Source organism: Sabethes cyaneus, chromosome 2, assembly GCF_943734655.1.
Source record: "Sabethes cyaneus chromosome 2, idSabCyanKW18_F2, whole genome shotgun sequence".
In the NCBI taxonomy this organism is placed as follows: Eukaryota; Metazoa; Arthropoda; class Insecta; order Diptera; family Culicidae; genus Sabethes; species Sabethes cyaneus.
This window is the reverse complement of record NC_071354.1, coordinates 110,238,172-110,382,350: the sequence shown is the minus strand read 5'-3', so window position 1 is coordinate 110,382,350 and position 144,179 is coordinate 110,238,172. Positions and strand designations below refer to the sequence as shown.

At 38.7% G+C, this 144,179-nt stretch overlaps 2 protein-coding genes across 3 annotated transcripts; both read left to right on the top strand.

The window, feature by feature from the left end:
• Positions 1–42,547: 42,547 nt before the first annotated feature.
• On the top strand, positions 42,548–45,112 carry LOC128737233 (uncharacterized). The gene is made up of 6 exons (XM_053831831.1): positions 42,548–42,713; positions 42,776–42,856; positions 42,910–43,395; positions 43,454–43,641; positions 43,702–43,873; positions 43,939–45,112. The coding sequence occupies exons 1-6, from the start codon at positions 42,650–42,652 to the stop codon at positions 44,421–44,423; spliced, it is 1,476 nt and encodes a 491-aa protein (XP_053687806.1). The 5' UTR covers positions 42,548–42,649; the 3' UTR covers positions 44,424–45,112.
• Positions 45,113–47,805: 2,693 nt separating this feature from the next.
• On the top strand, positions 47,806–107,723 carry LOC128733817 (uncharacterized). 2 transcript variants are annotated; one of them, XM_053827627.1, is made up of 8 exons: positions 47,806–48,095; positions 71,513–71,613; positions 71,673–71,792; positions 79,267–80,524; positions 80,585–80,913; positions 96,062–96,093; positions 106,571–106,780; positions 106,839–107,723. In XM_053827627.1, exons 1-8 carry the CDS (start codon positions 48,023–48,025, stop codon positions 107,716–107,718), a joined length of 3,003 nt encoding a protein of 1,000 aa, XP_053683602.1. In that variant the 5' UTR covers positions 47,806–48,022; the 3' UTR covers positions 107,719–107,723. The 2 variants fall into 2 exon arrangements, with proteins under 2 accessions (XP_053683602.1, XP_053683601.1); XM_053827626.1 differs by having other exon boundaries at positions 79,267–80,913.
• Positions 107,724–144,179: the final 36,456 nt, after the last annotated feature.

Genomic DNA, 144,179 nt, shown 5'->3' with positions numbered 1-144,179 from the left:
ATGCCGATTACGCATCAGATGCCGATTAGTAGGTCGCGGATAGGAACGCGAACTTACTGAATAGGGGGAAAAGTTCGAGGGATTTTTTAACGGGACGTAAAAAAATTCAGATTTCAGGATTGCTTAAAATAGCACCTTGCGGGTGAAAATGGGTTCGGTGTGTTCAAAATTAGTTCCACCGCTCCAACTTTTAAAGCGAAAAATCAAAAGTTTAGCTCAACAATAGTGTCTTCCAATGGTAACATCTTGAAGAACTAAAGATAGCAAGAAGATTGGTATGCTGATATCCCCCACTTAGTCAACCCATCGCTTGTAATAAGGTAAAACAATCAGTGACCCGCTTAGACTGCTTAAAACTAGTTCTTTACCCTAAATACTTTCCCTGTTTTATTAAATCAAGCTAACCCGGTTTGGAGTGACGCTTCCTGCCCGATTGGCGCTGACAGTTCGGTGGACAAAAACAATCCCAGCTGGTTCTTCTCTTTCAGGTAAAAATAAGAAAGAACTATATGTACAAAGCATACTGATATTTGCTTAGGTGGTTTCGCATAAATGTAAACGGTATGAGGAGACTTCGAATAAGTCTTTTGACTTATGTTCAAACACAAAAATAAGCAGGTGTTACTGTACATAAATTTTTACAGTAAAACAAAGTTGTTAGCGGGACCGACGGAATTGTTGCGATGTACGGAAAAATCAAATGTAAATAAATAATAAACACAGTATTCCATCTATTTTGTTTTATAGAAATTTAAAGCAACCAAAAATGAAGTGTATGAAAATGCTTAGGCATCGAAGATTAGAAATTCAATGAAAATGTTCGAATAATATCGAACAGGCAAAATTTGAAGTCTGAAGTTCATAATATATTCCAGTACCAAAGTTGAAAGTGGTCATCTACAGTATAGAATCTTACCTTTACGACTGTAACTTCCACTTAGGGTTTCTTTGCCAATGCACAGTAAAACGTTGGTAACTTGCTATCACACGAACTGTATATTACACAACCGATCGTATACACGTTTCAAATTCAACTCTCTCGCTAGCGTATTCCCTAATACTCATTATTCAGTAAATCTTCTCTCGCTTTCAACTTATTGATTACATGTCTCTACATCCTTCTGCTACTCTAAGATTCAAAACTAATTTTCAGTTACAAGATTTACAAATCGACGTGGCAACTTGCGAATTCTCGCTGGCCGCCTGGAGATACCCTCATCTGGCATCTGCGGGAAACTACCTGCTGGTTCCCCTGTCACTGGTTCCTCTGTTACTTGTTCCTCTTCTACTCCGTAGATGTTTGGCTCTGAAAGTAAAGATTCTGGTGGTGAAGAAAAAACCTGATTTAATCCACCTAGTGGTGAAAGGAACCTTTGTTATACGGTTTTACTTGCTATTTGAGATAGAAATCGACACGTTTGGTTTACATGAAATTTTTGGAAATTGAATAAGTTTACAAAATTTGTACCAAATAGAAGCACTTATAAATTTTGATAGTTGCTTTTCTCATGAAATTGCTGAGTAAGTTGTTACTAATGAGGGTAAGTGCAAGTAAAAGTAAGTTGTAAGATGAAATATTATTCTTTAACATACACATTGCGTAGTAAAGGTCTAGTTTATAGATGTTTGAACTCTGCAAAATCTCCTGCCATTCTATTTGATTCACAGCAATAAAGTTTTCTTGAATAAATTACATCAATTTCTATTGACCATCGGTTACCCACGCTGTTGTATTTTACGCAACATGTGTAGGTTTTTGAATGCCATACTGTTATAAAGTTACAAATCGTATATTACGTATACACTAACGTATATTCTTCAATAAACTTGTTATGAGCAAAATGTTAGCATTATTCAATGCATTAATACTTTAAATTGTTAGGAAGATAGATTAGCATAAACCGACATCACAGAAACGAAGCAAGTAGCATGTGAGGTGTACCGCAATTGGCCCCAAGTAGAATTTCTCTCGTTTCTTCATATGGAAAAAAGGGGTCTGTATGCAGCAAAACTACCAGCAAATGTAAAATGTTTAAAATGTATGTCTGTTGGTAGTCGAGTAATTCGGTCAAAATCAGGATATTTTTTTATAATCAAAGTTCTACAGTTCCTAAACAAGCAAACATAAAGGTATACTATGTCCGGCAAAGTTGTGTATTTTTATCATTTATAGAACTTTGTAATGCATGAAAAAGTCATACAACAATTACAAAAAGAGCTAAAATAGAAAAACTGATTTTACAAATCAATACAATACAACTCAATAAATAAGATTTTTCTATCTTCGCTGAAGAGATAGAAGGTCACTGTCTTCAGCAAAATTTCTTGTAATAATATGCTCTAAAAGTTTGCGGAACACATCAATGTGTTATATTCAATCTGAAGGAAAATAATTTTTTATTTTACCTTTAGGGGGATTAATCAAAATTCAGATTCTACCAGACGATAGAGTTTTCAATTTTAAGAAACTCTTCCAAAAGTTTGATAAACTTAAAACCAAGTTTTCCTAGTCAAAATTCTAGTGCGTACGTTTTCTTTGGGCTTGGGCTATTGTGCGCACGAGTAACTGTTATAAAAGTTGGCGCGAGTGTTCGAGGGTTAATATCTTTTGATCGGTAAAACGAATTCTTATGAAATTTTGTATATATATTCGTACTGTGAAAACCTCTCGTTTGATATTCAAAATAATTGAAATTAGGTAAATTATCTTGGTTAAAATCATTAAAAATTATTGTTAATTTTGGTGTGGTGTATTCGATTGCTCATAACTTTCAAATTAAACATCCAATCAAAAAACCATTCAATAGTGATCTATTCGGCTATATTACCTGCCAAATGAAACTAATAGCGCCTTAATCGGTTTGGCCATCTCTGAGAAACAGGCGATCATTTGAACCTTGTCAAAACTGGTTTTTTAGGCTAACTTTTAAACCACTTGTTTGTTTTCAATAAAAATTGGCGTGAAGTTTAGCAATAGTAAGAGCTTTCATTTGGTACTAAGATCGATGAAATCGGTTATGTGGTTCCGGAGAAAATCGTGTGACGTAATTTTCACATTTTTGCTTATAACTTTTAAACTAAAAGTCGGACCACGAAACAATTTAACAGTGATATAGTAGGTAATAATACCTTTCAAATAAAAGTAATAGCGAACGAATCGGCTCAGCCATCTCCGAGAAATAGGCGATTGAAAATTGAAGCGCACACACATACACACATACACACACACACACACACACACACACACACACACACACACACACACACACACACACACACACACACACACACACACACACACACACACACACACACACACACACACACACACACACACACACACACACACACACACACACACACACACACACACACACACACACACACACACACACACACACACACACACACACACACACACACACACACACACACACACACACACACACACACACACACACACACACACACACACACACACACACACACACACACACACACACACACACACACACACACACACACACACACACACACACACACACACACACACACACACACACACACACACACACACACACACACACACACACACACACACACACACACACACACACACACACACACACACACACACACACACACACACACACACACACACACACACAGACATTGCTCATTCGTTGAACCTGATCGATTGGTATATGTGACACGGTCCTCCGGGCCTTGGAACAACTTCGTGTTTTTCGACCAATTCCTAAACCTTTGTTATATAGTATAACAAAGGTAAAAAAAGAAGGTAATGGAAGCATCTGCTCACTGGAGGTATATTCGGCCACTTTTTAAGAAGCGTGATACATCGACGGAAATTGATGCCATCTTCATTAGTGACAATTGTTTCATTTCCGTTCTTTTTTAGCACCTTAAATTTCTCTAATCGGAATTTAGGTTCTAATTTCCCACATTCATAATTTTTACCATCACGTAATCTCCTTTAATCTCTGATAATTTTGCCCGATGCCGTAGGTCAGCATAAATTTTACCTTTAGTCTTCTTGATGGCATCTTTCTCGCGCACGTCTTCATCACGATTCCAGCTAGGAACTGTCCTCAACGATGGTAGTAAATCCTTGACAGGACGTCCAGTAACAAGCTCCATTGGTGCCTTCCCAGTGACTGATTGTGACGTAGTGTTGTATGTATACACATATTCAGCAATAGCTACCCGCCAATCTAAGTTCGTTGCTTTGGCAATTCGAAGCGTTCGCAGAATACCCTGATTTTGCCGCTCTACAAGGCCATTCATCTGCGGCCAATATGGAATGGTGCGTATAAGTCTTATATTTTTATTTGAGCAGTATTTGGCGAATTCCTCACTCGAAAATGGTGGACCATTATCGCTGCGAATCGTCTCAGAGTACGTGTGCTCCATGAATATACTTTCCAGTGCATTAATTGTCTTTCCTGCAGTTGTGGCTTTCATCTCGACAATTCGCAGGTATCGGCTGTAATAATCAACAGCTACCATAAACGTTGCGCACTCCTTTGCAGAGAAAAAATCTATAGCAATCTCCTGCAAAGCTTTATCTGGCATTTCTTTTCGTTGCATTGGTTCTGGAGGTGTAAGACTACTCACAGCAGCGCAACCTGCACATTCCTGTATTTTATTTACGACATCTCGGTCTATGATCGGCCATACCTTCTCTCGAGGGTTCATACGCATGGCCACTATTCCAGGGTGGACCCTCTGAGCAGTGTCCAATGCTCTGGATCTTAGCTTCTGTGGGAGAACAATTCGATCGTCCCGCACAACGATTCCATTCGTGACTCATAATTCAGTACAAAATGCCTGATACCGAAATAGTTCCGAAGGCCAATTTCCCGTTTCTAACGATTTAATTACACCTATCAGAATTTCATCGCGACTAGTTTCCAATTTTATTTCATCGAGAGTTATTGCTCTAGGTCCTTCTCCAATTTCACACAAAAAATGTTCAGCATTATCGTCGAAGGGTAAGTCCGATTGCGAGCAGAGCCGCGAAAGTGTATCCGATATATTAGCGGTTCCCGCTATATATTTGATCTCAAAGTCAAACGGCTGAAGTCGTAAAGCCCATCCCTCAGCCCTTGACATGGCTCGTTTACTTTCACGGTGCTTACCTCCGAATATGTACTCCAGCGTCTTGTGGTCACCAGTGAAAATAGTGAAGTGTAAGCCGAACAGGTATAAATAGAGTTTTTCAACAGCCCACACTACAGCCAACGCCTCACGCTGGGTTTGGGGATAAACTCGTTCAGCAGTAGTAAGACCCTTTGATGCAAAAGTTATAATCCGCGGTATTCCTTTCTCATCCCTTTGCACAAGAATAGCGCCCAGGCTAACAGGAGATGCATCAACGTATACCTCTGTCGTATGTGTTGGATCAAAATACCCTAGTTTCCGCACACTATTTGCCAGTTCATTTCGCAAGTCGTTAAAAGCTTTATTTTGATCCTCTCCGAAATCAAAAACATCTCCTCGCAAGAACTGACGTAAAGGCTCCGTTTTAGTTGACAGATGCGGAATGAAGTGACGCAGAAAATTTATCAAACCCAGGAAGCTCCGGACCTCTTTCTTCGTCTCTGGCTTTCTAAAGTTTTTAATCGCCGATTTTACTTCAGAAGGGCTTATTCCAGTCGAGCTCACCCTAAATCCCAAAATGTCTAATTCCTGTACCCGAAATACGCATTTGCCGTGATTCAGTTGTGCATTATTTCTTTTGAGTACTTCTAGTACTTGCTTTAATCTCTTGTCATGCTCTTCTGTAGTCTTACCCGTCACGACTATGTCGTCAATATAGACGATGACCCCACCAATTCCAGTCAATATCTCAGACATTATGCGCTGAAATATTTTGGGGGTATAGTTGATGCCAAACTTGAAGGGGAGTGGTGTTTGCGTACGAGGTAGAAGTACGGTCACATTTAAACTTTTTCTTGAACAGATTTGCTTTCTTTTCAATCAACTCATCGAAGACGTGTCTTGTAACTGTGTTAATTGCAGCGCTAGAATCAATTAAAAATTCGACAGGCAAATTATCAATTAAGCATTGTATCATTTCATTATTTCTAGCGGGATATTGTAAAGTTGCTTCCACCTACCAACATTTGAAGAAAACATACAAAAAAAACAAATTGAAAATCATACTGAGTTATATATCCTGACTTTTATTTTGGAGTTTTTTGTTTAATGCCATGTAATGTAATTCTTGGTAATTTAAAAGAACAGTAATTAAAAAAATAAACAAAGTTACAAGAAAAAGGTTACACTACCTTTGCGATCTGGTCCACATTTGATCGGCTGGGTAGTTCCTCTTCCCATTTGACATTCTCACGCAAAGCATTCATCTTATCGATTTCTTGGCGTTGGTATCGAGCGTCATGTAGCAAATTACGAGCATTTCGGCATTTCGCCTTCATGCTTCCAAGAGCCACACCGTACGCAAGCACGATTCTCCAACTTAGTTTCTTCACGCCGCCGGTACGAAGGGTTCTTAAAACCACTTCAATTGCAGTCCAAGTCATTATACTTTGGTTTCTTGTTCCAATTCTGCTTTACCGCCGCAACTTCAAATGATGAAGACTCTTCCTGACTTGAGGTTATCTCACTGCTTCAACAAAATTTCTCGGTTCATAGCATAAATCGACAGATCATCGAGTCCCATTACATTTTCTAACCCCTTGTCTCTAACTTTTTCGTCACGGGCACCCATTGTGATCTGTTGCAAAATCTCCTTTTCTTTGCGATCGTAGAAATCACATCGTACAGCGTGTGCCCGAAGTTTTAAAATAAACTGACTAAAAGTTTCATCGCTCATCTGACTCAGTGACCGAAAAACTTTTAATTCAATCCGTTCGTTTCGATTCCCGATAATAAACTTATTCAATCTTTTAATCGCATTATCGTACTCTGGAGTTTCGGCCGGCATTAACGGTACCTTCACAGGCTCAGGGCATATTTCATCTGAAGTCGGTGTCAAATTATGATAGATTCTTTGTAGCCCTCGGCCCCCACTAGCAAGCAGCAGAACCCATGTTGTTGGGTTGAGGAACGGTTGAAGATCACCCGGTTTCCTGGGGTTGATCCGGCTGGCGTTATCGGTGGGTTATCCGGATTCCCTTTATCCGGATTTATCCGTATGGCCACGGATAGGTAAATGAAAGGAATCAAATTTAGCACACGCGACTCGACCGAGTTAATTATTGTAAACTTTATTTAACGAACTAATGGTACTTTATTAACTATTTAAACTAAGTGTATTTGATTCAATAGTAATTAATTTCTACAAATTTCCGCGCCAAAGTGCAACGGTATAATTGGTCCACTACCGTGTGTTCTCGTGGTGTAATTGGAGACGACTGCCGATCGCTTATCGAGTGGACGATGATCTATCCGATCATTTGATATCTGTCTCTCTCCTCAATCGATCAAAAGTGGTGAATATAGCTATCACGGCGCGCAGGGTGTGTTTGGTTGGTAGCGATTATACGAGGGTGTGACATCACTATCCAACATCCCGACCCACTCTGAAATTACTTAATTTCAGTCGAATGCTTCTGAAGATCACTAATTCCTTGTGTGTCTTCGGTTGGTAGAGGAAGCATACAGATTTTGGTTACTGGTCGCTTCAGGTAACCTGTTGCTGTGCGTAGAGTCACTACACGTACTACACCGTCGCTCGATGGATGTACTTGGTCAATCCGGGCCAATTTCCATTTCATGGATGGTTGATTTTCGTCTACGATGATGACAAGTCGACCTGGTTCGACTTTGATAGATGGTTGCCAGTTTTTTACACGTGCCTGTAGTTGCGACAGGTACTCGGTGTGCCAACGTCGCCAGAAATGCTGGAGTTGCTGCTGGATACGCTGCCAGTGTAAAAGCCGATTGGTTGGGATCGCACTATAGTTCTTGTCGGGAAGTGCTTGGAGCGATGAACCGACGAGGAAGTGAGCTGGCGTGAGCGGTTGGAGGTCTGTGGGGTCGTCCGAAAGCTGTGTGAGGGGCCTAGAATTGAGGCAACCTTCTATTTGTACGAAGAGAGTGGTAAAATCTTCGTATGAGACGGGGGAGTTGCCTAAGACTCGAAGTAAATGTTTCTTAGTGGATCGAACTGCGGCCTCCCACAATCCACCAAAGTGGGGGGCGGCAGGGGGGTTAAAGTGCCAATTTATACCTTCGTCACTGCACACCTTCTGAATTTCTTCGTTGCGAGCATGGGTTTTTAGGGATCGTAGAAGTTCAGCTAATGTGTTCCTGGCTCCGACAAAATTAGTCCCGTTGTCGGAGTAAATATCGTGACAAGGTCCTCTGCGAGCGATGAAGCGACGAAGAGCTTGTATAAATTTAGCTGTCGACAGGTCGGACACCAACTCTAGGTGTACCGCCTTGGTACAAAAACAGATGAACACTGCTACATAGGCCTTAGCAGTTCCCTTTCGGTATCCCTGGCGTATGTACACTGGACCAAAATAGTCCACACCAGTTGTTGAAAACGGACGAGCTGCCTTAATTCTCGGAGCGGGCAGTTGAGCCATAAACTGCTGCTGAAGTGTGGGTTTCATTCGGTAGCAAGTAAGACAGCATTGGGTGGTTAGTCTACACAATCTTCGCCCTCCTAATAGCCAGAATCGAAGTCGTATAGAGCTCAAAAGAAGCTGAGGAGCAGCGTGTAACAATTTCTTGTGGTAGTATTCTGCTAGCAGCTTGGAAAACTGATGACTACCATCAATGACCATTGGATGTTTTGCATCGTCTGGTAGGTCCGATTTACCTAATCGCCCCCCGATGCGAATGATGCCTTCCGATGTTAAGATAGGGTTGAACCAACGAAGTCGAGAGCCACGATGAACCGACTCGTTATTAGAAAGAAGTTTCATTTCCTTGGGGAAAACCTCTTGCTGTACTAATCGAACAAGACTGATTTCAGCATTACGTAGTTCTAAAGTTGTTAGTGGAACTGATTTGAGTCTAGTCGAATCCGCTGCTTGTAAATTATGCAGATACCTCCTGCAATATGCTGTAACCCGTATTAGTTTGGAATAACTTGAAAATAAGGAAAAAATCCAGTCTTTGAACGGTTCTATCGGAGTTGCCACGGTAACAAGTGTCCTCCTACGTTCGGCTTCTGCGTCTTCTACATGAAGTGTGGTATCTGGCAGTTTCGGCCAGTCACTTTGTTTTTTCATTAACCACGCTGGCCCATTCCACCAGCTAGATTCGGTTGCTATTTGTTCTGGATCCAGGCCTCTGGATAATTGATCGGATGGATTTAGTATTCCGGGTACATGATTCCAATGGCAATTTTGAGTATTATGCTGGATAAACGAAACCCTATGCGCAACAAATGTTGACCAAGTGTTCGGTGGCTGCGCAAGCCATTGCAGCACCGTTTTAGAATCCGTCCAAAAAATGATTCACATTTAATTGCCAATGAAATGGTGACCTTTTGATGCAATTCTGTTGCCAACCGTGCTCCGCATAATTCCAAGCGGGGAATCGTTTGCCGCTTTAGTGGCGCGACTCGGGACCTAGAAGAAAGCAGAACGACTGTGACCTTATCGTCACCTTGTTGAGACCGTAAGTATATGCTAGCCCCATAAGCCTTTTCCGAGGCATCGCAAAATGTATGCAACTGGAATGATGTTGCATCAGGACAAGATACGTATCGAGGTATACGGATTTCATCTAATTTTGGCAATTGATGGTAAAACTCCTTCCAAATCGTTACAAATGTTGGTGGTAACAAGTCGTCCCAACCTAACGGCTTGTTTTCCTTATCCTTAAACTGCCAAATTTGCTGCATAAACATTTTTGCCTTTGTCACGACCGGACCAATCAACCCTAAAGGATCAAACACCTTCGCAATGCATGACAGAACCTTTCGTTTGGTGAGTTCTGCATCCGGTAACAATACGAAATTGATTTTGAATCTGAATGTAGCCGATTCTGGTTCCCATACCAAACCGAGAGTTTTAACGGTACGTTCACGATCGAAGTCGATACCTGTTCCTCGAGGAAGTGCCAGATTGTCCTCGGCGATGCCATTAAGTGCCTCGTCATTATTCGACACCCACTTACGTAAACGGAAGCCTCCCTTCTGTAGCATTTCATCCAACTCGGACCGGATAATTCTCGCCTCCTTGACGGTTCTTGCTCCGATAATCACGTCATCCATGTAAACGTCTTTAACCATCCGATCAGACGCTATTGGAAAATTAGCGACTTCGTCTGACGACAACTGCTTCAAGGTCCGGGTGGCCAAAAACGGTGCTGGTTTCGTACCGTAAGTAACGGTGAGGAGCTCGTACGTGTCCACGGGCTGTTCGGGGGAAAACCGCCAAAGGATCCTTTGCAAGGGCAGATCCTTGGTATCCATCCTGATCTGACGAAACATTTTTTCGATGTCCGCCACCAGGATAATGGGATAAATTCGACTTCGTAAAATAATAGAGCGTAGATCATCCTGTATGACGGGTCCGTTCAACAAAATATCATTTAAAGCCGTTCCAGTAGATGTTTTGCTAGATGCGTCAAACACCACTCTGACGCGGGTTGTAGTGCTTGTCTCCTTAACAACAGGATGATGAGGAAGATAATAACTCCCAACAGCCTCAGTTGGGTTCACGGAAATTTTTCTCATGTGGCCACGATCCACGTACTCCTTCATAAAAGAATGGTACTCGTCTTTTAATGCCTCATCTCGGGATAGCCTTCTTTCAAGCAGCAACAGACGCCTAAAAGCGATTGATTTGGACTCGCCAAGTCGAGCCAGGTAATTTTGAGATTTTGGTAATCCAACCGTGTAACGCCCATCGTTTCCTCGCTTAACTGTCTCCACAAATTGCTGCTCGCACATGGTTTCCTCTACCGAATAACTCGAGGCTGAATGCCCTTCCTCACATTCCCAAAACTTGCTCATCAGCTGCTCCATGGACTCCGAAATAACCGAATGTTGACAAACGGTTAATGCCGCACCTTGGCCCAAACCGCAACGTCCTGTAACCAACCAACCAAAAACGGATTCAACGAGCATGGGCATTTCTTTTCCTAGTGGTACTCGTTGCTTCATCGGGAAAAAGTCGAAGAAAAACTCTCCACCTAGTAGCACATCGATAGCATTAGTTTTGAAAAACTCCGGATCCGCTAACTGTATTCCAGCTGGCAAGTTCCATTCTCCTCGTCTTATAACTGAAGTTGGAAGATCTTCTGTTATCTTTGACAAAACATAAAACTCCATATCTTGGTAATAATCACTTAGCCTGGATTTGATTGTTGCCTTAAGTTTTAGCCGTGTGTTTGTGGGACTTTGTCCAACACCAGATATTTGGATATTGGTGATATTGGTTTTATGTGTCTTCACGTGTAACCTTTGCGAAATCTTAGTAGATATAATATTGCACTCCGAACCAGAATCTAGGAGCGCTCTTGCTAGCACTTCGTTACCATAATCATCTGTGATTCGAATCACCGCAGTAGCTAAAAGAATTCGAGTGCCTGACCTGTCAACGTTACGGTTGGAGCATCCGTTATCGACGCTGTGGCCGCCCTTTCAACCGCGTTAGAATGGACGGTATTCGTGGGTTTATTATTGGAATTACCGTCTTGCTTGTCCTGTCGCCTTTCCTGTTTGTAGCAAACTAATGTGTGATGACGTTCCTTGCATCGCCTGCACGAGAATTTGGAAGTGCAGTCCTTTGCCATGTGCCCTTTCCTAAAGCAATTCCTACAAACAGAATGTTGACGCAATATGCCTTCCCGATCACGGATGGATAACCGTTCGAAGATAGGGCAAATGTGAAGCGGATGGGAACCAGAACAGGAAATACACTTATATTCATTCGAATCAGTCAACCCGTTGCTAGAAACCCTGGGTGGATTAAACCTCCTGATGGTTGGCAGTTGATTCTCTGTTGCCAGTTTACTCGGTAAAGACTCTAAAACTTGTATGTGGCGAAGCAAAAACTCGATCATATCCTTGAAACCTTCCTCCTTCAATGTCGACGAGTGTTCTTCCCAGCTACGACGGGTTTTATCATCCAATCGCGAGGCTAAAAGATGAATCAACAACAAGTCCTTGTAATCTTCCGGGGGTACTACTTGGTCCAGTACCTTGGTCGCCCTTTCGAAGCCTTCCACTAATTTGTGTAATTCCGCAACCGACTCCCTTTTTAAAGCTGGAAGTTCGAAAAGTATCTGCACTTGTTTCCTTTTCAGACACTTGCTGTTCGAATAACGTTTCACCAACAACTCCCAAGCTATGTTATAATTAGCCTGAGTTAATGCCAACGACGAAATCACCGCTAATGCCTCACCTTCCAACTGACCCCGTAGATAGTGGAATTTTTCGATATCTGGTAACTCCGTCGACAAATGTATTAGAGATAAGAACAAGTCACGAAAAGCCAACCACTCTTCAACCTTTCCAGAAAACTTCGGTAGACTAATCAATGGTAGCTTAACATGATGATGCGGGGGTATAATAGTGGACTCCAACACCTGAGACGTATGCAAGGCTCCATTTTGCTCGGGATTGTCCCGAAGTTTAGACACTAAGAAACCTTTCACAATGTAGAATTTATTTTGGAACTCTACCAGTTCCTTAACATACCTCTCGCCTACCGCCCCTTCCTCATTGTCGACCAACTCTACCTCCATAATAGCTTCGTTTATCTTCTCCCACAGAGGTTCCAACTTCTCCAATCGCGAAGCCAGTTCACTGGAGTGACTTGTAGCCTCATATTTTTCCATGAAAGTGTAGATCACGTTGAACGATGTCATCAAATTTCGCAGCCGTGTCTGTTTGGCCCGCAGCTTCGACATATTGCAGCAACAGATGACAGTGACCGAGAAAATAAACAAAAAACCAAAAAAGTACCCGTGGGGAACGTGTGTAGTATTGGAGAGGTACTAACCTTCTCCCAAAAAATTCGTGCCTTGAATTAATTGGGAATCTGCCACAGCGCGCGATCCTACGCGCTGAATAAATGTATGTCCAAATGAGACGAGATAAAGATGCCAATGAATAATTGTTTCCAAATGTGCTGAACAATCGCCAGGCTTCCTCGCTGGCACCTGTACAGTGTTAGAAGTTGTCGGATGATATGCCAATGATGGCCCTTTTTCCAAAATGGCCGTCTATGTAGAGTGACGCCAACTGAAAACCCGCGAACCAACTCGCGAAAAGCAAAAACGCCAAGGGTAACACCAACTAAAACGCCTTTATCGCGTTGGAGAGGTACTAACCTGCTACCAATTATAGTATGCCTTGTATTTATTTATCACAAACGTTGATTGTGAGCCGCCGAAATCCTACTTCCGTGCAGTAGGTGGGATGAGAGTAAACCGTGACGCAATAGTGATCTTTGCTGGAACCAAAACCGACGAAAACCAAAGAGAAACACCAGCGGATTTCGTAAGCAGCTTGGAATGCTACTCACGTGATTCTCCAAATTAATATGCCTTGAAATAAATTATTTTAGCCGGAACCAAACGTCGTCTCCTTCCAGAAATGTTGCTCTCCAAGCAACCCAAGCCAAGCGTCGAAAAACGCTCGAAGATACGATGGCGGTCGTTTGCAATGGCGGTCCTTTCAGCGCCAAATTTTCCAATGGCGGCGGTAACCATTCTAACCAACATTCTTAATATAGCTCGTGGTTCATGCGCCTGCGTGCGCTACACTCCATTTTGGATTTTGCCAAATTTTACCCTAAAACCTCAAGCATTCTTCGATCAGCTTCTTTTAGCGTCCATGATTCATGTCCGTAAAGGGCCACCGAGAGGATTAGTGTTCTCTAGAGCGTCAGTTTTATGTGAATTTGCAAGCTACGGGACTTTAACTACAAAATGTAATGCCTGCGTAAAGGCCAATTCGCAGCTGCAATTGGTCGTTTTATTTTGCGACTTACATCGTTGTCACATGTCAGCACACCAAAATATATTCAGCTCCTCTTCGACACCAACACCATTTGGATTTCCGCGCCACACGCTATGTTCGAAGACACTTCGCTTCACAGGATGTTAGTATTGGTCAAAACGGTTAATTTAAAAGAGGTCTTAAAATATTCTAAACTTTGAGAAATTTAATGCGGAGTCGAAATGAGCAATTATACCAAATTTGGTTGAAATCGGAGGTGGTCGATTACAACGGGTTAGATCACTTGAGAGGAAATGACCCTAACGTAAACTTAAAAATTGAATTTTTCAAAAAACTAGGGATGGCAATTATCGCCAAAAATGGTTATCGATAACAATCGATATTTCCCGTCATTTTATCGATATTATCGATAAGTATCGATAATTTTCAATCCAGCTTTCCACGAGCCATTATCGCTCGTGGAAGCACGTGGAAGGATATTGAGCACAAGTGGGCACAATCTTTTGACATGCAATGGAGGAGCGTCAAGTTCGCCCTGACGGAGTTACTATGGAAACATCCATGATTGTTTGTTGTTCGAGTGTAAAAATGTAAACATTGTTTAATTTTGCAGATCAGCTGAAGTGGAACATAACTACCTAAACGGATTCAAACTTTTATAGTGGTTTGCGGCCATAATTTGCTGAAGGCACTCCTCTTTAGCTGATCTGCAAAATTGAACAATGTTTACATTTTTACACTCGAACAACAAACAATCATGGATGTTTCCATAGTAACTCCGTCAGGGCGAACTTGACGCTCCTCCATTGCATGTCAAAAGATTGTGCCCACTTGTGCTCAATATCCGCCATTATCGCTCGTGGAAAGCTGGATACAAACCTAGAGTTAGAGTGACTATATACAGAGTGGCGACAAGTCATCCCAAATGTATGCAATGCGGGTTTTCCAAGGTTTTTCTTTCTCTTTCCTGCATACGCGTTGGATAGATCGTCTGCTCGATTGGAATGACACTGACAGATAATTATCATTCCAATTTTGACATTGTCGCCACTCTGTATATAATGATAATTATCTGTCAGTGTCATTCCAATCGAGCAGACGACCTATCCAACGCGTATGCAGGAAAGAGAAAGAAAAACCTTGGAAAAACCGCATTGCATACATTTATGATGACTTGTCGCCACTCTGTATATAGTCACTCTATACAAACCATATATTGACAGGCGAGGCCAACCAAGGCACTGGCAGCGTTCATTATACTCTATGTGTGTGACAGTAACCAACATGAATATGTTGAGCTTGATTGGTTAGGTTATTCTAGTTGAGCGCTGAACCCCGCTTATGCGAAATCCACCCACATGTCTAGCAGCGAAAACTTTTTTCTTCCGGACTTTCTGACAAATATCTTCCCGCTGTTACCCGTGAAATCAAGCAGCAAGGCAACAACCTAGCAGAAACTTTGCCTTACGCGGTTTTGCTCAGATTTTTCTGCCGAATTTTTGTTCGATTTCTGTCAGCCATGTTGAACATTTTGGCAAAGCCTAAACTCGTCGATATTCTAGACAAAATTTTCTAAGTTTGTACATGAATGGTGGCCTTAAGGTAAAGTGACCGGATTTTTTTTGATTAATGCGGGACATATTGATTGGCTTATTTGCTAAATCGGTTGGTAATGTTGAGTTATTTGTAAACAGTTCTGCTCGGTATATTTTTTCGCAGTTTAAAGGTACCGTGGTTTCGAGATATTCATCATGCAGGAGAAGAAATGAAAGTCATTGTGTGCGGTCATGTGCAGAATCCAGCGTCAGGTCGGGAGTTGGCGGGACAGACGGATTATCCTAAAAGAGCTGTAGTGTGAGTAATTGAGGGGTGCAGGTAAACTCTCAAGGCTGGCGGCAAGGCGCAGGCCAGACGTTGGAGTTGAACTGTTGATTATCAACTGCGGTTGAGGGACATTCGGAAAGTCAAGGCTGATCTCAGCATCACGGATTGTGCTTTGGCAAAAGAACTGAATTCGGACTGTATTGCAAATCCGTCTGGGAATGACTACAGGTGCTACCTAGCAAGAATAATAGAAACCTCAAACAATAAACAAAGGATAAAATCCGGTCTCGTGAGCTGTGTGGCCGAGTGTTGACGAAACGCGATGCATGTGTCTGACTCGATGATGAATAAGGCCGATTTCAGCCAAACCCACGGGTTAAATTCTTCATGCTCTGGCACGCGGTAGGATTTTTAGCAGATTCGAGATTGGTTTTGGGGATGGGTTCATGATAAAAGGTCATGACTTGGCAAGGGATCTGTACACGGATACACTGGGGTAGGTACCTTACCAGGCGGATTTTGCCCTTCATTAAGTCCCATGAAGCCTGTCGCAGTTTCAGCATGCATGCTACAATGGACACTGGACTTCAGTTCATCTCAAAAGAGCTGAGTGCACCAAATTGTCCCCGGGTTCGTCCAGTTCTGCAATACTGAAGATGACAGCAAAAGCTGAAGATGAAGAGAACAGTCACCAGCGACATTGGTCAGATGAGGAATTCGAGGTGCCATCCGAATCCGGGACAGTCCCGCATAATCCGGGACTTTCGGTCAGCCTACCTTAAGGGTGAATCGCAGGGTGAAGAAGTGAATGCGGGTGTTTAATAGGGTGTTTAATATGTCATATAACCAAGAGTTTAAAAATATCGATAATTATCGTTAATCCAAAAATTTTATCGATGATCGACGATGCCTCGGAAATATCGATATTATCGATAAGTATCGATATGTTTGCCATCCCTACAAAAAACCCAAGATAGAATAATTTAAGACCTTTTTTAAATTAATCGTTTTGACCAATACTAACATCCTGTGAAGAGAAATCTGAGGTGCATGAAAGTTAAATAATAAGTGCCTTCGGACATAGCGTGCGCCATGTACTTCGTTTTGGCGGTGTTAATGGTAAGTCCCAATTTCTCATTAAATAACCTAAAGGCTTCTTTCGCTGCTCTACTTTTGATTTCGGTGATATCGACGTCATCCGCAAAATCAAAAAGCACGTGAGGTCTCATCTGCAATTCTGACTCATAATTTTTACTCATCCAGCGTCACACGAATCAACGTAACTAGTTCTGTGGGAAAACCATGTCCTAGCGTTAACTATCACAGCTCATTTCATTTGACTGGATCGTATGTCTCGTCAGTTACTTGACGCAGGGTAAATATCTGATCCATCGTGAAGCGACCCTCATGAAAACCAGCTTGGATACTCGCCGACGAAGAACTCAGCTAACGGACTCAGTCTAAAACACAGGATAGGGAGAGCACCTTATAGGCAAAATTGAGCAACGTAATGCCTCGATAGTTTTTACTCTCATGTCGATGTCCGTTTTTAAAATTATGGGAAATGAGGCCAATCAACCACTCCTCCGATATTTATTTTCCTCCCATATTCTGCTCCTGACAATGAGGTGGCGAATTGTTTCATACAGCTGCTCGCTCCCCACTATTAGAAGTTCAGCCAGGATACCATCCTTTACAGCAATCTTACCGTTTTTCAGCTTACTGATAGCTCTTTTGACCTCCTCCTCTGTTGGTGGCTCCACAGTTTGACCGTCGCTCAAAATTCTTATCCTGTACCTGCTGATCTTCGTGCTTACTTCTCTATTCAACAGCGTCTAGAAATACTCTTCCACCTGGCTGCTACCGTCGTTTTGTCAGTAAGCAGGTTGCCAGCACTATCATTGCACATCACCGGCATGGCAAAATTCTTGTACCTGACCGTTTTGTAGAAACTTCGTGTGTCGTTGCTGACGAACCTCTGAACTAGCTAACACGTGCTCTTCGTACTGGCGTTTTTAGACGGTGGGTTCTTTTTTCCGCAGCTCTACCAGGACGAACCAAAAAGATTCGCGCAGAGCCTCGGGCATTCCTCACATTGGAAACGTGTGAAGAAATTCTATAGAGGATTCGCACAGAATACCTTGTTTATAGAAGCAGGTTTCTTAAAGGAGAATCCTAGAGTTTAATCCCAGGGATAGCTATACCTCGGCATCGCCTTTACTATGAACTGTTCTGTTCTGACGTGTAGACGCAGTAAGCCACTCATATATTGAACTATTGACATTCTATCATTTATCACGCAAATCAAATCAAATATTCACGCTGCGGCAGATCCTGCCATGGATACAGAATTCAACGCACAATTATTTCATTGATTTCAAAGTTGCGTATGATACCATCGACCGTAAAATCATGGCCATTCTAACCTCGCAGGGGACTTTATCAACGTGATGGTCCCTCATGTGGGCTGTTCAACATGCCGTTACACGATGTTTTGAAAGGAGCAACACACAGGCACAATCTTCAGTAACTCTAGTTAGTTCGTCTGCTTTCCCAATGAAATGGATATTGTCGATAGAACAGCATCTCTGGTGGTGGCTGAAAAAACTAAAACTCAAAGTAGCGAAGATTGGGTTGAAGAAAAATGCGTCCAAACTAAAGTACCGTGAACCGCTAATATGACGCACACGCTAAAAGCTGGTAACTCGGTCCTAATAACGACTGAGTTTGTTTTGTTTCGAGCATCGATCCGCTATGCTGCCCGTTCTCCCGATACTTCACACCCGACAGTGCCTGACTCGAATTGAGTTGCACGACATGACTTACAAAATAGAGCCCATATTCATTCGATTTACTGTCCTTGTAACGCTGATGTCTTTTGAGTAGATGTCGTTTTTTGTGTTAATTTACTATCATGAGAATATTGCAAACTGGGGCCCCTAATCTCAAAGGCCCGGTGGGCCCTTTGGCTCCCAGTCCGCCCCTGATGGCAACAGGCACGTAAGTTAACGTGTCGACGTAACGGCGTCGATTCACTGTCTTTTGCTCCGAGGTTTTACTTGTAATAAATATAACAATTTTGCTCAGTGCATAGTTTTCATTTGCTCTCTCTCACACATACACTAATACGTGCATTGTCGCTATCGCTACGCTAGGGCCATTTATGTACAGCTAAAACCAAACTGCGTCAGTCGAGAATAGTCCTTGATACACTCCAGTTGTATATATACAAACAGTAAATAAAAAGCTTTTTACGCATTGATTCAACTGTGTTTGATAATTATTACATTACTAGTTTACTTTCACAGCTTATCGCTTGTTACATAGCTGAAAATATGGCACATAGGCAAAAATTTCTGTTTTATTTGTCCTTATCCTCCTACCACAGGGGTGAGGGGTCTCAAACCATCATAAAATAAATTCATGCCTCTGTAAACTCCCACCTGCTAAACTTGGATCCATTTGCTTGATTAATTCTCGAATTATGAGGAAACTTGTATTTCATTTGTATGGGAGCCCCCCCTCATAGAAGTAGAAGGGGTCTCAGTTCACCATAGAAAAAAATCCTACCTTTTAAAACCCTCACATGCCAAATTTGGTTCCTTTTCCTTGATAAGTTCTCGAGTTTTGAGTAAATTTGTGTTTCATTTGTATAGGAGCCCCCCCCCCCCTCTTACGCCGTCCATAAAATTGCTCTCGTCCTTACATAAATTTGCTGATCATTTTATCTTTCCAACAACATATAAATTGTTCAGTTTCGTTCAGTAGTTTAGTAGTTATTAGCATTTGAAATCTTTCATTCCAACGTTCCACTTCTATTTTCGTTTTCACGAAGTGCTACCCAGTCCCAGATAGTAAACAAAGACGTAGTTCCTACGTCAAAATACGACCCCATTCTACCGAAAAACAATACTGCCTTCAATTGTGTACCGAAGCAAATCCGCACTTGCATTCGGCATTCGGCATATGGGTTGTAATGGCATATGATGCAGATTGGCATAAAAAATCAGAAAAACTACACTCAAAATAATCCACACGTCCTTTCCACGTGAAAAATCACGTAAATTTCTCTACAGGGATTTGCGTGACTTTCAGGTGATTTTTATTGGAAAAAATAATAACATCTATCTGATTTACACGTTAACGCATTAGTATGCGTGCGAACTACCTGAAAATCACGTAAATAGTACAGGAAAAGCTGGGTGGAAAATATTCACATAACTTTTCAGGTAACTTCGACGTGAAATATATTTTGAGTGTAAACCATTTGTTTTTTTTTATTGTATTGTCAATTGCAAGGAAAATTGTACCGTCCAAAGTGCGATATCGCTCATAAAAGTGCTATTTTGCATTAAATCGTTTCGGTATCTTCGGCGCACTTATTGCTTGGAAGATAACGAAAATGTGCGCCGAAGATACCGAAACGATTTAATGCAAAATAGCACTTTTATGAGCGATATCGCACTTTGGATGGTACAATTTTCCTTGCAATTGACAATATAAACGTCAAAAAAATTTTTTTTTAATGTTTAATATGTCAGGTCAATATTTAAGACTACATGCCATCGAAAAACCATTCGCGACATTCACTGCTTGATTGCCTGATAGTTTGTGACAACCTTACATTCAACATCAACTATAGTCCGCCGCATTTGTGAAAGCTTTTGACATTTCTTGATGTCACAGTGATGAATTCACGCTTAGACAGGGCTACTCAGTGTCTGAGTTGAAACTACTCATTATTAAACCGTTGTATGAAGCTGTCAAAAAATGAGGAGAATTGAATGTTGTCACTGTGCAAAAACTACTCAAAATTGATTTTTCCGCTATCAGTTTTTTTTCGCAAAAATTTGTAGCTGGTTCGCTGTGGTTTTTCGTGTGTTTATGTTTTTTGTGCAAAAATGGAAAAATTTAGGCAAGTCGAGTGCAATTGTGTATTTTTTACGACTGTGCCAGCGGTAGCCGATACGGAAAAAGGTACTGATCAAGTATTCCACGTAATAATAAGGAATAATTATTGAAGTGCAAATTGTTTCCATTGCCAACAGCGGATGCCACTCGACAGTCTCAGAATCCTGATTTTTTTTCCGACCTGTCGTACTTAGTTACGGAGCCTCATCACGCCCTTCCAGTTATGGATGAAAATCGTTAGGCCAATTAGCATCGAAGAGGCTTTCGTCATTGGCTGCTGTATCAGCTTCTCTTATGGAATCCGCTATTGCAGACAACCTACAGATCACGGTGGGAAACCTGTCGACGAAGCTGCTGGTGATAATGTTGTGCAGGACATATTCACGGCCTCGGATGACGGCAGATTAATGACGAAGAATTAAATACCGGTGAGATCGTTTTCAACTTCACCTGTTATCTATTTGCTTTTCCTATTCCTATCTATTTACATTTATACCAACATTTTATTATTCCTTATAATTATAATCATTGTTATTCATCTAAGCAAATAATCCATGTCCAGTCAACATATCTTTAGTAGTTAGGTAGATAGTGTTTCTTTCTATTTTCAGAGAGGGAAATAAGCTGCTTAAGCCTTGGCCTATTGTAGCCTAACTGTGGTTAAGTTCATCCCCAATGGTCCGGAGTATCACTTAACTTTTATAAGCAAAAATACTTCCAACCAAATTTGGCATGTGAGGGTTTTTGGAGGCAATTTTTTTTCTATGATGAATTAGGACCCCCCGGCCATTCCTTAGGAGGGGGAGCTCCCATACAAATGAAATAGAAATTTCCGCATATCTCGAGAACTAATCAAGCAAATTGAATCAATTTTGACATGTGGGGGTTTTTGCGGGCAAGAATTGTTGGTATGATGAATTGAGACCACTCCCCTCTTTAGGAGGGGGGAGGGGACCTAATACAAATTCCGTCATATCTTGAGCACTAATCAAGTAAATGGAACCAAGTTTGGAACGTGAGGGTTTAACGAGACATGATTATTTCATTGGTGAATTGAGACCCCTCTCCCTCTAAGAGGGGTACAAATAAAATACAAATTTCCTCTTAAATCGCGAACTAACCTAGTAAATGGAACCAAATTTTACATGTGAGTGTTTTTGGAGGCAAGAATTTTTTCTATGGTGAATTAAGACCCCTACCCTTTTAAGAGGCGGGCTCCCATACAAATGCAACACAAATTTCCACATAACTCAAGAACTAATCAAGCAAATAGAACCATATTTGGCATATGCGAACATTTGGAGGCAAGACTTTTCTATGGTGGTTTGAGACCACTCCCTTTCTGGAAGAGGGGGCTCTCTTACAAATAAAACAGGTTTTTTGCGTAACTCAGAAACTAATCCAATTCGAGAAATTTAAGACTCCATAAGACATTAGTCAATAACAATACCACCAAAAACTACCTTTAGTAACACTAGATGATTAAGAGTGAGACAACCGCAGGCCACTGCGAGGATGAGGATGCAGCCCTCAACAGAAATCTGTCTAGATTTATTTATTGTTCTAGGTCTACCTCTATCCAGCTTTCCACGAGCGATACTGGCGGGTATTGGGCACAAGTGGGCACAGTCTTTTGACATACATTCATAGCAGGTACGTCGGGTTTGCTCTGATGGAGTTACTATGGAAACATCCATGCTGTTCGAGTGTAAAAATCTAAACATTGTTTAGTTTTGCCGATCAGCTGAAGAGGAACATAATTGAACGAATTCAAACTTTTGTGGTCATAATTTTCTGAAATTACCCGCTCAAAATATTTTTTATAATCGTACGAATTTAACATTCCAGTGCACTTAGTGGCTAATATTGGTCGAGCCGTGGTCATATTTGCTCTCGAACAGCGTCTCGGTTCGATAAGAAACTTTTAGTTGCGTATTTGGACGTTCTCCCCGAAGTTTCTGCAGGATTTGTCGGGGAGTACAAATTTGATCCGTAGTAGCACGGGCCCCCATAAAGTCCGCCTGATACTGCCCTACGAATTCTCTTGCTACTGCTACAGTGGACCCCCGTTCGTTTGAACAATTGCTCATGCAAACTAACGGGGTTAGTTTTTAATTTGAACAACTGGCAACCCTAAATATGTTAAAACTTGTAGGAATTGGCCGCCCTGCTCTTTGTTATTGTTTTGGTGGTTTGATTTAGTTCGCACTTGCAAGCAGTGACTATTTCATTCTTCGATCGGATTTCGGTCATAATCGTTGGGAAAACGGAATGTGAAACAAAATAAACACGCTAGGTTAGTACAAACAACCCGTGCTTATGTGCATTGTCTGCATAAGCAAATGATGTCGTATTCATCCTGGTACCACTAAGGCGGCAAGAAATATCGTACAACAAACGGATATCACCACTGGCGGCGTCGGTTTCACCTTGTTCGGCTAGGGAGTTAGTCCAGGCTCTCTTGTTCCGCCTAGGCCATGGCGTCCCATTACACGTTCAAGATTTGCATTGTTTGAGCCAATCTTCGCATTGAAGTCGCCCATGTGGAATTTGATGTCCCCTTTTGGGATTTTCTCAACCACACTGTTCAGCTGGCTGTAGAAACTCTCTTTCTCCTGCAGGTCGGCATCATCTGTTGGCGCACAGCACTGGATTGCTGTAAAGTTCCTAACCCGTGTTCTAAATCTGGCAACGATTATTCTTTTGTTCAACGATTCTCACTGCATCAGGGCCGCATGTGCCCTTGGGCTCAGTAGGACTCCTCCTCTTTCTCGAGTAGCAATTTCACCTCGTATACCAGAATAAAGCAAGACTTTCCCGGATGATGTCTTGTGTTCACCAGTACCCGGCCAGCGGACCTCGCTCAGCCCCAGGATTTCTAGCTTCAGGCGGCCAGCTTCCCTGCAAGATGAGCCAGCTTGCCCTGCTGGGCAAGGGCCAGTATATTCCATGTTCCGATTCCTGTCCGTGTTTTCACGCTAAAGGTCGTTGTCAATAATTCAGATAAATTTCTTCTTCCATTTTCATTAACTTTTTGTTTGCTGGTACAGTAGGCTGTAAACCTAAGGTCCTTATCTCACTGACGGGGCTGCCATCTTAAGGTGGGTGGGAGCCACTGTGACCCCTTCCCTGTTAGCGTACGACAACCGAGGTTGCGAACCCCAGCCGGCACCACGTGGAGGTAGGGAGAGGAGTTGGTGAACAGAAGTTATGGAATGCACATGTTCACCTTTGCCAGGCCAGCACGTGTCATTAGCCCGGAATGGTTGTTCCAGCTCCTCACGATCTCTGTCCTCCTTCTGGCGCTTCATTCCTCCTCATGGTCGTGGTCAACTCATTCCGCGCTCGTCGGTACTTGACCAAATTCTCACTCGTGGATATGCTCAGATAGTTTTCCCAAGCTCTTTTTCTCCCTCTATCGCATGTTGGCATTCTCTGTCAAGCCAATCACTTCATGCACTCGAGGTTTCTCTTCCTAGCACCGCGCTTGCGGCCTCGTTGACGGCCGAGCGAATCATACTCCATGCGTTTTCGAGGGTCGAAGCATCTAGCTTCACAGAGGAAGACAGAGCTTCATTCAGTACACGCGCGTAGTTTTCGGCAACTGGTGGGTTGTTTAACTGCCGAATATATAACCGAGGAGGGCGGCTTTGTCGCAAGATATAAACCGTCGATAGTTTTGAACGCACATGTACTGCTACTAGGTAGTGGTCCGAGTCGATATACGCACCTCGTAAGTTGGTGATGTTAGAGCACACTATGAAAATATGGTTGATTTGGCTCGAAGTTCGTTGATCAGGTGATCTCCAACTGGCTTTGTGGCGGAAAGAAAGTGCTTCTGACTGTGGGGAAAGAAAGTGCTCCTGACCACCAAGCCTCGGGAAGCTGCAAAGCTGATGCGTCGCTGGCTGTTATCGTTCATGTTGGTGTGCAGGCTATGGAGCCCGGTCACCGGTCTATACATTGCTTCCCTGCCGACCTGGGCGTTCATATCCCCGAAGACGATCTTGATGTCCATCGTGAGCAGCTGTCATAGAACGCCTCCGTCTCGTTGTCGGGTCTACCTTCGTGTGGACAATGCAATGTACGCACGGAGAATAAAAATGTAGTTTCAACCATATTTATGGTTGTTTTACGCACAAACAGAAACTTCATGTGGTTTCAAACTGGAATGTTTGATTGAAATGATAATATTTATTGTTATATCAATTTTAAATTCAAATTTGAAAATACTTTACTTTTAATTCAAAATTGTTATTTTCTTGATTCAAATAGAATTTCGTTTTGAAACAATATTTTCAGGTTGTTATAAAAATATTTTATTGAAGCTTAAAGCAGCCATCATTTTGTGTGAAACAAACTGGAGTTTTTTCGCTCCTTGCGTTTATGATGGTGTAGTTGAAAAAACGACCTTTTATCCTTAATACGCACATCCTCCCGTTGATCGCTTTCCAGTCCATTACGCGATCCTGCATTTTGCCCAACACTACAAAGCCCGTTCCCAGCTCGTTGGCCGCTCCACCGCTCTGGAAAAAGAACCCGATCTATAAAAAGAGCGACAAGTTGGACTGTGAGAACTATCGAGCGATCACTGTTCTCAATGCCGCCTATAAAGTGCTGTCCTGAATCATTTTCCGCCGACTATCACCAATTGCGAACAGATTTGTGGGAACTGATAAGCCGGCTTCGTCGAAGGTCGGTCTGCAACGGATCAAATATTTACACTGCGGCAAATCCTCCAAAAGGGCCGTGAATACCGAGTTCCCACGCACCATCTGTTCGTTGACTTCAAAGCCGCATATGATACCATCGACCGGAAAGAGCTATGGAAAATCATGGACGAGAACAGCTTCCCCAGGAAGCTCATCAAACTGATTAAATCTACGATTGATGGTACACAGTGCTGTGTTCGGATTTCGGGTGGATTGTCAAGTTCATTCGAATCACACAGAGGGCTTCGTCAAGGTGATGGTCTTTCATGCCTGCTGTTCAACATAGCGCTACAAGGTGTTATGAACCGACTAAAGCTGGACGGATACGACGGGCAGGGCATGTTGCAAGAATGCCGGACAACTACCCTGCAAGGATGGTGCTCGCCTCAAATCCGGTAGGAACAAGACGACCAGGAGTGCAGCGAGGAAGATGGTTAGACCAGGTGGAGCGAGATTTGGCGGAGAGTACTCGGTGTCCGAGGAATGGGAGAGCGATAGCCCTCAACCGAGTTACATGGAGAAACTTTGTTCAATAGGGTTTGTCTTAGGACGACAAGCCACCTAAATAAGTAAGTAATCACGAAGCGAGAATTCTGGTTAAACATAGGTTCATTATTTTCAATTTTTCAATAGTTCAACATCAAGAATCCACACTTTTCCTCATTTGGGTCAATTCTTAGAAGATTTTCCGATCGATTGGTGTAAGAATATTGGAAATCGATCGGGAAACCGCTGAACTATTAGCGTTCAAAACCGTACCACTTTTCGAGAAAGATTTTTTGAAATGACACCCTATCCCAAACCTTGCCGTAAGACGCAGTCCTACGTCAAAAGTGCGCCGAAGATACCGAAACGATTTAATGTACAATATAACGTTTATGAGGGATTGTGCACTTCGGCAATTTTTCTTGCAATCAGCAATATAGTTCGAATTTTCGGAATGGAAAAGAATAATATTAGAGTAAATTTAACATGTTATATCATTTATTTGTTCATTTATTTTATGTTTTTATAGATACTCAACATCCGAGGAGCAACGGAAGCTCGCAAAAATGATCGTTCAAAAATGATCGTTTCCCAAGTTGAAAGATACCCTCTTCAAAAATTTTGCACTGGATGAAGTAAGCTGCAATAATTATAGTATTTATCATCGAGGCGAATTTGATCAAATTTATACAGCAGAATTGCATCAAATACAGTTTACCCTTGTGAAATCGTCACATTTTGTTGTAACAACACCAGTCATCGTCATCATCGTTGTCAGCAGCATAGAGCCGGGGTGGCTCGTGCTGTTTCAAGCAGTCGCCTCCATTCAACTCGATCCTGGGCCACTCGTCACCAATTTGCCAGACGTCTCAAAAATCGCAAATCACGTTCGACCTGGTCGAACCATCTCGCACCTCGAGCCTTCCTGTTTCCCGATGCCGGTGGGATTGTTGAAGAGAACTGTTTTTGTCGCACTGTCGTCCGGCATCTTTACGACGTGTCCTGCCCACCGCAGCCTACCGACTTTCGCGAGATGTACGATGGGAACCTCTTCAAGCAGTGTCTGTAGCACATCATGATTCATACGCCTCCCCCACTCGCTTTCAGTTTGTGCTTCGCCGAATATTGTCCGCAGTACATTTCGCTCGAGCACGGCAAGGGCGCTTAGGCCCTTCGTAAGCAGCGTCACAGTTTCAAGTCCATAAAAAATATCGGTCTGATAAGGGTTTCGTATCATTATACGTCGTTACAATTGTTTTTTTTTTATTAATTACAAATAAATATTCAGAAGAATACATCATAAAATTCACAATCATAAAATCATATTCGAAATGAGTAGTTTCTAACCATCCCTCTCAATAAAATGAGTAGTTTCCACTCATTAATCTAGTTAATTAAACTGAGTAGAAACTACTCTGTTTTGACAAAATGCCCGGTTACTCAAAAATGAGTAGTTGTAGTCCACCCATTTATCCAAGTAAATAAAACTGAGCAAAAACTACTCATTTTGGAGAAAATGTATGGCTACTCATTTTTGAGTGACAGCACCTTTACTCATTTTTGCGTACCCACGGTTTTTCCGAAACTGAGTAGTTCTTTACTCAATTTTGAGTAGCCGAGGTTGAGCGTGAAATATTGTCCCTGTTGAAATCACCTTACGTGTCTTATGCATGTTTTTCAACGTAACTCACGAACGTCATTATATAAACGCAAGTGCAAACGCAAAAATTTAAAATGTTTTTTATAATATCGAAGCTGTAGACAATTTAAATGCAAAAATAAATTTTGTTATATGTTCCTGGAAGTGTTCTTCGTGCATAAATGTATCTAAATGAGACATTTCTCATGCATTAAACAACCCAATTGCCTGCCTAACATTAGCTATGTGATGCTAAAACCTTGGCTGAAATTTTGTCTTCTTTTTTCTCTGACTGTGTTTTGTTTACGAAACTGAAAAGTTATAAAAGTTTTTGCCAAGCTACTACCAACAAAATAAAAAAAGTTTATTCCAATACGTTGAGTAGTTTCTGAGAAAAAGGTAGGGGAAGGGCGGTAAAGACGGACACTGCGGGAAAGACGGACACTTGTCATATTTCATAAACAATAATTTTTTGAAGTAAATCAATGATGGGAAATGTTTCTGTAGATTGAATTAACACTTTTGAAATAAACTGCCGATTTTTAGCAGCGTAACTGACAAATTTATAAGCAAAACAAAGAAAAAATGCGTATATACGCTAACCGATGTAATTTTGTGCGTGAAGAAAATAGCTGGTAAATCGTTAAAAAACAACATGTTCATGCTAAACCGACGACATTGCGTTAGTTTGATCTTTCACTGAATATCCATTGGAAACCTAGTGAATTTTTGAATATTCAGTAAAAAGTTATTGAAGTTTGAAAAAATGGTATCCAAGTCGGGAAAGACGGACACCCAACGGTAGGGAAAGACGGACACACAGATTTTGAACAAAATGGGTTCACAACAACGCCCAAAAACGATTTAACGTTGCAAATACTTCCATATTATATATGTAAAAGTAACCAGAAGTCATAGAACAGTTGGAATGAGCCAACTTTTAGAAACGATTAATTCGTCACCAATTAAAATATTGAAGGGAACCATTCTATTTTCTCGCTCAAAGGGGGGATCGGGAAGGGGGTTTCCCAAACCAATTCTTTCCTAAATACATTATGAAATATGTTAATCTTTCTTAATACTGATAATTCAACGACGCGTGACACCTTTTTGCGAATGTCCGTCTTTCCCATATCAAGTGACCGTCTTTCCCGCCCATGCGCAGAAACTCTGATTTATACATGATGTTTATAATATTAAAAAATGCATAAATTTTGGAAGAAATTTTCCAGCACACGTTGTAACTTTATTAGACAGAGACTTAAAGGTTCAGTTTATACGAAAATTGGGATCAATACAGTTATATTTGAGTAGATATTGAGTCTTTACCTTAAGGTGTCCGTCTTTACCGCCCTTCCCCTACATAAAGTTTAAAAATCATGGTTTTTCAGGAGCGGCGTTTTATTCCGCCGAGATCGTTCCACGCCGCACTGGAATGCTTATGTGTATGATTGTTATTCGGCCACATCCCGTGGTCGGATCATTACAAATTTAGTATCAAAATATACGGAAAAGACTGCAGAATCAAAATCTGAAATCAAATAAAAAAATAATTATTTTTTCAAAATTTTTAGACGTGCATGTCCCCTTAAGAAACGTTTTATTGGCAATGCCGATTACGTGTTGTGTATTATTAGGTAACAATAATAACGTCAGAAACAAGGAACGTTTTTTCAATTTCCCAAAACCGAAAAAAAAAATTCGACTGAACGGACTAGACAGCTACTGTGTTACCTGACTCACTGCGAATATGCGTTGTGTTCGCGGGATCGTGTTGGTTCGAAAGGTTTCGAAAAATATCGCCCTTGTATCGAAAATATCGTTAATTTTGATCACTACAAATAACGTGCTTAAACGTTATATTTCATGCGCCAGTAGTACGCAATAATTGTGTTGTACAACTGAATTGTTATTCGTGCAACTTTTTACAAATTAAATGCAATAACAAAAGCACAACTTATTAAAAATCGTTTGTTATCGATATTAACTGCACATGCGTTATAAACGAATAAAACGTATGGTTACATTTTATTTCAATAATACGCATATTCGCAGTGAGTCAGGTAAAACAGTAGCTTTGCGGATCTTCGCCGAGGGCAAACATGCGAGTATGCAGCAGACATTTTGTTAGAGGACAGTCGGCGAACCTAAAGAATCTGACGAAAGAATCTGACTAAAGAAAAGACACTGGAGCTCAGTCACTCGCGGCTTCCTGTCATCATTAAACCTGATGTGCTCAACGATGATTGTTGTGCGTGACTCTGTTCAAAGTTGCTAGGAAAAGTTCAAACAATATTTTTTCGAGTTCAACATTTAGGCGATTTTATGAACTGTACGATACAAATTTGATTGCCTGGTGTTTTCGTTAGGCAGCACGGATCGATTTCGTGATGATACGATGATATTTGTTGCCGTTTGCTTGCAGTCATTATTTTCAGTCGCGTTCATCGACTGATACTCCACAAGTTTTCGAGCAAAGATTCAGAAGGTTTCATCGAGATTCATGCGCACTTGGTTTCGACTAAAGAATCTGACTAAAGAATTGACAGGTAACTCATTTTCAGTTCGTAACTAACGTATATTCTTCAAAAAAATGTTCAGCAAAATGTCTGAATTATTCAATACAATAATACTTTAAATTGTTAGGAAAATAGATCAGCATAAACCGAGAGCACAGAAACGAAACAAGCAGCATGTGAGGTGTACCCAAGGTTGCCACCTGGTTTTCCCAAAAATCTGGCGAACACGAATAAAAGTGTCTGGCAAAAATCTGGTGGTAAATTAGTCCGATGGAGAGGCGTTTTCCTGAAAAAATCTTGCTCGTTTTGCTCACCGTAGATGCAAAATTTTGTCCAAAATTAGAAGTGATGACCTTTTTGCAAGACGGAGGATCGAAAATCTGGCACATTGCCAAATATCTGGAAGGTTTTAAGCTTTGTCTGTTGGTCTGGCGCGCAACCAAAAATCTGGCAAAATCCAGATTTATCTGGCATACTGGCAACCGTGGGTGTACCGCTATTGGCCCTAAACTGGAATTTTTTTCACGTTACTTCATATGGAAAAATGATGTCTGTATGTAGCAAAACTATCAGCAAATGTAAAATGTTTAAAATGTATCCGTCAGTTGGTAGTCGAGTAATTCGGAGTTAAAATCAGGGTATTTTTATAATCAAAGTTCTACAGTTCCTAAATAAGCAAACATAGAGGTATATTATTTTCAGCAAAGTTGTGTATTTTTACTATTTGTATAACTTTGTAACACATGAAAAAGTCATACAACAATTACAAAAAGAGCTAAAATAGAAAAACTGATTTTACAAATACAGAAACAATAAATAAGATTTCTCTGTCTTCGCTTCTATCTCAGGTTACAGTCTTCAGCAAAATTTCTTGTAATAATAGGCTCTAAAACTTTGCAGAACATATCAATGTGTTATATTGAAACTGAAAAAAAATTTTTTTTCACTTTTAGGGGGATTAATCCAAATTAAAATTGCACCAGATGATAGAGCATTCAATTTCAAGAAACTCTTCCGAAGGTTCGATAAACTTAAAAACAAGTTTTCCTAGTCAAAACTCTAGTGCGCACGTTTTCTTTGGTTTTGGGCTATTGTGCGCGCGAGTAACTGTGTTGCAAAAGTTGGCGCGAGCGTTCAAGGATTGATATCTTTTGACCGGTAAAACCAATTCTTATGAAATTTTGCATATATATTCGTAGTGTCAAAACCTCTCGTTTGATATTAAAATAATTGAAATTAGGTAAATTATCTTGGTTAAAATCATTATAAATTATTGTTAATTTTGGTGTGGTGTATACGATTGCTCATAACTTTCAAATTAAACGTCCAATCCAAAAACCATTCAATAGTGATCTATCCGGCTATATTACCTGCCAAATAAAACTTATAGCGCATAAATCGGTTTGGCCATCTCTGAGAAACAGGCGATCATTTGAACCTTATCAAAAACGGTTTTTTAAGGCTAACTTTTAAACTGCTTTTCCGTTTTCAATAAAACTTGGTTAAAAGTTTAGTAACAGCAAGAGCTTTCGTTTGGTACTAAGATCGTTAAAATTGGTTGCGTAGTTCAGGAGAAACGCGTGTCACGTAGTTTTCACATTTTTGCTTATAACTTTTAAACGAAACGTCTGACCGCAAAGCAATTCAATAGTGATATACTAAACAATAATACCTTTCAAACAAAAGTAAAAGCGATCAAATCGGTTCAGCCATCTTCGAGAAACAGGCGATAGAAAATGAGCTGCACACACACATACACACATACACACATACACACATTCACACACACACACACAGACATTGCTCAGTTCGTCGAGCTCTATCGATTGGTATATGTGATTCGGCCCTACGGGCCTCGGATCAATTTCGTGTTTTTCGACCAATTTCTAAACCTTTGTTATATAGTATTGTCAATTGCAAGGAAAATTGTACCATCCAAAGTGCGATATCGCTCATAAAAGTGCTATTATGCATTAAATCGTTTCGGTATCTTCGGCGCACTTTTTCGTTATCTTCCAAGCAATAAAAGCGCCGAAGATATCGAAACGATTTAATGCATAATAGCACTTTTATGAGCGATATCGCACTTTGGACGGTACAATTTTCCTTGCAATTGACAATATAACAAAGGTAAAAAGATACCGTCATCCGGTGATACATGCAACACTTTTGAACTTTGACTTGGTATAACTTTCAAAGTATACCCACAGATAACAGACATCCAAGCTAGAACAAAAAGCTTCGTAAACCGTGTGTAAAATGACTCTAGCGACATCTAACTGCTTATTGCCACTTGCATTCTCTTAAGTGATTGAAGCGCCCGCTTGCGATACCTGCAGCTGGTGTTGGGCAGAGCTGCCAGATATCCCGCTTTTTTCAGCTTACCACATATTGTACACATATATTATAAATACGGCATGGTTAAAAGATATGTTTATATTAGAAATCAATATAAATCCAAATAGATGAAACAGAATGCACAAAATCATTACTTCCGTGATTCGGCGTTAAAATTCGATAAAGAATAATTCTTTTAAAAAATATCTGGCAGCTCTGCAAAGTGTTGCTGATATTTTGAGGTTTGTTCATGACAAAAAAGGAAGGAAATATTTTTTCCTTTGGTTTATCTTCCCGTTTAAGATTTCGTGCAAGTGCGAGCAGGCTCTTCCGCGAAACTAAAAAAGGATGTTCAATTCTTTTCGCACTCACACGAAATCTCATTGTGGATTGGCAATGCGTGCGTGATGTCAAAAGTAAAATATTTCCTTCTGTTTTTTTTTCTCGCTAAAAAGCTAAACATCGATGATTCGCGGTTTTGCTGATATTGTTCAGGCGTGAGAAAAAAAGAGGGAAGTATATTTTTGATTTTTTCGTTACTCACACGTTGACAGTTCGTTACGAGGTTTCCTGTAAGTGCGAGCAGCCACGAAATCTCTTTTACTGCTTTCAACGCGAATTCGTGACTACAAAAGTGAATGAAATTTTCAAGCCTGTTCGCACTTACACGAAAACCCATGCCGAATTGTCAAAACTTGTGGGAAAACAATAGCAAAAATACTTCCTTCTCTTTTTTTCTTACAAAAACCACACAAATATCAGCAACTTCGTAGTCTCGAATATGTATACAAGAGATCGTGTAGGGTGTAGCATCGTAGTCGCGAATGTGTACCTTATGGGGTTTCCTGTATGAGCGAGCGGGTGTCGATTTCTTTTAATATACACTAGGGCCCCCAGCTATATAGGATTTTGTGTTAGTGTGAGCAGGCTTCAAATTGCTTTTGCGCTCATGTCTTCGAATGAACATTTTAGGTGATCGCAGTGCCACCATACTGCTTATTGCCACTTGCGAAAAACCGTTGCAAGTTTTTACACACGGTCCAAGCCTAGCTTGGATGTCTGTTATCTGTGGTATACCGTTCAGGTCCAAGTGTAAGTAGCCAAAACTAAATGAATCTGTAGAATGAACCGAAAATAGGGGTGTTGCAAGTTACCCAGTAAACGGGGTTACTTGCAACACTTTTCTGGTTTTGCGTTTCTTATGATTTTCTATCTGATTTCAAACTGCGAATGACTATTTTGAGATATTTTGAATGTATTTGTAGTAAAACAAGAGATACTGGAGGCGCTTTTTGTTTCCCAATTTCGTCTATCGCTTTTTTAAAGATGTTCGGTGAAAATGCAGCATGTCGGCGAACTCCAAATTGCCTTTTCGAAGCACGTGGAATTTTTTACAATTTTAGTTTGTCTGGAGATGGTGGTAGACAAAATAACACCGAACAGATGCAAACTTACTTTGTACATACTGTCTAATACGATAATTTTCATTTTTACAAGTGCTGCAAGCCGCGCCACATTGGAAGTAACAACACGAATTCATCGTTTCTTCTCCAAGTTCAAAATATAAACAAAACTCAAAGTTGCTATTTGTTAACTTATATGATGCACTTATTGTGTACAGGAACCAAACAATAAAAAATAATTCCATGTCAATGAACTGAGAACTGACGCAACTTTGGACATCCATTTTTCCTACTCTGAAAGTGAAATTACTTTCCAATCGTATAAAAACAAGCAAAACAATGATGTAATGGATTAAACTTAACTAAACAATAGGCAAACATCCCTTCTTTAAAATGGCATTGGGTACAAATGGTTCTGTTAACAAACAAATGCGTTAGAGCTGCCCAACCCGGTAACAATGTGACAGCTCCCATACTAATCAAACGTACCTAAAACTGCTGGTTCATGGTTCACGACAGATGTTTGAAAGCGGCGTAAATATCGAAGAAAGAGTTTATTATCATTTGTTTTTGCATAAAATCCCTTGTGCATATAAGATCTGAATTGGTTTATTATTTCAATAGAGTATTTTACGAACTGACAACATTATGTCAAGTATCAAAACGTTTCCGTGGTAATGACAATAGCAGCATACCTGGTTCTTCTGTCATAATAACATGCTCTATTTGGTTCTGTCATGTAACAGAGTGTTTTTTGTACAACTGCAACGATCTCTATTGCTTGGATTTACTCTTGAATTTTGCTTAACTTGTTCTGTTAATGACAAAATCGATCCAGCAATCATGAAAGAGCATTTCATTTTGAATTGCGCAGCGGATAATTTTCAATGAAACACGCAATATTTAAATACTTTAGAGCAGACAACTCGTACACAAGAGTGACAATCTTGTAATAAACACCGCTTTTTATCTTGTAAACAAATCAATCAAACAACCCACCAAGAATTCAAACAGTTTTACCGAAAACATGAAACAATGCTGAAATAATCAATACGCACTTTTCAAATCGTTGTCCAGACAGCTTTTTGCGTTCACATTTAACGTAACAAAAATTAACATTTCCTTTGGAAATCGAAGTGCGTCAATTTTGACCGGCACGTAAAAACGATCATCGCGACATTTTTGACACTGGCGGGTGTTATGGGAAACTGTTAATATCTGTCACTTTGTTACGGAGTAGGAGCTGCCAGAAGCGCGATGCGCCAAAGTGTTGCAAGTAACCCCGGTGTTGCAAGTATCCCCGGATGACGGTAGTGAATAATATGGTATGTGACAATTGAGTGCTTGACTTTTAGAGTGGTTGTAATCAGTGCTGAAAATGTGATGTATTCGTTAGTCGCGAGGTGGCGATTGCCTTCAGCAGCTGAAAAATGTACATTTGGACAACAATTTTTAATTCATCATATTTCTTGTCGGAACCCAGTAAATTGTGTTTGTGTGAATCAAATGTATGGTTAAGTGATTTGTGAAGATGATCCTATCAAAAGATTTTGAAAATATGAATAAAAAAGTGCATTTTCGGCTCATTTATTTTCAACTGATTAAAATAGGTGACACTGCTTAACTCGTTCCTTACCCTACATAAAGTTTAAAAATCATGGCTTTTCAGAAGCGGCGTTTTATTCCGCCGAGGTTGTTCCACGCCGCACAGGAATGCTTCCCAAGTAACAATTTGAGTTTTATTACACTCTTATGATGGGATTTAAGACCAAAATTGGTCATGAAGACCGCCATAAGAGTACAATCCACCTTTTCGCGTGCTTAATGGCGGCTAGTGGGCACAACTTTTGGAAAATATTTAAATGCTTTTGGCAACTTTGCTAACGTACGCTTGACAGTTTTACAAGGGGGAAAATGTCAACTTGACGTGAGCAGAGTTGCCAAAAGCATGTTATTTTTTCCGAAAGTTGTGCCCTGAGAGAGATTCGCGAAGAGGAAAAATTCTAACGTCAAATGCAGCCAGTACGATCTGTCAAATGCAGCCAGCCGTTATCGTTGGCCCAAAATGGAAAAGTATTGATAATTCTCATAAGTTTTCTGCCGGTGTTTTTTTGTAAAAAACACATTTGGGATTGAATTAGTCTTGTTTGTCTCAATTGTAAACTAACATTTTTGCAAAAACTAAAATACCCGTGGGCCAATTAACACCAAAATATGTTATTATAAAACGCACATTTCACACGTCCAATGAGATGTTCACGCACAGGTTTTATTTATTTGCCCGAAAATGAAAGCAAACGTAATAGGAAGAAGAAGAACAGCTAAAGCAGGAGAAAAAGAAGACCGTCTTCGCGACTCTCTCTCAGGTTGTGCCCACTACTGTTTTAAATGACTCACTGCGAATATGCGTATTATTGAAATAAAATGTAACCATACGTTTTATTCGTTTATAACGCATGTGCAGTTAATATCGATAACAAACGATTTTTAATAAGTTGTGCTTTTGTTATTGCATTTAATTTGTAAAAAGTTGCACGAATAACAATTCAGTTGTACAACACAATTATTGCGTACTACTGGCGCATGAAATGTAACGTTTAAGCACGTTATTTTTAGTGATCAAAATTAACGATATTTTCGATACAAGGGCGATATTTTTCGAAACCTTTCGAACCAACACAGTCCCGCGAACACAACGCATATTCGCAGTGAGTCAGGTAAGACCACCCCATTGGCAGACAACCATGTTTTCGCTGCCAACATATCGTGTGTGCGAAAATGAGATAGCATGTCAGCACTGCGTTTCACTCAACTGCCAGCAGTCTGATTTGGGCCCGCTGTCAAATTTTGAGCCCCGGACATGCTGTCGCTGACGTTTACTGCAGCTCGATATATATAGAGATGTCGATGGGGTGGGTAAGACAGTAGCCGTGAAGGCCTACAAATGTATATCTTTACAGGGCTTTAACTAGCCGCCATTGGGCACGCGAAAAGGTCGATAAAACTCACATTGTTGCTTGGGTTATGTGTATGATCGTTTTTCGGCCACTTCCCGTGGTCGGATCATTACAAATTTAGTACCAAAATAAGCGGAAAAGACTGCAGAATCAAAATCTGAAATAAAAAAAAATGATTTCTTCAAAATTTTTGGTCGTTTATGTCTCCTTAATGAAAAAATGCAAAACGTATCACATAACGAACACTTTACTTATTGCTGATTTTAGCTTGAAGGCTCGAACGCAAGATGGAAACAACACTGCCGCCTTATTTAGTTGTGTGTGTAAATGAACTGCGTGAAAGAGTGCTGACACTATGCTATAAATACCATCAGGATGCCACAGTAACATCGCTTTCTCCAATGATCGATTCGTTCTCCCCCAGCTTTCTGCAACGAAGAGGTCATCAGAGCATTGCTTCTGAATCCTCTGCATAGTTTTTATCATTTTGATCGATAGTTTTAGTGTTATGAAACCGTTGTTGTCTAACTGCATGAATGTTTCGATGTCTGTGATTTCTTCTTGATCTAAAAAATAGGTATTAAAAATGGTTTTAGAGAAGCAAGTGCTTAAGAATTGTTATTTACTTATAATGGCATCAATAATCTTGGTGATAATTTCTTCTTGAAATATATTTTTATTACTCCCAAGAGGAGTCCAAAATGCAAAGGTTGTATGTAGATGGATGTTCCTGGACTCAAACAGTTGCGCATCGCAATCTACTGTAACTGTATACGCTTGAAGAAAGTCATTATATGACGCAATGTTGCACAATTTAAGGAGAAAGTTTATCTTGTTTTCAAATACAATTATTTCAATAATTATTCCGTAGGACGGGTAATATTCATTGCGAAAGTTTTTAATGAAAACTACTCAGTTTGGGCGGAATTCTATTCCGTTTATAGTTTCCCCTTTTAGGGACAAAAGCATGAATCGTGTTATGCAAAAATGGTTTGCTTCGAGTGTTCTGCGATAGAACAATGATCCCTGGGCCAATTATTATTCTATCCGCGAACGGATTATCCAGAATATCCGTTTCCATTTTGAAGGTTTGTCGGTTTGCTAAACTTAGACAAATGTTTTTGAAATTTCTGCATGTTGCTGATTGGTTCTTCAGAGGTTTATTCTTTTGCTTGAATGCAAGACAATTAAATTGCATCATGTTGCCATTTTTTTAATACATTCCACATAGTGGTCAAGATGATGATTTATGTTTATTCTTCTCTTACTTAAACTTCGTATAGAATAATTCTTCATCAAATCTTACGTGCTCTTCGAGAGATGTTAGCATGTCTGAAACGATTGGGGACATCAGTATTCGGGTTATATTAACTAAATGCCCAATCATACGCATATATTCCCAATCAGCTGGCACCATGTGGCCGAATGGAATGGAATAGCTCTCAATAGCAGAAGATTTTGTGAGGCTGGATTTCATTGGTGAAATTGGAACACGGACAGTTTTTTTATCCACGTAGCCGTAAGCAAACAAATGTATTCGTTGGTTTATAATATCTATCGTCAGTTGAAGTTCTTTTTTTCTATAAATTTTCGAATCGTCGTGAAAATATGGTCTTGGAATGGTACAAAGTCTGCAGAAGTATTTTGCTATAGGTCCAAGGAGCCTAAAAACTTCATGAACTGTCAACGTATCGCCGTAACAATTGCCCTGAGTTCATGTTTTTCGGTTCCATAGAATACAATCACACCTTTTTCAAGTTTTGACGTTGGACTACGTCTTACGGTAAGTTTTGAGAGAAGGTGTCATTCCAAAAAATCGAAAAATGCGAGCGTCACGAAAAATGGTTTTGATCGCTAATAGCTCAGCTGTTTTCCGATAGATTTTCAATATTGTTACACCAATCGATCAGAAAATCTTCTAAGAATTGACCCAAATGAAGAAAAGTATGGATTCTTGATGGTGAACTATTGAAAAATTGGAAATAATGAACCCATGTTTTGCCAGAATTATCGCTTCGTGGTTGATTGTTGGAAATGACGTCATCAAAGTAGAAACGCGTTTTCACGCTTTGGCGTATAATTCAGTCAGCTTTCAATATTTTTCCAAGATATTTACACCAATTGATCGGCAAATCGATTGAAAATATTGAAAATACAGAAAACTATTGATTTTCAATGCGCGTCATTGATAAATTGAATTACTTTCATATTTTTGCCTTCCCTCGTCAGTGCTTCCCTATCACGGATGACAGAAATATATACGATATAAGCTATGGGTTAGCTGTTAGCTGTTGCTGCTTCCCACGGATAAGGCAACGAAGACATGCAAATTCACCAGGTGTTGGAGCTCAGGAAATTCAGGAGGTGTTGGAGCTGGAGCACTCGTTTCGCTGCCGTGATGGAATATCTGGCTGCTGAAGTTCTGGAATTGGCAGGAAATATGCTGCACGCGACAACAAAACGATCAGAAGCATCCCACGTCAGTTGCAGCTGGCCACTTGGAGTGGTATTTCATCGTGATTCAGGACCATACACGAACGGCTTCGTTAATCACATAGCTGCTGAAGCTTTCCGGCTGGTCCGTTCCAACAAGCCGTGCCTGGTTAGCGGTTATCGGTACTCCAATTTACCGAACAGAGAATTACGTTAAGTGCGTTAGTGCAAGTTTATTGCAAGCTGGAGTTATGATAATCAAACAATCGGTCCTTTCAAGGGCCACACAACGATTGAAGAGTTTATTATATTTTCGTGCCCAGTTAATACCATAATAACACAGGCAACGAGGAAAAAGTTGGATTTTTCGCCATTGCGAACGACCAACAAACGGAAATAAGTTTTCTGGTCACGGGCGAAATTTTCTGCGACTTCCAAACCGTCTGCAGGTTGTAAATGCATTATCAGTGTTCTTTTGTAAGCCGCAGAAGAGTTGCGAAAAATTTTCAACTTTTGGAAAACTCGCGCGTACCGTCTACCGGTTACCAGAGGAAAACCATTATTCAACGTAGAAACAGATCATAAAAATTCATTTACCGTTTGGTTTAGTTACTGATTTGGTTTCGATTTAATAAAATAGATTCCATCAATTCATGGATATAACTCCAAAATCGGTTGAGGAATGTATACAATGTTTCTACTTTAATGAACGTTACGTATGTAGCTTGTATACATGAAGAATCTTATTATTACATACATGGATACATCCAGGGGCTTGCGATGGATGCCATGCTTTTGTCGTTAACATCTCAGCAGTCAGCACATGCGAAAAAGAAACAGCAAGTCACTCCATACGCTTCACTCGACAATGTTGGCAGCAAATTTATCTGTCAGGCGGGTGCTTTTTCTGCAATCGTTAAGTCGACTGTCAAACACCGTTCGTTAAGACACGGATAGCACCCCGCTGGATACATCGTACTATCGCTACAAAGAAACTTACGTGGTCCTACGTCACCTATGCGGTCGTGTCTTGTGTACAACCCCCCTGATTTTTTGAAATCACTTGCTAATGACTGTAGATTTTTATTGTACCCGTACTTTTTTGCATAAACACTGGTACAGTAAAGGAGAGAGAAAACTGTTCGTGGTGAACTATTCAATTTTTCAGGGAACTGAATTTTGAAGTCAAATATCAGAACAAACCTGAACTGTCAGGTTAACGCAAACGCAACCGCAAAGTACCAATTCTGCACGGGTCTTTAGGCACAGACCTTCATACTTTTATGCTTATTGTTTTGCATATAGTTAAACCACTGACGAACTGACATGACACATAGAAGAAAATTCTTCAAAAACCATCGTCCTACACATTTTGCTTACACACTAGCGCCCTCTATTATAGAGCTTGCTAAGCCCAGTGCAAAAGGCTACAAAAACTTATCGTTTTTCACTCAAACGTATGTTTTTTTACCGGGGTATAACTGGGGGAAAACAAAAACAAACGTGTAAAATCAATGTAAAATTTAACAACAGCAACAACAAATCGCGCGTCGATGTGTGATGCGTATACGACAAACGTCAGTAAGCTCAATGATGCATGTTGCGGAGTAGCTTGCATTTGCAGGGTTTTACACTGTAGCTTTTTTACATTTGCAGGGTTTTATTCTGTAGGTTTTTTGCATTTCTCGCGTCACTTTTGATTTCGTCCAATGTAACAATTCCACCATATTGAGAAAAAAGAGATCGAAGTTCTTCGAATTGAACTTTAAATTGTTTCAAAATGAAATAATTTTCAGTCATTCACTCAACGTGGTTGATGAATAATAGCATTCAATATTTAACGGAGATTTTAAAAATCTAATTAAAACTAAGCAGTTTTGGTTTATTATGGAAAAAGTCACATTGGACTGTTTACCATCTCATGCTGTACATTGGACGGTTTTATTTTTCCAGGCTATTGCACATAAATTAAGCGAGATCACCGTAAAATACGTGCGTTGCCGTGCTACGCTATTTTCGAGGTTATTTTTCAATATTAGACCGCTTGTTTCACTTAAAATGCATAAATAATGCGAAAAAAAACTTTCACTTGCTAAACGTCCAATGTACAGATTGGGTTTGTTTTGATTTTTTTTTTTGCACTTTGGACATCAGATGAGAACGACCGAAGTAACAGTCAGTCATTCGTAATTCGAATGTGCACATTGGACATTTTGATAATGCTAATTTTTTCACCTCAAAATAATTCTATTTGGGCAGGTGTTTTTGTATAACATAGAGTTTAAAAAGAGCAATAATTTGTTGTGATAAACCGGATTTGTTTACATTTGTTACATTGGACGAAATGAAAAGTGACGCGAGATTTGTATATGGTTTTATCCTGAGAGAGAGTCGCGGAGACGGTCTTCTTTTTCTTATGCTTTGGCTGTTCTTCTTCTTCCTATTACGTTTGCTTTCATTTTCGGGCAAATAAATGAAACTTTTGCGTGAACATCTCATTGGACGTGTGAAGTGTGCATTTTATAATAACATATTTTGGTGTTAATTGTCACACGGGCATTTCAGTTTTTGCAAAAATGTTAATTTACAATTGAGACAAACAAGACTAATTCAATTCCGAATGTGTTTTTCACAAAAACACCGGCAGAAAACTTATGAGAATTAACAATACTTTTCCATTTTGGGACAACGATAACGACTGGCTGCATTTGACAGATCGTACTGGCTGCATTTGACGTTAGAATTTTTCCTCTTCGCGAATCTCTCTCAGGTTTTATCCACCTTTTCGCGCGCTTAATGGCGGCTAGTGGGCAGCTTTTGGAAAATATTTAAATGCTTTTGGCAACTTTGCTAACGTAAGCTTGACAGTTTTACAAGGGGGAAAATGTCAACTTGACGTGAGCAGAGTTGCCAAAAGCATGTTATTTTTTCCGAAAGTTGTGCCCACTAGCCGTGAAGCCCTATAAATGTATATCTTTATAGGGCTTTAACAAGCCGCCATTAGGCACGCGAAAAGGTCGATACCTGGAGACTCAAAGCAACACTCGAGCGCCGCGGTGTGGACATGTTGCGAAACATGCTTTTTTGAAAAATAAGTTGTTTTTGAATGGACGATGGAATTAACGCGAGTGTCTCGTCTGTTTGTCTGTGTTGAAACCATCAAATTTTTAACGTTACTAGGAATTTAACAGTTTGTTTATCGTGGCAGTACACTGAAACGAACATCATGGTAATGCAAACTATGTTACCAATGTAGAAAATACCATTCTCATTAAATAGTAGAATTAACCATGAGCTGTTCGGAATTACTATGACATACTTATATTTTTACTATGAAAATGGTATAAATAAAAAGATTTATCATTACTTTTTACAAGACTAAATTTTTAAACCCACTCTGAACATGGTATTTTCTTCAGTGATAGCAAATTTGCATTTGTTCGCCATTTTGATGAAAGCGTTGCAACAGATTCGGACAGAAAATTTTATTTTGCATACGAAATCCGGTATAAAATGAATGCAAATCAGGTTGAAATAAGTGTTGACGACTACATGGCTGACCCGCAATTCATTATCGGTAAGTAGTATGAAACCTTCGTTGAAATGTAAATATATTATATTTTAATTTCCCCACAATAGAAACTGAAAAAAATCCGGAACTACACAAACTTATAGTTGATGAGTGGGAATTGGATCCAGCCATTTATGCTATTTTAGTTGGTAAGATATATTTTGTCTACAAATTCAGTCATGCTTAAATATCGCCATTAAAGGACATGGAATTACGGTAGAATATTTAAAACTATCGGACGAAAGAGCACTCGAAGATGTTTTTTCGGTTGCCAAATGGACAGGGCATAAGCATGCTCTACGTAAAAAGCTAATTCAATGGGAAGAAAGCGCACTATGTCCACAATTTCCGTCCAATACAGAAATGCCTATGGATGTGGAAACCTGTGTGTTACCCGGAGTATCAGAACACAAGCTACTATCAACTAGTGTGACAATTCATTTGCTCGAAGATATTTTGAATCGTAATGAAAAGGGCAAAATAATAACCGAACATTACCAAATGCACAACAAATTGGATTCTGAACAACGAAGATCTTTGGCTCATACTATCGTCGATTATTACATTGCTCGTCGCCGCAATTTTCCGCTACCAGACATGGCACGATTCGCCCAGCTCATCTCTGAACGTTTTTTTGTAAACGTATTGCAAAATTTGCATTCCAAAGCATTGGAACTTTCGGCTGCAGGTAACCTTAAAATTACAATAATATCAAAGTACAATTAAACAGTATATTTTTTACACAGAGGTTGAAAGACTGACGGCTTTCAGAAACTGGATGCGTAATAATTCAGAACCCGGCGAAAAAGTTTTTCAACAGTGGAAAGAGTGCTTTTTGCTGCGTCTTAGGAATATTCTAAAAGACGAAGATGTAAATAAGCAAAATACCATTCAAGAATGGCCAAGATTATGTGATAAAAATGGATACTTATTGGTAATTATAAGTTAGTGCAAATATAGTAATACTAATACTAATTAAAAATCTTTATTTAAGGTTGATTGCGATTTTGACATCCTACACGAGGGAATAAACAAAACAAAAAATCTGTTTGAAAATTGGGAGCAGTTCGCAGTTCACTTTATAAAGTACATTCAGATAAGCAACATAAAAGACCATTTCTCTCTAGAGCTTGTGATGTTATTGGATGACCCAAATTTACCTCTAGGTATATTTGGTAATTTATGAATATAATGCATATGTATGTATATGCCTTTTTTCTTGTATTTTCAGACTCCCGTGACTACATTATTTGCACTGTTTTCCATGCTATTCTAAAGCCGGTTAGGGCATCGAATAAAAAACTACCAACGATTCTTCAGGCGCAAATTGACGTATGCCGTATATTTGATACTCAACAGGAGTACAAAAAGGCGCTCTGTGATTTGCGAGAAGAGTTTACTTTTAATAACCAATCATTGTCACCTAGAATTTGTGTTATTGGAAAACCTAATAGTTTCGAATCATATTTCGTCGTTACGAAATCGCTGGAGTATCAGCTCCCTTCTTTTCTACGTTGCCTGGATGTTGTTCTAAAGCTCAAAACTATCCTTGGTTTTGAGTATCCTGAAAGCTGTGAAATTTTCTGGTGTTTCATCAGTCGATTTTTTTACAATATTGACTACATGCGAAAATCGAAGAACACTCAGTTGTTACAGTTATTAGCATATTTGAGAGAGCACCATAATGAACTGCCAACTGTGCAAGGAACCGTATGATAACTTTCAATATCTTCTCGATCATTTAACTCTGCTACATGGAACACCATCAACCTTCAAGTATAAATGTTCGATTTGTATACCAACAGCTTCATTCCAAGATGTTTATCGTTTCAAACGACATGTTAACATGCAGCATGCCGATGTTTTTGAGTGCAAAGTCGACAATGAAAATTACACACCTTACCAAGAGTCACAGGAAATTTCAAATACAGAGGAAAATATGCCAATTCTTTGCGATGTGGAGTTTTCTACAGGAGCGTTGAAAAATGACGAAACGGAAAAGGAGAAAATAAGCGAAGAGAAAATTTTAGATATAAGGCATAGTCTACGAAAATGTATTTTGAATTTCACACTTAACCTACATAGTAAAAAAAATCTTACACGAAAAGATGTACTCGATCTTCAAAGGGATATCTCCAGAGACATTGTCGTTCCAATATGTGACACATTGAACTTATTAGCACCTATACCTGAGGACCCCTGTTTCCAACAATTATTAGATGATTTGCGAGACCCGTTTCAGTTTATTGCTTCAGAGCAAAAATTTAAAAGCCAACTTAAAAATATGCATCTGCATGATGCACCAAAAAGTGTAAGTTACAAGGATAAAGAGGGAAATATCCGTTCTAAAAGTTGCCTGATGCCAATCAAACATCAAATCAAAAAATTTTTCGAGACTGGAAATATTTATGAAGAGACAATAGAAAATATGCGCAGATTAGAACAGGAGAACAATATAGCAAATGTTGTAAACGGAAGTCTATGGCAGGGAATCAAATCAAAATTTGGCAACAAAGCAGTTATTCCTTTTTTCTTATTTTCGGATGACGTAGAAATAAATGACGCAATTGGTGCACATTCAGGAACTCATAAGGTATGTGGGTTGTACTATAACTTTCCAACTATTCCATCACACTTTCTATCACGTTTGGAAAACTTGTTTGTCGCTGGGTTCGTGAAGTCAAAAGATATGGCAGAGTTAGGTCCATCCGAATCATTAAAGGAGTTAATAGCTATTCTATGCGATTTAGAAAGCAATGGATTAGAATTGATAATTGCTGGTAAAACTATCGTAGTTAATTTTGTATTAGCAGGAATACTTGGAGACAATTTAGGAATGAATTGTTTAATGGGATATGCGAATTCTTTCAGCTCTTTATATTATTGCAGATTTTGCAAAATAAACAAGTATGATTCTCAAGAAATGGTTTGTCTTAACCCTGACATAAATCGGAATAAAAATAATTACTTGGAAGATCTAGCTAAAGGTTATAAAGAGACAGGAATTAAAGAAGCGTCCGGTTTTAATCAATTAGTTTACTACCACGTCGCTGATACTGCAATTGTTGACCCAATGCATGACCTATATTCACATGGGATATGTAATTACGATATAGCTCTCGTTTTAAACTACATGATAAAAAATCTTAATATTTCATTGCAAACTATAAACTACCGAATTCAAATGTTTGATTACGGCGACACTGAAAAACGAAATACTTTTAAAATAATCACAAAAGAGCAGATAAAAACTACTAATTTCAAAATGACTTCCCGTGAAATGATGCTTTTCATTCATTATTTTCCATTAATCTTTGGTGAACTAATTGCAGAGAATGACGAAATTTGGAACTTCGCGCTTTCATTGGTTGAACTTGCTGATCTGGTTCTCTTACCAAGGTTCAATGAAAAGTTGTTAGAAACTTTACAACAACAGATAATCTACCACCATACACTCTATAAAGATTTATTTGATAAAAAACTTAAACCAAAATATCATATACTGCTGCATTATCCAGAAGCTATAAGAAAAACAGGGCCACCGCGGTATACTTGGAGTTTTCGTTTCGAAGCATTTCATCAAGTTTTTAAGAGGTATTGTAGAAACATTACGTCTCGACGCAATATTTGCCATACACTTTGTACAAAAGCTAACTTAATTTTCTCATATAATGCCAGTCACTCTAAATTCTTCGAAGAGTTGCCAGTTATAAAAAATTTCGTTAAGATTAAACTCATTGATATGCACTATTTTCCATATTTAAACTTAAAAAGTGATTTTTTGAATTCTTGCTTCTATGCCTCCAAATCAATATCATATAAAGGAACTATGTACAAAGTTGGCCATTTCCTCACAAGGTCGTCAATGGATTTTCAGAAAGTAGAGCTATTTGAAATTATAGATATACTGATTGCTAATAATGTATTATATGTAGCGTGTCAGCAGTGGCAGGTTTCAGAGTACACACATCACTTAGCATCATTCAAAGTAGTTGGTAAATACAATAAATTCAGTTTGACTAAAATTGACTCATACGATGGGCCACCTATTCATCTGTATAATGTAGAGAATAAGAATTATATCAGAATTAAAAGATATTTTTTGTAATCAATTATATAAAAACAATATTTAAAATAAACTACTCTGAAATAAATCGCTATCCTTTCTTTTATTAGAAAATTAATTATTTCCTAAATATATTACCTTTGAATGGTATTTCAGGTTCACAACAATGTTTAAAATTACCATACTCATGGTTGTTATTACCATTCAATATAAAAAAAATCATGGTAAAATATACCATTATAATACTATGGGATACTCAGAATTACCATACCGTCATGTAGGTAAAAGCATGGTAAAAACAACGGGAACCATGGTCTAGTCAAGCATGGATGCTTTTCTGCAAAAATTCACTGTTGCATCATTTTTAATTTTACCCCTTAATATGGTAACAGTTACCATGATCTTTGTTTCAGTGTAGAATCAATATATATAGAATAGAGCTTGCTAAGCCCAGTGCAAAAGGCTACAAAAACTTATCGTTTTTCATTCAAACGTATATTTTTTACCGGGGTATAGCTGGGGGAAAACAAAAACAAACGTGTAAAATCAATTTAAAATCTAACAACAGCAACAACAAAACGAGCGTCGATGTGTGCGTATACGGTAAACGTCAGCAAGCTCAATAGTTGTCGACCAACATTTGAAAGGGACGGATAAGCCAACTGTCAAACAGAACGAGCGAGAGTTATTTTTTGCTGGAGCAGCATAGGAAAATGAACTCTCATTCGTTCTGTTTGACAGTTGGCTTATATCCACCCCTTTCAAATGTTAGTCGACAGTTGAGCACAAAAATCGAAAACGAACAGTTTTGGTTCAAAAAAGCTACACGGGTGCACTCTTGGGTGTATGTACTATATACACCGCAAAAACGGCAAAAACGAAAACGACAAATAGACTTTACATTTATAGGGCTTTGGTTGCACTTCCGCGTATCTCTGAACTTTAAGTGTTTCTAGTGGTGACAGCTGTTTCGTGTTAAATTAAAATTATTGCTGTTTTTGGCAATTTTGATTTTTCATTTGTGTCGGTGGCTTGGTTGTTGGTCGTAATAAAGTTTTTCTATATTCGCAATATTTATTGGATGAAATATTATGAAATTGAGATTATAAATGCTGCAAAGCCAATTTGCTAATGAACCAATAAACTTGGTTTAAAAGAATAGAGATGAACAGAAAGTGTTTTGGAAAATTTTATTTGACTTCGCGTCCTACAAAATGTTGAAAATTCAACGTACGTAAAAGCAGTGAAAATGAATGATTTATTGATCCTAGTTGCACTCATTATTCCCGAATGTAAAGCAGTGCCTGTGCCTAGACATTTTGGTAAGTTTTATAATTTGAAGTTATTCATAATTATTGTTTGCTCATAATTTGCTGTGAAAAAAACTAATATAATTAATGGAAACAGTTTTCCTGATTTTTTGTCAAACGAACCAAGAGGTATACAAGTGTGTAATATTTTCAACATGTAACCTTAAATTGTGTGTATAGCATTTTTTGATACTTATAAACATAACAAAAAAGAATAATTAATTAATGATTCACGGATAATCTGTCACTCTAAGCATTCGTAAATTTTGTTATTAAATATTGTGATGCATAGTTACAAAACTTGAGCTATACAACTATTGCAATTCTTCACCTATTACATTCACTTCACATTTATGTTTGAGTAGGTAGTTACTCTAAATATTTTTTTTATAATGTCCAGTTTCACTTTTAATACAAAGAAACAGAAACAGTGAATCGTATTTACCTGTAATACTATAGATATGTATTAAGCTAAATTCAACCTTTGACCAAAAAAAGAAATTTCAATTTTCGCATTGTCAAAATCAGAGAACTAAATATGACATCTGTTAGACAGCTGTACCTAAATCCCGGAAGTACAAAAATGTTCTTATTAAGAAAAGTTTATAATCGCTAAAAAAAAGTATCCCGACACCCGTACATTAAAGTATATCTCGTAACTTACATTACAGTAAGCGGAAGTCCCCCAATTTTGTAATTTAGAAGACTATTTTCCAATAAAAATAGGATACACATACTTGCATCACTAATGAACCATTTTAGAAGCTAAATGAGAAACTGATATGAATCACGACTCAAAAATTGTTTCTCTTAGTACCGGACTCTTAATAGAAATCATAAAATATACCAATTCAAGGATTATACAGGAGTTAGACAAAATGACCGCACAGGCAAAATTTTGACGCAATTCAAACGGCCATTACACAATTAGACATTTTAGGATAGAACCAATTGCATTCGACGAATTCTTTTTTTAGTTTTTCTAAAATATTTCAAGATTTGCAGCAGTCAGTGGGCACCGGAGATATTCCGGGTTGTCCGGGAGTATGCCAAAAACATTATTTTCATCGCTTGTATCTTTTTCTGTCACAGAAATTCATTAATATTCATATTTTATCCCAAAACTAGTTTTTATTTCCAGTCGATTGCTAAAAAGAGTACGGGGATCTTTCGAGAAACCATCGAGATATGGCCATTTCAGTGAAATCAGTTCTAGAAATTTTGCCAGTAATGCACTACCTTTATGGCCTTATTCAAACATGACGGAAACTATACCACTATGGATGTCAATCAAAAATTTACGAGAGTTGAAAACCCTGAAGTCTGATACCTATATTGACATAGTTTCGGATATTTCCGTAAATGACCACTTCCGCCGGGGTACCAGTGGTGTTAAATTTGTCAAAAATTTTCGAACTAAACATCCTTGGATGGTGACAATTTGGAAGTTGCCTATATATCGAAAATAACAGCTAATAATAGTTAAATTATAACTGCTTTCTGCTTAGTTTTAGTTGTTCTAAAATGAATCAACTAGTAAGTAAGTACCAAAACCAATGAGTGTGACATGGACGATGTAGGGAGTTTGACAGCCACACCACCCCTCTGCCTAGAACCTACTTTAGGGTTGCCATGCCATGCCGCGGACCTAGAAATGCTTCCAGAGTCGATGGTTCATAAAACCGTATATATAGGAGTCAACTGATTCACATTCACTACTTGTTAGTGACAAATATTTTGTCGCGATCTGTAGGTATAGATTATGACAAACCTCATATCAGATCATGTTTCTCGCTTGATTGCTTTGAGAAATGTAACAAATACAGACTATAGTTACTATATATATAGTTCGGCGGATAGAAAATCGGGAGCCAAATAAACGTCAAAAGCGGAGCCAAAAGCTTTTCAAAATCCAAAATGCAGGAGTAGTGTTAAAAAAACACACTTTATTTTCATAGAACTAGTCATTTTCAACACCCGCCAGTGATTATTTTTTGTAAAAACCTGCACATTTCACCATAATTTCAAATTTAATTTCATAAATCAGGGATGCCAATTCGCCTGGTTTTCTATCCGCCGAACTATATATATAGTAACTATAATACAGACGTGTGCAGTGCATAAATCTCAAAACAAACAACGCGAATGAACTCGCAGAAAGCATCGTCCTTAACCGTCTGTGGCTGAAGTGCCCTAATCTTAACGAACTAGGTTGACCCGTCGTGGCTAGCCACGATACTAAAACCTTTGAAAATGTAATATGGTTTACAATTCTACAGCACGTAAAATTTATTAGTGAAACAGCTTTAAAATTGGCAACCTTCCATTAATTAAAACACGGGTAATCTACAAACGAAGCAAACGGGGCTTACAGTCAACCAAAAAAGTATTCGGACAGCAGCGCATAAAATTTTCTTTTAGTAATTTTGCACAGTATTTTTGCAAAGAATGGTAACACATATTTTTTAAAACAATGTTTAACTAAAGCATATTTAGATGCACAACAAAAATTCGGGGAAAAGCTTTCCGTTTTGAAGATAGGGTGCATATAGTTTGAATTGCTCAAAAATGCAGCCAAAAAAGTATTCGGACAGTTAACTATTACTTGAAACAAATGCCTTTCTCGCTCAACTACTACCTCGTAGGATCATTTACATTCTTGATGACCGGTTTTAATCTTTTTGGGATAAAATTAACAATTTTTCAAATATCCCTCTGTGAATTGCTGACCATTTTTTACAAGAGCTCGGTTTAAGTCATTGTGATAAGAAATCGAATGATTTCTCATTTAGAAATGAAATTTAATTATCTATAAAGATGTCCAAAAGGGTTCAAATCTAGACTGAATACTGATGTTGCGATAGCGCTAGGACAATTGTATGGTGCCTACCGCTTACAATTATCGACAGTATGTTTAGATTCAACATCCCGGTACAATATGTATGTACCACACAATTACAATTTTGCTTTAATTTCACCTAAAATTGTTCAGATAATTGAGTTTACACTTAGTTCTATCCATAAATATATATCTTTGCTACCTCGGAGCTTTCCACGGGCCCCAGCAAGGTATGACACTAACCGCATTGCTTGTTTACTTGCTGACGAGTGATTTTTCTCTTGTAACCCTTCTCTTTTAGTTATTCTTGCATAAGGGTTGTTGATGTCATACCTTGTTGGGGTGTATGGAAAGCTCAGAGGCAGCAAAGATATATATTTATGGAGAGAACTAAATGTAAACTCAACTATCTGAACAATTTTAGGTGAAATTAAAGCAAAATTGTAATTGTGTGGTACATACATATTGTACCGGGATGTTGAATCTAAACATACTGTCGATAATTGTAAGCGGTAGGCACCATACAATTGTCCTAGAGCTATCGAAAGATCAGTATTCAGTCTAGATTTGAGCCCTTTTGAACATATTTTTGGATAATTTCATTTCTAAATGAGAAATCATTCGATTTCTTATCACAATGACTTAAACCGAGCTCTTGTAAAAAAATGGTCAGCAATTCACAGAGGGATATTTGAAAAATTGTTAATTTTATCCCAAACAGATTAAAACAGGTCATCAAGAATGTAAATGGTCCTACAAGGTAGTAGTTGAGTGAGAAAGGACATTTGTTTCAACTAATAGTTAACTGTCCGAATACTTTTTTGGCTGCATTTTTGAGCAATTCAAACTATATGTACCCTATCTTCAAAACGGAAAGCTTTTTCCCGAATTTTTGTTGTGCATCTAAATATGCTTTAGTTAAACATTGTTTTAAAAAATATGTGTTACCATTCTTTGCAAAAATACTGTGCAAAATTACCAAAGGAAAATTTTATGCGCTGCTGTCCGAATACTTTTTTGGTTGACTGTAGATAAAAGGGTAAAAATCTACCAATTGTAAAGAGCGTGCTGATCGAGGGAAGTACTCAATTTTAGAACCGAGATAAAATTTTAATTCGGTGTCTTCAAAAGTATGATTGCAGAAAATAGTGATTGTATTATACCGGGCAGACATTCGCTTTCTAATCCACTGCCACTCGTTAGACCACAACTGCAAAAACATCCTTTGTTTTAGTAAATCGCACAAACTCTGAGATTAGCTATTTGTTTGAAATCGAATCAATGCAATACAAAATCTTTGGATATTGGAGATTTCGACGACTTTTTTGCAACCCGGTCCCGTGAAAAAATTAGAATACTTTTGAAATACTTTAAATAAAATACTTTACAGAGAATGTCTAAAGCTACTTCTACTACATTTTTCAAGAACCTGAATTTGAGGAGTTCAATATTTATTTTACTTTATATTGCGATATTTCAGATCGCGTTCGTAAATAAACTTTACGTCAAAATCATGGAACAACAAAATTCCACTTAAACTATATTTTGATTAATTCTGGCTGTTTTTATCATCAAATTTTGAATGTGTCCTTGATAAAATATTAGACTGGTTATGAAAATTTGCTGGAATCAGTATCGCATTGTGTGGCAACCCATCGAATTGCCGATTTCATTGTTACCTTCACTACGCGTGGTGGAGTCTAGAATTTTTTTTATTTAACAGCTTGCTTGGATCTAGCGTTAGTGTCAGACACAAGGAAACTATATACAGTAAGGAAGGATTTCGAATTTGGCAACAAATGCGTGTCGCCTATGTTGCCAAAATCGAAACCGTGCCAAAAACGAGATCCTTTTTCGATATGAAAAAATCTAATATAAATGCTTTAGAAGTTGACTAAATATCATTAATCAACGATTGCAACCCTTTTGTGTTTAAAAAGTCCGACAAGAGCTATCCGTCCGGTGCAAATAAGTTACTGACACCCTGCGGTAAGACGTAGTCCTACAGTTAGCACAATACGAAACCTGAAATTAAAGAAAAGGAAACTTTTTCCAAATTAAATTCCTCTATTAATATTTATTTGCAACAGATACGTATATGATATCGTCTACAACTTGCAGGCCTCATAGCCGTAGGCGAGATACGTATCTGTCGCGAAAAGTTTGGAAAAAGTTTTCTTTAATTTCAGGCTTAACGAATATATGCGCGTTTAATAACGTATCTTCCCTTCCATTTTGGAGGCTGCTCGTCATCATAATGGGCCTTCAATGATCACAAAGCGGATAGAACAAATGCTTAGTAACCGATTGCTTTTTTCGTCGTTACGGCAAGTAAGCATTTGGAAGCAAAAAGTTTGTGGATGTCTTCAAGGTGGTGTTCTCTCGAATGCAGGGCTGTCATTCGCTCACACTATGCGCCCAATGTGCCAATATTATGCCTTGTCGCACAGAGCGATTCGGCAACACACCTCTACAGCTAATATGCACACAGCGTACGAGCGAAAGCGGAGTGGGAGCGATCGACAGCACTCGGTGAAAATCGCCCAGTGAGTGATCATCCAAACAGCACTTGGTGCTGCCCTTTGCCACACTCTGTGCGGAATTAATGCAAAAAATTGTTTTGTATTTACAAATTTTCTGCCCTTTTAAAAGTGAAAATACACGCTGCACTGAACAACTAATATGGTCTATGCTAAGTTAGTACGGATCAGGCGACGCAACAGAAAAAATGTTTTGCCTTTCTACTATATAAATAGGGTACGGGTGGGTATTTCCAGCCCATTAAGCGGTAGCCTGAACAATATTCAGGAACTACGTTGAAACTATATTTATTCGAGACAAGATTTTTATACCAGTTGATAGAATAATATTTACTGAATATCAGCCTGTATTTTGGTCTTAATAAAACGCTATTGAATTTGAGTTATAGTCGCGAGAAATGATAAAGTCGCTGCGGCTAAATTGAGCCCATTTTCTACAGTGGTGTCTGTGTTTTTTAAATCTGACAGGCCGAAATAGCTAGCACAGCGATTAAATGCTTTTCAAAAACAGATCAAAAGAGACAAGAAAAGGGAGACCGAAAAATAACTCCTCGTTATTGCCTGCATTCCGGGCTCATTGAAGATAATTAGTTTTGTAGTGACAACAGCTTGCTGCTGGCGCTAGTGTATCACTGAATCGGTCATATACACTAGCGCCAGTTGTCACTCAAATACCGGATATGTCAGCACATATATTGGTAGTAGTGTAAGTAACGCACCATACGCTGGAATTAAAAACAAAATGCTGCTAACGGCTAGTGAATGAAAATTGATTTATATTTACATATCAGAGGGGAATTTTTGTGTTCTTCCGTGATAAAAAGAAGTAGAATTGTTCTGTGATAGCATATTCACAGCTGTTTAGTTTCTAGAATAAGTAAACGTGATCATAATTGTGTGTTTTCCAAACCATCATCAAGAGCGGATACGCGTAAGCGATTGCTGCTAGTTTTTTCAGCTTGGTTACGTGCTAGTGGAAAAACAGTGGTTTTGATGTTTATTGAATAAAATTAAGCAAACTACTTACATTTTTATGAAAATAGTTATAACACATTAAAGCCTATGAGTGCTACATTCGTTTCAGTATTGTTATATAGCGGCAAAGTTTTTATTTGGGAAAGTGTAGCCAAAAAAGGTAACGTATGCCGAAATTAGTAGCGTGATGGGAATACCCTCCCGTACCCTATATAGTATAAAGGTATAGAAATCACTTGGAAAACCGGAAATGCAAAGAAGGTCCTGCGGGCCGAATGTCATATACCATTCGACTCAGTTTCGAAAACTGAGCATTTTCTGTGTATGTGTGTGTGTGTGTGTGTGTGTGTGTGTGTGTGTGTGTGTGTGTGTGTGTGTGTGTGTGTGTGTGTGTGTGTGTGTGTGTGTGTGTGTGTGTGTGTGTGTGTGTGTGTGTGTGTGTGTGTGTGTGTGTGTGTGTGTGTGTGTGTGTGTGTGTGTGTGTGTGTGTGTGTGTGTGTGTGTGTGTGTGTGTGTGTGTGTGTGTGTGTGTGTGTGTGTGTGTGTGTGTGTGTGTGTGTGTGTGTGTGTGTGTGTGTGTGTGTGTGTGTGTGTGTGTGTGTGTGTGTGTGTGTGTGTGTGTGTGTGTGTGTGTGTGTGTGTGTGTGTGTGTGTGTGTGTGTGTGTGTGTATGTGACGCTTTTAATCTCACTCACTTTTCTCGGAGATGGCTGGACCGATTTCGCTATTGAATTTCATACTGATCAGACTTTTAGTTCAAAAGTTATGTATAAAAATACGAAAAATATGGGACTTCATTATCTCATAGGTCCCTTAACCGATTTGAACAAAATTGCATATGAAAGAGGAGCCTTGCAAACCCTTAACTTCCAAATTTCATGACGATTGGACTTGTAGTTTGAAAGTTACATAAAGAAATGTGAAAAAATAGTATTACATATTTTTGTAACATATAAGCATTAATTCAATGAAAAACATCACACATTTTATTATTATTTGAAAATTACTACTGAGATCTATCAAGCGAAACCGAGTTATTTAAAATCGGACGGTTCATTCAAAAGTTATTTAAACTTTAACACTTAAGCACCGTATATTAAACCGTTAAAACGTGTGAAATCAAAACAAATTTTGATTGTATGCAATGTGTGTGATGTATGTATGTGTGTATGTATGTATGTATGTATGTATGTATGTATGTATGTATGTATGTATGTATGTATGTATGTATGTATGTATGTATGTATGTGTGTGTGTGTGTATGTGATGACAATTTGCAAATTTTTAAATTTTGCATTGAAATTCAAGAAAAGTGAGAAACATGTCAATTGTCTGAAGTTTTTGAAGCCTCTTAGTGGAATACGAAATTTGAAATTAAAGAAAAGAAAAAACTTTTACCGACTAAATTTCACTATTTAATATTTATTCGCGACAGATACGTATACACTTTGAAATAAGACACTGATGAAACCTGCACGTCGTAGGCGAACTACGTATCTGTTGCAAATAGATTTTTAAATAGTGGGATTCAATTGAAAAGCTTTTTCTTTTCTTTGATTTCAGATTTCAATTGTCATTATGTTCACTTGCTGTTACTCACAATTGTACAAGAAAAGCAAAAAGCGAAGAAAAGCAGTTAATTTAAGCATGTAGGTATAGTAGCGTATAGGATTAAAAATACTAGTGAGTCGATTTTTCCAAATAAATTTATAACAATTCCAAACAAATTCTGCGCATCAATAGATGCTCTTTTCAATCAATAGATACTAGAGCTTAGAAATGTTATATGAAAAATTGGAAGAACACGTTGCACGGTAGTAATTTTGTAAGATTTATTTTCGTTAGTGACATTTTAAAGGACAGATGTCTTATGTCATGTATCATGTTTTAATCAGTGGCGACTCGTCCGCATGTTCAACCTGTTCATAGGACAGGCAAACAAAATTCAGCCCGACCAAATTTTGTTTGCACCGACGCATGTGCAAAGCAATACGAATTTAGTTTAGTTACGAAGCTGATGAGCAAACAGTTCAACATGACATTTGAACGTTTCTTTCGAGATCTCAATGCACAAGCATACCAACGCATTATTCCTCTGGTATTGATTCTTGATACTGAATTAGTACCAGGAACAATGTGTTGGTACGAAGGAGATAAAAAGAGAATGTGACACAGCTTTTCGCTATGTAAGCACAAATCGATCTCTTGTACTCTCATGGAACTGCCATATGGAAGTTTTGTCTATCCTTTTCACTCTTTAACAAACCTGTGCACAGACTTCACAAATAGAACAAACTTGGGAAGGTGGCAGCACCGTTTCGCGCACATAGCGATTTACTCGAAAGCGCGGGCGCTTTCGCTATGTGCGCGAAACGGTGCTGCCACCTTCCCAAGTTTGTTCTATTTGTGAAGTCTGTGCAAAGGTTTGTTAAAGAGTGAAAAGGATAGACAAAACTTTGCACCAAATCTTCACAAGCTTTCCATATGCCAGTTCCATGAGAGTACAAGAGATCGATTTGTGCTTACATAGCGATTTATTGTCTCGTTCATCTTCAGCATTGAACAACTTACTACCACATATCCCTATGGCACGCGCTTTGATTCCATATTTTATTTAGTTAGGAAGCTAATGAACAAAACGTTCAACACGACGTTTGAACGTTACTTTAGAGATTAACACCAGGAATAATGTGTTGGTACGAAGGGGATTTGAAAATAGAGCGCGGTTGGCGATTTGGCATGCATTATTCGCAAAATTTTCTCATTAACTCGTTCATTTTTAGCATTGAACAACTTACGCATATTGCTTGTGGTGCGTGTGATGTGCGCGCATCGCAGTAAGGTGGTAATTCTTGAATTTCGTTCAATAGGTAAATTGAACCAAAAGTTTTCGGTTTGTAATTAAAATTCAGAGACCAGTTTGCTGGTAAAGTAAACCGTCATATTCCGTTGCTATTTAAATAAATAGGGATATTCACGTAGCGCTTGCTATGTTGCGAATACGGAGTATTGCATACTTATGCTGCCGCTACTCGCATAACAGTTCCATCTCCATAGAAACTGGAACTGCAATGCGAATTGCGGCAGTATATACACGAAATACACCGTTTACGCAACATGGCAAGCGCTACGGTGAAAACCCCTAATGTTTGTTTCATGATTAAAATGTAGAAATGCGATAATAAAAAAAGTTGCGTATTAATTTGTATTTTTCGCTGGTTGAACAGGTAAGCTAAACCCCCACGAGTCGCCACTGGTTTTAATAAATAAATCAAAAAAAGACAAGCACTGGGAATCATATCGATCATATTTCCCATTCTCAAGCATGTTAATGGCGCAGCTTTTGCACTATTTTTCGACCTCATTTTGTTTTCCTAACCTCTAACATTGTAAAAACGATGCGATCAAGCTAATGACTTTCTTTTCATGAAAGTACATTCAAAAGAAGCTTAAGTTTTGATTTTCATGCAAAAATAATTATCTGAAGGAGCGCCAGCTAAGAAAAAGTTCAATTTCTCTTTTTCGTATCTAATGCTCTATTTAGTTATTTTTTCTAATTCAGATATATTGCAAAATTGAAGCCAAGCAAACTAATAGTAAAATTTTGAGACTAATCATTTTGTTGTCGATATCCTTTTTCTTCAAAAGCGAAGTATAATAATAATTTTTCTGAACTCTTGTTTTTCAAAGATGCTAACTTTTGAACGCATGGTATTAATATCAAAATATCAAAAAATTTGCTCTGAACACATGATTCATTTTGTCAATTCAAAACAAGTTTCGTATATGGCTCTGAAGCCCGAAAGTTAAGGCCGTCTGTAGACCCGTTATAGGGTTAATTTCAAATTTCCTATCCAGCTTTTTACGAGCCATAATGGCGGACGTGTTCGTAATATTTGAACACATTTTTGACATTTCCCCAATACATCGCACGTTTTCTTTCCGCGTGTTCACGGTAAAACTAAAGGAATGTACGGAATTTTACTGGCAAATAAGGATTTTGAGGAATACGGAACGCATAATTAAAAATATAGTCAAGTTAATTATAGATGTTCCTGAAAAATTAAATAGTGATAATTGTGGCAGTAGAAAGGCTAGGTCATGCCGCTAGGTGGATTAATTCGGGTTTTTTCAATCACACCACTTCAACTGACCCAGCGCAGGGTGTACAATCCAGCCGCGCAGAGTGCGGCTCTTGGTGTGGTAAAGCACGCAGCAAATTTATCACTCTGCGTTTGCGACTGCCTTTTCCTGGTGCGCGTAAAACACGAAAGAGCGTGTTTAGCAAAAAAGACACTGAAGGGAATTTGTGGGCGAACACACACCGCATGGCGAGTGTTGTGTTGTTTAAGAATGTGTGTCTTTTGGTTTGCGCTGCGGTTTATGCCACCTCTGCTCGAATGGCCTACTGAGGAAACACTGTTCCGGCGACACTACAACACTCGGAGTGAGCGAGTAATCGTCAAGCCAACAGCGGAACCGATCGATCAAGTGTCAACGAAATATAAACAAAAACATAATTATAATTATAGTAGAAAGCGAGTAAAAGTTAAGATTGGAAAAATAAAGAGTTTTTAAGAAGTGCAAAGGAAAACGTGTGAGATTAATTGAAGTACGATTAAATTGGAAGAGTCAGATTAAAAAGAGTCATTGGGAGGCGCAAATTGAACTGTAATAGGCATCAAGCTGAGGTTTAACTGCGATATCTGCGCAGCGGTGCACCTACGTGCGATTTATTGAACCACTACATAAAAGTGAAGCTAACCTGACTGTAATAAACGTAAAATTGGACTTACCAGGGTGTCGATTTCCTGGAAAAACCTGGAAAATCAGGGAATATCAGGGAATTCATTTTTGGATCAGGGAAATCAGGGAATATCAGGGAATTTCGAAATTCAATCAGGGAAATTTTGTTTACCCGGCAATATTGTTGATCAACTTTGGAATCAAATCAATTTTCGTGTAAAATATACGCAGATTGATCGGTTGAATTAAAACTTGTTACATGTCTAGTGGCGATTCGATTATCTTTCAGTTTGCCGTAAATTTCTTATTTGTTTTGCGCCGTACAGACTTCACTCGCTGTAGTGCTCGAAATCGGCAATGGTAGGCCTCAAGCACTTTACGGTGCAGACATCAAGAGCACAAACCGGGATACAGACTGTTATTTACACGCGATCCACAGCGTTTTCACCAATTGCAGAATTTTACACTCAGAAGCCCCAAGCATTGATCATCTTCCTTCAGTGTCCATGATTCATGTCCGTTAAGGGTTACCGGGAGCATTAAAGTTCTGTAGAATTTGCGTTTATGCGAGTTGGCAACCTTCGGGACTGGTTCAGCTGGTTACGTACTACGCAGAAAGCTTACATGTTTCTCTGTTCTGACGTGATCCGCAGTGAGCATGCGACTCTTGGCCTGGTTCTTCTCATCTGTCATTTTCTGGCATTCGACATCAAACAAGCTGTTACACTCACCCTTATTCTGCGAGGCGAGTGACGTAACTAATTTGGAGTCATCGCGAATGAGGTGACAATTGTCACCTAGGTGACTCACTTTGTCACCTAGGTGACTGGCTTTGTCACCTAGGTTGCACGGTTTGTCACTTAGGTGGCACGGGGTTGTTACCTAGGTGACACGGTTGTCACCTAGGTGACAGCACTCAATTCGACTCGCCGTGGCGAGTCACGGCGAGTGACGATTGTCGTATTGAGTCACGTGACTCGCAGAATAAGGGTGATTGTCTTCCCCACGTCGTGCCTATCACTTCCCTCGTAGTTGTTGGCGCCATGGTGGATCCTCCACAGCCTACTTACGTCTTATTCCCTTTCGTCATGCTGTTCTGCGATTCGTTGATCAAGCTTTCTGGTGTACTCCGCTGCAACGTGGAGTGGGTCTGCGTGGATCTTACGACGAGATAGTGGTCAAAGTCGCTAAGAAAAGACTGTATATTGTGACTTCCAAAAAGTATTGACCGTTAAACAGGATCGATCTGGCAGCTAGAGTCTTGAATTTTCAAGTCGTGCGCACCCCATAAATCCTTTCGAACCTGTCATAGAATTCGTCCCTAGCAAAGCAAAGCAAAGTCTTGAGCATTAACCGTCACTAGACATTATCCTTCTTTATCGACAGACTTCGCAGCCGGCTGTTAGAGTACAGGAAAATTACGGGGTCAGTGCAACCATCCTACTGATTCTATCTAACAAAAACCAGCTAGCCGAGATTCGAACACAACTGGCTTGTTAGATCAGCATCGTACCTCGAAGCTAACTGGGCGATTCAATTCGTTCCTAGTATCATCGAATTTATGATTGTGACTATACGTTGATTAAGCTGTAGTTGATATTTGCCATTTGGACATTTTCTAACAATATATCTAGCTAAAGTTTTTCCGTACCTCGAAGCCAGCAAAACGCACATTTTTGTACTAAAAATCTTTGAGGAATCATCTCCTTAACCCCATACTTTTTGCAGCAAAGATAACAAGCTGAAACTTCCAGGAAAGTTTTGTTTTAGTTTAACTGAAAACCCGCAGACATGTGTCCACCTTCCAGCGGCAAAGTTACTAGTTTGAGCTGACTGAAAATTAGCAAGATTTGTTATGTTTACACGGCTGTAATTTTGTTGTATGTAACATCTAAGCTTTGTGCAAAAACAGATCGATTAGATTATTTCTCAATCTTTGTTTCTTTGGATTCAAGTTGATACCTCAAACATAACTGTCCCTAGACTCATTAGAAGAGGGCGTTTTCGAAACTGTTGGAGACGTGGACATCCCTACATCGTTATTGTCGGAGACGTCGACATTCCTAACATCGTTACGGCCAAGCTCTCTGGTCACAGTGACAGCTGTCATCAGTTGATGCTCGCCAGTGCTGACAACAGGACGTTCCTGTTCCGTTTTATCGCGAAAATGAGACTCGCACAATTGTACCTCGTTATTGTCCAATAAAGTTAAGTTTTAATTTGTTTAATGTACGGGTCGTGTTTTAATACATTCATATCGGTCACCTCCGAACGTGAATCGTAACAGAAACGCTGGTAAGAAATAGGTTAAAAATCTTTGATATGTGTTCTTAAATCATGAAGAAATCTAGCTTTAGTTTTCAGCAGCTCGCATAAGCCAGGGTTAAAAACTTAAGCCAGAAATCGCCCAAATAAGCTTGACATTCGAGTTTTGAGGGTCAGGGAAAAATATTTGAAGCATCAGGGACAGTCAGGGAATTTTATTTTTGGATTTGAGTCGACACCCTGCTTACGTGAAAAAGCTGGAAGGAAAAATATATGTATAAAAATACTTACCTTGAAACTTATCCGTAGATTTGCTGCACATTCGCCCGTTATAGATTCTTTAGTGAGAGAGGAAAAGACTGATGTAAGTTGCACCATGTTAATTTAGGTTAAGTTTATTTTAGCTTTGAGCTACTCAGACAAAAGTGATCGCTGGATTCTTTGTCCCGATTTAACTATCCGAACAAAAACAATAGTCTAGGCTATCCGTCATATGGTTTTGCGGATGACTATTTCAACCCGACGACTTTACGAGAATTGAACAAAATTCAAGGCTACCTTTCTCGACATCATGTCTCAGTCCAATGATAGTGACGCTACCAAGCTATATCATTTGGACAAGTCACTTGTAGGAGCTGCTGCAGGAATACTTGATACCAAAACGGTTAATGAAAACAATTATGCACACGCTTGGTAGATTTTTTTTAATAGTTTAGTCATAGACTAATCTCAAGTTTTTAGTCTTGACCTTGAAATGCGGTCATACATATATTAATATTTTTTTTTTTTTTTTTGAAACGATGGTTCTACAATTGATGAAGGGACGGTAGGGGAAAGAAATGAAAATTTTTTGGTGAAGGAGGGGAAGAGCGGAAAGGAAGGGGGGTATTGGTAGCTATGCTTGACAAGTAGTCATTTTGACTCCTACCTTTTGTCCAATGCTGGTAGGTGCATGAGTCGAACCAAGCTGTAATCTGAGATTACAACCGGATTCGAACCCACAACACCCGCCAGGGCATGTGGTTCACTGGTACTTGTACCTTTGAACCATAGAGGCGCTGGACAAAAGGAGACCGCAAAATCCACTTCTCAAGAATAGCGACGCATGTTGGTTGGGTTATCGACACATATTGTGCCGCTTGCTGCATCAATTGCAGATTACCACCGAGCGAGAAGTTTTAATCTAACTACTATTTACTTTCAGGACGACGACACTGTGCCGGCCCTTACGACTTGCAAGGTACTGCACGTGACGTTGTTCGTCTGTCAGCGTATGTTAGCCGCGTTTCTTGGCGCGGGTTTTCGAGGGAAGGCCCCGTTCCTATGTAATAGACTAATCTCAAGTTTTTAGTCTTGACCTTGAAATGCGGTCATACATATATATTAATATTTTTTTTTTTTTGAAACGATGGTTCTACAATTGATGAAGGGACGGTAGGGGAAAGAAATGAAAATTTTTTGGCGAAGGAGGGGAAGAGCGGAAAGGAAGGGGGGGGGGGGGTATTGGTAGCTATGCTTGACAAGTAGTCATTTTGACTCCTACCTTTTATCCAATGCTACTGTATGCTACTGCTACTGTACTGTATGCTACTGTACTCGTCGTCCTGAAAGTAAATAGTAGTTAGATTAAAACTTCTCGCTCGGTGGTAATCTGCAATTGATGCAGGAAGCGGCACAATATGTGTCGATAACCCAACCAACACGCGTCGCTATTCTTGAGAAGTGGATTTTGCGGTCTCCTTTGTCCAGCGCCTCTATGGTTCAAAGGTACAAGTACCAGCGAACCACATGCCCTGGCGGGTGTTGTGGGTTCGAATCCGGTTGTAATATCAGATTACAGCTTGGTTCGACTCATGCACCTACCAGCATTGGACAAAAGGTAGGAGTCAAAATGACTACTTGTCAAGCATAGCTACCAATACCCCCCTCCCCCTTTCCTTTCCGCTCTTCCCCTCCTTCACCAAAAAATTTTCATTTCTTTCCCCTACCGTCCCTTCATCAATTGTAGAACCATCGTTTCAAAAAAAAAAGTTTAGTCATGTTTATTTAAATTAGTATTTACAGTTCTAGACTAGCTTTTAGCGAATTGTTGTCTATTAGATTACTATAATTATTTATAAAGCAGATGTAAAGCTAGATACTAAACGAACGCTTTGAGTATCCACGAGTGATAATTGATAATCACATCAAAGGTCTGCTAACGATGAAAAAGATGTCAACCGAATCACATCGAGAGCTGCGTCAACTACTCGATACTTGTACAAAGCACATAGAAAAACTCCGGAACTTCATGAGCTGACAGGCATCTCCAAGCTAATGGTGGTTCATTTAATTTCGGCTAGCATGGATCGAAACACGCGAAAACAATGGGAAGGAACAATTGTGAAGAGTGAGTTGCCAAGCTACAATGGCACAATCACGTTCCTGAAAAAACAGTGCAACGTACTAGCAAATTACGAAGAGGTAGTTCAGTTGCCAAGTAGTTCCAAGCTGGCACAGAAATCAGCATTTTCCCCGAGAGTAACCACGAAAACGTTCGCAGCAACAGACGCACAGTGGGGCGACTCCATACAAACGCTGGCCAAGCAAAAAAATCTCTTTAAATCAAGGATAATATGTGGTTCTTAAGTAATTTTGGGGTGCTGAGCCCAAATTTCAGGTTTATTTTGCATTAGAACGTATATATTTTGTGTTAAGGAGAATTTTCAACTATTTTTCAAGTATTTTTTAAGTATAATGACGTATAAGAAATGAGGGTCATTTGGAAAACCATTGCAGATGGATTTTAATAGGATAAAACATTATATAAAACATTTCAAAGCAAGTATGAGTTCAATAATCAACACAAAATTCATATAAGTTAATATTAATCAAAAATCAAAACTTTTCCCCTTATTAGTTTTCTTAATCTTCTTTATCTCCATCTTCTTCTTTTTCTTCTTCTTCTCGTTCTGCAGAATCACTAGTTTCACGTTTCGTCTTCAATAGTAATATACCGTTCTCAGAAAGATTTTTCTAATTACATTTTTCCGTTTCGAAGAAGCTATAAGCTTTATCCGGAGAAATAAGAAGACGAATAATTCTATCACGATTTGTATTTTCACACTTATTTTTGCATGTAAAATATTGTCTTATAAGGCAATAACCTTATTTTCGTGAGGGTCAATACCGGTGCAGTGGCTAGCATTCACGCCTCTCACACTGACGACCGTGGTTCAATTCCCAACCCCGCAGAAGTCACGAATGACCCGAGTTGTTAAAGTGACTATAATTAAACAAAAAAACTTATTTTTGTGCTTCTTCTGTCATTCGTCCTATCAGCAATATAGTTGTCTAGATTCATTTATGACCGCGAATTCAAATTCTTTGCATTGCAGTGGACGTATTATATGAGGACTATACCCTGACGTAAAGGTTTTTGGTATACATACAATAAGTTTCGAATTTTTCTGAAATAATGTGTTCAAGAACTTGCTATAAGAAAATTTCTCAACCTTTTAATTAATTTCATATCAATACCCGTGATTTCAGAACGAATACCAGGATTGGCATAAGATCTTCGAGCTGAATTTCCGTCATTACTATCGCTGTATCCTCGAGATTTCCTCCAGCCTCTAAAATCTGGTCAATATGCAATATGGACCATACATTCGAAACAGCCTGTCCAACAATGTAAAGGAGGTGTCCCATAATTAAGATATCCACCGTTTACTTTGCATTTTGCATTTTGTCTATATTGTTGAATTCTGATATAGTAGCCTTACAAGCGTAACATTTGTGCTCTGCGCTACTCTGCGCTAAATGAGACTATATCCATTTGAAAGCTCATATTTTACGCTAACTTTTACCGGTAGTGTCAATAGTGGCGAACCTTGGCTTCAAAACTTTTAAGCGTGTTTTACGCGAAAATATGGTACTTTTTTAATGAAAATTAAAATTGTGGCATTCTATGATAAAATTACTGCATTCTCAATTAATGGGCTTTATTCAGCACTATTTTTTGAAGAACTTTTCCTTAGACGCCGTTGAAATCCGAGCTACCATTAGACCTCTAGCATGTTTTAAAATATTGGGTTATTTTTCAAAAAAATGCTAAAACATGCTGAGATAGCATACTTTCAAGATTCATAGCAAATTCAAATTTTATCATATTGAACTAAAATTTTGGATTTGAACACTTCAATAGTATAGAATCACAGGAAAAATACAACGGAGAGTCGAAATGAACTTTCATTTTTTGGCTGCTGGCCAGCGATTCCCCACTGTGAGACGGTGTTAGCGAGTTGCGTGATTTTTTGTAAAGGTGCTCATAAAAACTTTCATTGTGACATCTTCAGAGGCATGAATTTATCGCAACGTGTTGAGAAGGTGCGTGAATTAGGCATGTGCTTCAACTGCCTCCGGAAAGAGTATCGTATAAAGGATTATCCTTCAGATCGTAGATGCCAAAAATGTCGACAGCGTCATCACACGCAGCTGCATGATGATAGCGTGTCGAGATCATCGAGATATCAGAATTCAAATCCATCAGTTACCGGTAGGCCACAATTTGATCGTTCTCAAATAATAGCATTTAGTGCAGAAATTAATACTAGCGATGCCGTAGCAACAACTTCTTCAATCGCCAAGTCCAATGCTAAGCGGACAGTCATGCTTTTAACGGAAATGGTGAACATCGTCGATCATCGAGGCAAGGCTCATTCTTGTTGCGCTTTATTATATTGTGGATCACAAGTCCACCTTATCTCCAAACGAATGGTTGATTTGATCGGTATGAAATTTTTTTCCACCAGTGTTTTGATTGCTGGTGTTAATAACAAGGCAAGCAAAAGCAACAAAAGGCTAATGTGGAGATTTTGTCAACCCACAACGATTTTCGAACAGTCTTAAGCCAAGTGTCCACTATAGAGTTTTTCAGGTAGAGCTGGAGAAAAATCTCACGTAGAGTTAGGTAGAGTAGTTTATACACCCTGTAGAGCTCACTGGTAGAGCTCTACAGTAACTCTATGGGAAAGTTCTCTAGTCTCTACTACAAAAAACTCTCAAGTGTATACACCTTCGTTTTGTGTTTGGTAGAGCTCTCCATATACTCTACGCTTTATCTAACCTGCTAGATAGAGCTGTAGAGAACGATTTCGTTTTTGAAACTATTTCGCAGTATGACGCCATATTTTGCTGATTCAACCTTACATATACGCGTATATGAAGTATGTATATAAGATGAATGTCAAACATTTCTTTATTTTTCATAGAAATGGAAATTTAATTGAAAATTATTTTCTTTTATGAAATTAGAAGAAAACGGCCTTTCAGTATCCGGAATAGGAATTTTTCATTCAGAAAGGCCTTTCTTTTGATGTAATTGATGGTTGGGTTGATTTTAATTTTCGCAATAATTGTAAAACTAATTTTTAATTAACTAATGTTTATTTGAGCGTCTTAGTAGAATACCTGAAACAATAAAAAAGAAGAAAACAAAAAGTTATTTATATCCTTTAATTCTACTACTGTGTTTTATTGATAAATACGTATTTCGGTCTCGACGTGAGACCTTCATCAGTATCTAACTAACTTAGACTGTTTAACAGTCTAACTAACAGTCTAAGTTAGTTAGATACTGATGAAGGTCTCACGTCGAGACCGAAATACGTATTTATCAATAAAACACAGTAGTAGAATTAAAGGATATAAATAACTTTTTGTTTTCTTCTTTTTTATTGTTTCAGGTATTCTACTAAGACGCTCAAATAAACATTAGTTAATTAAAAATTAGTTTTACAATTATTGCGAAAATTAAAATCAACCCAACCATCAATTACATCAAAAGAAAGGCCTTTCTGAATGAAAAATTCCTATTCCGGATACTGAAAGGCCGTTTTCTTCTAATTTCATAAAAGAAAATAATTTTCAATTAAATTTCCATTTCTATGAAAAATAAAGAAATGTTTGACATTCATCTTATATACATACTTCATATACGCGTATATGTAAGGTTGAATCAGCAAAATATGGCGTCATACTGTTTAACAGTCTAACTAACAGTCTAAGTTAGTTAGATACTGATGAAGGTCTCACGTCGAGACCGAAATACGTATTTATCAATAAAACACAGTAGTAGAATTAAAGGATATAAATAACTTTTTGTTTTCTTCTTTTTTATTGTAATTTTTAATAATTTTAATAATTAACTAATTTATTTTAAATACGTTTTTCGTTAGTTTTGTTATGTCTAGTAGGGTGGTTCTCATTTTTATAAAAACCGTGATACACTGAAGCCTATTTTGCGCGGGATTTTAGCACAACTACCCAACCGGCGCAACTACAAAATGTCAACAAACCGAGTGAGAGTTATTTTCTGCTAGACTAGCATAGAGAAAAGAACCCTCACTCGGTTTGTTTACATTTTGCAGTTAAGCCTTTTTGAAAAGCTGGTACAAGCAGTCGAGTCAAACAAATGAGTCGTGCAGTCGAGTCGACCAGTTGAATCAAGCTGTTCAGTCAAGTAGTCCAGTCGAGCAGTTGAGTCAAGCAGTTAAATCTAGTCTAACAGTTGAATCGAGCAGTCGGGTCGAGCAATTGAGTCGAGTAGCCGATTTGAATAGTCGACTCAAGCAGTTGAATCGAGGTTCAGTCGAACAGTTGAGTCGAGTAGTCCAGTCGAGCAGTTAAGTCGAGTAGTCCAGTCGAGCAGTTGAATCAAGCTGTCCAATCGAGCAGTCGAACCGAACAGTCCAACCAAGCAGTTTAATCGACCAGTTCAGTTCAGCAGTTGAATCAAGCTGTTCAGTCGTGCAGTTAAGTCGAGTAGTCCAGTCGAGAAGTTTAATCGAGTAGCCTAGTTGAGAAGTAATGTTATGTCGAGCAGTATTATTGGACAGTCCAGTCAAGCAGTTCAATCGACCAGTTCAGACGAGCGTTGAAGTCGATCAATCCAATCGAGCAGTCGAATTCAACAGTCCAGTTGAGCAGTTCAGTGGAGCAGTTCTGTCGAGCAATCAAATCGACCAGTCTAGTCGACCAATCCAACCGAGCAGCCTAGTCGACCAGATGAGCAATCGAGCAGTCCAGCAGTCGACCAGTAAGGTGACTGAGAATAGAGCCCATGCTACGAAACCATGACGTCCTGTCATGTTTTGCGTAGTTTTGCGATCATTGTGTAAATTACAACCACCCTGTCCGCTACGACCTGTCAATTATTACCAAAAAACTGCAAGGTATACAGCCCTAAGGGTTGTACGAAAGGGTGACGTAGGACTGTGTCATATAATACTTATTACATTGATAACATGTTTTAATTGATGAAGTTTATGTCTGATCATTAGATCAAAGACTAATGCAAACTGCATTTATGGCATATGCATATTTGAGTATCTGTGAGTATCATTGTTTGAGTGTTTATTTGTAAAAGAAGAGCGAAATATTCTGATTTAATTCTTCATTGAATCAATGGTGGTTTTGAAAAAAAAAAACCATTTGAAACTGTTTGGTAGCCCTGAAAAGAACTATGTTTGAGCTAATAGCACTTCTTAAAAATCAGTACCGCCATCCGGGGCGAGATTGTGCCAAAAAAGCATATATTTTTGTTCTTTAGCTCAGTATACATACAATTTAGGAACTAAGTTTATTTCAGACCTGTCAATATATACTAAATTGTTCAATTAACAACTGTCGTAGACAGGGCTGTCATTCGCTCACACTATGCGCCCAATGTTCCAATATTATGCCTTGTCGCACAGAGCGATTCGGCAACACACCTCTACAGCTAATATGCACACAGCGTACGAGCGAAAGCAGAGTGGGAGCGAACGACAGCACTCGGTGAAAATCGCCCAGTGAGTGACAAACAGCACTTGGTGCTGCCCTTTGCCACACTCCGTGCGGAATTGCGCAAAAAAATTGTTTTGTATTTACAAATTTTCTGCCCTTTTAAAAGTGAAAATACACGCTGCACTGAACAACTAATATGGTCTATGTTAAGTTAGTACGGATCAGGCACCGCAACAGTAAAAATGTTTTTTTCAATCACACCGCTTCAACTGACCCAGCGCAGGGTGTACAATCCAGCCGCGCAGAGTGCGGCTCTTGGTGTGGTAAAGCACGCAGCAAATTTATCACTCTGCGTTTGCGACTGCCTTTTGTTGGTGCGCGTAAAGCACGAAAGAGCGTGTTTAGCAAAAGAGACACTGAAGGGAATTCGTGGGCGAACACACACCGCATGGTGAGTGTTGTGTTGTTTAAGAATGTGTGTCTTTTGGTCTGCGCTGCGGTTTATGCCACCTCTGACCGTAGAGATGGTTTAGTTACAATGAAACTTAATTTTACTGGAAATGCATGAACTTTGGCACAATCTCACCCCTTCTAGGGGGTGACATTGTGCTAAAAACATAAAGTTATTCTACAAACCTAAACAGTGAACATTAGCATGTTTATAAACAATATAAACATGAATATCAGTATAAAGTAGTTCACATGGGGCCGTCCATGAACTAAGTGGACTATTAGGGGCACGGGGTCGGCCAAAAACAACGCATCATACAAAAAGTATGAACGAAAATAACCCTGAGAGGTCTGAAATAACTAAAAATGAGTTCGTAGTCAATGGACAGCCTTTATATAGCCAGTAGCGTTTCTAGGGTTAACAAGGGGGAAATATATGAAGGGATGTATCCTAAGGGGGCATACCTATTTGGTCATTTAACAAAAGTAACCATTACTTCGTTCGAGAACCCGCGGCCGCAGAACATGTGGCCTATTCCACCTCCCCCCCTTCCCTCTGCTTAAAACTGGCAGTTTATACACGGTATAATATATTCATCTTATATTAGAGTGTTTATTCAAAGTATCTGAAATTTCCAGAAAAAAATCGCTTGATGTCGATTTATAGCTGCATTTGCATTAGGGTTTATTTCTAATTCCCGTCGTAATAAGAAAAGCCACTTCAGTTTTCATCATTTCTTGGATACATTTAACAAATGCACAAATGCACTGTAGTGCACTTTAAGTTCACTACAAAGCGATTATTATAAGCATTTTACTGAAATTATGCAACTGACTTTATTTTTTACATTCATCGTAAGGTGACGAGCCACCTCGTCATACGTAATTCTGATTCACACTTTATTTCGAGTTTTTAAGGGAATTTTATACACAAGTACTCAAGTTTTTGGCGCGAAATGAATCTTTCACTTCTTGCCTGTATATGTGCATCCTTTTAGGCAGATAAAATACCTTTTTAAAATCCGTCCATCAAAATTTTCCATCATTCGAACCAAAAAGCACTAAAATGTTTATGACATTAGCGTGCATGTATTTGAGTATAGGACGGCACGACAAATGTCATTCTGCAAAAATTTCTGCCGGTCATGGCAAGTTTTCCCGGCTGCAGAATAACGAAAATGTGCTGCGTGAGTTATTTTCATTTTATGAATGACGGAAATTGAAACGAGTAGTCAATATTTTTTCCTCCTCTCACGTAATGCTAGAATTTTTTTTTAATATGGAAAAACGCATTATTGATCGCGCATGATAGCCAACAAACTAAAATATTAGGGAATAACTAATTACATTGCGTGTTTTAAAAAACTCTAATATTTTTAATAATTTATATTGGATTGAACGGGAATAGGTAATTACGACGAAGCACCAAACGACCGTATATACGGTCAGTACACCGTTTAGTTGCAATAACACTTACATTGGTTAAGGGTCAGGTCGGGTAAGAGAGTAGGTAGAATTAAGTCATTAAATTAATAATGTCACTTCCATTTAGGCCTTCGAAGTGTTCGCTTTTTTAAACCTACAATCCCGACCGTGGCTGTATATTTCTAAATAGTTAATTAAATTAAACATTTGTCAAATTTGTATATTTTCAACCATATTCAGCTTTTTAATTGCAATAATGTCGGATGGCAAAATACGGGTTCGTAAAATTTTAACTGCACTTTCCACATATTTCTTTACGGCAATCATTTCCTTCAGAACACGTTTTATACCCGCCATTGTGACACGTAAAAAACTAAATAGAGATTACGGTTATCTTGTATTAAATGATATCTTTATTTCAGGTGAAAAGAATACGGCATTCTTTGGCGTTCTAACATGCATTTTAATAAGTGCTGTTGTTGGCATGTGCGTATTTTGCAAAAAGAAAAAGAGTCAGTTCCAGGTACCTTAACAGTGAATTATTCCTTATTTATCAATAAAAATTGTTTTTTTTATTTGCAGAAGTTTGAAAACGATGGTAATATCGAGGAAGTAAAAAATACTGAGTATCCAATTTTAAAATCACTCGGTTCTCTAGAATTGAACAAAACTTGCGCAATTATTCCAAGTAGCCCTACAAATGTAAGTTTATAGTAGTATAACAACCAGGGATACCGGATATGAAAACATTCGAGCATGTATACATTTGGGATCTACCAATTATTTAAGTTTTTGTGAATTCTAGATAGGCTAATGTTCCTGAAGTTTTAAGTACTTTAACACAGACTAACGGACGGGACACTCGCGTTAATTCCATCGTCCAATCAAAAATCACTCATTTTTCAAAAAAGCATGTTTCGCAACATGACCACACCGCGGCGCGCGAGTGTTGTTTCAAGTTTTTAGTATAAAACCATACAAATGTAAAAAAAACCTACAGCGTACAACCCTATATGCAAATGCAACCTACTCCGCAACATGCATTATAACAGAGGGTGCTAGTGTGCAAGCAAAATGTGTTAGGACGATGGTTTTTAAAAAATTTTCTTCTATGTGTCATGTCAGTTCGTCAGTGACTTGAATAACTATTTATATTGTACAAAAGATTAGACTGAAATAAATATATACAGTAGAGATTTGTATAACGCGGATTTGTAGTACGCGGATTTCTATTGCGCGGGTACCACGATATTTCTATAACGCGGTTTTCCGCGTATAACAAATACACGTAGCATATGGATATTGAGTTAATTGGGGCTAAACTCGAATTTTGAGCGATTTTGAACAGATACGACCGTGGTGTCTTTTAAGAAGTTGTAGGCCATATAAAAGTTGAGTCTCTAAGTCAGTGATGGCCAAACTGCGGCCCGCGAGCCACCTGTGGCCCTTCGTGATGGTTCGTGCGGCCCGCGGACTGATTTGAGGGATGGCAGGCTTATGAATAATTTTTTTGATGACACGGGTCAGTGGTAGTACCTCGTGCATATTGTAGATCTGATTGATTTCCGGTTTAAATCTTGTGGTGATTCCTAAAAATCGGCTTTTGTTGCCGCCTATTTTACATTTTGGTATGCGCAAAAATGGCCAGAGGTCATTGCGGCCCGCGGACTCATGGGGCGATCTGATTTGGCCCGCACCACGTTTATGCCTGGGCACCATTGCTCTAAGTGATATACGGAAACCACAAAGCTACGGATTGGCCTGCTGAAGGCTCCGGAATATCCGTTAAAGTTTTCGTATTGGTAAAGTTGGTTAAAATTGGTAAAATAATTTTGAAGTAACTAAGGTCGGGTAATTTAAAAAAAATACAAATTTAAAAAAAATCAATAAATAAGTGACCTTAGGAAGCCGTAAGGTGGTCCTCCGGAAAATTCAGAATAAATCGTGAATATTTTGAGCATAATTTGCCTACACTAGAAGTATATTTGTGACTCAATTTGGCCATTGGATGGTTCACCGGGAAAAAATTCAAAGCTTACCTGAAATTGGTCACTAGAAATGCTAATGTTTTTAATTTGTAACAGATCAAAATAAAAAGGAATATCAGCAATCCTTAACTAAATAGGCCGCTCACGACACGACATGGTCGCCAAAACGTTCACTGGAAAATTAGGATTTGCCGTCAAAGGGAACAATAAGTAAAAATTCATGTTGAAGTTCGCGTTACAATTTGAAAAAGGTTTGATATAAAACATTTTGGATTTAGAAACAGAAATAAATGTTACTGCAAATGTTCGTTGACGACGCTGAGGTTTTTTTTTCCACGTTTGTTGAAATTACCAATTTCGCCAACTTTTGTATAAGCTCTACACCAGGTATTGTGCTCTTCTGAGAAAATTTTAACAGAAATCTTACCATCGTAGTTAGCCATGGTCATTCCGTTTTCCGCGTTGACATCTTATATTTTCAAGGGGTTTGCCTGAGAGAAAGTGAGAGAGAAGTATTATTGCTTTTGTTTTCACCTTCCTGGACAATTCAGAATGGGACTTCTTGTAAGAGCGAACAGGCACGAAAACTTTGTTGCTTTCGTCAACGCGATAAACAATTCGATGCCCTTGATCATCAATTATAATCATTTAATGTCGGATCTTCAGATGGATTTCATAGTGGCCAGGTTGTATCACAAACCGCTGAATATAGGGTGATTTATCTATTTTGGACAACCGTTACGCCTAATCTATTTTGGACATTTTCCATTTGATTTGCCGTAAAAGTCCAAAATAGAGTACGCGTAATGCCTGTCTAAAATACTCCCATATTTCTATTTTACATTGTTCCTTCCCATGGGTAGGTGGTTTGACGCATACTTCGGCTAACCGACCTAATCTTAGTTCCGCATGTAGAAGGTAATATAGTTTAAGTTGGATATATGTGTAGTATGTAGTATTGCATAATTTACCTTTACGTGTAGCATGTGTCTCGTAATGCGGAATGGAGCGAAATTGAACGGATCTGATTTTAAATCAAGTCCGTTTAGGCCGAAGCACCGGGAGGGCTTACTCAGTTCCCTAGATGAAATGCTGGTATGCGCAGAAATTTCTCTAGAAAACTGAAACCAAATCCTACCCACCATTCATGAGATTTTGACTTACTCATGAAAATTAAAATTTATCGATAGTTAGAACGAACGAGTGTTCAAAAATGATGTGAAGTCTTTATTTGCGTAATCGAGACATTTTCTATGAGATTACCATAGAATTTGTGGCTGTTATGCGATTATGGACAGCACAGCACTGAAAAATATACACACACGTACATGTATACATGTGTATGCATGTCTGAGTGTGCTTGGGTGTATAGGTACGAATGAATATATGTTTGAGTGTTCTATGATGAGTCGGAATTTCTTCTTATACCTATGCTGCCAAACTACAATTATTAATGGGCAGGAAGTTATAGTCAGTAGCTGTGTTTCCTGTGTCAGTTTCCTACGTTGTTACTATTATTACTAATATTGCTATTTGCTATCGTTGTTGTTACTGTCACCTCTATTGTATTATTTTTGTTTTGGATGTAATTAATTATAATTATTATTGTTATTTTCTTATTTCCCTCCTTATTATAGTGATTTGCATGTCTTGTGACTAACCGCGTTAACGCTATTCAACTAACAATATAAAATTATCACGAATGACGCTGTTTGTCTCCCAAAGACCCTCCTAATGCTGATGAGCTACTGTCGGAGAGTCCATCAAGTCGGACGGTTGCAACTCACCGGCGGCCTGCTCCTCTCCATGCTTGCTGCTGTCGTCGCGGTCGGACTCTGTGGATCTCGCGAAAAGCTTTTTAGCCTCGATATGCATTTTGTTCTGTCCATTGCCCAATCCTGGCAGTCTTCAACTGGAATTCCACTACTAACTAAATTTTTTTAGAGTATAGCTCTTCAAGTAAAAACAGATATTCGATTCTCTGGTTGATTCAAGCGATAGCGAAGGGCTGTCCTCAATATACCATCATTCCCACTTCCTAAAATATGGTCATAGTACATAATATATGGCCATGGTATGAGGATTTTTTTCGATTCAATACCATCCTCACAGAATTATCAACTTAGTTAACATCTTATTAAGTCTTACTCCAGTGACAGCTTGCACTTAAGACTTAACACGTTACAGAATCACTTCAATTGACCACGCTCTGGAGAGCATACCGACAAATCGGATGACTACCGCTACAAACAGGCAATTACTGCCACCGGGAATAATACGAGCGAGTACCAGTCCCCATTATATCGCATCTGCTCTATTTTTCGGAAGTTCAAGTAGTTTTTCGGTAGTTCTGAGCGATAATATTGCTCTTGTAATATATTCCGCACAAATATTCGAAAATTTACGCCAACAGCTACAATACTGCAAAGATGGTAGATAAAGAAGCGGCTGTGGCTTTTAATGAGCATAGGTGGTTGAACAGCGCTGGGTCAACCGTGATGACATGGGTAGTTGGAGAGATGAGTAGCGTCCATCCTAGCGAGTAGTTAGTCGGTAGTAGCATAGGTGATGGACAGACATAGAATTCTCGTGATATTACTAACCCGAAAATGGCAATCAACATGTTGACTAAAACTTTCCTCTTTTCTTTTCTTTTCTTTTCTTTTCTTTTCTTTTCTTTTTTTCCTCTGCCTGATCTCTATCGCTTCTTCTAACGGCAACAATAATGTTGTCGTGAGGGGCGGCAAGAGATCAGCCACAGACGACTGCACTGGTGACAACGATGGAGAGGACAGCATGGAGCCGTGAATAAGACCAAAGTAAGATAAAGGAAGAACAAGACGAGCAAACCAACAAAAGAAGGAGAAAACAAGATAAGTACAAGTCATCTTATTCAATATTCCACCAAGTACACAATAATAGCGGATATGGAAAGAGCCAAGTTCTGTCATTCTTCTTCCTCCTCATTAATCCATCATCACCAACGCATTATGACGCTAGCGTTATCCGCAAGGATTCTTTTATCATTATCACAACCACCTTATCTCAGCCCTGGACAGACTTGATATGCTGCCAGACTTTGAAATTGCCAATGGCTTCATGATTTAATTCATCCATGCGGTGCCACCAATTTACTCGAAGTTGGAAGTCGTCCTTCATTGTATTCAAAAAAGGTGACAAGCGGGATGTCGAACCCTACCGGGGACTTAAAATTAAAAAAGAAGAAAACTTATCCAATTTAATTCTACTATGTATATACCTATACATATATATACATAGTAGAATTAAATTGGATAAGTTTTCTTCTTTTTTAATTTCAGCTTTCGTATTCTACTAAGACGCTCCAAAAACTTCAGACTACCGGGGAATTACTTCTCTATGCGCTTGTTCGAAAATCCTAGAGGCAATTGCTTACAACCATCTTTGGTTTACGTTAAAAATTACATTTCTACCTCGCAGCCATGGAATTTTACTTACTAAGCTTGATAAACTGGGTATCTCACCTAGCTGACCTAACTGCGTGGCTTAATTCTTATTTATGAAACCACAGAATGGCTGTCAAATTGGGAGTTTCTCTATCATGTTGGTTTCGAAACAATTCTGGAGTACCTCAAGGTAGCACTCCAGGACCTCTTTGTTCATCAATGACGTAACCCAATTATTGCCGCCTGGCCCAAGATTGCTCTATGCAGATGATGCCAAAATCTACGCGGTTTTTCGTAATACAGATGATTGTATGAGGCTTCAAGGATTGATAAACCGGTTTGTTGAATGGTGCAAATGCAATTATATGACTGTGAGCATCCCAAAGTGTACTGTAATTGGTTTCTCCCGTAAGAAGCACACGTTAATATATAATTACTGCATTGATGATCAAATACTGCAACGTACACACTTAAAAAAAGTACAGAGTTCAGTAAAAACCGAACTTTGGAACAGCCGAACGTTCGGTAAATTTTTTTACTAACGATCCGTAAACGTCGATTGGCACCATCGAAATTTTTACCGAACGTTCGGCTGTTCCAAATTTTACCGAACGTTTTAAGTGTGAGTGATAGGGTTACGATCTCGGAGTTGTGTTAGATTAGCAACTAATGTTGCCTAACATTATGACATGATCAACAAAGCTAATCGACAACTGGGAATGATATTGAAGATTGGTAAAGAGTTTCATGAGCCCGGTACGCTCTTTGTACTGCTCGCTGGTACGCTCGATTCTAGAAACCAGCTGCGCAGTCTGGGATCCCAGTTTGACAGTTGGGCTCTTCGCATCGAAAAAATACAAAAACATTTCGTTCGAAGAATATGCCATATGCTACTATGGAGGAATCCTGATAATCTACCATCATATGAGAATCTGTGTTCGCTGATTGGCATAACTCCGCTTAAAGAACGGCGGAAAGATATCGTCGCTAATACGGCATAAAAGATTTTGGTGGGAATATACGACAGTCCCACTATACTATCTTCGCTCCTGCTGCACTGTCCACTGCGTCCTCGACATCAACAACTGCTACGTGTAGAATTTCACCGCACTAACTACATATGGACTGCATGAACCAGTTCGTCACTTGGCTAATGAATACAACCGTCGTAGATTTACATTTGACTTTTAAATTTTGGACCAATGCTTTTATCTATATGTAATTTGTAATGATTGTTAAGTATTTATGTATGTATAGTCGTTAAGCTGTTGTTATGTAAACCAACTAAAAGATGCTGGATTTTTATTCCATTTTGAGGATGTGTTTATGGTGTAACTCAAGCTGGCTTTTCCCAGCCACTAGTCGCTAGTCATATTTCATTAAGACTCTGAGTCGGATGGAATTAATAAAAAAAATAAATAAATATACCAAAACATATTCTTTCAATAAAAATGAAAACAAAATGAAAGTTATGCCACAAAACAAAACATGATTTCTAGATAATATCAAGAGCAAAATATGTAATAACTTTGATATACTTTTGTTGTAAAGCGTGTAGGGTGCTGTATGTCTGCATGCATATTCGCGTTAATAGGAGGAAATGCTTATCAACTTAGGAACTATATTGACTCGTTTCATCGTGCCATTACCATTTATATTAATTTTTATAAATTATATTATATTAATTTTTATAAATTTAATATAATGGTGCCATTATTACCATTATATTAAATTTATAAAAAAGGTGTATTTTTGATATTAATTTTCGTAATTACGAATATTCAGGATAATCTCATACAAACGGCGACTACATACACTCAAGTCTCTTTTTGCACGTTTTTTACGATTTTTGAATTGACGTGGTTTTCTATGACGATTTTTGAATCAGGGCGTTTTTTTTTGACGTTCACATTTTTGACATATAATTCACATCATTTTTCGAATTAACGTGGTTTTTTTAGCAATTTCTTCTGAATTTCGACGACTTTGAATTAACGCGGTTTTTTACGTCGATTTTTGAATTGACACGGTCTATTTTACGACGGTTTTTGAATTGACGCGTTGACATATTTCGAATTACGGCGGTTATAGGACTAGAGTGAATAGAATCATCACGATATGGGAAATGATGCGCGGTAGAAAGGTTAAAATATTGCTGTTGCAGTTGAAAACCGTAATAGTCGACGTGCGACTTTCGGTTTTATTCTTGTTTTGTGTGTCGCACGTGGTGCGCTGTATAGTGCATCAATGTGCGAACACAGCCGACCACGTGCGACGTAGTTGCGACGCACAGAGCGGTAATAGGGCCGAGTGTCAGACACGGACAAAAAAGGAGACGACTGAATACGATGACTATGACATGACAATTCACCGACAAAAATCCCGAGCTTAATTCAGGCAACTGAAGTCCTCTTGGTCCGAGGAATGGCATTCAATTGACCTACTCAGGTTAGTTCGGCCGGCTTATTTTGCATGGTTAACTCGCGAGTCGGCCCGAGAACCAATTACCAATACGCTGCAGCCCATCAACTCGCACAAAAAAAACTTTGATATACTTTTGTTGTAAAACGTTGCTCGGGTAGTAGTTGACTGAGATTTGTTGCATTTTTGCAGCTGCTAAATTTCTTTACAAACAACAAAATAATTACATAATTATTAGAAAAATACAACATGTTTTCTTCCTATATAAAACTTCAAATGCCATAAAATAACATTTTCATATATAGTCAGGTTGTGTTTAACCCTTTCCTTTTATATTTTTAGTTGTCGACTGATAACCTGCTCGATCAAACCGTTCAATATCAAAGCGAATCGGTTTCATCACTTGAACATGATGGAATTGAAAACTACAACCTATTACGACGTCAAAATCAGACAACAGCGAATTCTCTACCCGACGAGCAATCTGAAAATAATAGTGGTCAAAGCAACAAGCAGTTGGTTTTTGTGCAAAAAGATTGTGAGACCAGTTCTAACATGCTTTTATCAAGCAAGGAGTCTCTGAGCTTCCCGTCTGTTTGTCTGGCAAGAGAAACCAACTTTTCCGAGGACCAGGCGATTGCTTCAATAAAGGATTCAGCCGATTTTTATAATGCCAAATCATTCATCGAACACTACAGTGGCATTAGCGCTTCAACACGCACTGAAGAAAATAATGATTCATGTCCAGACGATATTAGAGTGAAACTGCCTACAGGTTTGGTGAACACAGCGATTATCTTAGGCGAAAACCATGCTTGCTGTGAAGATCCTCTCGCACATGTAGCGTCCAGCGAAGCGCAAGAGGATATCACCCCATTGGATAGTCTAGAGGATAACTCTTCCTCTCATGAAACAAACAGTATAGAAGAAGCATTACGAGCATTAGATTACGCTATAACTGGAGAACACGATAGTGCTGACAGTGAAGATGAACGCAATTTTGTTAATTATTTGAGCGGTATGAACGAAGAAAGAGCTGCTGGCATTGACAATGAATTTTGCAATGAAAAACACTCGTCTTCAGATAGTGGTATGGAAGAAGCTGAAATCAGCGACAAAAATGCCTCTACTGACGTGTTGCATGAAGTAGTGCGAAAAGAAGCGTCAAAGTTGGTAGATGAAATATTGCTGCTTTGCCAAAGCCGAATTGAAGAAATTCGAAAATGCGAGGAAAATGATTCAATTCAAAAAATTGTCCAGGATGACGATTTTAATGATTTCAATAAACACACTATGTTAGAGTGTAGTACTCCTTTTGTACCTAGGAAAACTTCTGACATTGAAATCCAAAATTCAATTTTAAAACAGGCTCTTTTTAGTGTTAAAAACAATGAAACATATATCCAAGGCGATGATGATTTGTGGCAAGAAATAGAAAACAATGAGAGGCAGAAAGATGAGTGTCAAGATTACCAAATCTTCAACGTTACATACCAAGCCGATGGTAACATCGCTCACGTGAACGACGATGATCTTCAACAGATATATCCGGTGAGAGAAAATAGGCAGTGCACAGTAGCAAAAATAGAAAATTTTTGGGGTAATCCATCTGAAACATTTGTCAAAGATTTATCCGATGATTTGCCTCAAATAACCATAGACAATAGTTCGGCTGACGATGCTTTATCGGATAATCCGACTGCTACTCCAATGAATACGCCAATTGAGCCAGGGTACCCAACGACTGCAGATTGGGATGAGTGGCTTTCAAGCAGCACCTCTTCTGTGACAGCGTGTAGAGATGTGCAACTTTGCGAGAGAGATGATTTCTCAAATCAAACGATTGATAATGGATGGTTTTTACATACGAAATCAGAATACGACAAAATCAACGAAGAGACTTTCAATCTCGAAGAGAATGATGTAATTCACGACTCTACGTATGATTTACTAAGGAAGCAATTAACTGAAATATTATCACATGCACAGGTCAGTAAAGTATATCTTAGCTGTATAATAACTGTAAATCCTTTATGGTATTCATGTACAATGTAGGTTGCGTTAACATCATTTTTGATGCTTCTATCGATAATAATTTGAAAAACACAAAAACGGTAATCAAGCAGAAACACAAACAAACATAAATAGTAACAAAATTAAATACCTACATAAAAATAAGGTATTTTCTTGCTATCCATGCGAGCAGCGATGTCACTATGCCAGATATTTGTGCATGTATAAATTTGGGACCCAGCAATTATTTTAGTTCCTGTGAATTCTGGTTCCATTAATACTGCTGAAGTTTAAAGTACCCCATAAACTATTTTTATAGTGCAAAAAATTAGATTGAGAAAATAAAACATTCCGGAGAAAATTACAGGGTCACAAATTTATGTATAGGTACGTAGATATCTGGCATAGTGACATCGCTGCATATATGCAGTAGAGTGACTATATACAGAGTGGCGACAAGTCATCCCAAATGTATGCAATGCGGTTTTCCCAAGGTTTTTCTTTCTCTTTCCTGCATACGCGTTGGATACGTCGTCTGCTCGATTGGAATGACACTGACAGATAATTATCATTCCAATTTTGACATTGTCGCCACTCTGTATATAGTCACTCTAATATGCAGCATTGTATAAGATATATTGTGTAGGAGAGTGTCGTCGTGGTTGGGCCACGTTTTGGAGTTCGCCCATAACTTTCGTTTCAAAAGGAATTTTGGAAATCTAAATACATCGTTGCAAAGGTCTAAGAATAAGGTATATTTCCGGAAAGTTTGCTGATGAACTGATTGCTTGAAAAATAAGAAAGTTATAGGCATTTACGTGAAGACAAAAAATGTTGTCATAGTCGGGTCATGTTGTACAGGTTGGGCCAGCGCAGAAAATCTGAGGCGTGCGTATTGAAATTCTATATAGAGACATGAAAAGAATGAATTCCGTGAGCAACGGGTGATATACGTACAAATACCCTATTTTTAATCGCATTTTTGCGAAATTTTGGCGATCTTGTAAAATCAATATTGCTACAATCGCCTTTTCCGAAGCGTACAACTACAATAAAAAAAAACAACAAAAATCTAGGTTTTTATCGTATTAATTTTGCTTTATTTCGTCACATTTTACGTGACTGACATTCTTTAGTGATTATTGCGCTTCTGCGCTTAAAATTATGGTGGCTCAACCATGACTACTCAAATGGCCCGACCTTTACAAATAGCGCTTTTCTAGTATTTCACCGTAGCCTTTCCAAACACCTTACTGGAGGGGATTTTTCTATAGTCTTCGAGTACAGCACAGCAAACTTCATACATTTTCAAAATTTATCTCGATAATTGCCTTTCATGAATCATTTTTTGAAGAGAAGTTCATTGCGCCTTGAAAACTTGTTTTGTAAGATTTAGTCACTAAATTCAGTACGGGTGTTTTGAAAACTCACATATTGTGAAAAGTTAGCTATCACAGTGAGAAGTTTTACAATGGTTGTATCATATAGATATCATGAGGTACTAAAACTGTAAAATCGTGATGGCCCGACCATAACAGTGGCCCGACGATAACGATAATACCCTACAGCAATATCAACGGGGTAACAAACTGACAGCTCCCATATATAAAAAACGTACCTCGAAATGCTGGTTCCTGGTTCCGCTACTAACCTTTGAATGCGGTGAATAACTCGAAATGATAACATTGCATAAATTTTCACGCAATACGCGTGCAAATTTTGTCTTTCAGTATACTATTTAGAAACTATTGTTTCACTCAAGACCGTGAAAAAATGTCGGCATAGACCGACAATTCCAAAATCATCGTCGTAAATGCTTATTGCAACAAAGTTGATCTCCCTTTTCATTCTACTTTTTTCGTTGAAATCTGCGTAAACAGATACAGAACGTTTGAAGCATGAACCTACAAAAAGGCATTTGTGCAAACGAAAACCAAAACAAGTAAAAGATTGTTTTTCTACATATGCTGGTTGGTACTGCAAAAAATTTCCACTCGGTTTGTTTGCGTTTGTATATTTGCCGTTATTCTGATTAAGTTAATCTTATTTGCTTACGACTTTCATCTTAATTACATAATTATAAACAAATACAACAAAGAATAATAGCTACCGCCATTCGGGGTGATATTGTGCCACGGGGGTGAGATTGTGCCAAAAACCAAAAATGTTTGTGAAAATTTATTATATCTATAGAAACTGGTGACCTAAATTCAAAATGATGATGAACATAACATATTTATTCATAACTTAGAATGGAACACAGATAATATTAGCAAACTATTTAGCCTAAACAGGGTTTCAAAGTTCGCGATCAAAAATACTCGGAAGTAACGCTTGTAAAAAATGTCCCGCATAAACCAACCCCAACAAGAAACCGCATCAACTTGCTATTTTGAAGGTATAAAAACTAATCATTTAAGATGTATTGAAAGGTTATTATGCGTTGGATAAGTTTTGATTACAAAAATAATATTTGTCGAAACTTTGTACTTTTCGAGCTTCACGGGGGTGAGATTGTGCCAAGCCATAATGATCGATCCAATTTGTGAATTTCACATACACAACAAAAATACGTCAGTATACACCAGTCCACTCACATTCTTTACTATTGAGCACAATATTTTGACAGATTAGATTGCATCATCCATTTTGGAGCAAACAGCATCATAGGTCTGCTAAATAATTTAAACTAATTTTTACTTTTTCTCTGGAAATTTCAGATGCTTTGAATATATTATACCGTGTATAAACTGCCAGTTTTAAGGAGGGGGAGGGGGGTGGGATGGGCCACATGTTCTGCGGCCGCGGGTTCTCGAACGGAGTATGGTTACTTTTGTTAAATGATCAAATAGGTATGCCCCCTTAGGATACACGCCCCCCATACATCTCCCCCTTGTTAACCCTAAAAAACTACTGGCTATATAAAATTTATCCTTTGACTACGAAATCATTTTTAGTTATTTCAGACCTCCCCGGGTTATTTTCGTTCATACTTTTTGTATGATGCGTTGTTTTTGGCCGACCCGCTGCCCCTAATAGTCCACTTAGTTCATGGACGGCCCCATATGAACTACTTTATACTGATATTTATGTGTATTGTTTATAAACATGCTAATGTACTAACATTTTTTGAAACGATGGTTCTACAATTGATGAAGGGACGGTAGGGAAAGAAACGAATTTTTTTTTTTTTTTGGTGAAGGAGGGGAAGAGTGGAAAGGAAGGGGGGGTATTGATAGCTATGCTTGACAAGTAGTCATTTTGACTCCTACCTTTTGTCCAATGCTGGAAGGTGCATGGGTCGAACCAAGCTAGGAACGGGGCCTTCCCTCGAAAACCCGCGCCGAGAAACGCGGCTAACACACGCTGACAGACGAACAATGTCACGTGCAGTACCTTGCAAGTCGTAAGGGCCGGCATAGTATCGTCGTCCTGAAAGTAAAACTAGTTAGATTAAACTTCTCGCTCGGTGGTAATCTGCAATTGATGTAGGAAGCGGTACAATATGCGTCGATAACACAACCAAACGCGTCGCTATTCTTGAGAAGTGGATTTTGCGGTCTGCTTTTGTTTTTTGCTTTTGGCTGCTTTTGTGCTGCTTTTGTTTTGGTTTGTTTTGGCGAACCACCGCCCTGGCGGGTGTTGTGGGTTCGAATCCGGTTATAATCTCAGATTATAGCTTGGTTCGACCCATGCACCTTCCAGCATTGGACAATAGGTAGGAGTCAAAATGACTACTGGTCAAGCATAGCTACCAATACCCCCCCCCTTCCTTTCCACTCTTCCCCTCCTTCACCAAAAAAAAAAATTCATTTCTTTCCCTACCGTCCCTTCATCAATTGTAGAACCATCGTTTCAAAAAATATTAATATATATGTATGACCACATTTCAAGGTCAAGTCTAAAAACTTGAGATTAGTCTATGCTAATGTACACTGTTTAGGTTTTTAGCCTAACTTTATGTTTTTGGCATAATGTCACCCCCTAGAAGGGGTGAGATTGTGCCAAAGTTCATGCACTTCCAGTAAAATTAGGTTTCATTGTAACTAAACCATCTCTACGGTAGTTGTTAATTGAACAATTTAGTATATATTGACAGGTTTGAAATCAACTTAATTCCTAAATTGTGCGTATACTGAGCTAAAGAACAAAAATATATCCTTTTTTGGCACAATCTCGCCCCGGATGACGGTATCGATTTACAATCAGCAAGATAAATGGGCAATTTTGTAACACGCGCATATCAAATGTAACGCAAGATGAGCTTTTGCTTCCATAATTGATGCTACAAAAGTGAACGTTTTCCTATAAAAATAATGCTTCACTTATTATGGACGGCCCGAAAATGCGATTGCAGCGTTGCTCACAACACTGGTAGCACCAAATCACAGATATAATTAAAGTGAAAGTACAGTTCCGAACTAACACTAACTACCGGTTGTTGCGTCTATTGATATACAGAAATTCTTCCGAAGACGCCATATTGAAAAAAAAAACACTATGAAAAGAGTTATTAAAAAAGTTCACGATTCCGAGCAATCAAACCACTGTGCGGTCGTCGCCAGCTATGTCTAAACACTGAACCATACCGCGTGCAGCACTTGAAAAACCACACGAAATTTACTTGAGTCCGTATACGCTGCGACCGTGCCTATAATAAAATAAACCGCACGCTCTGAAAAAGCACCCGCGACTCGTTTCAGTGTGGTCTGTTAGACAACGGTGGTTTAACCAGAGGGGTGGTGTGGCTGTTAAACTAATGTCCCACTCATTGGTTTTGGTACCTTTGTTACTGGGACATACTTAAAGCTTGATTCGTTTAAAAACAACTGAAACCAATTAGAAAGTAGTTAAACACTGCCTTTTAGCTATAACTTGACTATTATTAGCTGTTATTTTCGATATGCTGGCTGGTTCCAAAATGTTACCATTCATGGATGTTTAGTCCGTAAAATTTCAACAATTTCACGCCCCTGGTTTTAACACGTCGGTAACACTCGGGATTGCGTGCATTTACTTCGTAAAAGTTTCTCGGATATATGCTGGACGATCAGCGTGAACTCGTGTCTTTTGCTAGCGTTAGGTTTTTGTATTCATTTTTCTATTTCATTTACTCACGCGGTCAATTGGAATCAGTATGAAACGTATGAAACGCATCCACGCGTTTTGTTGGAAGCTTGAAAATACTCCCTACGGTGGATCACGATTTCAGTTAACACTCGGAAATGTGCTAACCGAGCGCATTGAAAATTGGGGCTGAAAATAGTATAATCATCTTATCTATACCTATAAAAATGGATTTCTGTCTGTCTGTCTGTCTGTCCGTATGTTCCTTATAGAATAAAAAACTACTGCACCGATCGGCGTGAACATTTGCATGTAGGGGTCTTTGGGGCCAGGGAAGGTTCTTATGATGGTTAGAGACCCCTCCCCCCACTAACAGGGGGGGCTCCCATACAAATCTACAACTATAAAAATGGATTTCTGTTTGTCTGTCGGCCAGGGAAGGTTCTTATGATGGTTAGAGACCCCTCCCCCCACTAAGAGGGGGGGCTCCCATACAAATCTATACCTATAAAAATGGATTTCTGTCTGTCTGTCTGTCTGTCTGTCTGTCTGTCTGTCTGTCTGTCTGTCTGTCTGTCTGTCTGTCTGTCTGTCTGTCTGTCTGTCTGTCTGTCTGTCTGTCTGTCTGTCTGTCTGTCTGTCTGTCTGTCTGTCTGTCTGTCTGTCTGTCTGTCTGTCTGTCTGTCTGTCTGTCTGTCTGTCTGTCTGTCTGTCTGTCTGTCTGTCTGTCTGTCTGTCTGTCTGTCTGTCTGTCTGTCTGTCTGTCTGTCTGTCTGTCTGTCTGTCTGTCTGTCTGTCTGTCTGTCTGTCTGTCTGTCTGTCTGTCTGTCTGTCTGTCCGTCTGTCTGTCTGTCTGTCTGTCTGTCTGTCTGTCTGTCTGTCTGTCTGTCTGTCTGTCTGTCTGTCTGTCTGTCTGTCTGTCTGTCTGTCTGTCTGTCTGTCTGTCTGTCTGTCTGTCTGTCTGTCTGTCTGTCTGTCTGTCTGTCTGTCTGTCTGTCTGTCTGTCTGTCTGTCTGTCTGTCTGTCTGTCTGTCTGTCTGTCTGTCTGTCTGTCTGTCTGTCTGTCTGTCTGTCTGTCTGTCTGTCTGTCTGTCTGTCTGTCTGTCTGTCTGTCTGTCTGTCTGTCTGTCTGTCTGTCTGTCTGTCTGTCTGTCTGTCTGTCTGTCTGTCTGTCTGTCTGTCTGTCTGTCTGTCTGTCTGTCTGTCTGTCTGTCTGTCTGTCTGTCTGTCTGTCTGTCTGTCTGTCTGTCTGTCTGTCTGTCTGTCTGTCTGTCTGTCTGTCTGTCTGTCTGTCTGTCTGTCTGTCTGTCTGTCTGTCTGTCTGTCTGTCTGTCTGTCTGTCTGTCTGTCTGTCTGTCTGTCTGTCTGTCTGTCTGTCTGTCTGTCTGTCTGTCTGTCTGTCTGTCTGTCTGTCTGTCTGTCTGTCTGTCTGTCTGTCTGTCTGTCTGTCTGTCTGTCTGTCTGTCTGTCTGTCTGTCTGTCTGTCTGTCTGTCTGTCTGTCTGTCTGTCTGTCTGTCTGTCTGTCTGTCTGTCTGTCTGTCTGTCTGTCTGTCTGTCTGTCTGTCTGTCTGTCTGTCTGTCTGTCTGTCTGTCTGTCTGTCTGTCTGTCTGTCTGTCTGTCTGTCTGTCTGTCTGTCTGTCTGTCTGTCTGTCTGTCTGTCTGTCTGTCTGTCTGTCTGTCTGTCTGTCTGTCTGTCTGTCTGTCTGTCTGTCTGTCTGTCTGTCTGTCTGTCTGTCTGTCTGTCTGTCTGTCTGTCTGTCTGTCTGTCTGTCTGTCTGTCTGTCTGTCTGTCTGTCTGTCTGTCTGTCTGTCTGTCTGTCTGCCTGCCTGCCTGCCTGCCAGCCTGCCTGCCTGCCTGCCTGCCTGCCTGCCTACCTGCCTGCCTGCCTGCCTGCCTGCCTGCCTGCCTGCCTGCCTGTCTGCCTGCCTGTCTGCCTGCCTGCCTGACCAACTACCCGCCCGCCGACCGCCCGCCCGCCCGTATGTTCCTTATACAATCGAAAACTACTGAACCGATCGGCGTGAAAATTGGCATATGGGGTTTTTGGGGCCAGCGAAGGTCCTGAAGGTTAGAGCACTAAGAGGGGTGGCTTCCATACAAATCTATGCCTATAAAAATGGGTTTCTGTCTGCCCTATGTTCCTTATAGAATCGAAACCTACTGAACCGATCGGAGTGAAAATTTGTAGCGTTGGGCGCCAATTTGTAGCTGGCCGGAAGGCCGCTAAGTGTTTCCGTCTTCTAAATGCCTTCAGGACTTGCTAAACGAGTGACTTTAGCGCCACCTCTAATGGGGGCCACTCGTCAGATGGAATTTGCAGCTTGAAACCTGTTCTCAGAGCAGGTTTGAAACCTATTCTCAGAATAGGTTTCGAATAAAGTCCAGAAACGGCGTATAGTGCGAAGAGCTTTTAAAGGCCGAAAGAATTACTCCGATTGACGTACGATGGAGCCACTTCTCCGATCAGCGATTATCACAACCGTCTTACCGACGCATGAAAGCTCGCAGCGCCTCAAACGTGGTTTCTCATCACCGGTCTAATGCACTCGACCAATCTCCCTATTTCGCCTCAGCGCAGCAGAGGGGTCATTTACCGGTAACCCTCCGGAGTACAATAACGACAAAAAGATCATTAGGGGCCATTAATATACCACGTGGACAATATAGAGAGGGGTGGGGGGTATAGAAATGTCCACGCTTGTCCACGGAAGGGAGGGAGGGGGTATCGTAAATGTTCACGTGGAAGTTTTTTTTTTTATACCAAAAACAGAAATTAGAAACAGAAGTATTCAATTAAATATACATAACCATTGATCAGTGATTGTTTTTAGGTTCAAATAAAGTTTTATCTTCTGATGAGGCATATGTTGACGTAAGCACATGAACCAAGCATTACGGAAGGATTCGCCTTCAGAAGATTTTATGAACCACCTCGCATCGGAAAGGTGTTGTGTTGAAGTAGACGGAAAATCTGAGGTGCTCTAGTTAGACAGGGATACTCTTGACGGAAAAAAATCGTCAAGCAAAAGTCAAACTGAAACTGACTTTCTTGCAGTCGATAATAATTCGCTGTACACAAGATTACTATGAACAGAACAATTCAGGTCCTAACACCTTGCATACGGATTTTAACGCTGCGGAAAATTTGTCAGAAAACGCAGTGACTCAAAATCCGTATACATTGCGTTAGCCTTTAGACTGGAGCGTATGTTTTGCCTTTCTACTATATAAATATATAGTATAAAGGTATAGAAATCACTCGAAAAACCGGAAATTGATCTGTGTGTGTGTGTGTGTGTGTGTGTGTGTGTGTGTGTGTGTGTGTGTGTGTGTGTGTGTGTGTGTGTGTGTGTGTGTGTGTGTGTGTGTGTGTGTGTGTGTGTGTGTGTGTGTGTGTGTGTGTGTGTGTGTGTGTGTGTGTGTGTGTGTGTGTGTGTGTGTGTGTGTGTGTGTGTGTGTGTGTGTGTGTGTGTGTGTGTGTGTGTGTGTGTGTGTGTGTGTGTGTGTGTGTGTGTGTGTGTGTGTGTGTGTGTGTGTGTGTGTGTGTGTGTGTGTGTGTGTGTGTGTGTGTGTGTGTGTGTGTGTGTGTGTGTGTGTGTGTGTGTGTGTGTGTGTGTGTGTGTGTGTGTGTGTGTGTGTGTGTGTGTGTGTGTGTATGTGTGTGTGTGTGTGTGTGTGTGTGTGTGTGTGTGTGTGTGTATGTGTGTGTGTGTGTATGTGTGTGTTTTAATCTCACTCACTTTTCTCGGAGATGGCTGGACCGATTTTTATGATCTTAATGTCCAATGAAAGGTTTAGGTGTCCCATTGGTCGTTATTGAATTTCATACTGATCGGACTTATAGTTCAAAAGTTATGTATAAAAATACGAAAAATATGGGACTTCATTATCTCATAGGTCCCTTAACTGATTTGAACAAAATTGATTGCATTTGAAAGGGAAGCCTTTCAAACCCTTAACTTCCAAATTTCATGATGAATGGGCTTGTGGTTTGAAAGTTACATAAAGAAATGTGATACAAAAGCATTTAAAACATATTTTTGTTACATATAAGCATTAATTCAATGGAAAATACTTTACAATTTATTGTTTTTTGAAATTGGTATTTCATTCGTATGGAAGCCCCCCTTCTTAGAAGGGGAAGAGGTCTCAGTATACCTTCGAAAAAAATCCTACCTTCTAAAACTCCCACATGCCAAATTTTTTTCTATTTGCTTGATTAGTTCTCGAGTTGTGAGGAAATTTGTATTTCATTTGTTTGGGAGCCCCCCCCTCTTAGAAGGAAAAGGGGTCTCAGTACACCATAAAAAAATCCTACATTCTAAAACCCCCACATGCCAAATTTGGTTCCATTTGCTTGATTAGTTCTAGAGTTATGAAGAAATTTGTATTTCATTTGTATGGAAGCCCCCCCTCTTAGAAGGGGAAGAGGTCTCAGCTTACCATAGAAAAAATTCTCACCTCCAAAAACCCCCACATGCTCAATATGATTTATTTTGATTGATTAGTTCTCGAATTATGAAGAACTTTGTATATTATTTGTAAGGGAACCCCCCCTCCTAAAGAGAGGAGGGGTCCCAAATCACAATAACAAAAATTCTTGCCTTCTGAAACCCCCACATGCCAAATTTGGTTCCATTTGCTTGATTAGTTCTAGATTTATGAAGAAATTTGTATTTCATTCGTATGGAAGCCCCCCTTCTTAGAAGGGGAAGGGGTTGTATACCTTCGAAAAAAATCCTATCTTCTAAAACCCTCACATGCAAATTTTTTTTCCATTTGCTTGATTAGTTCTCGAGTTATGAGGAAATTTGTGTTTCATTTGTACAGGACCCCCCCCCCCCCTTTTACGCCCTCTTTAAAATTGCTCTCTTACTCCCTATAAAATTGCTGGTCTTTTTATTTATCCAACGACATATAAATTGTCCAGTTTCATTCAGTAGTTCAGTAGTTATTCGCATTTGAAATCTTTCATTCCAATGTTACACTTCTATTTTCGTTTTCACAAAGTGCTACCCAGTCCCAATATAGTAAACAAAGACGTAGTCCTACGTCAAAAATAAATCTAAACAACGTACGCGGAATGTGAGAAGTTCTTTCGGACAAGATTACCTGATTGGGAAGCGCTTTTTCTAGTTTACAGCTGCATTTATTACTTGGTAGGGTTAGTGCTGTACATTGGTTCAGTCACGTGTTATGTTCCTTACTCTCTCTATTGGTTTGGTTCCCTTCTAACTCCTACTGTGCGGTCAGATCAAGCACGCTCACCATTGGTCGAACGGCTGAAAGCACACTCGGCAAAGCTCTCGAGTGGCAATAATGCAAGAAGGCGTGTGGTGTGTAAGTGAGTGATTACGGCCGGCTCAATGAGCTATTTCTACTCACGCAGGTTAAGTAGATCGTTGCGGGCTATTTTTAGATGCCAGTTGCTGCAAAGCTCCGGTATCGTGGATGTCGTTCAAAAATAGCGGTGATGCGCCAATTATGCGAGATGACTGAATAGTGTTGTCAGCGATGGCGTTGCTCGCACCGACAAAATGGCACAGGAAGCTGACAAACAATGCTCCGGGGGCTGAACAATGACCGGACAATTAAACAGCGGTGGTTGTCTCGGCCGCGCAAAAATGGCGGTGCGCTGATCGGCGTCAAAATGTAAATCGCCGCAATTACCGACTTTCGGTAGAACAGTCGATAGCTTCGAATCCGTCGTGAGTCAGCATCGCGGGTGCGGGACGTAAAGCTGCGCTAGTCTATGGCTGGCGGAGAAAGAGGCAAGAACAAAGCCAAAAAGAGAACCCGTCTACCGGCTTTTCGCTAAACAACTTGCACACAAAAAAGCGTCCGTAGACGTAACAATGACCGCACTCTAACACGACCGCACTAGCTTTCAACGATAAAGGGGGGGGGGGCTTCCATACAAATCTATACCTATAAAAATGGTTTTTGTCTGCCCGAATGTTCCTTATAGAATCGAAAACTACTGAACCGATCGGCGTGAAAATTTGCATATAGGGGTTTTTGGGGCTAGGGAAGGTTCTTATGATGGTTAAAGACCCCTCCCTCCACTAAGAGAGGGGGCGCTCCCATACAAATGAAATACAAATTTCCTCATAACTCGAGAACTAATTAAGTAAATGGAACAAAATATGACATGTGGGTGTTTTTGGAGACAAGAATGTTTTCTATGGTGAATTGAGACCCGTCCCCACTTTAGAAGGGGGGCTCCTATACAAATGAAACACAAATTTCCTCATAACTCGAAAACTAATTAATCAAATGGAACCATATTTGGCATGTGGGTGTTTTTGGAGGCATGAATTTTTTCTATGAAGAATTGAGACCCCTTACCTTTTTGGGAGGGGGGCTCCCATACAAATGAAATACAAATTTCCTCATAACTCGAGAACTAATTAAGTAAATGGAACAAAATATGACATGTGGGTGTTTTTGGAGACAAGAATGTTTTCTATGGTGAATTGAAACCTCTCCCCGCTTCAGGAGGTGGGGCTCCTATACAAATGAAATACAAATTTCACAACCCGAGATCTAATTAATCAAATGGAACCAAATTTGGCATGTGGGTGTCTTTGGAAGCATGAATTTTTTCTATGATGAATTAGGACCCCTCTCTCTTTTTAGGAGGGGGGACTCCCATACAAATGAAATACAAATTTCCTCATAATTCGAGAAGTGATCAAGCAAATGGAACCAAATTTGGCATGTGGGGGTTTTGGAGGCAGGATTTTTTTTAATGATGGTTTGAGACCCCTCACCCCTGTGATAGGGGAATAAGGATTCTCATACAAATAAAACAGAAATTTTTGCGTAACTCAAAAACTAATCGAACTCGAGAAATTTTAGACTCTTTCATAAATCATTAATCAATAACAATACCACCAAAAACTATCAATACAGTAGACTCTCGGAAAAGTTAACTCTCTAAAAAGTTAATTGTTCAGAAAAGTTAAGCGAATATCAGCTCTCATGCAACGCTCTAAAAAGTTAATTTTTACCTTAACTTTTCTGAGAGTTTGAATTTATTGGTTGTCCAAGCGTTCGTACACACACGTATGTTTACCTTCTATCTCTATTTCTCATTTTTCGAGTTATTATCGCCTTTCCACAGTCATACAGAGTCATACAGAGTCGCATCATAACTGGGATTAAATTAAACTCTTGTACCGGATAGTTGCAACAATAGCGTTTTGAACTATTTGCTAGTTACACATAGTTACTTCTGGATTGATAACATACTGGAAAGAACAGCAAGAAACTAAAAATATAGTATAGTCGCAGACTATACGAAAAAAAACAAAAGTAAACTAGAGTAACCGACTATTTTAAACTTACTGAAAGGAACTAAGTATTATTTCATAAAGATCTTGCTACATATTTCTTTCATTACAATTTCAAAATACATAAAAATGTGTATCCTATATCCCGGAGTACATTTTTCGCTTTTGTATTTATCATTTTCAATAATTTTCAGGACTACTCAGAAAAGTTAATATTTCGGAAAAGTTAATCGACCCATTCCCCAATCGATTAACTTTTTCGAGAGTTTACTGTAGTAACATTAGATAATTCAGCGCAAGACGGCCCCAGGCCACGAGTGTTGCCGGCGACCTGCCGTCGGACGCGCCGGCCACTGCGGAGGGCAGCCCCCATAGAGATCACCTCTATCTAGGTTTATTTATTTTCCAAGATCTACTGACCTCTATTACTTTCCTTCAGTTGGGTCACCTCTGCGAAAAGATTTTTCGTGCAATGGTACATCCCACGTAAAGTTTTTCGCGAAATGGTATTCTGCGAAACTATATTCCGCGTTATGGTCAACCGAGAATTGGTGTTCCGCAAAATGATATTCGGCGAAATGGTTTGTAATGATGGCAAATATTTAAATGCTATCCGCAATGGGGGGTGTTGTTTTCTACTTTACTGTGAGGAAAATTTGTATATTAAACTAACCATGAATTCCTCAGAAACTTGCAAAACTCAAAGTTGTGACAAAGGTCATCTGAGATTCACGATTTATGTACAACACGGTTTAATTTGTGGCAATACTAAGTTTGTCGGGTCAGCTAGTCTATACCAATTAATATAGAATCGAAAACTACTGAACCAATCGGCGTGAAAATTTGCATGTAGGCGTTTTTGGGGCCAAGGAAGGTTCTTATGATGGTTAGAGCCCCTCCCTCCACTAAGAGGGGGGGGGGGGGGTTCTCATACAAATTTTCTCTTATCTCGAGAACAAATCACGCAAATGGAACCAAATTTGGCATGTGGAGGTTTTTGGAGGCAAGAATTTTTTCTATGATGAATTAGGATCCGTCTCCTGTTTAGGACGGGGGGGGGGGGCTCCCATACAGATGAAATACAAATTTCATCACAACTAGAGAACTAATTAAGCAATTGGAACCAAATTTGGCATATGGGTGTTTTTGGACGCAGGATTTTTTTCTATGGTGAGGGGTAGGTAATTATGACCCCTCTTCATTTTAAAAGGGGGGGGGGCTTCTATACAACTAATTAAGCAAATGGAACCAAATTTGGTATGTGGAGCTTTTGGGGGCAGAAACTTTTTCTATGGTGAATTATGACCCCTCCCCTTTTAAGAAATACAAATTTCCTCATAACTCGAGAACTAATCAAGCAAGTGGAACCAAATTTGGCATGTGGGATTTTTTTTCTATGGTGAATTATGACCACTCCCCTTTCAAGATGGGGGCTCCCATACAAATGAAATACAAATTTCCTCATAACTGGAGAACTAATCAAGCAAATGGAACCAAATTTGGCATGTGGGGATTTTCGGAGGCAAATTTTTTTTCTAAGATGTTGGGTCCGAACGAGCGACAGTGTGTAAGGAGAGGAATACCCCTGCGAAATGGTACTTTCCACAAAAAAGTATTCCGTGAAATGGTACTTTCCGCTTAAGGTTTTTCGCGAAATGGTATTCGGCGGAATGTTGTACAATCACGGCGAATATTGCTATCCGCTTTCTGGATAAGCAATGAGGCGAGTTGTTTTCTACTTTACTGTGGGGAAAAATTGCATGTAGGGGTTTTTGGGGCCAGGGAAGGTTCTTATGATGGTTAGAGAGACCCCTCCGCCCACTTAGAGGGGGGCTCCCATACAAATGAAACACAAATTTCTGCATAACTCGAGAACTAATCTAGCAAATGGAACCATATTTGGCATATGGGGATTTTTGGAGACAGGAGTTTTTTTATAGTGAATTGAGACCCTTAATCTCTTTAGGAAGAAAATTATTACCCCTCCCCTTTTTAGGAGGGGGGCTCCCATACAAATGTATTACAAATTTCCTCATAATTCGAGAACTAATCAAGCAAATGGAACCAAATTTGGCATGTGGGGGATTTTAGAGGCATGAATTTATTTTATGATGGCTTGAGACCCTTCACTCCTGTGGTAGTGGAGCGGACTCTCATACAAATGAAATAGAAATTTTTGCGTAACTTAAAAACTAATCGAATCCGAGAAATTTTAGACACTTCCATAAAACATTAGTCAATAACAAGACCATCAGAAACTACCTATAGTAACACTAGCTGATTCAGGGCGATACGTCCATAGGTCGCGAGTGTTGTCAGCGACCTGCCGGCGTAAGCGCCCGCTACTGTGCGGGGTAGTCCCCAGGGTTTATGCACAGCACAGTTTCATTTTTGGCAATACGAAGTTTGTCGGGTCAGCTAGTCTTATAAATATATACGGCAAAAGGGACCACCCAATTTGAAATTTATTGCATTGAAAGCCAGGTATGATGTTCCCTAAGTAGTCTAAATACAAAACATGAAAATTCGGAAACAGACACTGAGGAAGCCTGCAAGTCGTAGGCGAAATACGTATCTGTCGTGAATAAAATATACATAGTAGAATTAAATTGGATAAGTTTTCTTCTTTTTTAATTTTAGGATGAAAATTATATATGCACACATGCACCGCAATAGGTTTAGAATTAGAATTGCTTTTTTTCAGTTTGTAGAGATTTAAACAAAGAATATTTTTTAAGTGTTTTTTTTTTACATTACAGGGTGCCAAAGAACTTTCTGAGAGTTATGAAGAGTAAGTACAAATATTTAAACTTAGCAAAGTTGCCGTGTCATACTGTTTAGATTAGGCCATTGCAAATCATATTTAAAGTTTTTGTCACCCCCCCCCCCTTGGAATTTGGCTTGAAAAATCGAGGGGCAAAACAATAATTTGTAGGATATGAGTCAAATTTATTTTTATAAAATCAATTGTCTGTGGGCTCTACAGCCTGAAAAACTCGAAACAGAAATGGAAATTCGAACAATAGAATTTCCGAAAATCATCCAAAAAAATATTCCTTCGTTTTTGTCTTTTTTCGTATATTTTTGCATAGAAAATATTAACGTATATATAATAAGCAAGAATAGATTCGGTTTTCACGTTTAAACCTAGAATAAAAATTCTTAAAATCCATGTTTTTTTTGCTCGATTAAAAAATTCACTTTGTTTTTTTTCGCCCCCCTTCTTCAGTGGTCGAACACCGGAAGGACAAAAACTTTATAAAATATTTGTAATGGCCTTATTAGAAAATATGGTAAATTTGCATAATTTTATCTTTATTCAGTCTAAATACGTAGGGTATTTTCAGCCCATTAAGCGGTAGCCTGAACAATATTCAGGAATTACGCTGAAACTATATCTATTCGAGACAAGATTTTTATACCAATTGATAGAATAACATTTACTGAATAACGGAGCGCATTTTGGTCCTAATGAAATGCTACTGAATTTGAGTTATAGTCGCGAGAAATGATGAAGTTGCTGCTGATAAATTATTCCCATTTTCTATAGTGGTGTCTGTGTTGATTTCTATAGATCCGGCAGGATGACCGCCTGCTTGGAACATACCATAACAGTTACAAAGCAATCCACCGAATAACTCAGTAGCTGGTATTGCGCGTGCGCCCATCTTAATTTCATAGTTGCGCAATTAACAATAAAGCTGATTTTTTGCATATTGTTAGGGCTTATCAAAGGCTCATCGTCTACCAAAAACCAGTTGTATCTATTTGAAGAAGCCTGAGAAATTACAATAAGAAAAAAGCGCCAACCAGGATCCTATTCAGTAGATTACTGTAGCTCTAAAACAGATCAAAAGCGAAACAGATGGATAACGTGATAACGGACAACGTGTCAGTATTGCCTACATACCGGCTCATTGAAGATAACTAGTTTTGTAGTGACAGCAGCTTGCTTCTGGCGCTAGTGTACATTAAATCGTTCATATACGCTAGCACCAGAAGCACAGTGGTTTCCACTTAAAAACTAGTTATGTCAACACGATAGAAGAGTTTCAGGCGCATCTGTTCGCATATTTGTAGTAGTGTAAATAGCATCATATGCTGAAATTAAAAATAAAATGATGCAAATGGCTAGTGAAAATTGATTTATATATTATACCAGACGGAAATTTTTGTGTTTCTCCGTAATAAAAAGAAGTAGAATTGTTCTGTGATACCGTATCCAAAGCTGTTTAATTTCTAGAATAAGTATACGTATTTATAATTGTGTGTTTTCCAAACCATCATCAACAACGGATAGGCGTAAACGATTGCTTCTATTTTTTCAGCCTAATTACGTACGTGAAGAAACAAGAAACAAATGGTTTTGACGTTTATTGAATAAGAATGAGCAAATTACGTACGTGTTTATGAAAATAGTTATAACACATTAAAGCCTATGAGTGCTACATGAGTGCCGAATTTAGTAGCATGCTGGAAATTCCCTCCCGATAAATCAATTCGGGCCAGGCCTCTTCCGTTTGCTTATGCGTCAGAAGAACATGCTTCTCGCAGTGACGAACGGTAAATTGAATTAAAACGCGAAGTCGTCCTACGTATTTTACGTCAATAGGACACCCTACGAACCGTTGCTTTTCAAGAGATGGTGCTTTTATAGTGGTAGTAAAATCAAAATTTCTCACTTAGTTATGTTTACCTACCCGAAAAACAATCACTAATCATATTTTATTTGTGATACAGTTGCTCTGTTATACTTAATTTTCATGATTTCTGGCTAATTTTGATAAAAAACAAACATTTCCTATACCTCTCCATAGCATCTTACTACCAGTCATCCGAGAGCCCTAAACAGCTAAAGCCCTATAAAGGTATATTTATAGGGATTTATGAAAAGCCCTGTTTGCGACATTTCCATTCGAAAAAATTAAATTTCGCAACTTGAACGCAATAAATAAAAACAATGTTTACCAACTATTTATTGGTTCAGGTGTCAAACGTTATATTGTGATTAGCGATAAACACAAAAGAAACTGAGATGCATGAGAGAGTGAGGGTGTTGTGTTCAGTAAATTTATTATCGCGCAAAATTCAGCTGTTACGGAAATGTACACTATGCGCTACGAAGTAACGACATCTGTTGTATTCAACAGGGAAACATTGATAGTTTCAAGCATACTTTCACGCATGGCGCATGACGAAACACTTGCGCCAACTTCTGTTATTTATTATCAGAAGTTAGAGGCAGTGTCCTATTGTTGAAAAATGACTGCCTTGACAGGCCACGCGCTTCAAAATAAATTCTATTCTACACGGAGTAGCAAAAAACTCAATCAAAAGCCGATGTGCTAAGCACACCGATCAATTTTGTTAAGATTCCGACATGACCCTATATTTGTTCCTTCTATATTTTATGAAAATTAATAAATACAAGTGTGCTTAAATGATTTGTTTCGACATCGGCTCAACAATCACTTGTTTTTAGAATTGAAAACAACTGATCGGAATTAGCAACATGTAACATAAAATCTGTTCCTGATTCGGATCAGTCGGTTTCAATGCGTCAGAACCAAGTATTGACATAAATAAATGCGGACAGCCTATACTCCCATTAACATACCTATTAGAATTGTTTGGTATTCTTCGTGTAAAAGGAGTTGAGTATAGCTATTTTTTACTTAGGTATTCATATTTTGACACACTTTTATTGTTTAGAATATAAAAGTTTTTATTACATTTTTGTACAATCAGAGTGTGATAGTGAAAAGAAACAACATAAATAAAACTGTTTGGGAACTTTTTGAGGAGGAACTGGCGATGAAATTTCAAGGATTCGAACCGACGATTGAGTCATCGATAGACTTGGATGTCGCTGTAGATGTAACATCTTCGATTGCGGAAGCTTTTGAAGTAGCTTGCCCGCTAAAAACTATTAAAATGACTAGAGGAACATCATGGTGAAACTCTCATTTCGCGGAGCTAAAGAAACGATGCAGGAGAGCCTAAAATAGACGTCGGAGGGATGGCGTGGAGCCTTTCAAGCAGGCCCGGAAAGCCTATGCAAAGGCTCTACGATCTTCAGCACGCACGACTTGGCACAGGTTCTGCAGCAACGTTTTCAATTTCGGCGAGGCAAGTCGACTTAATAAAATACTGTCAAAATCGAAAGATTATCAGGTTAATAACATTCGAAGTTCGAACGGTGAATACTGTTCGAATGACAATGAAATCCTGGAATGTCTCTTTTATAGTCACTTTCCGGGCTGTGTGGAACCTGAAGTTCGAAACGATCCAGAAATCGTTTTAGGTGGCTTAGACTCATGGGCTTTTGCTCGGAGACTTGTCACAACTGAAGCGATTAAGTGGGCCGTGAACAGCTTCTCTCCATACAAATCTCCTGGAACAGATGGAATATACCCTATTCCACTGCAGAAAGGATTCAAGTACTTCAAACACATTCTGAGAAGGATGTTTGTGTGTAGTATTGCTATTGGGTACATACCAACTCAATGGCGTGAAAAAACCATTAGTTTATTCCTAAAGGTGGACGCGCGACATACGAGCAAGCAAAAAGTTTCTAACGTCTTTCTTGCTTAAGTCACTTGAGCGGATTGTTGATCACCATATCCGCGAAACAAGCTTAGTAGAAGTTCCTCTTCATTATTACATGATGTGGTGGATAAAATTGAGGTTGCTTTTTCACAAAAAGAATCTTGCTTAGGAACTTTTTTGGATATTGAAGGCGCGTTTGATAACGTATCTTTCGCTTCCATTTTGGAGGCTACTCGTTATCATAATGTGCCTTCAATAATCATAAAGTGGATAGAACAAATGCTTAGTAACCGGTTGCTTTTTTCGTCCTTACGATAAGCAAGCATTTGGAAGCAAAGTGTTTGTGGGTGTCCACAAAGGTGGCGTTCTCTCGCCTCTTTTATGGAACCTTGTGGCGGATGGCCTACTGAGGAAACTCAATGGTCTAGGCTATCCAGCATATGGTTTTGCGGATGACTATCTCATCCTAGTAGTTGGAAAGTGCATAAGCACATTATTTGACATAATGCAGCAGGCACTACGCATCGTGGAAACGTGGTGCCGAGAAACTGCAGTTTCGGTTAATCCGAGCAAAACATCTATCGTCTTATTTTCAAGACGTAGAAATACCAATGGAGCTTGCGCTCTGCGCTTTTACGATTCGGATGTTGATGTTTTGAACGAGATGAAGTACGTGGGGTTGATTCTCAACTCCAAGCTTGACTGGTCCACAAATACTGATTTCCGAAATAAAAAAGCGTGCATGGCCTTTAGGCAATGTAGACGAGCAATTGTCAACTCTTGAGGGCTTAAACCCAAATAGATACACTGGTTGTACACGGTCGCTGTCAGACCAATACTGGCGTATGGCAGTCTTGTATGGTGGCGGAGAAGGGAGGTTGTGACTGTCCAGACCAAGCTAAACCATCTTCGAAGGATGTGTTTAATGGCAATGTCTGGTGTATTTACTACAACTCCTACTGCCGCCCTGGAAGCTATTTTCAATATTAAACCTCTACACTTCCACCTGAAGCAAGAGGCATTAATATGTGCTTATCGACTACACGCGATTGGCCTTTGGCAGTCTGTGTACGGTTCCACTGGTTATACTCGATTGTGGTCGCAAATTGTTGCTGAGGACAAGTTTTCCCTTGCTCCTAGCGATGTAGCGCTCATGCGTACTTTTCTATATAGGACTTTCTCAAGTGACTTTCCTCCTAGAGAGGAGTGGATGTCAGGCTACATGGAAAGGAAAATTTCCGACTATGTGGTCTGTTATACCGATGGTTCCTTGTACGAAGGTCGCGCGGGTGCTGGTGTTTACTGCCGTGAGCTGGAATTGGAGGAATCCTATTCGTTGGGTAGTTACTGCACCGTTTTTCAAGCTGAAATCTTTGCAATTATGTGCGGAGCTCAGTTTGCACTTCAGAAAGAACTGATAGGCAAGATTATCTACTTCTGTTCTGATAGTCAAGCCGCTATAAAAGCCCTTTGTGCGGCTAATTCTAAATCTAAAACAGTCATCTCCTGCCACACCCAATTAGAAAAACTAAGCATTGTAAATGCCGTGCATCTGGGTTGGGTTCCTGGCTATTCCGGAAATGAATGGGCTGATGAACTAGCAATATTTATTTATTTATTTATTTATTCGTCAGGCATTTGGGAGCAGAAAAGTCGGTTTTCGGACCGGAACCTGCTTTACCAAATGCGGCATGTTGGATAAGACAAAAGATTCGATCTTGGTTTTCATCTGAACATGAACGTTATTGGGAAAATCTTGAAACTTGTCGTCAAACGAAAAGTTTCATTGCTAAGCCTTGTGAGAAGGTTGCGAAATTTCTTCTGCAACACATTTGCAGTATCAAGAATACTGATACTGAAGAATCAGATTACTGACTAGTCACTGCAGACAAAATTATTATATGACTACCATTCAGCGAGCTGAATCGTTTCATTGTAATTTATATGAATCCGACTACGGTACATCATATCACGTAATTTGCAACTGTCCTGCAGTAGCACAATTGCGTCATAGGATCCTTGGATCCTACGTCTTAAATGAATCGGATTTTAGGAAACTAAAATTACGAGACATTTTGATGTTTCTTACCGAAAGCGGTATTGAGCTATAGGCTCTTATTTATAATGAGTATACCCCCCAGAGGGTGTACTATTGATAAGTTAACTACCAAGGATTGCAGTATCCCCTCGGGGGTACAAAAATATCTCGGAATGTATGTGTTTGTGTCTGTCCAAATTCCTCATCCACCCCTTCCCATTCCTCCTGTTTTCCATCCCGTCATCATCAGCTAAATGATGACACGGGCAAGGCACAAATCTTCCACATGATTGTGAGAAACGTGCTGCTCGACCCAAAGATGCTGATACCTGATACCTGAACGTACCTTGAAACTAGCTAAGCGGTTATGCCGAACCGAATTATGCCTTAGGCCAGCGGTTCCCAACCTTTTTTCGGTTCGCGTACCCCCTGACGGATTTCCCTATACTATTCTGAAGCGAACCTAAGTTTTGGCGTACCCCTGGGGGTTCGCGAACCCCCATTTGGGAACCGCTGCCTTAGGCGATCGGCACTAGGTTCCTTCACGGTATTCAGTTCTCTGTTTAATTGCCGTCGAATGATATCAAATACTGAACTCGAAACCCTTCCGCTTGAGAATTGACAAAATCTTATTTTATCGGTCGCACAGTGGTTGGAAATTTAAAATTCTTGGCCAAAACCTCAAAATGCCCAGTAAACAATTTGGTTAGTATATCTCTATTGCAACTGAGAAATACGACATCATGTCTAAACGAAAAAGTTATATTTCACGCCAGATAAGAACATGAACCAAATTTTGACAATTATTTGTAATTCTATCTTGCATTTCATACAGCGGTTTTTATAACATGCAACTTAATACTGCTGAATATATGATTAAGATATAACTTAATATTGCAATCATCTATACAGCTTTATAATCTACAGTCATGAATTGTACATGAGGACACGCACGACTGCAAAACTGTTGTTCACTTTGTTTTGACATACTCTAATCATTATACAATTCCAATGTAAAATTGGCATGTATACGATTTAATATGAACTTTCTATTACGATCTTGTGTTATCTGGGTGATGAGATTCCAAGTTTTTTGGGCTGCTAATTTCAAAAATGATATTCAAATTAGGAAATTCAAAATGGCCTATCCAAAATGGCGGACTTGTTTTATTAAATACCGAAGGTTTTACCTGGAAAAGTCAGGGAATGTCTGGGAATTTTATTTGAAATCAACTGGCATAAAAAATCCGTACCAGGCTGGTGTGTGTTGACACGCAAAGCACATAGCTTTGGTCTGTACAGAAGTATTGTAGGAACAATACTTTTCTGTTTTTACTGCGGCCAATTCAACAAGATTGATAAAACACTCTTCGATGCTTCGAGAATAAATATTCATTGGGCCATGAGAGTTGACATAGAAAAAAAGCAAACTGCAGACGCTGTGAAACTATTCAAGATTGTCAAAGATACCGTATATTTTTTGAAGCTCGAGTGCATGGTTGAGATGTTTTTCCAGTGAGGATCCAGCAACCTACTAACGGTTGGCATCGAGAAATGCTGTGCGATTTCATTTCATAGAAAATCTAACCCGATTCCTTCAATCACTGACGAACTGACATAACACATAGAAGAAAATCCTTTAAAAACCATCGTCCTACACATTTTGCTTGCACACTAGCACCCTCTGTTATGCATGTTGCGGAGTAGCTTGCATTTGCAGGGTTTTATACTGTAGGGGTTTTACATTTGCAAGGTTTTATACTGTAGGTTTTTTACATTTATACGGTTTTGTACCGAAAACTCGAAACAACACTTGAGTGCCGCGGTGCGGCGATGTTGCGAAACATGCTTTTTTGAAAAATAAGTAGTTTTTAAATGGACGATGGAATTAACGCGAGTGTCTCGTCTGTTTGTCTGTGCTTCAATTATACCATGACGGTAACTAGAGTAAACCATGTTCGTGATAAATATGGGTTTTACTTTGACTGCTTCGCTTACTTTCAAACCACACAAAATAATTGTCAAGGCCAATCGACAGCTTGAATGTATATTCAAAATAGCTGAAGAATTTCGTGATCCAATGTGCCTTCGATCACTTTACTCCCTGGTGCGTTTCGCCCTTGAGACCAACTCGGTTGTTTGGTGTCCATTCAATGCTAACTGAATAACAAGAATTAAAACCGCTTAGCGAAAATTCGTGCGGCATGCTCTACGATTCCTTTCATGGCAGAATCGTATGATAGAACGCTGGCGCTGCCAGCTTCTTGAAATGCGAAAGTGGTTCGAAGCGCAAGATGTTTTTGTGGGAAAAAAATATATGTATGCACCCGAAAGAACTCTGAGGTCCAGAAATCTGTTGTTCTTATCTCAGCGAACTGCGGCTTTGTAGATAACTACGTTATCTGTAAATCTTTATATTGCTTATACTGTTAATTTTATTGTATTGTATTGTATTGTATTGTATTGTATTGTATTGTATTGTATTGTATTGTATTGTATTGTATTGTATTGTATTGTATTGTATTGTATTGTATTGTATTGTATTGTATTGTATTGTATTGTATTGTATTGTATTGTATTGTATTGTATTGTATTGTATTGTATTGTATTGTATTGTATTGTATTGTATTGTATTGTATTGTATTGTATTGTATTGTATTGTATTGTATTGTATTGTATTGTATTGTATTGTATTGTATTGTATTGTATTGTATTGTATTGTATTGTATTGCATTGTATTGTATTGTAAATAAAACAGAGCAATAAACACATTGCCAATTATATATATCCACAGGTGAAGAAGTAGGTACCTACAGTCAACCAAAAAAGTATTCGGACAGCAGCGCATAAATTTTTCTTTTAGTAATTTTGCGCAGTATTTTTGCAAAGAATGGTAATACATATTTTTTAAAACAATGTTTAGCTAAAGCATATTTAGATGCACAACAAACATTCGGGGAAAAGCTTTCCGTTTTGAAGATAGAGTACATATAGTTTGAATTGCCTAAAACTGCAGCCAAAAAAGTATTCGGACAGTTAACTATTAGTTGAAACAAATATCCTTTCTCACTCAACTGCTACCTTGTAGGACCATTTACATTCTTGATCTCCTGTTTTAATCTGTTTGGGATAAAATTAACAATTTTTCAAATATCCTTCTGTGAATTGCTGACCACTTTTTTACAAGAGCTCGGTGTAAGGGGACATAAACGACTAAAATTTTTGAAAAAGTCATAAATTTTTTATTTCACAGAAAAAGGTACATAAAGTTTGAAAATCCTGTAAAAGAGCGGCGTTTTATTCTGGCGAAGTTCTTCCATGCCGCACTGGAATGCTTTTGTGTGCGATCGTTTTTCGGCCACCTCCCGTGGTCGGATCATTACAAAATTAGTATCAAAATAGGCGGAAAAGACTGCAGAATCAAAATCTGAAATAAAAAATAGATGACTTTTTCAAAAAAAAAAAAATGTCGTTTAAGTCCCCTTAAGTAAATTTAATATGAAATCGAATGATTTCTCATTAAAAGAAATTATCTAAAAAGATGTTCAAAAGGGTTCAAATCTAGACTGAATACTGAAGTTTTGATAGCGCTAAGACAATTGTATTGGTGCCTACCGCTTACAATTATCGACAGTATGTTTAGATTCAGCATCCCGGTACAATATGTATGTACCACTCAATAACAATTTGGCTTTAATTTCGTCTAAAATTGTTCAGATAATTGAATATACACTTAGTCCTGTCCAAAAATATATATCTTTGCTACCTCGGAGCTTTCCATGTACCCCAATAAGGTATGACACTAACCGCATTGCTTGTTTACATGCTGACGAGTGATTTTCCTCTTGTAGCCCTTCTCTTTCAGTGATTCCTGCATAAGGGTTGTTGGTGTCATACCTTGTTGGGGTGCATAGAAAGTTCCGAGGTAGCAAAGATATATATTTTTGGATAGAACTAAGTGTAAACTTAATTATCTGAACAATTTTAGGCAAAATTAAAGCAAAATTGTTATTGTGTGGTACATACATATTGTACCGGGATGTTGAATCTAAACATACTGTCGATAATTGTAAGCGGTAGGAACCGTACAATTGTCCTAGCGCTATCGAAACATCAGTATTCAGTCTAGATTTAAACCCTTTTTTTTCGATTTCATATGAAAATGTCTTAAACCGAGCTCTTGTAAAAAAGTGGTCAGCTGTGAATTGCTGAGGGAGGGATATTTGAAAAATTGTTAATTTTATTCCAAACAGATTAAAACAGGAGATCAAGAATATAAATGGTCCTACAAGGTAGCAGTTGAGTGAGAAAGGACATTTGTTTCAACTAATAGTTAACTGTCCGGATACTTTTTTGGCTGCATTTTTAGGCAATTCAAACTATATGTACTCTATCTTCAAAACGGAAAACTTTTCCCCGAATTTTTGTTGTGCATCCAAATATGCTTTAGTTAAACATTGTTTTAAAAAATATGTATTACCATTCTTTGCAAAAATACTGCGCAAAATTTCTAAAAGAAAAATTTATGCGCTGCTGTCCGAATACTTTTTTGGTTGACTGTATATGATGTTTCAAATCTCTCGTGCCAGTTTAACAGTTTCGTTCAATTGCTAATTAGACATAGCTAATAAATTGCAACTCGAACGCAATAATTACAGCACTATTTTTGCTATTTTTCTAGAAATGATGCATACCCGAATCATTATGGAATACAGTATGGCGATTTAGACGAAGCCTCTAATGCCCCGTCATCGTCGACAGTTAAAGATAACGAAGTAGTAATTAACTATAAGCGAACTCTTTCTCCAATCATAGAAGAAAGTGAAGATGAATCATTTTACAATAAAGTGTCATTTTATAAAGAGTCATCAAACCATGTTGAAAGCACCAGGTATAAGTATTTTAGTAATCTCTTGAAAGTATATTTGAATTGTTCTTATTTTGCACAGCACTGGATGTATGGAGTCGTTAACGGCTATGGGGATGAATAAAACTGTGATGGCGTCGAATGATACTTTATTTAACTTTGAGGATATGTTTGACGAGATCTTATCCCCGCGGGTGTCCTCGCAATCGCATACCCCAATTAATCGAGATAGAGAAATTCCCGATTACTTTCTACGATCACCTCGTCATGATGTGACAAATGAATTAACTATAGATGTGGACCCGTTGCAGATCCCTTCTGGCCAAGTAATAAGTGCTCAGCGGACACGTGATTCATCATTAGGCACGACAAGGAATCCAACAAAGTTAGATTGTTTCCAAAGTTCCTCAGTCATTTTGGAAAAGAAAACTTGCGTTTCCATCGGTAGACCGACCGAAGAAAATGAACGAATCTCGGAAATTTCTGAACCTGTATTAGTGTCGTCCGCATCTTGTCAAAACAAACCTGAAGAGAATAGTCTCTTAGACGAAGAGATACCTTCTATCGAGGAAGATTCTTTCAATGAGATTTTGGAGAAAGAAAAGCCTCTGGATAATGAGCATTATATTCACATTTTAGATTTACGTGGTACAATAGATTCTGTACTAAACAGAAATCCAGCCGAGCGAGATGAAAATTTCGACCCTGCAACAAGTAAAACCAATACTGGACAAGAAGTAGTGTATTTACAGAACAAACTAAACTTAGAAAATGCTTACAACAATCGCAGCCAAGAAGCACAGGTGGTAATTGAGTCTATCGATCGTTTTTTGCTTAAGTCCAGAAATATGAGTTTGCCAGACGACAAAAGTACAAATTCTTTGGTTAATGGTCATTTAAATAGTTGTAAGATATCTAGTAGATCTGATGGTAAAAATGTTAGTATAAATCATGATAAATAAAATTTAGTTACTAAAAAATTTTTGTTTTAAAATTGCCTCGGTAGATATGTTTTGGTTCATTGCATCCAAAGACAATCGGAAGCGACTCAAAAGCAAAACGTTTACGTTCGTTGCAACGTTCACGTTTATTAATCATGGTTTATGTTTACCTTTTAGGGTATGTAGGTACAAATAACACATTTCAAGTTTCAACAAGGTTTGTAAGAATGTAGGCGTACCCTGGCATAGGCGTAGCGAGGAGGTTTGGGGGTTCAACCCCCCCCCCCTGAAGAAAATTTGTTCTACATTTTCAAGTTTGAAATTTCACAGCCATCAGTTTAGAACAGGACAACGTCACTTTCAATTGCAAATCGTCACTCGACAATGAAGCAATCAAGCTTCGGTTTTAACAGAAGCAACACCGCTTCGCTTCAAACCTGGCTTCAATCAGTGTCAGTAAACCGGGTTTCACTTCAGCATGACTATCGGTTTTAAAGATTCATTTTCACTTCTTTTTTTCTATCAAATATTCAATAGAAGTTCAATAACTTTTAACGCAAATGAATTGAATTTGAGGAACTTTTCCTACATGTATGTTCACGCATGTAATTTTCGTGCCTGACTTTCAGTGTTGTCGTCACTTCGAACAGTCACCAACTTGACGCTTGCTTGAAACGTTCTGTTCAATAAATGAAACCAGTTGCTTCATGTATGATGCGAAGATGAAGGAAAGTCAGCTGCATTTATTTGTTTCGACTATGCCGGATCCTGGTTTAAGGCACAAGAAAATTTGCAGGGCTGGTTGTACGATCCTCGTCGTCGCCAGCAGCTTAGAATCGGGATGGTTCGTGCTGTTCTTCATTCAACTTGATTTTGGGTTACTCGTCGCCCATTTCGCAGGCGTTTCTGAAGTTGTAGTTTTTTCTATTTAAAAAATAAAAAATGTCGGTTAGACTCGGTCAAGCCATATCGCACGTTGAGTCCCTCTGTTCTGAGTGCCGGTCGTTTTCCTTACGACGTATCCTGTTCACCGTACCTTACCGAATAGCGCCAAATCCGTTAGTAGTCTCCTCAAGTAGTGTCCTTTGATTCATGCACCTTCACTCTTCACTTCCAGCTTGTACTCCGCCAAATAGCATCCGCAAGGGCGTGTATGTCGTCAGTGCGCATTGTTAAATTCCTAAAAACTATCGGTCTAGCAGGGGGTTTGTACATTGTCAGCTTCGTATGGCGGCTTATGCCTCTTGATTGTACCGTATTGCGAAGGGCAAAGTAGACTGGATGTCCTGCTTGAATACGTCGCTGGATCTCCTCATTTGTTTTGTGTTGCTGTCCGCGGCCACCAGCGATCCTACATTCACGAACCCATCTACCACTTCTGGTTCGTCGTTGTCAACAATTACCGTCCGCGAAAAGCGCGCGTTGGTCTCGTTTGAGCCTCTATCATGTATGTATTTTGTCTTCGACACATTTATTTTAAGCTCAATCCTCCTGGCCTCTGCTATCAGTCTAGCGCAAATGGCCTGCGCCATGATAATGTTTCTGGCTTTAATATCAAAGCGCATAGCTTGCGTAGTTTGCTACAATTATTGAAAAGTAAACTTCTTGGTTGGATATCTGCTTGTTGAGTTACCCCCTCAAGAGCGATCTTGAAAAGCATGCAGGATAAGTTGACAGCTTGTGTCGACCCTGGCGGCGTCTCGAAGAGACTCGATCCTATGGACTCTTACAGCCTCTCCCAGCCGAGATTCAAACACACATGCCTCGATGCCAACTTAAAGGCAAAATTTAAACATTTCTCTTATTTTATTTCAATTCGATTTTTTTTGTCAAATGAAGAACACTCAATTTCAACCTAAATAACTTTTAACTGAACTGTTTAACTGTTTAGGCTATATTCAATTTTTACTGTAAGCCCCCTCCCCAGAAAATTTTTCTGGCTACGCCCCTGACCTGTGGCAATTAGCACCATTCATAGAAATCACGTTTTTTCTGTTGGTGCTTTTCACACAATTTTGAATACTGTATGTACATTTATAATTGTTTGTTTTACCTACTTATAAAATAAATAAAAGAAGCCTAACATACATGTTTTATAAAGTAAAGTAAACTAAGTACCTACCTAATAAGAAAACAACATAACTGATGATTCATAATACAGTAGATATTTCTATAACGCGGATTTGTAGAACGCGGATTTCTATAGCGCGGGTACCATGATATTTCTATAACGCGGTTTTCCGCGTATAACAAATACACGTAGCATATGGATATTGAGTTAATTGGGGCTAAACTCGAATTTTGAGCGTTTTTAAACAGATATGACCATGGTGTCTTTTAAGAAGTTGTAGGGCATATAACAGTTGACTCTCTAAGTGATATACGGAAACCACAAAGTTACGGGTTGGCCTGCTGGAGATTCCAAAATATCCGTTGAAATTATCTTATTGGTAAAGTTGGTTAAAATTGGTAAAATATTTTTGAAGTAACTAAAGTCGGGTAATTGATGCGAATTAAAAAAATCAGAAAGGTTGTGTACAAGACACGACTGCATATATAGGTGACGCAGGACTACGTAAGTCTCTTTGTAGTGATAGTGGCATGTATTCATGCTTGTAATCATTCGAATCTTCATGTATACATGCTATATGCAACATATATACATGCTACATGCGTTGTATGTAACATTTGTCAAAGTAGTAACATTGCATACGTGCAATTCTCAAAAGATTGTGCATTTGAAAACAATTTAACAAAATCAAGAACACAAACTATTACTTTCTTGCTACCTTACTGAAATTAAAGATTGTTTTTATTATCCATGATTTCCCACGTTGAAAGTATTTTACCAATTCAATCCTATTTTATCAACAGCACATCTTTTCACTACACTTCTGATGAAACGGCAAGCATGCGTATTCATACAGAGCCGTATTACAACCGAACACTACAGCTGTAACATATTTTTCCAACACAGATATCAAATTCGCCGAGGTTTAATCGTCACGCATAGAGTGACTATATACAGAGTGGCGACAATGTCAAAATTGGAATGATAATTATCTGTCAGTGTCATTCCAATCGAGCAGACGACCTATCCAACGCGTATGCAGGAAAGAGAAAGAAAAACCTTGGAAAACCCGCATTGCATACATTTGGGATGACTTGTCGCCACTCTGTGTATAGTCACTCTAGTCACGCAGTAAAGAATTTGCGATCTGTTGGGACAACGAACTTGAGTCATTTTTTCTGGCACACTTCCCTAACACAGACATTCAAGGTTCACGGTTGTTCGCTAAGTTATTTTTGAATTATTTCTGGTGTAATCCGTATAATATATTTCTATATTCGGTGTAATTCAGTTAATTGGACGCCTAAGCGCTTGTTTACATTGAAGTTTATTTCGATAATACTCGATGTGATACCAATTCTGAAAGCAAACAGTTCGACGCGCACTTTTGATCCGGCCTTTGTTGTTACAACGTAGGAGCATCCAAAGCAATATGGATAAGAAACTGTGCGGAGAATGTCATCTGCTGATCAACGATCTCGAGCCTGTGCGTTGTGGCTTTTGTGATTCCTTTTTTCACATCGGGCAGCAATGCTGTGGATTCAACGGCCGTGCACATAAGGAGCTGTTCGTTCAAGGGAAAACAATTTTTATCTGCACAGCCTGCAAAGTTGAATTGGATGGCAGAAGCATTCGGGCCTATTTAACCGATAAGTTAAATTGTGTACCGGCGTCGCCGATGGATGCTACTGTATCAAATCAATTCCAACAGCTAGTTGAAACCGTCGGTTCCCTAAGTGATAAAGTGGATCGTTTAATGCAAAATCGCAACGATCAAAACACGACAGCCACATCATGGCCCAAACTGGGTGTCAAACGTCGACGTGCTGATAATGATCACACTGTACGTGAATCAGCTGATCGTGGCACCAGTACGATCGATTTTAGTGATCTGTCGGTCGCTTCTATCACCCCCGCCCCCCGTCCTGCTAGGTGGTGGCTGTACCTGTCTGGCTTTCAACCTACAATATCGAATGCTGATGTTACGAAAGTCGTCTCTCGTTGTCTCGGTCTAAATGAACAAGACAGTTTTGATGTGGCTCGTTTGGTTCCGAAAGGAATTGATTCTTCGAATCTATCGTTTGTTTCGTTCAAAATTGGGTTAGATCCGAGTCTCAAACAATTGGCTTTGAGTGCCTCTTCCTGGCCAACGGGACTGTTGTTCCGGGAATTTATCGACATGCCAAAAAACCGATATGCTGGATCGACAGTAGTAATGAATTCACCCGATGCTGTATGATTGACTCTTCGCAATTACTTTTAACTGATGACGATCGGAATGCTTGCATTTCTGATATTATGCTGACTTCGTCCGCGCTCCCATGTGATTTTCCTGCTGTTGCTGCGTTGGATCCGGGACACCCTTTAACAGGCATTATGGAAGCCCCTGATCCCTCCGACATGGTCCTGCCAGCTGCAGATATCCGCCATCGTCGTCGTCCCGGTTCTGTGTTCGAAAGTGGTGACGGGGTCTTCCAGCCTGTGCTATCAGGCAAGTATAATTGTATATCCGAGCTGTCGGTACCTGATGATTGCTTGCATTCCAGTGTTTCGAATCAAGGATCTGTTTCTGCATCTCACCCGCTGCTCATCTATTACCACAACGTGCGCGGATTGCGAACCAAAATTAACTCCTTCTTTTTGGCGGTGTGTGAAGAAGACTACGATGTGATACTCACCGAAACGTGGCTTGACGACCGTATCCTCTCTACGCAACTATTTGGAAATCGTTACACTGTGTTTCGGAACGATCGATCTCACCTGAACAGTCGAAAAACGCGTGGTGGAGGTGTACTCATTGCTGTTTCCAGTAGACTAAATTGCCGCATCGATCCTGCTCCTATCTTTGACACTCTAGAACAGTTATGGGTGATCATTGAAACATCGTGTTCAGTTGTCAGCGTAGGCGTTATATATCTGCCTCCTGATCGAAAATTCGATCTTCAGCTCATTCAACAGCATGTGGATTCAATAGGATCTGTGTTGTCCCATATGGATCTGTGCTTGGGTCCCCACACACTTGCGTTACTGTTCGGTGATTACAACCAATCTGGTTTAAGCTAGTTTATTTCAGGTAACGGTTTACCTGAGGTGAATACGACACTTTCGCAAATGCCTGTTAGTTGCTGTACACTACTAGATGGTTTCAGCTTGCATGGGCTGACTCAAACCAATACAATTCTTAATCGGGATGGTCGCATGCTGGATCTTATTCTTGCGAATGACTTAGCAGTGCAAAACTGTGACATATCTATTGCGCACGAGTCGTTAGTCGAGTTAGAAGCTGTTCATCCGGCTATAACTGTGTCGCTCAGTCTCCCTATGCCTGTGGTGTTTGACGAGCCGTCACTAGACTCTAGTCTAAATTTTCGTCAGGCTGACTACGTAGCACTTTGCGCAGCGTTTTCTGATGTTGATTGGGATGAACTTTTGGAAGCCTCCTCCAGTATTGATGATGCAGTATGGCGTGTTAGCAGTACTATTGAAAACGTCATCAGTCGGATAGTTCCCATTTGTGCACCACCACGGAAACCAGCTTGGTCTAATGCGCGCCTACGTACGCTTAAGCGTTTGCGATCGACGGCGCTACGTAAATACTGTTGCTATCGGTCGCCGTACTATAAAACTCAGTTCAATGCTGCAAGCAACCGGTATCGCAGTTACAACCGTTTTCTGTACAACCGCTATGTATCTCGCATTCAAGATAGTCTTCGCATGCAGCCTAAGAAATTTTGGTCATTTGTTAACACAAAACGAAAAGAAAATGGATTACCCTCGTCTATGTTTTTGGGTAATTGTGTCGCCAATAGTGAAGGAGAGAAATGTAACCTTTTTGCCGAGCATCTAAAACAGGCGTTCAATGTTTCCATCGCTTCTGCTGCACAAATTGAAGAAGCCTGTAACGTAGTGCCACACGATGTTTTTTCGTTCGAGCTGCCGTACATTAACGAAGATATCGTGAAAACTGCTTTGGGTAAAATGAAAACATCGTATGCAGTCGGTCCAGATGGCATACCCTCTGTTGTTTTAAAACGATGTAGTAATGTACTTTGTACACCAATCGCAAAACTTCTTAATATATCAATACAACAGCGCAAATTTCCTGACCGATGGAAATTTTCATATCTGTTTCCAATACATAAAAAGGGTGACAAGCGCGACGTCACAAAATATCGCGGGATCACGTCCATGTGCGCTTGCTCAAAGTTATTTGAAATTATCGTGAACGACGCTTTATTTGCTTGCTGTAAATACTATATTGATGTTGACCAGCACGGACTTTTCCCGAAAAGATCAGTAACGACGAATCTGATGCAGTTTTTATTTATGCTTGCGAAGCTTGGATTCTAGCATTCAAACAGATGCTATTTACCTGGACTTGAAAGCTGCATTCGATAGAGTAGATCATAGAATACTGCTCAGCAAAATGGAGCGACTAGGTGTATCTGCTGACGCCGTATGCTGGTTTAGATCTTACTTGACTAACAGAAGCTTATGTGTCAAAATAGGATCAACTATCTCTAACCGCTTCTCCAACCAATCTGGAGTTCCACAAGGCAGTAACCTCGGCCCGCTACTTTTTTCGATTTTCATAAACGATGTCTCATATTTACTCCCACATGATTGCCGACTCTTCTATGCTGACGATACAAAAATTTTTAAAGTTGTTACGTGCCTGAACGACTGTATGGAACTGCAGGAGTACTTGAATACGTTTGTGAACTGGTGTGCTACTAACCGCTTGACACTGAGCATAGAGAAGTGCAACGTAATCTCATTTCATAGAAAACGATCGCCCATAGAATACAACTACAACATTTCCAACCACTGCCTTCTCCGCGTACAGTGTATAAAGGATTTGGGAGTTCTGTTGGACAATGAACTTACGTTCAAGAACCACTATGACAACATTATCTCGAGGGCCAACCGACAGCTGGGGTTCATCTTCAAGATTGCTGACGAGTTTCGTGATCCACTCTGCTTGAAATCACTGTACTGCTCACTTGTGAGATCAATCCTCGAAACTAATTCGGTTATTTGGTGCCCATATCATGCTAATTGGTCTCGCAGAATTGAAATGGTGCAGAAAAAATTCATCCGTTATGCTCTTCGACATCTCCCATGGCGTGATCCGCTCAATTTGCCATCGTACGAAAACCGCTGCCGACTTCTCGGTTTACAGCCGCTGGACCTTAGACGACGAATCGCACAAGCCGTGTTTGCAGCTAAACTTTTAACGAATCACATCGACTGCCCGGCGTTGTTAGAACAGCTGAACATATATGCTCCGGAACGACCGCTACGACAACGAAACTTCTTGTACCTGGAGCCGCGAAATCATTTATTTGGAGATCATGAACCAATACGTATAATATGCAATCGTTTTAATGAAGTTTTTGAAATGTTTGACTTTAATGTGCCAATTAATGTTTTTCGTGATCGTTTACTGAATGTTCTGTTTAGATATTAGTTAGGGATTATTCATTAAGACGCAACTGTCAGATGAATTTTGTAAAATAAACATAAACATAAACATAAACATAAACATCAGATTGGACTAAGTTTATTCGCGTTCGTAAGAAATCTGTTGGCACGAGGGTGCTTTGTCACTCTCTCTGGCGTACTTCCCAATCAAGGACTTCAAAATGGTCTAGGTTTAACCGCGGTGTTAAGAAATCTTGTTGAAATGAAGAAACTTTATCACTTGTTTTGGCTTACTTCCCAAGCACAGATATCAAATTGGTATAGGTTAGATCATCGTAAAGAATCTTCCAACCAATCATGAAGCGAGAATTCTGGTAAAACATAGGTTCTTTTTTTTTTAATTTTTCAATAGTTCAACATCAAGAATCCATACTTTTCTTCATTTGGGTCAATTCTTAGAAGATTTTCCGATCGATTGGTGTAAGAAACCTTTCATTTTTCGTGACGCTCGCATTTTTTGATTTTTTGGAATGACACCCTATCTCAAAACTTGCCGTAAGACGTAGTCCTACGTCAAAAAAAGTAATAAATAAGCGACCTTAGAAAGCCATAAGGTGGTCCTTCGAAAAATTCAGAACATATCATGAATATTTCGAGTGTAATTTGACTACACTAGAAGTATATTTCGACTATTTGTGACTCAATTTGGCCATTGGATGGTTTACCGGGAAAAAATTCAAAGCTTACCTGAAATTGGTCACTGGAAAAGCAAATTTTTTAATTTGTAACAGTTCAAAATGAAATGGAATATCAGCAATCCTCAACTAAATAGGCCGCTCACGACACGACTCGACATAGCCGCCAAAACGTTCACTGGAAAATTAGGATTTGCCGTCAAAGTGAACAATAAGTGAAAATTCATGTTGAAGTCCGCGCTACAATTTGAAAAAGGTTTGATATAAAATGTTCGTTGACAAATAAACGAGGTTATTTCCAAGTTTGTTGAAATTTCCAATTTTGCTAGTGTAATTTGATAGATGTGGTATAGTAAACTGAACTTCCGGTAACATTTACTATACTTACAAATCTAATAGCAAATATATCAACTTTTGTATAAGCTCTTCACCAAGTATTGTGCACTTATGGGAAAATTTTAACAGAAATCTAACCATCGCAGTTAGCCATGGCCATTCCGAAATCCGCGTTGACGGTATCTAATATTTTTATGGGTTTTACCTAGGACAAGACGTGCCATCTGGCTTCTTACTCTTCTTTTCATTATGACCGCCATCCCGATTGAATATTCTTTGTACACTCTGCACCACTGTTGCCTGCCTATATTGTTTTAAAAATAACTTCGTTTGCCGAAAATCAGCTCCCGAATACGCCACAGTTAATGCGACCAAAATCATGTTTTGCATTTTATTTTGAATATTAAAATTTGTGTACAAACAAAACTAATATAAAACCAAGCATAGAACTACAGAATACAAAAGAAATTAAAATTCGGAAATAATAACTTATTGACGTATTCCCACTAATGAGTTTCAGCAAAACTGAAAGCGATACCGCGTTATATTTTCCAGTCAACGGTTGCTCGTTACTTTCAGCCAATCAGAAATTGGGTCAATTTTGTGTCAACACCGCGGTTGACACTTGGCGCGTCCTGTCCTAGGGTTTTACCTGAGAAAAAGTGAGAGAGAAGTGTTATTGCTTTTGTTTTCACCTTTTCCTGGACAATTCAGAATGGGGCTTCTTGTAAGAGCGAACAGGCTACGACAACTTTGTTGCTTTCGTCAACGCGATGAATTTATATTCCCATTTCACATTGTTCAATTCGAGGTTGGATGAACATAATTCCGAACTCAAAGAACAATTTTCGCTCGTTGACCACTTTTACGGATGTTCCGTATTTGTCGGAGAATCGCATGTTGGCTTTTCAATAGCACGTATTGTTTACTTTACTTATATTACGCCAAATAATAAGCCATAGGGACTTTAAAAAGAATTTTGAAGCTATGAGAAGACTTCACAGAAATGAAAATTTACCGGATGTTTCGGAAGCTCTGGAAGACCAAGAGGCGATTTTTTCTGTCTCACCAAGTATCTGTAAGATGGAAAAATATATACTTGACATCTTTCCCAAAGGAACTATGGTCGTGTTGGTTCGAAATTTCGTAAAATTCAGGTATAGCCCCAATTAACTCAATTTCCATATGCTACGTGTACTTGTATAACGCGCTTGTTATAACGCGGTCCCAATTACCCGCGTTATAAAAATATCGACTGTAGTTATTTTTTTACTGCTTGTTACCACATTATTCATAAAACATGTACTTTGACGGTGTATCATTGCTTTTTACATTAAACAATGCAAAAAACGGTGCTCCAGTAAAGTTTAGTTCAGTTGGAAATATGCTAATTTTTCTCGAGATGTACTAAACATACCCTTTGAAGAGGCCAGAAAGAAATTATCGTCACTGAGAGCCTAGCAATATAATCCGTGTCTAGCAACAATCAATGTAGACTAATCTAAAGTTTTTAGTCTTGACCTTGAAATACGGTCATACATATATATTAATATTTTTTTGAAACGATGGTTCTACAATTGATGAAGGGACGGTAGGGGAAAGAAATGAAAATTTTGGTGGAGGAGGGAAAGAGCGGAAAGAAAAGGAGGGGGGTATATTGGTAGCTACGCTTGACAAGTAGTCATTTTGACTCCTACTTTTTGTCCAATGCTGGAAGGTGCATGAGTCGAACCAAGCTATAATCTGAGATTATAACCGGATTCGAACCCACAACACCCGCCACACGCTTGACTACTTTTTCTTTTCCTTTTCTGTCCGCTCTTCCCCTCTTCCACCAAAACTTCCACTAAAAAAATATTAACAATCAATGGTAACTTAGTGCGAACGTCCGCAGATATCGATGATTTTTTTATACACCATTCCACAGTGGGGAATCGCAGGCCATCAGCTAAAAAATGAACATTAATTTTGACTCTACTATATTTGTCCTGTAATTCTATACTATAGAAGTGTTCAAATCCAAACTTTTGGATCAATTCGACCTATTTAGAATTTTCTATGACTTTTGAAAGCATGCTGCGTCAGCATGTTTTAGCGTTATTTTGAAAATTACGCAAAATTTCAAAATTTTACTTTTTGCTGGACCAGGACCAGCATAGGAAAATCAACCCTCACTCGGTTTGTTTACGCTTGCGACATTCGCCCTTTTGTTAATTCTATCTTCATATGCTTTCAAATGAATATAGTCTGATTTAGCGCAGAGCATAATTTTCAGGAAAAGAAAGAATGTGTTTCTTGTACGTTACTAACGTTACGCGGAATTTTCAAAAATGATTCAAACACTGTCAAAAGGCAACAAATTTACTGCTCGCTTGCTTTGTGCGAATTATAACACAAATTTTCATTTCACTCGAATAAAACCATCAGCTATTCATTATTAGACTAGATTTGTCTTCTTTAACCACTTTAACGCTCTTTCAAAACACAGTTATTATTCAAGTGCAACTGCTTCAGGCAACAGTCCGTTTTCAATTTGCACTGACGCTATTGTAATTTTTTGCAACAAACGATATTGTTAGTATAAGCAATTTCGTGTTCAGAACACATTAATCCAATGAATTATTGTTTCGATACCGCAAAACTTTACAATGCACAGAATTTTAATCTATGATCATGCAATAATCCAAACAACTATACAATAATACCTCGATACAAAGCAACCTCGATTCAAAGCAACTTTTATATAACGTAACTCGATATAACATAACTTTTATCTCGATATAAAGTAATTTTATAAAATCAATAAAAATAACTGAATAAACTTTCATTGTGGTGTGACCTAACATTGCTACTGAGCGAAAATCATTTTTGTTTTGAAAATTTTATAAGTTATGACACAATGTCATTGTTTATATTTTCAAATTTTAATCAACAAAATCTTTACACACTCTTCGTTTCTTCGCATTTCTTGATGTATCGTTCAAACTACAGGATCAATCATCATAAAATTTGAAAGTTAACGGTTTGAAAGGCTCCCCATTCATTTGCAATCAATTTCGTTTGAATAGGAATAAATTTCGTTTTTGATTCGATATAACGTAACTTCAATACAACGTAACGAAAATAAAAATAAAGTATCGAGGTATTACTGTATTTCCGATAGGAAGAATGACAGAATAAGCAAAAGAAAAAAGCAATAAAGTGATAAAAAATACAAGAGAATATTTTACACGCAAAAATCAGCGTGAAAATACAAATCGGAGTATAATTAAATCGGATCCGATTATCAATAGATTTTTTAAACGGAAAACCCGATTTAATCCACCTAGTGGTGAAAGGAACCTTTGTTATACCAGCTTATATGTCATTTGAAATGGGCATTTCCAGGTCAAATATTATTTTTAATTTGTATTTGAATTTGTAACTTTTATAAAACTGACAGAGTCAAATTCTATACACATCACTTTGAACTAAAGTCTTAAATAAGCTGTTTCCAGGCCCAGCCATTCTCAAGTTATTCAGATGTGAAATCTAAAAATTATCTATTAAAGTTAACACATGCAAAGTATCCGATAACCGTGTAATCGACCTTCACGAATTCGAACCAAATTTTGTCAGATTGTTCATTATAGGTCAGAAAGCAAACATCTTAAATTTGGTGCCGATTGATACCCCCCACGATTAGTGGCAGTACCTCCTTTTTAAAAGAAAAGACCCGTTTTGTCAAACCTTTTTATTTTTTACTTACAGATAAACGTGGAAATCTCGACCAACATGTCAAAAGGTTCAATGTGTAAATGAGAGATTCTCTATGCGTCTCCTCTCTTATGCTTATTACGGAGACATAAATGCATTTCAACCCAATTTTTCTAAAGGATTTTAGCTTTCCAATAACACCGGCAACCGTTCCATGCAAAATAGATGCATTCAAGTGCATTTATGCCGCCGTAATAAGCGTAAGAGAGGAGGCGCAAAAAGAATCTCATTTGCACATTGGACCTTTCGAAATATTGCCCGTCAAATATTAGGATTAGAAAGAAACTATATTCACATTCAAATTCCAATTCCAATCGAAAATAGTCGAGAAAAAAATGTCTTTTTAAGCGTTTTGAGCTGGAAATGATCATACAGATATCGACACGTCTTCGGAACTTAATTCAATTGTTTGTTAATGCTGTGCTAGTTATCATCCATATGCATCCTAGCGATAAACAATCTTCAGTGTGTATTTTAACCTACTAAATAACTTTATAGAACATATGAAAGCAATGAAAACAGCGTGTACAGAATTTTTGAGCAGAACTGATTTTAAAGTGGCTGTTTGTCTCGGGGTACAATGCTAGCCTAACAAGCCAATCGTCGTATGTTCGAATCTCGACTGATCGGTGCCGTTACAGAGTTAATAGGATCTTTGCCCTAGCCCGTAATTTTCCTGTACTCTAATAACCGGCCCGGTTGCGAAGTCTGTCGATAAAGAAGGGTTAAGTTCTGAAGGACGTTTACACCCATGACTTTGCTTTGCTTGAATTTAAACTGGTTTCTTTAAACAAATCATTAAATTTCGCAACCAGTAAGAGATAGATAGTTACTATTTGCAACAAAGTTGCTTATTTTAGTGTGTTCTACAATTTTTGTGAAGACGCTATGTTTTGGACGCGTTTCAAAAATAAAAATTTGTGTCACCCTTCTAAGCGGATTCACGGTCACCCTAAAAGTGTCAGGAAATGTACTATATTTTATTAATTAACTGCTGCAAAGAAACACCCGTTGAAAAATTATTTACTATATTATTCTGTTTTTGAGGTTTAGTCCCATTAAAGGTTTGGTCATTAAGGTTTTCTTGAATAAATTTCATCAATCATTTTTAAATATCTTTTGACCAGTAGAACCAATCCTTATGAAATTTGGTAAATACATTTACAGTGTTAAGACCTCTCGTTTAATACTAAAACAATTGAAACTAGATAAATTATCTTGGTTAAAATCGCTATAAAGTATTGTAAGTTTTAACGTGTAACTTCAATTGCTCATAACTTTCAAACTAAAAGTCCAATCAAAAAACCATTCAATAGTGATCTATCCGGATATATTATCTTTCAAATGAGACTAATAGCGCATAAATCGGCTTGGCCATCTCTGAGAAACAGGCGATAATTATTACGTTGTCAAAACACGTTTTTAAGCATAACTTTTAAACTACTTGTTTGTATTCAATAAAACTTTCTGAAAATTTTTATAATTCAGCAAGAGCTTTCATTTGGTACTAAGATCATTGAAATCGGTTGTGTGGTTCCGGAGAAAATCGTGTCACGTAGTTTTCACATTTTTGCTTATAACTTTTAAACGAAACATCGGACCACGAAGCAATTCAATAGTGATATACTAGGCAATAATACCTTTCAAATGAGACTAATAACGAATAAATCGGTTCAGCCATCTCCGAGAAACAGGCGATAGAAAATGAGCTGCACACACACACATACACACACACACACATACACACACACATACACACACACAGACATTGCTCAGTTCGTCGAGCTCTATCGATTGGTATATGTGATTCGGCCCTCCGGGCCTCGGATCAGTTTCGTGTTTTTCGACCAATTTCTAAACCTTTGTTATATACTATAACAAAGGTAAAAATATAACTTTAAAAAACTTCCTGAAGAAAACAAAAGTGGAACAAGTGATACTGCAGAAGAGGAAGATGACGATGAAGAAGAAGACGAGAATGATGAAGAAGATTCTTAATCTTCTAGAGGAAGTAGTTTTATTTTGAATTACTTACTTGCCGCCATCCTAAGACAAAGCCTATTGAACAAAGTTTCTCCATGTAACTCGGTTGAGGGCTACCGCTCTTCAATTCCTCGGACACCGAGTACTCTCCGCCAGATCTCGCTTCACCTGGTCTAACCATCTTGCTCGCTGTGCTCCTGGTCGTCTTGTTCCTACCGGATTTGAGGCGAACACCATTTATGCAGGGTAGTTGTCCGGCATTCTTGCAACATGTCCTGCCCATCGTAATCGTCCAGCTTTTGCCACCTTCTGGATACTGGGTTCGCCATAGAGATGTGCGAGTTCATGGTTTATCCTCCGCCTCCATACTCCGTTCTCCTGTACGCCGCCGAAGAACGTTCTTAGCACTCGTCGTTCAAAAACTCCGAGCACTCGCAGTTCCTCCTCGAGCATTGTCCATGTTTCATGCCCGTAAAGAACAACCGGTCTAATAAGCGTCCTGTACAGGGTGCACTTTGTACGGCGACTTAGTCTGCTCGACCACAGTTGCTTGTGGAGCCCGTACCCAGATAACACAAGATCGTAATAGAAAATTCACATTAAATCGTTTTCATGTCAATTTTACATTGGAATTGTATAATGATTAGAGTATGTCAAAATAAAGTGAACAATAAGTTTTGCAGTCGTGCGTGTCCTCATATACAACTCATGACTGTGAATTATAAAGCAGTACAGATGATTGCAATATTTAGTTATATCTTAATCATATATTCAGAAGTATTAAGTTGCGTGTTATAAAAACCGCTGTATAAAATGCAAGATGGAATTAAAAATTATCGTCAAAATTTTTGCACGTATATTGCCTCCACTTTGGTACATCATGCTCTTATCTGACGTGAAATATAACTTTTTCGTTCAGATATGATGTTATATTTCTCAGTTGCAATCGAAGTATACAAACCAAATGGCTTACTGGGTAGTAAGCACGATTTCCGTTGATAATACGCCTCCGAATCTCACGGCTGGTATCATTGTCCGCCGTTACCAGTGAGCCAAGGTAGACAAATTCACCGATTACCTCAAACTCATCGCCGTCGATCAATATACTACTGCCCAAGCGGTTCCGCAGGCCAGCACGTACTTTGTTTTAAACGTATTCACCTTTAACCCAATCTTTTCTGCTTCGCGCTTTAGTCTGGTGTACTGTTCAGCCACCGCCACAGATGTTCTGCCAATAATATCCATGTCATCGGCAAAGCAGACGAATTGACTAGATTTGTTGAATATCGTGCCCCGCGTGTTGATATCCGCTCGGTTCATAACTCCTTGTAGCGCTATGTTGAACAGCAGTCATGAAAGACCATCACCTTGACAAAACCCTCTGTGTGATTCGAATGAACTTGACAATCCACCCGAAATCCGAACACAGCACTGTGTACCATCCATCGTAGATTTAATCAGTTTGATGAGCTTCCTGGGGAAGCTGTTCTCGTCCATGATTTTCCATAGCTCTTTCCGGTCGATAGTATCATGCGGCTTTGAAGTCAACAAATAAATGATGCGTGGGAACTCTGTATTCACGACCCTTGTGGAGGATTTGCCGCAGTGTAAATATTTGATCCGTTGTAGACCGACCTTCGACAAAGCCGGCTTGATAAGTTCCAACAAATCCAGGTGATAGACGGCGGAAAATAATTTGGGACAGTACTTTATAGGCGGCATTGAGAACGGTGATCGTTCGATAGTTCTCACAGTCCAACTTGTCGCCCTTTTTATAGATCGGGCAGATAACCCCATCTTTCCACTCCTCCGGTAGCTGTTCCGTGTCCCAAATTCTAACAATTAGTCGGTGTAGACAAAATTTAATGAATTAAAAGCAACAACACGCTGCGTGATATGCTCTGCAATGTGAAAGACCGAGCCGAAGATAAGTCGGGAATCTATCAAATCGATTGTAATGATTGCCCGGCAATTTACATCGGACAAACGAGAATCGGACAATGAGAACGAACGAGTGAATGAATCTAGTGTCGCGGTGCATGCTATCAGTCATCAGCATAAAATAAACTGGAACAGTGCTAAACTAATAAAACAAGTGAGGAAGTCATCACATTTGAACGCTTGGGAGTCAATGCATTTCACCACAGCTGAGCAATGTTTGATGAATGAAGACGATGCTCTGATAGTATCGCCGCTCTTTCATCTACCAAAGCTTAAGTTGTAACTACTCTCTTATCAAAATCAGTTGGACCTAGCCCCGATGATGCGTAACATCTACCCGAAACCGGTTGGCGAATAAGGTAAATGCTCATTTTTAATTTGTAAGAACAATAAGTGCTAGTGTCCAGTATATACATTATACTAGCTGACCCGACAAACTTCGTATTGCCACAAATTAACCTGTGTTGTACATAAATCATGAATCTCGGATGATCTTTGTCACAATCTCGAGTTTTGCAAGCCCCCCAGTGGGCGGCGCTTCCGACGGCGGGTCATCGGCAACACTCGCGACCGTCTCGTCTTGAATGATCTAGTGTTACTATAGGTAGTTTTTGTGGTCTTGTTATTGACTAATGTTTTATGGAAGAGTCTCGAATTTCTCGAGTTCGATTAGTTTTTGAGTTTCGCAAAAATTTCTGTTTTATTTGTATGAGAGTCCATATCCTCCTACCACAGGGGTGAGAGGTCTCTAACTATCGTAAAATAAATTCAAGACTCCAAAATCTCCCACATGCCAAATTTGGTTCCATTTGATTGATTAGTTCTCGAGATAAGAGGAAATTTGCATTTCATTTGTATGGAAGCCCACCCACTTAAAGGGGAAATGGGCCATAACTCGCTTTCTAAAGAAGAGAGGGGTCTCAATTCACCATAGAAAAAAATCTTGCGTCCAAAACCACTTACATGTCAAATTTGGTTCCATTTGCTTGATTAGTTCTAGAGTTATGAGGAAATTTGTATTTCGTATGTATGAGAGCCCCCCCTCTTAAAAAGGTAAGGGGTCCTAATTCATCATAGAAAAAATGGTTGCCTCCAAAAACACCCACATGCCAAATATGGTTCCATTTGCTTGATTAGTTCTCGAATTATGAGGAAATTTGTATTTCATTTGTGTAGAAGCACCCCCTCTTAAAGTTGGGAGAGGTCCTAATTCACCATGGAAAATATTTTTGCCTCCAGAAACCTCCACATGCCAAATTTGGTTCTATTTGCTTGATTAGTTCTCGAGTTATGAGGAAATTTGAATTTCATTTGTATAGGAGCCCCCCCCCCCTCCTAAAGTGGGTAGGGGTCCCAATTCATCATAGAAAAAAATTTTGTCTCCAAAAACACCCACGTGCCAAATTTGGTTTCATTTGCTTGATTAGTTCTCGAGTTATGAGGAAATTTGTATTTCGTTTGTATAGGAGCCCCCCTCTTAAATTTGGGAGGGGTCCTAAATATTCTTGCCCTCGAAAACTTTCACATGCCAAATTTGGTTCCATTTGCTTGATTAGCTCTCGAGTTATGAGGAAATTTGTATTTCATTTGTATAGGAGCCCCCCCTCCTAAAGTGAGGAGGGGTCCCAGTTCATCACAGAAAAAATTTTTGTCTCCAAAAACACCCACGTGTCAAATTTGGTTCCATTTGCTTGATTAGTTCTCGAGTTATGAGGAAATTTGTATTTCGTTTGTATAGGAGCCCCCCTCTTAAAGTGGGGAGGGGTTCCAATTCACCATAGAAAATATTCATGCCCAAAAAAACTTTCACATGCCAAATTTGGTTCCATTTGCTTGATTAGTTCTCGAGTTATGAGGAAATTTGCATTTCATTTGTATAGGAGCCCCCCTTCCTAAAGTGGGGAGGGGTCCCAATTCATCATAGAAAAAAATGTTGTCTCCAAAAACACCCACGTGCCAAATTTTGTTCCATTTACTTGATTAGTTCTCGAGTTATGAGGAAATTTGTATTTCGTTTGTATAGGAGCCCCCCCTCCTAAAGTGGGGAGGGATCCTTATTTACCATAGAAAACATTCTTGCCCTCGAAAACTTTCACATGCCAAATTTTGTTCCATTTGCTTGATTAGTTCTTCAGTTATGAGGAAATTCGTATTTCATGTGCATAGGATCCCCCCCCCCTCTTAAAACGGGGAGGGGTCCCAATTCATCATAGAAAAAATTTTTGTCTCCAAAAACACCCACATGCCAAATTTGGTTCCATTTGCTTAATTACTTCTCGAGTTATGAGGAAAATTGTGTTTCTTTGGTACAGGAGCCCCCCCTCTTAAAGTGGGGAGGGGTCCTAATTTACTATAGAAAATATTCTTGCTCTCGAAAACCTTCACATGCCAAATTTGGTTCCATTTGCTTGATTAGTTCTCGAGTTATGACGAAATTTGTATGGAAGCCCCCCCTTTTAAAGAGGAGAGGAGTTATAGTTCCCCTTATAAAGAGGGGAGGGGTCTCAATTTACCATAGAATAAATTCTTGTCACTGAAAACATCCACATGCCAAATTTTGTTCTATTTGCTTGATTAGTTGTCGAGTTATGCAGAAATTTGTGTTTCATTTGTATGGGAGCCCCCCCTCTTAGTAGGGGGAGGCGTTTCTAACCATCACTAAAACCTTTTCTGGCCCCAAAAAACCTCTACATGCATATTTTCATGCCGATAGGTTCAGTAGTTTTCGATTCTATAAGGAACATACGGACAGACAGACAGACAGACAGAAATCCTTCTTTATAGGTATACATTATTATTATTAGTTCAATAGTTCTTACGTTGCACGAAAGATACGAAAGTGAAATTAATAGTATGTGATTATATGTTGCTTATTGAGGGGGCATAGTACTTTTTCAATTTAAAAAAATCGAAATTTTTTTTATTGATTATTTCGAAAGATTGACATTTTGACCATATGTGCTTTTAAGTCATTTCGATGAATTCCAAAAATTGACAAAGTTACAGCTATTTGTACCGTGCATGTCTGGAGCGATTACACAGCGAATAAAAACTTCAACGTCGTTTTTCTCGAAACCAGGTTTTGAAAGTCGGTACCATAAATATCTCAAGAACGGCTCAAGCAATTCTCATTTTTTGTTCCAAAGCCAACAAAATTAGCTAGTGTTTGACCCATTCGTTTTTCGATATTTCAATATTTGTATTTTTTAAGAAATGTTTAAAGTCAGTTATTTTTTCTAAAAACCTTACTTTTTACCTTTGTTATACTATAACAAAAGTTTAAAAATTGGTCGAAAAACACAAAGTTGATCTGAGCCCCGGAGGGCCGAGTCACATATACCAATCGATAAGGTTCGACAAATTGAGCAATGTCTGTGTGTGTGTGTATGTATGTATGTGTGTGTGTGTGCGCTTCATTTTCTATCGCCTGTTTCTCGGAGATGGCTGAACCGATTTGTTCGATTTTACTTTTGTTTGAAAGGTACTATTGCCTAGTGTATCACTATTGTGTTGTTTCATGGTCCGACTTTTTGTTTAAAAGTTATGAGCAAAACTGTGAAAACTACCAGACACGATTTTCTCCGGAACTAGACAACCGATTTCAATGATCTTAGTACCAAATGAAAGCTCTTGCTATAATATAAAAATTGTCAAGAAGTTTTATTGAGAACAGACAAGTAGTTTAAAAGTTAACTTTAAAAAACCTGTTTTGACAAGGTAATAATTATCGCCTGTTTCTCAGAGATGGCTGAACCGATTTTTGTGCTATTAGTCTCATTTGAGAGGCAATATAGCCTAATAGATCACTATTGATTTGTTTTTTGATTGGACGTTTAATTTGAAAGTTATGGACAATCGTGTACAACACATCAAAATTAACAATAATTTATAATAATTTTGGCTAAGATAATGTATTGTCAATTGCAAGGAAAATTGTACCATCCAAAGTGCGATATCGCTCATAAAAGTGCTATTTTGAATTAAATCGTTTCGGTATCTTCAGCGCAATTATTACTTGGAAGATAACGAAAAAGTGCGCCGAAGATACCGAAACGATTTAATGCAAAAGAGCACTTTTATGAGCGATATCGCACTTTGGATGGTGCAATTTTCCTTGCAATTGACAATATCAAGTTTCAATTATTTTAGTATCAAACGAAAGGTTTTGACACTGCGAATGTATCTGCGAAATTTCATAAGAATTGGTTTTGCCGGTCAAAAGATATTAACCCTCGAACACTCGCGCCAACTTTTGTAACACGGTTTACTCGCGCGCAAAATAGCCCAAAACCAAAAAAAACGTGCGCACTATAGTTTTGCCTGGGAAAACTTGGTCTTAGGTTTATCGAACCTTTGGAAGAGTTTCTTGAAATTGAAAGCTCTATCGTCTGGTAGAATTTAAATTTTGATTAATCTCCCTAAAAGTGAAATAAAAAAATTATTTGTCTTCAGTTTCAATATTACGCATTGATGTGTTCTGCAAAGTTTTAGAGCATTTTATTACAAGAAATTTTGGTGAAGACAGCAACCTTCTATCTCTTCAGCGAAGATGGAAAAAATTTATTTATTGTAAATGAATTTGTAAAATCAGTGTTTAGCTCTTTTTGTAATTGTTGTATGACTGGTTCATGTATTACAAAGTTGTACAAATAGTAAAAATACACAACTTTGCTGAATATAGTATAGCTCTATGTTTGCTTGTTTAGGAACTGTAGAACTTTGATTATAAAAAATACCCCAATTTTGACCTCGAATTACTTGACTACCAACAGACGGATACATTTTAAATCTTTTACATTTGCTGATAATTCCGCTGCATACAGACCCATTTTTCCATATGAAAAAACGAGAAAAAGTTCCAGTTGAGATCAATTGCGGACTTCACATGCTGCTTGCTTCGTTTCTGTGATGTCGGCTTATGCTGATCTATTTTCCTAACAAATTAAAGTATTAATGCATTGAATAATTCTAACATTTTGCTAATAACAAGTTTATTGAAGAATATACGTTAGTTAAACCATGATTTGTAACTTTATAACAATATGGCATTTAAAATACGCAATGTATATGTTAAAGAATATTATTTCCTTTTACAACTTACTTTTACTTGCACTTACTCATATTAGGAACAACTTACTCAGCAATTTCTTGAAAAAAGAATCTATCAAAATTTATAAGTGCTCCTATTTTATTCAAATTTCGTGAACTTATTCAATTTCCAAAAATTTTATGTAAACCAACGCACCATGCATCGTTAACCAATAGATGAATTTTGTTCCGAAAACGTGTCGATTTCTATCTCAAATAGCAAGTAAGACCGTATAGCAAAGGTTCCTTTTCACCACTAGGTGGATTAAAACAGGTTTTGTTTGAATGTTCGCCATTTTGTTATGCGTTCGAATTTTAAAAAAAGGATGGGTCAAACACCGGATAATTTAATATACTTTCATGTCGTTTTGGAATTTTTCAATTTGAATAAGACCCCCAGCGCCAATCCATGGTATCATGTTTTTTTCGAATGATCATGTTCAAGAAGCCTAGGGGAGAAGGAAAGACGTTCACATATGCAGACACAATTGTAAATATTAGTATAAAATGCAATGTTTAAAATGTAGAAAACCCGAATCGATTCGCTTTTCGCGTTATCGAGAAAAAAATATTTGAAATAAGGCTAAAAATATGGTGTAAAAAGTACTATGCCCCCTTAAAACTCAGACCTATTATTTAATGTTTTAAAAAATATTAGACCCTGCAAAAATAATTTTAAATAGATGCTTTTCAGTCCTGCAAAGTTATTAGGACAATAGAAAAATTACACTCTAAAAATATTTTTAAAACCTGATTTAATCCACCTAGTGGTGAAAGGAACCTTTGTTATACGGTCTTACTTGCTATTTAAGATAGAAACCGACACATCTTCGGAACATAATTCATCTATTTAAATCCGCATAATTCATCTATAGCAAATCCGCTATCGTTGTTACGAAGCACCGAAAACAGTCATCGGTGTCGGATGTGTGTCGTGTACTAATTTGAATGTCCACTCTGAGTTGAGGAAAATTCTACATTTCTTCTGCTATAAACGATTTCCTTCAGTGCGATAGCCTAACGACGAATCCTTCCAGTTGATATTTAGTTGCAAAAATTCAGCGTAAATCGTGACCAGCCATTGCGGTGGACCAAAATATACCAAACATCGAGCACGAAGAAACGAGCAGCACAGTGTTAGAAGGCGAGAAAGGTGGTTTCTGGTGAAAACAACATAATTACATTTTTATACGTCGAGATATTTAACTGCGAGTCAACTAAAAAAAATCGTTGTAATTATTATACATACCCACACATACGCGCAACCAAGCATATATATTTTTAGAGTAATTGACTTTGTGTAAGAAATTAATGTTGAATTTTAGTTATTTATTATTATCGAATGTATTTTCTAGCAAAACCCAAACCATGCAAGGAGCTCCTAGTTTTTATATAGGTATATCAGTGCTTTTCGTTATGTTATACGTGTTAGGAGAATCCCTCGTTGAAAGATTAAATCAGAGGGAAATTTTGTTCCGCTTATCCTATCGAGAAATATGGTTTTATAAAATTTACTACTACACAGAGAAAAAAATCTCACAGTCAAAATCTACTGAACTAAGATCAAATCAAAAGTAAATAACAGTTGAAGTCAAAATGCTTAGTTGAAAACTGACGGCACAGCCTGAAATATAAAGCAAATTTTTTGAGGAAACTGTTTTCCCCCTGAAATCTTTTTTTATAAAAGCATTATTCACAATGTGTGTTTTAGAATAAGGAAAAGGCTAAAACTTTAAATGAAATGGTTTTTATTAAGAGGATCATCACGCTAAACAAAACAAGAGAAAGGAAGGTGAGTTTTACGTTAGAATAAAAGCCTTCCCGTTTGACCGTCGACGATTAAGAGCATGAAAAAGTCAAATTGGCTAATCACAAAGAATCGTACCTAGTATTAATAGTTTTGTCGATCATTTTCCATTAATATTGTACACATTTGAAAATATTGAGCTAAAAACACACTAGAAAAGCTCTACTTTGAAGCAGGAATGAGATTTCAGCTTACTTGCCAACTTCAGGGATTCTGACCAACAAAGGAGAAACAGCAGTTTTACATCTATCGCAAAATACTAATCTAACAAGCAGTTTAATGACAATGCCAAAATCTAGTACTTTTAAAGACAAACATGTTTTCCTTGATATTTAGTCTGAAAATTTAATTAAGCAAGATACAAAAAAACGAAGAATTAGCAAATTTAATACTCACTTAAATCATAGCACCATCATGGCTGGCCTAAGCTGAGCTACGCGATATCAACAAAAAGCAGATCACCAGAAGACTCGCACCGCGGGCTAAAAATTCCTCTTCCGTAAACCTACTCTTTATCCACTAGTTTTTACTACCCCAAATACGAATAGTTGTTGTGAGAGCAGACAGATGTAGGATAAACTAATCTAATTAGGCGATAGAAATTACAAATTTCAATGCTACGTAGGAAATATGTTCCCAAGGAAATTGAAATTGCTGAAAATAACAACAGCGTGAAATTTTAACAGACTTGAGCGTTTCAAAAACAAGCAATGCGGTAATTTTTTTTTTTATTCTAACAACATAAAACGGCCACAAACATTATTGTCATCAAAGTTGCTAGTGAGTAGTGATACTTCTAATTTTATTTTATTCTATCGAAAAAGTGATTTTCATTTGTTTAAAAATATTGGTTAACGTTGCGTAGGGCATTGATTTACATAAATTTTTTGGAAATTGAATAAGTTTACACAATTTGAACAAAATAGGAGCACTTATAAACTTTGATAGATCCTTTTTCCATGAAATTGCGGAATCAGTTGTTACTAATGTGAGTAAGTGCAAGTAAAAGTAAGTTATAAGGGGAAATACTATTCTTTAACATATACATTGCGTAGTAAGGGTCTAGTTTATAGGTTTTTGAACTATGCATAATTTCCTGTAACGCCATTCTATTTGATTCACATCAATCAAGTTTTCTTGAATAAATTTCATCAATTTGTATTAACCTTCGGTTAGTCATGCAGTGGTATTTTGTACAACACGTGTAGGTTTTTGAATGCCATATTGTTATAAAGTTACAAATCGTTGTTTAACTAACGTATATTCTTCAATAAACTTGTTATGAGCAAAATGTCATAACTATTCAATGCATTAATAGTTTAAATTGTTAGGAAAATAGATCAGCATAAACCGACATCACAGAAATGAAGCAAGCAGCATGTTAGGAGAGGACGTGAGGTGTACCGCAATTGACTCTAACCGGAATTTTCTCTCGTTTCTTCATATGGAAAAATGGTATTTTTCTGCAGCAAAACTATCAGCAAATGAAAAATGTTTAAAATGTATCCGTCTGTTGCTAGTCAAGTAATTCGGAGTCAAAATTAGAGTATTTTTTATAATCAAAATTCTACAGTTCCTGAACAAGCAAACATAGAGGTATACTATATTTAGCAAAGTTGTGTATTTTAACTATTTGTACAACTTTGTAATACATGTAAAAATCATACAACAATTCCAAAAAGAGCTAAAATAGAAAAACTGATTTTACAAATTCTTATACAATAAATAAGGTTTTTCTATCTTCGCTGAATAGATAGAAGGTTGCTGTCTTCAGCAAAAATTTCTTGTAATAATATGCTCTAAAACTTTGCAGAACTCGTCAATGTGTTATATGGAAACTGAAGAAAAATTTTTTTTATTTCACTCTTAGGGGGATTAATCAAAATTTAAATTCTACCAGACGATAGAGCTTTCAATTTCAAGAAACTCTTCCAAACGTTCGATAAATCTAAAATCAAGTTTCACAGTCAAAACTCTAATGCGCACGTTTTTGGGTTTTGGGCTATTGTGCGCGCAAGTAACCGTGTTACAAAAGTTAACGCGAGTGTTCGAGGGTTAATATCTTTTGAACGGCAAAACCAATTCTTTTGAAATTTTTCAGATAGTATCGCAGTGTCAAAACCTTTCGTTTGATACTAAAATAATTGAAGCTTGATAAATTGTCTTAGCTAAAATTATTATAAATTATTGTTAATTTTGATGTGTTGTACACGATTGTTCATAGCTTTCAAATTAAACGTCCAATCAAAAAACAAATCAATAGTGATCTATTAGGCTATATTGCCTTTCAAATGAGACTAATAGCACAAAAATCGGTTTAACCATCTCTGAGAAACAGGCGATAATTATTACGTTGTCAAAACACGTTTTTAAGCATAACTTTTAAACTACTTGTTTGATCTCAATAAAACTTTCTGACAATTTTTATGATAGCAAAATCTTTCATTTGGTACTAAGATCATTGAAATCGGTTGTGTGGTTCCGCAGATAATCGTGTTTGGTAGTTTTCACATTTTTACTCATAACTTTTAAACAAACAGTCGGACCATGAAACAACTCAATAGTGATACACTAGACAATTCAAACAAACAAACAAAAGTAAAATCGAACGAATCGGTTCAGCCATCTCCAAGAAACAGGCGATAGAAAATGAAGCGCACACACACACATACATACATACACACACACACACACAGACATTGCTCAGTTCGTCGAACCCTATCGATTGGTATATGTGACTCGGCCCTCCGGGCCTCGGTTCAATGTCGTGTTTTTCGACCAATTCCTAAACCTTTGTTATAGTATAACAAAGGTAAAAATAGTCAAAGATAGTCCCTTACTCAAAAAATTTACGTTCTAATGCAAAAATAACCTAAAATTCGGGCTCAGCACCCCAAAATTACATAATAACCGAATATTATCCTTAATTTAAAGAGCTTTTCTTGGTTGGTCAGCATAACGTAACGCGATACTGTATAACCTTGGTCCCCTGACTAACTCAGACACAGAATACCAACTGCATAAATAACATAAGAAAACCAGGGCTGTCCTGCACTCACCTCCTGAACAGTGCACTAGATTCGCTTATTCAACTGTAGCCCTTGGGGTCACAAAAAGCTAGGTACAGCTTTTATCGTGATGGGCGACATGCAAAAGCGCGTGATTGGGTGGTGGCTAATCGACAGCCGTATGTGCAAGTTGAGGTACTTCTCGGTTATCATCGACTTTAGAAACTATCGTGGCGCGAACATCGATTCTGACCACTACCTCTTGATGGTTAAAATGTGCCAAAGACTTTCCGTTGTTCCCAACATTCGTTACCGTCGCACAGTGGGACCATTTTGGAAAAAGGCGGTCAAAAGTCTTTTCTCGCTTTTCCTGACATTTTCGAGCTTAGGTGTCTTAGGAGAAGTTTTATAAAAAATATTCTGTATCTAATGACATTTTAATATAATTAGAGATTAAGGGGATACCAAATTTGAAAAAAACAATTTTTATAGGAACTAGATAGCATGGTCCTGTGTTCGGTAAAGTTGTAGAACTTTAAATTTCATTAAACTTTGCCGAAGATACTCAGTATCTGCATCATATGGTTTGCGCGATATAATTGACTTTCTGTCGTGACCCCCTTAAAATCAGTTTTTTAAACTTTTTGTATACAAAACCTCATCTAATAGGTTCGACATGTTCTACGAATTTTGACGTAGGACTACGTCTTTGTTTACTATACTGGGACTGGGTAGCACTTTGTAAAAACGAAAAATAGAAGTGTAACGTTTGAATGAAATATTTCAAACGCTAATAGCTACTATACTACTGAACGAAACATAACAGTTAATATGTCGTTGGATAGATAAAATGTCCAGCAATTTTACAGTAACATATTAATAATAATTTTTTATACGCTAAATAGTAAAAATGTGTGTAAAGTTTTAAGGCCGAATTTTCCCATACATTTCCCTTGTGATCGCCTAGCTTCACAGGCACGGATGACAATTAGATACACCAAAGGATTTGGATCCAAATGATAACCTTTGAGACCACTTTGTAAGCCACACCCCTTTTCCAATCCAATTGGCAACATCGATGGCTATTGACGGCAACACCGACCCCGAAGACAAGCGGAATCAGCGGGCAATGGCCAACGTGAATCCCACACGATGCACTTTACGTTACATTTTGCATTATCCCCATCGCAGACATGCGAAATTGTTCGATAGCTTGCTCAATCAGTGTCGGACAATCATTTAAGCAGCAGCAGCCGATATGGTTTCCTCCACCACCTACACTAGCTTACAAGTAGCAGCGGCAGTGCCAGTGACTATAAAATGGTACACTTGGTTCGCCGCCTGCTCATTTATCGCACTATCGCACTGACGGACGGTCAGTATTTTATTTATCATCGACGGCTATCGGACACTGAAGGCAAATGGAAACGGATCGACTGACGGGCAGCAAATTCAGCAGCAGGCCGTTGTGGTCGTAAACAGTTCTTATAAGAACTATAGTAATTGAAGAATGGAAAGATTTTTCTACATTTTCTAAAATGGTTAATGTTCCATTTTGCGTTATACCATGGTAACATGGGAAATGCTTGCTCATTCAGCGTCGGATAATCATTTGAGCAGCAGCAGCAGTCGATCTGGTTTCTCCCACCACTCACCCGCCTCCTCATTTATCGCACTATCGCACTGACGGACGGTCAGTATTTTATTTACCATCGACGGCTATCGGACACTGAAAGCAAATGGAAACGGATCGACTGACGGGCAGCAAATTCAGCAGCAGGCCGTTGTGGTCTTTAACAGTTCTTATAAGAACTATAGTAATTGAAGAATGGAAAGATTTTTCTACACTTTCTAAATGATTAACGTTCCATTCGGATAATTATTTGAGCAGCAGCAGCACACGATCTGGTTTCTCCCATACCTACACTAGCTTACAAGTAGCAACGGCAGTGCCAGTGGCTATAAAATCGCACACTAGGTTCGCCGTCTGCTCATTTACCGCACGATCTCACTGACGGACGGTCAGTATTTTGATAAAACTAATCCATTTCTACTTTACAGTGATTTGGTATTTCCTATCACTCCTGTATTAGCGGGCAACCATCATCCTAGAGTCTAAAGGACCGAATAGCGACATCCATCTATATATTGGCAACAGTAATTATAGTACTGATTTTTAAGAAGTGCTATCAGCTCAAACATAGTTCTTTTCAGGGCCACCAAACAATTTCAAACGGTTTTCTTCAAAACCACCATTGATTCAATGAAGAATTAAATCAGAATATTTCTCTCTTCTTTTACAAATAAGCACTCAAACAATGATACTCACAAATACTCAAATATGCATATGCCAGAAATGCAGTTTTTTTTTTCCATGTTGGGTATATTTATCACTGCGACCATTTGTTTGATCTATTGTGATATATTCCCCGTTTTATTATAGCTATGTTGTCAAGATGACGCACCACTATCAGAAGTGATTGTCATTGTTTGACTAATAGCATTTGTCCAGCCCGGTGATGCACTTCGGATGAAGTGCACTACTGCACTGGGAGTTGTTCTCCAAATGTCAGAGGGTTCTAACAGCCCTCTTTCGAAGAACCTTAATCTTTTATTGAGAATTGCCGGACATCGGCATAACAGGTGTTCCGAGTCTTCTTTTTCTATGCCGCAGAAGCGACATATATCATCATGAAGTTTTCCCATTAGCTTCAGATGATAGCGGCTCGGACAATGTCCTGTTATAAGACCAGTGTAAATGCTTAGATCTTTCTTCGAAAGCTCCAGTATTTTGCGAGTAATTGAAACGTTTGGAGAGATGAAACGTTTCGACTGCCTAGCATTGAAAGTGTTATTCCAATTTGATTCCACTTTCGTACATTCCCATGCTTTTAGCTCCATTTTTAAAGCAGAAGCAGATAAGCAACAGAAGGGCTCAGGTCCTACAAATTGATGAGATGATCCGAGTCTTGCTAGTGCATCAGCTCTTTCATTTCCATCAATTCCACAGTGACCTGGGACCCAGTACAAGTTGACTTGGTTACGACGAGACAATTTTTGGAGTGATTGAATACATTCCCAGACAAGTTTTGATGTGCATGTCGCCGACTTTAGAGCGTTTAGAGCTGCTTGACTGTCGGACATGATGCATATATTTGAATGTTTATAGTTCCTGTGCAAGCACACAGTCGTACATTCTAGAATTGCTTGTATTTCAGCTTGGAATACAGTTGGCCATCTGCCCATAGAAATTGACATGTCTATTCCTGGGCCAGTGACTCCTGCTCCCACTTGATTATCCATTTTTGAACCATCTGTATAGAAAACTGTCGAGCCTGGACGAATATCGGGACCACCATCTTCCCAGGAATCACGTCTAGGCTCAAATACACGAAATATTCGGTTGAAGTTGTATTTTTTCTCCATCCAATCTTCATAACTGGTTACAAGAGGATTAATACTAATAGTTTTTAGAATACTGAGATGACCTGTTAAGTCCCCTTCAAACAGGTTCTTTGATCTTTTGATCCTCAGAGCACTTTTTTCAGCTTCTAATTGTATAAATTGATGCAATGGAAGTATATAGAGTAAAGCATCCAATGCCTTCGAAGGTGTACTTCTCATTGCACCTGTTATTGAGAGAGTGGCTAGCCTTTGAAGTTTTTCCAGCTTTATTTGGGTAGTTTTCTCTTTCGTTTTTGGCCACCAGACCAACGAAGCATAGGTAATCCTGGGTCTGACAATGGCCGAATAGATCCAATGGATCATCTTCGGTTTCAGTCCCCATTGCTTACCAAACGTTCTTTTACATATCCATAGAGCATTTGTTGCTTTGTTTACTGCTTGCTCTAGATGTGTGTTCCAATTGAGTTTTCTGTCAAGAAATACTCCAAGATATTTAACAGTGTCTGAAAGTTTTAAAAGTGTTCCTTTCAATCTGATGTTATTTAATGTAAATTTTTTCCTTCTCGTAAATGGTATGATAGTAGTTTTATTGGCATTTATGCTGAGACCCTGCCTATCACACCATGACGAAATCAAATTTAAAGCCATTTGCATTCGGTCAGCGATAATAGAATCAAATTTTCCTCGAACAATTATGACTATATCATCTGCGAAGCCAATTATTTCAAAGCCTAGCGCCGTCAACTTTTGAAGAAGATCATCAACTATTAAAGACCACAGTAGAGGTGATATTACGCCTCCTTGTGGGCAACCTTTTACTGCTCTAACGCTTATAGATGAGCTTCCAAGGCTTGCTGATATCTCCCTTTTTGATAACATTTCGCTAATCCAGTCGATAATGGATATATCGAAACCATGTTTCGTCATAGCCGTAATCATTGAATTATGAGATGAATTATCAAATGCGCCTTCTATGTCAAGGAAGGCACCTAGTGAAATTTCTTTCGCTTCAAAAGATTTTTCTAGTTTTTTTACAACAGTTTGTACTGCTGTTATTGAAGATTTGCCTTCTTGATATGCGAATTGATATTCGCTCAAAGGATCTTTGGCTAAATATGATGATTTTATATGCTCATCAATTATTTTTTCCATTGTTTTTAACATAACGGACGATAAGCTTATCGGCCTGAAGGATTTTGGTGAAGTCTTATCCTTCTTATTAGCCTTCGGAATGAACGTGACCCGTACTTGTCGCCATACTGCTGGTATATGACCTAGTATCAGGCTTGATTGAAAAAGGTTTGTTAGAATAGGTGTTAAAAACGCCTTACCCTTCTGTAGTAGTACAGGAAAAATTCCATCCCTACCCGGTGATTTGAAGGGTTCAAAAGTGTCAATCGCCCATTCAACCTTGCTTCTTGTAAAAATTTTTTTGGCCAAAGTACAAGCATCATTCCTGTTTCTATCTAACCCAGTCATTTCATTCGCTATTTCGTGAATGTCTGTCCTGGTTTCAAGATTTACAGTTCTCAATGCCGGTGCACTTTGGTCTCCGCTTGTATTAATGATTGAACAGGGAAAATGTGTTCTCATCATTAACTCTAATGTTTCCTTAGTTGAGTTAGTAAAAGAGCCATCCTCTTTTTTCAAAGTACCTAACCCATTAGAATGATCTTTAGCGAGGATTTTCTGCAATCTAGCAGTTGCTGGAGTATTTTCAATGTTTTCACATGTGTGCCTCCAGTGAATCCTCTTTGATCTTCGTATTTCCCTATTATAGGCAGTGAGAGTTTGTTTATACTCCTCCCACTGTTGTGTTCTTTTTGCCCGGTTAAATAATTTCCGAGTTTTCTTTCTAAATTTTTCCAAAGTTTTGTTCCACCAAGGTACATCTCTATTCGTAGAGCGTTCCTTTGCAGGACAGCTTTCGTGATAAGCTTGTTGGATCAGGTTTGAAAGTTGTTTTGAGTTGTCCTCAAGTTCTTTACATGTCCTTGAGCAGCCTTTCAAGTTCTTGACTCCAACCTTCAGTTTTAAATTATACTGATCCCAGTTTGTTTTCCTGGGATCTCTTATAATTTCCTTAAGTTGCTGATTAGCTTCGTAATCAAATATGATTTGCTTGTGATCGGACAAAGATTCTTCATCCGATACGTGCCAATTTTTTATTTTATCAGTCATCGTTGGACTGCATAGTGTTAAGTACTTCTTGCCTTATTGCGTTTACAAAAGTTGGCTCTTCCCCTTTATTGCATATATCTATATCATTTGATGATATATAGTCTAAAAGGAGTTCACCTCTGTTATTGGTATCTGTGCTGGCCCAAACAGTGTGATGGGCGTTTGCATCACATCCAATTACAAGCGCTTTGTTTTGTTTCTTGCAGTAAGAAACCAAATTTACCACTTCTGGTGGAGGTACTTCACCCAAATCTCCTGGAAAATATGCAGATGCTACGCAAATTTCAGTCGTGCCATGGGTCGTTGGAACCTCCATCATTATTGCTGTGAGATCTTTTGTAATCAATTCTGTAATTGGAAAACTTTTTATGTTTTCACTTACTAAAATGGCAGCTGTTGGCGTGAGCTCACCTTCGGCGTAAATCAATTTACACGACTTTGTAGGAATTCCTTGTATCCTACCTTTATAGGTCCAGGGCTCCTGGATCAATGCTACATCCAGGTTGCTTTCTGTGAATCTTCTACAAAGTACAGCAGTTGCTCCCTTTGCATGATGAAGATTCACCTGGACAAATTTAACATTTTTCCTTTGTAATTTTATATGATTTGTGGTACGACCGGGCTCTTTTGGGTTTAGTCCTGCACCGTTGACACAACTGGGTCCTGGGATTTGACTGATTATATCAGCATCGCCAGTTTCCTCTTGGGTCTTATCGATGTCAGGGTCCCTCCTGAATGCTGATCCCCCACTTGATTTGTTATTTATATTTATATTAAAAGTTTCATTAATTGTTTCCATCTCAATGGTCTTAATTTGCTGGAAGAAAGAATCAGCTGTCCGTTACCAGCTTAGAACAGAGGGAGCAAATTACTGCACGGGGTGCCCTGGTACCATGCAGGCTCCGTTCGACCTTGGGAGACTTAATTAGACCCCCCCAAGCATTCATCCTTAGGCACGGGTCGCGTTACACCGAGGATTGGGGTCCTCCTCCGCAATTTACTCAGAATGCAGCATGCTCCAATGTTGCTTGCTACATTGGGAGCAAACGTTTTTTTTTTTTTTTTTTTTTTTTACAAGATTTGCCGCGGAAGAGACTCGGTCTGCAGATCTAGATGGATCCATCACGTGTTTGTTATGGGGTCATCCAGCGCTGCACACCGAAAGACAAATCTCAACACTCCTCCTTTATCCTGGCTTGTGGCAGACAGTTCGGGTCCCGATCCAATTTCCCCATCACTTGTTCACTCTTTTTATGGAGTCACACGTGCTAGTTCATCAGCGTGGTCCCTCACTGGCGGAGTTAAATGCAGTTTACATTAATCTTTGATTTAATGATCAGACATAAAGTTATACTTCTTCGATTTAAACATGTTATCAATTTATAATGAGTATTATATGACACACTCCTACGTCACCCTTTCGTACAACCCTTAGGGCTGTATACCTTGTAGTTTTGTTTGATACTATCAAAATACGTAACTTTCTTAAGGTGTAAATATCATATGTTGCTTTATTTGCTTTAAAAATTGATTTGAAGCATAAATTTTACCGTTTTTACAAGTAATTTTTTCCGTAAATAGGCACCTACTGGCAGCTAAAGTTAGCATCACTTGAACCGCTATAGAATATTTTATAAGTGTGCCAAAAACAGATCGATTATGCGATTTTTTTCAAATTGGTTTTTTGAAATGTATTTGTGTAGTAAATGTGTTTACCATTAAAAAAAAGTTTCTTTTCACCCGGATAATCGAGTCCGACCTGTATAGCAAAAATAAATAGTTAAACGGTGTTTGAATAGTCACAAAAATACGCTGCATAAAAAAAGCTTAAAATTTATCCAAACAGCGAAGCAAATTTTTCAAAATGCACAAGAATGTCGATGAAAAAGTTCAGTTAAATCTCCTTTGGCTGTATCATTTTCTGCAAAAGATGATGAAGTTCTACGTTCTGTTTTCTCAAAAAAATGCATTCCTCGTCCAACTCTTGTCGTTCCTTCAAAACCTAAAATTAAAATTTTTAAGTTAATAATAATAATAGAAATAAGTTTTAAAGATTTGTACTTACTTTTACATAATGAGTCAATTTGTTCTCCAACGTTTCCCACACTTTGAAGCTATCAGTAGAAAACATGTTTTTGAAATTCATCCAGTATTCTTGTACATTTTTGGCAGATATGTTTCTTGATAAGCCTTCATACTTCTGGGGAGTTGATCTACGTTTATAAATTACGAGTATTATTTATTGTTTTCTCTTATGTGATTTGATAAAATGTAAATATTTAGGACAATAAATAAATCTTAATCTATACTTATAAAAATGGATTTCTGTCTGTCTGTCTGTCGGTATATTCCTTATAGAATCAAAAACTTCTAAACCAATCGGCGTTTGGGGTCGGGGAGGGTGCTTATGATAGTTAGTGACCCCTCCCTCCTAAGAAGGAGAGCTCCCAAACAAATGAAACACAAATTTCCTTTTATATCGTGAACTAATCAAGCAATTGGAACCAAATTTGGGTTGTGGGCGTTTTTGGAGGCAAGAATTTTTTATATGGTGAATTGAGACTCCTCCTCTCTTTAGAAAGGGAATTATGGCCCTATGGGGTAAAATCAGCGCATATGTTTTCCTAGGTCTACTGACATCTATTATTTCCTTCATTTGGGTCCGAACTAGAGATGGGCGAACACTCACGAGCCGTTCAAATGCAACGGTTCACAAGAAAGAGCGTTTAAACGAACGGCTCTTGAAAAATAACCACGGTTCGTCGAACATAGCCGAAGGTGACACGAAGTTTGGTTCCGCATAGGTATACATTAGCATCCAAAATTCTATTCAAATTCATCGTGTATTCGAACAAAAACAAAGTCATATATTTTTGTAAATAATGGCTTTATTTCGGATTTTAGTTTTAAAAGTTGTTTACCCTAGAGTGACTATATATAGAGTGGCGACAACGTCAAAATTGGAATGATAATTATCTGTCAGTGTCATTCCAATCGAGCAGACGACCAATCAACGCGTATGCAAGAAAGAGAAAGAAAATAAGCATTGCTAGAGCATTGCATACTTTTGGGATGACATATAGTCACTCTAGTTTACCCATAGATACATAACGCAACAAACATTCATTATACTATTGAATCGCCTTTTGTCTAGATAACACACTTCAAACGCTTCTTATACAGGCGTTACACGCGGCACGCACTACTTCCATCGGAATATCATCCCATATCTTGTTGATAACTAACTTAAGGCGATACGGTACTGAATCCCAACATGGCCGAAAAAATGGCGTCCTTGTGAGGATATAGGATACAGAATGTCCAACCATGTTGGATTCAGTACCGTTTCACCTTAAATTCGTCCAACTTATGATAGTTATAATTCTTGAGCTTCTGCTGCATGTACCCTCATATACAAAAATCAAGTAGGTTCAAATCAGGAGAACTTGGAGGCCGTTCGTTTTTCGGTATGAAATCCGTCAGATTGGCTGCACAAGATTTGCGGCGTGGGCTGGAGCTCCATCCTGTTGAAAGCAATATTCTTCACCATACACTCCCCGTACTTAAAGCATCAAATTTTGTTCTAAGACCATTTCTAGATAATATTTTGCATTAACTTTCACATCCTTGTCAATATATACAACAGGAAGTTTCCCTTTCTTTGAAATGCCTCCTCAAACCATGACTGATGATGAATTTTGGTATCGTGGTACATTCCGTTTGTGCTTTAGAACGTCCATGATCGAAACCGACCACAACCGATCATGTTGAGCATGACGCGGGGTTCGAAGAACAAACAACTTCTCATCTGAAAAGATCACTTCGAAATCACCGTGCCGACGGAGCAACAATTTGCATCTTTCCTGCCGTTTTTGTTTGGTTGTTTCCGTTAATCCACGGTGTTGCGGGGATCACGTTTCGGACCTTGGGAATCAGTGCTTTTGATATGGAGATTGAAACGATAAAACTTTATTCTCCATCGAGTATACAAATAACGATATTCGGTGTGACGAGTAATGTGGTTTATTCGAAGTTCTGATCGATACTAAGCTTGATTTGACCTACTCCTATCGGCTTTTATCGTAAAGCGGGAAGATGAGTGGATAAGAGAAATCAATTGATTCGATGTGCACTGATAACGTTCGGCAGAACGAATAATCCGAATAATTCTATTGGAATTTGAAATTGTTAATTGAATTCACTTGAGATATAAATTTTCACGTCACTTCTGGAATGCTCTGTAACTCCTCCCATGTAAGCATGACGATGCTGCGTTCAACTATCTTTCCCAGTCGGCTTTGTTTTTGTTGGGTTGTTTACTCCTACTTCGTGTCTGATCGTCCTCTCAGACCATGTGCGTTTTGGAAAGCACGTGTTTGCCTTGGATGATAGCTCGCGTTGGATTGGATACACATCGAGATCGTCGTCATCACTTCGTCTTCCCTTCGTCACTTCGCTGTCCTCGGCCGCATCCTCAATGGGTGGTCATTTACTGGAATAGAACATAGGCGGCTTTTTCAAAAGTAATTGAAAAAAAAACAACACTTAACTGGGTTGGAGGCTACCGGCCTCCGCGGGTCCGCATATCGGACGATGATCGTTGGCACTAAGATACTGAGCGTACTTATGCTTTGTTGAATACCAATTCCATTGGGTGCAGGCTTAACGGGGGCTGATTCTTGTGATGAGACATCCTTCTACGTAGCGTTGACTCCGGGGTCAGTTTGAGTTGCTTCTTTTAGATTTTGCTTCTCCCGTTGCAGAGTCACAAGTCTATCCGACATATA

What these genes read in the sequence shown, in the direction of transcription:
- LOC128733817 (XM_053827626.1), top strand. Translation starts at nt 48,023, where the DNA reads ATGAATGATTTATTGATCCTAGTTGCACTCATTATTCCCGAATGTAAA. An exon ending in TTCCAAGTAGCCCTACAAAT is followed by an intron (nt 71,793 to 79,266) that starts GTAAGTTTATAG and finishes TTATATTTTTAG; the next exon opens with TTGTCGACTGATAACCTGCT. An exon ending in AACCATGTTGAAAGCACCAG is followed by an intron (nt 106,781 to 106,838) that starts GTATAAGTATTT and finishes TATTTTGCACAG; the next exon opens with CACTGGATGTATGGAGTCGT.
- LOC128737233 (XM_053831831.1), top strand. Translation starts at nt 42,650, where the DNA reads ATGAATGCAAATCAGGTTGAAATAAGTGTTGACGACTACATGGCTGAC. An exon ending in ATTGGAACTTTCGGCTGCAG is followed by an intron (nt 43,396 to 43,453) that starts GTAACCTTAAAA and finishes TTTTTTACACAG; the next exon opens with AGGTTGAAAGACTGACGGCT. An exon ending in ATAAAAATGGATACTTATTG is followed by an intron (nt 43,642 to 43,701) that starts GTAATTATAAGT and finishes TCTTTATTTAAG; the next exon opens with GTTGATTGCGATTTTGACAT.